The 144,179-nt window shown below is 41.0% G+C and overlaps 7 protein-coding genes and 1 non-coding gene across 19 annotated transcripts in view; 2 read left to right on the top strand and 6 right to left on the bottom strand.

The window, feature by feature from the left end:
- ret (ret proto-oncogene receptor tyrosine kinase) overlaps positions 1-16,070 on the bottom strand; it is a 20,987-nt gene extending 4,917 nt beyond the window's left edge. The window contains exons 1-12 of the mRNA XM_086045980.1: positions 15,830-16,070; positions 6,569-6,814; positions 6,077-6,370; positions 4,815-5,053; positions 4,539-4,734; positions 4,258-4,457; positions 3,029-3,311; positions 2,698-2,820; positions 2,463-2,573; positions 2,214-2,327; positions 1,011-1,255; positions 774-921 (exon numbers count right to left, since the gene is read on the bottom strand). Coding sequence (XP_085902106.1) covers positions 774-921; positions 1,011-1,255; positions 2,214-2,327; positions 2,463-2,573; positions 2,698-2,820; positions 3,029-3,311; positions 4,258-4,457; positions 4,539-4,734; positions 4,815-5,053; positions 6,077-6,370; positions 6,569-6,814; positions 15,830-15,905 — 2,275 coding nt within the window. The 5' untranslated portion in view covers positions 15,906-16,070. The remainder of the gene's footprint in view (positions 1-773; positions 922-1,010; positions 1,256-2,213; positions 2,328-2,462; positions 2,574-2,697; positions 2,821-3,028; positions 3,312-4,257; positions 4,458-4,538; positions 4,735-4,814; positions 5,054-6,076; positions 6,371-6,568; positions 6,815-15,829) is intronic.
- Positions 16,071-21,155: 5,085 nt separating this feature from the next.
- On the bottom strand, positions 21,156-47,498 carry LOC147139627 (heparan-alpha-glucosaminide N-acetyltransferase). The gene is made up of 17 exons (XM_086045752.1): positions 47,490-47,498; positions 46,381-46,502; positions 43,821-43,939; positions 41,675-41,744; positions 40,541-40,607; positions 38,743-38,825; positions 35,272-35,348; positions 34,158-34,188; positions 33,914-34,074; positions 31,011-31,123; positions 30,623-30,744; positions 29,939-30,062; positions 29,777-29,863; positions 27,658-27,735; positions 23,611-23,681; positions 21,648-21,760; positions 21,156-21,536 (listed from the first exon to the last, which is right to left on the bottom strand). The coding sequence occupies exons 1-17, from the start codon at positions 47,496-47,498 to the stop codon at positions 21,355-21,357; spliced, it is 1,629 nt and encodes a 542-aa protein (XP_085901878.1). The 3' UTR covers positions 21,156-21,354.
- A 1,594-nt stretch (positions 47,499-49,092) lies between these two features.
- pcbd1 (pterin-4 alpha-carbinolamine dehydratase/dimerization cofactor of hepatocyte nuclear factor 1 alpha) lies at positions 49,093-53,918 on the top strand. The gene is given in 4 exon segments (XM_086045121.1): positions 49,093-49,176; positions 49,859-49,990; positions 50,077-50,157; positions 53,408-53,918. Coding segments are annotated over 4 exon segments (390 nt in total). The 3' UTR covers positions 53,501-53,918.
- Positions 53,919-53,970: 52 nt separating this feature from the next.
- sgpl1 (sphingosine-1-phosphate lyase 1) lies at positions 53,971-67,691 on the bottom strand. Of its 2 annotated transcripts, XR_015088629.1 has the most exons (15): positions 67,493-67,691; positions 62,068-62,233; positions 61,690-61,757; positions 61,288-61,435; positions 61,118-61,197; positions 60,307-60,435; positions 60,110-60,198; positions 59,515-59,623; positions 59,331-59,429; positions 59,098-59,244; positions 57,933-58,171; positions 57,841-57,857; positions 57,711-57,745; positions 57,507-57,627; positions 55,958-56,106 (listed from the first exon to the last, which is right to left on the bottom strand). XR_015088629.1 is itself a non-coding variant. In XM_086045120.1 (14 exons), exons 1-14 carry the CDS (start codon positions 67,502-67,504, stop codon positions 55,963-55,965), a joined length of 1,698 nt encoding a protein of 565 aa, XP_085901246.1. In that variant the 5' UTR covers positions 67,505-67,689; the 3' UTR covers positions 53,971-55,962. The 2 variants fall into 2 exon arrangements, 1 of the variants encoding a protein (XP_085901246.1); XM_086045120.1 differs by having other exon boundaries at positions 53,971-56,106; positions 57,711-57,857; positions 67,493-67,689.
- A 4,262-nt stretch (positions 67,692-71,953) lies between these two features.
- On the top strand, positions 71,954-72,252 carry LOC147139624 (signal recognition particle RNA). The gene has a single exon (XR_015088834.1).
- Positions 72,253-77,042: 4,790 nt separating this feature from the next.
- pdlim1 (PDZ and LIM domain 1 (elfin)) lies at positions 77,043-82,602 on the bottom strand. The gene is made up of 7 exons (XM_086045921.1): positions 82,377-82,602; positions 81,282-81,433; positions 80,450-80,534; positions 79,679-79,863; positions 78,839-78,984; positions 78,518-78,635; positions 77,043-77,644 (listed from the first exon to the last, which is right to left on the bottom strand). The coding sequence occupies exons 1-7, from the start codon at positions 82,467-82,469 to the stop codon at positions 77,458-77,460; spliced, it is 966 nt and encodes a 321-aa protein (XP_085902047.1). The 5' UTR covers positions 82,470-82,602; the 3' UTR covers positions 77,043-77,457.
- A 1,165-nt stretch (positions 82,603-83,767) lies between these two features.
- Positions 83,768-128,842, bottom strand: sorbs1 (sorbin and SH3 domain containing 1). Of its 11 annotated transcripts, XM_086044896.1 has the most exons (29): positions 128,716-128,842; positions 116,888-116,930; positions 116,709-116,795; positions 116,292-116,402; positions 115,012-115,103; positions 114,739-114,880; positions 114,492-114,521; positions 112,501-112,643; positions 112,282-112,342; positions 112,068-112,136; positions 109,734-109,769; positions 109,522-109,624; positions 107,869-107,983; positions 105,564-105,647; positions 101,090-101,139; positions 99,008-99,186; positions 94,240-95,661; positions 93,306-93,370; positions 92,416-92,586; positions 91,225-91,271; positions 90,712-90,826; positions 90,466-90,591; positions 89,306-89,500; positions 88,644-89,156; positions 87,902-87,997; positions 87,376-87,422; positions 87,235-87,287; positions 86,810-86,916; positions 83,768-86,222 (listed from the first exon to the last, which is right to left on the bottom strand). In XM_086044896.1, exons 3-29 carry the CDS (start codon positions 116,740-116,742, stop codon positions 86,172-86,174), a joined length of 4,257 nt encoding a protein of 1,418 aa, XP_085901022.1. In that variant the 5' UTR covers positions 116,743-116,795; positions 116,888-116,930; positions 128,716-128,842; the 3' UTR covers positions 83,768-86,171. The 11 variants fall into 11 exon arrangements, with proteins under 11 accessions (XP_085901022.1, XP_085901016.1, XP_085901023.1 ...); XM_086044890.1 differs by having other exon boundaries at positions 87,235-87,422; XM_086044897.1 differs by lacking the exon at positions 87,376-87,422.
- Positions 128,843-129,437: 595 nt separating this feature from the next.
- Positions 129,438-141,458, bottom strand: pik3ap1 (phosphoinositide-3-kinase adaptor protein 1). Its single transcript, XM_086046063.1, has 17 exons — positions 141,264-141,458; positions 139,804-140,235; positions 139,018-139,259; positions 138,772-138,916; positions 138,373-138,515; positions 138,163-138,292; positions 136,821-137,017; positions 136,570-136,717; positions 136,399-136,461; positions 136,065-136,310; positions 135,944-135,997; positions 134,858-135,051; positions 134,707-134,779; positions 134,398-134,565; positions 133,009-133,079; positions 132,803-132,900; positions 129,438-131,344 (listed from the first exon to the last, which is right to left on the bottom strand). Exons 1-17 carry the CDS (start codon positions 141,292-141,294, stop codon positions 131,227-131,229), a joined length of 2,553 nt encoding a protein of 850 aa, XP_085902189.1. The 5' UTR covers positions 141,295-141,458; the 3' UTR covers positions 129,438-131,226.
- Positions 141,459-144,179: the final 2,721 nt, after the last annotated feature.

The raw sequence follows: 144,179 nt of genomic DNA, 5'->3' as shown, positions 1-144,179 counted from the left end.
GCGCTGTCACTTGTCTAGCATTTTTCGACCTTCGGTACTCAAAACGCTTGATACCCTGTACCTCATTTACCTACTGATGATGTATCATCAGGAGTAACTGGGGGTTCGGCATCTTGCTCGAGGATACTTCGACATGGTCACAATGGATTGAACCCACAACCTCTGGGTTGGGACACTCTGCCACTGAGCTATGCCACCCCGATGCGCCATGCCGCCCCGACGGATGGTAAAATACAGGCAGCTATTGTTACCGAACCTACCATTAAATTACAAGACATTTTCTACACTTACGATACAATTTTTTTTTTTCACAGAAATAAGTATTTTCTACGCATTACTACAGTAAAAATGTAAGTTTTGTATTATTTCTTGATTTACGGTAATTAAAAGTATTTACTACGGTGACATACAAATTTAGATTTTATGGCTTTGGAATGTTGCTATTTGACAGTTTTTTACTGTAATTTCTACACATTTTTTTTTACAATGTGGCCACAACATTAGCTACACATACAAATCCATTTCCCCACTCATGTATCATAGTTATATGAAGTAACACAAAAAATAGGAACATTTGAAAACAACGTTAGGTAAATAATGAAAGACTGATTGCCTATGGGTGTGATGTGACTGGAACGCGTGACCTGAAAAACTACAATAGATAATCGAAAATTGATGGCTGGAAATCTGTGTGTGGCGCTACCTAATGAAATGCCTGAATCATTTAGCATATAATCATTTAATTGCATTTGCTGTGGTTTGATCGTTCTTACCTTTCAGCATTTTCACAGCCACAGTCGTGTAACCCGCTTTTCCTTTCAACCTGAATGCTGTTGCTTTGACAACTTTTCCGAACTCTCCCTCTCCCAAAGTTTTGCCAAGCACGAGGTTCTTACGAGGGAATTCCCATTTGGGATCCTCCTGTCGAAAGAAAATAAACATGACCTTCCACATGATAACGTATCTCAAAAGGTCACACATCAAAATGTGTGGCGCGAGAAGCAGCTCACAGGTATTTTAAAGGTGTCGGTCTCGATGGATTCCTGCGAGCCTCTTCGTAGGTTGTTAGCAGGGAAACTGATGGGGTAGGCCTGGGCTGGCCGGCGGAAAGTCATCTCAGCGGACGCTATTGGGGGCTTGGGTGAGTTCTTGTGGTAGCGGTGGATGAAGTATGAAGAAAGGAGGATGGAAACGATGAAGGAGAGGAGCAGAACCGTGGCGATGACGGTCTTACACATGTCGTCGCAGAGACCCTCTGGGGGGGGACAGTAAAAATGTGGGATTAGTACTGATATGAAGAAGGATCTCATAATGATGTCCTGCAACTCCTGCACAGAATCTAAAGGGAATGAGAAGCAAGTTGGCTGTGTTTACACCCACAACGGCACAGACGCTTGTTTCTAACTGCGCTTGCCTGTGAAAATACCAAGGGAAAGCCCCACCCATGCGCAAAGTTGGACTGCGCTTTGTGCTAGACTTCCGCCGGGCACAAATATAGAGCCCTGAATGTGTGTATCCGACAACAGAAAGCGCTGGCTCTTGCCCGTAGCAATTGTACTGCTGTCAGTGTCAGCCAACGAGGATGTAGTGGTGAGTAATACAAGGATGTGAGCTTTAAAGTGGAAGTCAACCCAAACATATTCTTTTTTCAAGAATATGTTCTATACAAGCCAACTAATTGAAACAAGCAATTCTGATAAATATTCATGGAATATAGCAAAATCCAACTGTTTTTAGCTATCTCTGGGGGCGGCCATTTTGTCACTTCTGTCGACTGAAAATGACATCACAGTTGCTCAGGGCTCAGGTAACGACCAATCACAGCTCAGCTTCAGAAAACAGGTCAGCTGTGATTGGGCGTTAGCTGAGCCCTGAGCAGTTGAGATGTTACTTTCAGTCGACAGATGTGACAAAATGGCCGCCCCCGGATATGGCTAAAAACGAGTGGATTTTGCTATATTTCATAAATGTAATATTTATCAGAATGCTGTGTTTCAACTAGTGGGCCTGCTCGGAACATATTCTTGAAAAAAATGTGTTTAGGTTGATTTCTCTTTTAAAGCGCTCAAAATTGTAAACTATATTGAATGTTGCTGAATGTTCTTATCAATTACGATAAAAGCATTGAGAAGAGTCACTTTACTCCGTTTTCAGCATTCGTGAGGAATTTCTTCTCTCAATTTCCAAAGAAGATGTCATGTGACAAAACTCACCTTCAATATCATCTATTTCACAGAAGCATCTCTCCGTCAAGCAGTAACAGGTCCCGTGGCCAGCCTGGATGCCGTTCCTCAGGCCCAGTTCATGACCTCCGGTGACAGTTTCCTCTTCACGGACATGCACGTGCACACAAAGAGAAAACATGCACCGAGACACACACGCACGCACGCAGTCAACATTATGAAAGCAACAGTCGGAATAAGCCATGACTCTTCAAAAAAATGGATGATATCAGAACTTACTTGTACAGTCTTGCGGGCATATTGCTATATCTTTGCTTTCAATTGCATCGCAAAAGCTATCTGGACACGTGCGCAGGTCTGGGGAGCAGGTCGAGTAGTTTTCCGCAATTCCTGGAATAATAATAATATTTTAGATTTAAATAGAATAGTGTGTTGAAACTCCCGTGTTTAGCTCCCTGTGAACAATCTATCTTACTACGTTTTTTTTGAATGAGTGTATATTTTTTTTAATGACCTTTTTTAGTGCCTTGCCTCCAGTGGCATCTCCCTGTAGTTGCCCCCAGGCCTCTGGTGGACTCACAGTCTCCTCGACGTCTGTTTTCTGCACAGGGCAGGAACTGCCGATTGTCCTGGTTAACTATATAAGCATAAAACATACTGCACTAAATACACGGGGGAAGAGAAGAATAACATACAAAATCTACAGCACTTCATTCTATACAATGGAAAAAAAGCAGGACTGAGATGAAATGACGTGCTGATTAAAGCCTGCTTTGGTTCAGCTCAAGAACTGACTTGGCAAATGTCAGCATTGCATTGAGTATAAGCATTTGCTGTTATTCCACCTTCGGTATCCAGAATGATTTGGATGTGAGCGCTGGCTTCCGTCGGTGTGTGCGCCGCCTGAGCGACAACAATGTACTGCAGATCCCGGCACTCGGCTCTTCGCAGAGGCTCAGTGTCGTTCACGTAGAGGAGTCCCCACATTTCATCAGGTGCCTGGGCGATACTTATGGCTGCATAGCAGGACAGCTCGTCAGCAGAGATGTTCTTATCAGGAACCTTGAGCTGGTATGTGACACTGAAGCCATCAAACTGCTGGCAGTTTTCCACGCAGACTCTGCCAACCTGAGAAGGGGTGAAAGGGGATTTGAGGTCACTTTGGTTTTGGACTGGGGACCAGTCCACGGAAAACCCGGAAAGTAGCTTGCATAGGCTCGAGCTCACCAGCATTGCTCGTGATGATAAGATGTACAGTAAATGGGTGGATGGATAGCGTTTTGTTATTGAATCAGCAGAGGGCAGGCTTGACAAGAAGGAAAGATCTGTCACTTATAAACCTCTGTCACTCAAGCGTCCACAAAGCAGGTGGCATGCTGTTTTTCAGGTAACGCAGAGGCAGATTTTAGACTTTATTGTTTCCCACTAAACCAAATAGCGTTTTTGGATTCACCACAATTGTTGTACTAAGCAATTTTAATGTCTTATTTGTTGAGGTAGACTTTTATGGATCACATTTCGCAAATAGGCTTAATGGAGTGTGGCTTTTGTTGTGAGGGTCAGCAATCAGACATCTCTAACCGAAAGTCAGATTCTGTCACGACAGTCATACATGCGCCATGTCAGTTGTCACATACAAAACAACAATGTTTATAAAATGGTGTACTGCCAATGTTAAGATTACAATTAAAAAAAAAATGTTTGCTCAGATGAGCCAATGAAATCATTGAGCGCTTGCTTTAACAATCTCCTCTTCAACTTAATTTAGTCTAGTCATAACATTTTGTTCTCTGAGAAACCACGAGCGTTGGACACCTTTGTTGACAAAATATTTGATTGATCAGAGTTGAATAAAAACTGGAAAAAACAGGTCGCAGGAACAATCCATCACCATGCCTCAGAGATTAGTCCGAGGTAGTGCATCCATCGAAATAACGCTAATTCTCAAACAAAATTAAAAACGCGTCACAATTTTGTCAAAACAGGTTGGCCTTGTGTCTCAACACACGCCCATGCTGAGCAAACGGATGAAGTCTGAATCTGCCCGCATATACTGGTCGTTGAATTTGAGTACCTGAGCATAAATCGAAGCTCTTCGCGTGAGCGTGAAGACATGCGTGATGTTCTCAAAGCGGATTTGGACCGGCAAGATGGCGACGTTGAAGTGAAGCAGCGCAGTTGCATTAGGACCAGGGTAGGTGGTGTCATTGACCAAATAGTCCAGCTGCACGCTGCGATTCTCTGTCACAAGCAAGTTCCTCTTAAGGATCACACCTAAAAGAGAGGCACAACAGGTTTTCTTCTCAAACATCTATTCTTCAAAAAAAATGAGGTTCATTTGATGGGATTACTTACGATAGTTAAAAACGGTTTCTCTGATGCCGTTACGAGCAGATTTCTTTTCACTGAAGCTGCTTTCCACATCAAATGTTTCTCTTGTCCAGGGGTCAGTGTTGAGCAAGGTCTCAACATACTTATTGTGACTCTGGTCTGTGGAATACATGGAGGTCAAGTCCCTGTCAAAAACTGACAACGTGCCGTGAGTACCACCCTGGAAAGAGACATATGAGATGAATCAGCATTTCGTCGCTAAATATCATTTCAGATCCAATCTTCCGTTTGCTTTCTTACATTAGTCCGATTAAATCTGATGACGATATCTGCCGTGTCACTTCCGTTCACATAGGGTGCGTTATCGTCCTCGTCATTGACAAAAACATCCAGAGGGGTGTCCAGCGTGGTGATGGCGGCCTCTGTACTAACTGTGCAAACCAGCAGGAGTCTGTAACGTTCGCTTTCTTCTCGGTCTAAAGGAGCAGTCACAACCATTTCTGAAGTGTTCTGACTCACAGCGAAGGGTGCAGGCGTCTCTATGAGAACAAAAGCAAATATACACCACTCTTTAGACTACGACGGGGAAGATGTGCTCCCGAGTCCATTAGTGTGTTTCAAGATGTAGTCTAAATAAGGGGTCACCAAGAATTGATTCGTTTTGAATTGCTAAAAATACAAACGATGAAGTTCCATGATTTTTGTTGTTGTTGTTTTTACTGAGGTTTTGGGTTTTTGCTATGGCATCAATATTGCTTTAGAGGTAATTATATTATAATTTTGGTTGTGTGCCAAGAATTCCGATTGGTAGAAATAAAGTGTCGCTTATTGTGATATTTGTATCCTACCTTGTTAAATCAAAGTTTGACGATTATTAACATTAACATGATCAGTGTTAATCAAGTATTAATAATACCATACTATTAAAGGTATTTTGAGCAAATATGCCATTTTAGAAGCGTGTGTCAAACTGGTAGCCCTCTACATGAATCAATATCCAACAAGTAGCTCTCAGTTTCAAAAAGATTGTTGACCTCTGATCTATATCGCAAACGTCAGCGTCAAGATGGTATGAGCTCGGTCTTAGCAACAATGTGACATGTAACGTGCCGTAAAAGTTATTAAACGTTATTAAAAGAGGGAAACTATTTAGTTTGCAGATATTTTTTTTCCTGTTGTGCCAAGTTATCAAAATGGTCATTGTGTATGACTGAGGTAAAAATTCAATTTTACATTTTGGTTTTACTAACTGTAGGAAGTTAAAGGAGGTGAATCGGTACTTATACTTTTAATAGTCTTTTTTTTTTACTGAAATACTGTATCCGTACTTCTTCTTAAGTGCAAAGCCTTCTGTGACAAATGGTGCCAGAAGTTGGATGCTGGGGTCATCTACAGTGCGTTTCTATTGTGAGCTAAACAGAACTGTGAATGGCCCTAACACTTTAGCCAGTGCTAAAAAGGTAAACGTCTCGGGTCAGCACAAAAAAAAAAGCAGTGCCTGTGAGGATAACTATCATTGTCCTCTCTGAGGTACAATTTGGTACTTTTTGTCCGTCTCGAACCTGATTCCACACTGTAAGAGATGTTGTAGTCGGGGCACACGTTGAGTCTCGTGAGTCGTCGCAGCTGCATTACGGCCCCGGGGAATCTGTTCTCCGTGATGTGTGGCTTGGAGGTGTCTCGGTGTGGGAAGCATAGCTCTTTCATATCCGTTTCCGCACATTGCGGCATCGTGGCATTAACAAAGTCCAGGACGATCCGAGCGTTATTTCTAGTGAAGCACCAGGACTTCTTGGTCAACTTAGGTAGCACCATAACATAGAGGGACAACATCTTCACGGTCCATGAAGGTTTATCTGATAAGATGCAGAGAGAGAGAAGGAGAAAAAAACGGAGGCATTTTAATCTCAAACAGACGTCTTCCTGACGATGGAACTCCTTTATCAGTATGGGAAGAGTGTAAGCAATCTAATTGAATCCCATTGAAGAGGATACCTGACAGCGTCACTACAACCGACTCCTACATGGACGTGAAATGCTTGTACGCCACTCACATTCAAAGGCAAAGTCATTCTCGTCCAGGGTTTTGTTCAAGGACAGCACTCCGGTGTTGATGTCCATGTTGAACCAGGAGCTGTAGGCAGGCCGCTGCGGCGATCTCGACCAGCACAGGTAGAAGTGTGGCTTCTCAGACTCGTTGTCCAGCATGGCGTGGACCTGGAGGACCCAACTGCCTGCTGTCTGGCCAACATAAATGCTCTCCTTGTACTCATTCTGAGGGAAGTACAATCCTTTAGCCCCTGGTTAAACACACACAACAATGCTCTGTTTAGAAGACAAGAGTGACATGATACACATATGCAGTAAATATACAGTCTAGTGTGTATGTAACACACACACACACACACACACACACCCACACACACACACACACACCCACACATTAGGAGCCTTCACTCAGAAGTCACACATTCCCCCCTCCTTCTCCTCTATTCAGTTAGCGGAAATTGAAAGGAGGGCTCAAATGACACTTAAGCAGCTCTTTTAATGAATTTCTCATGTGATCGATAATCATGTGGTTTCCGATCGTCCTTGTATTCACCTTGAGAAGTTTAATTACGCCAGATCACATGATTCAGGGTAGAAATGAATCATTGCCTATACCACAGGAAGGGGGTGGTGTATGTGCTTGTAAGGCTAATCCATAAGGAGCTGCAGCACACGAGCTATAGGTTTTACAGGAAAATTGAGATGCGGGTGTTCGTCCTGTAATTACATCCCTGCTATGATCCCCTTTGACGACAGTGGGCGACCATTTAGGGAGCGCGCTAATGTCATTAGCAGACAACAAAACTAGATTTTCTATTTCTGTTGGTGCAATTCAGGCCTCAGCTCTGGTTTCAGACATTGATTTAATTTCACAGGACTTGGATGACAGGGGGCTGGATTGATGGATAAAATGTTCCTTCCTGAAAGATTGTGATTCACTCAGGGTGGCTGCAATCATTTTTGTTGAAAGTGTTCCTGCAGGAAACAAAACCAAGCCAAAACAAAACAAAACAAAAAAAAAGCAGCGCTTCTCTTTCCTCCTGTGGAACGAGTTATAATAATTTGATTTTATGAATCTAGATAATGTTTACAGCCAAGGTAGAAGATAAATGTATGGTCAATGTATGATGAAAATTCTAACCACTACCAAACAAGTACATACTAAGACATGTGCCAACTAAAATAAGTTTGTTTTTTCCCTCCCAACATTTTGTTTGCAGTGAATGTCAGATTTTAGTGATGATACTATTAATTAATTGAAATGTTTCACCATTATGCTCAAAGGTAGGTAACCTGAGACAAAATTATTTTGAGAAACTGTGAAAAATACAATCTTAAATTTGTTGTCTGATTAATTAAAAAATGGGGGTGTTTTTCACGTTTCTGTCTTTCACTAGGATTTTTTTTGTATATACTTAATTGGAATTTGGCAAGGGTACTTGCTGTTGCGGGCAATGTTGGGGAAAGATGCAGTACCGAAAAAGGCTGGCCTCTAATTATACCTATTATAACCTTTAGAGGGCACTACTATCTTGGTAAGCGAGACCCATGCTTGTCACAGTGGAGAGCGGTAAATGATTCACATAAATCAGGAAACAAATGACAATAATGACTTTCAATGATTTATCTCTAGACATGTGAAAAAAACAAAAATATCATATTAGATAGAACCATCGGCTCTTCAGATAAGCAAGCAGAAAGGCCCAGTTGCCAACCAGATTGGAGCAAAACAAAACATATTCATGAGAGCAAAAGTTGGCTTGGAGCCACCGTGGCTATGCAGCACAACTTGTCCATATCAGTCAAAATTCAATTTCTCTCCATCACCGAAGCCAATGGAAAGCAATTACGTAATCAGACTTAATTGAATGGCTCCAGCTAACCTCTTAGGGCAAATAATATCTTTGGTTTGGAAAATCATGATGACTTACCCCAGAAATGATACAAAAGTGACATTTCAGTTCCACAGACCGTGTCGGATTTATAGTACATAACACAGCAAATAATGCTCTTCCAAGAATTGGAATATCACAGCAAATTATATCTGGAATGGCATTAGCCTGTTAGCAAATGTTACCTTGATAAACTGAACCTTTACAACCATCAAACAGTAATAAAAGCTGACGCCGAGCTGCACCTGCCACACTCGTAATCTCTTCAAAAGTAGGAGTGTGTAATTTTGCAGACAGACACTGTTTGAACAAGAGGTCTCTTGCATCCGCCATGTTTACAAGAGCTATTTTCTACCACCGAGTGGATGCGAAAAACACTCGAAAACAGCCACGATGACGGCACACTCTTTCCTTGACCTTGTTGCGATGCCAGGCGGTAATAACGACCCGTGTGTCCATTTTGCATCGTATATTATCTGTGGAAGGACAAAGGGGACAGAGCCTCATCACAATATCTATGCAGCACAAACCAAAGTGTGTCTAGAGGTGCTTAGTCGGGGGCTGCTTGGGTGGGACGCCCTTTCTGTTGTCCTAGACAAAGACGGGAACTCAATTAGCTCAATGCGCGCTCGGACTGATAGATTTACCAGCAATGAGCTCATGCGCTTGCTAATGCTCACAACACAAACTGTGGATATCTCAAGGAAATAATACCGAGAGCCACACAGACAGCAAGCTGCGTCGCCGATACGGTACATGTTATTCAACCTCTCTTCACTACACTCTTGCTTGGGTGATGAAAGCACAGGGGCCTCTGTTTGCCAAGGTCAACACGCTCTGCATGTGTCCTTGGAAACGACTCATTGGAAAGGCAGCAGAGCAATCAATAACCATACTAATCAACAGTGATGCTGATTGTTTTCTCCTGATGAGGCAGACATGGAGCTGAAGGCAGCACGTGTCAAATCATCCCACGACACACATAATTGACCAGCTCATGCAAGCGTTATTCGTCCGAGAGCATGGCCACGGCAATATAAAGCCTAATCATTTGAAGCTTCATACACATCAAACCTGTGCTATTACAATCCGTTATACAGTTCAATAAAATAAACATCACAATCAGCAAAATAATCAGCTATCATACGATTTGTTATTAAGCAACAGTTATGGGACTTGTTCACTGCCAGGATTCAATTCGCTAAAATGTTCCATGTTGAGATATAATTCCACTTCTAAAAGCCATTATTGATCATAACGTTTTAAAGTGTCTCCTACACCAGTATGCAACATTGTTTCATCATATCACACTAAAAGACTTGTATCGAATAAAGATCATGCTTTCAAAGCAATAAGGTGTTAGTAGGAAATAAAACAATTTCCTGTGTCAAGGGCAGCATTACGATATATCTGATCACTTTCCAGCAAAAGCTAATCAGGCACTTTGCTCAGTTTACTGTGCTGCATACCTTAACATAATAATCTATTACACCATAATGTAATCCAATTAGTTTAAAGAGAATAGAAGAGCACAAGATCCAATGTACCTTGTTCATCAGTCATCAACAAATCTAATAGAACATCTCCTTAGAGATTAGATGCAAGTACAAATTAAGTTTTAAGAACCCCCAGGGGCCAGTGGGAAGAATCACGTGACGTAAACTCCGAGTCATTATCCTGCTTTAAGAATACATCTCATCACAGCAGCAGTGATGAAGCAATCGGCTTCACTCAAATGTACACAGCAGCAGATGATGCTAAAAAGATATTACAGATAATAATGACAACAATTTCACTTCTAATTTTACATATGAAATACTGTGCAAACTCATAGGGTCGCTTTCTTTTTTTTTTTTTTAACAAGCCTTGACTCGTGTCACAATAGAGATCTTACAGTTATCAAAAGTGAAAAAAAAAAGTGTTTTTGTTATTGTTTATTTGTTTGTTAGGAAGTAGGCCACTTGCTGGTTTAAACAAACAGTCCATGATCATTCTCCGGGTTGGATAGTTCCACTGATGCCACAGTGATTAAAACGTTGAAAATAATCCCTGCATCCATACCTTTATCTGGCTGGTCACCAAAATTGGTCACCCCTGTAAACATTTTTGGATAACCTGCTGACAAACTGTAAAATGACTGATAAAACAACAAAGCTCATTTTTACACAGTTGTGTGTTGCATATTGGATCCTTTGACAAACACTTAATTCCAATTGCCTCCGTCATAGGAACCTATTTATGGTAAATACATATCAACACCACATATTTAACAATTCGATTAATTCAATTCATGACAATGTCTTTGTTTGATAATTGTTTGATTTTAAACTTTAAGAGCTTTAACAGTGCTACTTTGGATTCCTCCTCAGTTCTACCTCTGTTCACTTCTGCCTCATCCTCTACACTGAATCTTGAATATGGGCCACATGTGGGAACAAAGAAATGGAATTTGCGTTATGGGAGCTGGAGGTGCGGATCCTACAGCACAATTGGAACGAAAGCTCTCAAGGTTTCTGGCACTGGCTGGTGGAAAATTAATTCCCAAGTAAAGTGAAGGCTTGAACAAATGGTCAAAGGATAGGCAAGTCACAAATCCAGAAATTAAGATTTATGAGCCCATCCATCTCATTCATTTCTGAGGTTAGGGGTTGAAATCCGGGCTCCAGTATTACTGTGTGGAGTTTGCATGCTCTCCAAGTACTCGTCTCACACATTCCCAAAACATGTTTCTTATATTATTTGAAGACTCTAAATCAGCGATGGGTAACTTAAATGCTAGAGGGGGGGCTGCCATTTTTCATCAGTGCTACTGGAGTGCCATGTAGGACCACGTATTTCCTAACCAAATGTGTGACAAAAATACTATTTTAAATATGGACAAAATGTGCATATGTGCAAAATATATGCTCTTAATTTTTTCAAAGCATGTATAAAAGATCCCGATCCTAACACAACAGCAAAGGAATTGAAGCAAACAACAAAATAACCATATACAGTAAAAAAAAAAATTCCAATGAAAAGAACTCTCTTGCATAAAAATTACCATTCAAGGATGGTGCAAAACTGCTGAAGATTTTACGCGCAAGAACTCATATTATACATTAGTTTCCACACAAAAATCAACTCACTCAAAAATTTTAATATAATTGACGTACTGTTTACCCTGCATATGATTCCAAATCCACAAAAAATGAGAATGCCGACTCCCGATTATATTATAGAGCAGTAAAAGACCCAGTGTAAGCGCAACTAAGACATGTCTGCCATCTAGCGATGATTGTTGATATTACAACCTAAAACTACATTCAACCTCTGCCTAGTCACAGCTGGGCACCCATTGATTTGCATATTGATTTTTTTCTTTGTTTTCCTTTTCAATGTTAATACTTGATATTTTGGGATTTTCTCAAAAATGTCCAGGATTTTCCTCTACATTTGAAAAAATCTATTTCAAAAAGTGCTGTTGTTTTTTTTAATTAATCAATGGCCCAGTTGCCTAAATAGTTTTTGGGCTCTATATGTGTCCTGTGATTGGCAGGCACCACTTCAGGGTGTGTACGCTGCCTCTTGTCCTTAATGGGCTGGGACAGGCTCCAGCTCACCCGTGACCCCAGTGAGGTTAAGCAGTATGAAAAATGGATTGATGGATGTGCATGGGGAACGCTGAATCCAACATGGTCAGCAGTGCACTAATGAAAAAAGAATTTACTATTATTCCTCCCATCTGGATGTACCGTCGTCACACACCCAATGAGGACAGAAGGGCCCTTCTTTGTTTCACCCACAGTTGTAAATACTATGTCAAACACGGTGGGTAACGCTAGGGAACTGGAGAATAACTTGTCAGGACCTATGTGAAACAAAAGGGCCAAATTCCCAAAGGGCAAGATTTCAATCACCGTCTCCTTGTCCTTTCATCGCAGCCAATTAAATCCTAACCATGCATGAGGAGGAGGCTTGACCCATAACTGACTAAAGGATCATGCAGAGAGCTGGGGAAGCCTTCATGCAGTTATACCTCCCAGTAGTGTTTTATTATCATCAGAGCCTGAAGAAAACCTAGAATGAGAATAGAAAGAAGTATTTTTAAAACCATCAAACAACTAAATTTGCTAACAAAAAGAAGCTCTCGGAGCATCATCGCCTGAGCAAAACATTAACAACCCAATAAACAAATAAATGCAGTACCTGCATGTATAATTAGAAGGAACACGTGCTGATAAAAAATATAAAAGAGACAGTCTTCACCAAATAACTTCTAGCATCATGTTTTCAAATTGTATTAAAAGAAGCATAGTGACAACAAGAGAGACAAATAGACAAGATTTATGACGCTTCCATGTCGGCAACACAAAACAGAAGCTTTATGAAATGATGTAACGTAATAAGGAGCTAAATCAAATAGCAGCGTGCACCAAATGAGATTTATTGGTTTGGTGTTGCTAAAAGAGAAAGATGCGGATGAAAACGATGGAGATTTGAGAGACGTTGTGGTTGTGGCCTCCTCCGGGATGGACAAGACATGGCTGGAGGTTACAACTTGGTTAAGGTTACCAAAAGGCAAAGAGGGTCAAAGGTACGGAAACACGGTCACGGTGGAAGATAAACGGCTCGATGCTTTCATGTGAAAACATCTGCGGCTCTCCTCTCGGAAGAGATGGATTACGGTGGACTGTCCGCTACTAAAAGGTTTCAGAAAAAGCCTGTCGTTGGGTTTGTGTGTCTACAGCAAAGCTTGCAACTGATTCTTGGCCTTCATCTATTATAAGTCGAGAAAACCATTAAGACTAATCTTTAGCTGCTTACAATTTTAAGAAAGTCCTTTAGGCAGCGAAACTGCTTTCCAACTATAACAATTTTTAGATTTTTGACCTTCCTTCGCATTACCTAAAAGTGTAGGCTGAGGCTACTATTAGCCACTGAGCGTTAATTGCCCATTTCCTCAGATTCATTACCTCAGCAAGAAACACTTCACCAATCGGTAACGCACAAACTAGAGTGGGGAGGATGGGACCTGCCACTGAATGCATTAGAGAAATGTTTAAAACATTAAAGACCCACAAATAAGGTGCGCTCAATTTACTTTTCCTCTTACATCATTAGTGAATTAAACATACGCAGCATAAGGTCGACCTGCACAGTTTATTTAGATTCAATACAAAATATTTTCGCCCAAAATATTAATGCCCAATAAAAGCCGAGCATTATTAACTTTGCAAATTCAGAATTGTTAATACAACTCTTATATTCTCTCTCTCTCTCTTTCTCTCTTTCTCTCTCTCTCTCTCTCTCTCTCTCTCTCTCTCTCTATATATATATATATATATATATATATATATATATATATATATATTATAAAAACCTATAGGTGGATTAATGTACATTACATCAAGTCAGCGTCACGTCATTGTCATTAAGGGGTCGAGGGAACTATGAAATCAAATCAATGTGATGCGTCATTTCGGCAACTGATAACAAAGTGAGCGGTGTGTTCAGACAATATTTTCCCAAAGAAAACAAATAAGCGGTGTTTGCCCGGAGATGTGAGCAGCTGCTGCACACCTGCCTGCTGCTCACCTCCTTTCCTCTTTCACCCCGCATAGCTCTTTTGTTGCTACAATCAGCCAGGTGAGGAGATAATATGGGGTGTATTTCAGCACCCACCTAATTGCCATCACACTCGTCATTTTCTCAGTCAAACCAAAGCAACGGCCACCATTACAAGAAATGGCGTCCAATACAAAATGCATATAAAACCAATCTGGAGCGACATGCAAATGTGGCCAATGCGCAGGATGTGTGATGTAAACAAACATCAATCAGCCTTTGTGTGCCCTGAGAACTCCATAAAGCTGTTGTCAACATGACAAATAATCTGAGGACATTACATACAACCAGGTCACTATAAAAATGATCAGGAATCATTTTAACAACACTTGCAAGAAGAAAGGTTCTCTCGGGTGATTGCTTTTACTGGTCACTCCACCTTTGCAGAAATGAAAGAGCACGGACAATTCAGACGAGCATGACTGTCTCATCTTAATCGAAAAGACCTATATGATGGAAGTGCTCTATTTTTGCTTGAAAAGACTACATTGGAGGCTCCTTAGAAAATCACCAATTCCACACAATAGTCTCCATCTGGTCAGGCGTTCCATCTAACACTGTAGTGATCAAAGTAGGACACCTGGCTCTTACACTTACACATAATATTAAAACAATGGAGTTGATCTTTTTTTTTTTTTTAAATCTATGACAGCTTCCATTTATGACAATACTTTTTCCCAAATGTCTGAGTGTGTTTGTGGGTGTTTTTGACCATTCAACTTGAACTACAGTTCCGAATGTTGGCCCGCCTGACAATCTCCGTATCCCAAAAATGACACCAAACTCTTCCAAGCATGCTTGGGTGAACCTTGTTTTGTGCACTGGGGCACAGTCACGGGGAAATACGCCTTCCCCAAACTGAAAGCACTTGTCCAAAATGTCTGACTCGAGATTCCGAGTGAACTAAGGGCGCACGCCCAACCCCCGAGTGAGTTACACATTAAACCCTTAAGATGTTCACTTCAGTACTATTGTCCACAGAATATTCTTTGCAGCCCCACAGAGATGTCCACGCTCCTGAGCTATGAGCCCCACTTTAAATATAGACCGCTTCGGACGACCGTGTTGCTACAGTTGGGCTGTGGGATTGTGAATGGGATTATGATATTATGATATATTGCTGTATTCACTCGACCGTTACACCAACATGCCATAACTCACATATCAGATACACACCATATCTATGCCGCTTCACACACTGAGGATAGTTTGGGCTCAGAAAAAAACAACTACTGTACCACAAACTATATTAAAGATGAAACTATATTTTGTTTTTAGATGGTTCATTGATTGATTGATTGATTGGACCTTTTATTTTAAACACGAAGAAAAAAAAAAGAAAAAAAAAACATAAAAATATACAATATACGATCACCATCCTGAAATCTACTGTCAAAAAAGGATCAGGAAGTAATCCAATTCCTTTACCACTTTCGATTGTGAGCAAGAAGTGCAATCCAAATTACTTCCACACATAGAACCCCAAAACACATAGCCCCCCGCCACCTTGCCCGCTTCAACCCTATACACTATCCACATTTAATTTGGGTTGTAAGGTTTATTTTGTACTATAAGTGCACTTTTAAACAAAATGTTACATGTTACTGTGCACGAGGTGAAGAGCGCAACACATTTGAATGTCAGATGAAGTCTCACACAAGAGAAATAAATCTGTTTTACTTTTTCAAATAATGCCCCCCCCCTCGCAGCAATAAACTTTTTCCATCTTGTAAAAAAAAAAAGAAATGTAGTGATGCTGCTTCTTACCTCTCAGCAGCATCCACAGCAGCAGCAGCAGGAGCGAAGCGCCGTTTCCCCGTGAGAATCCACAACTTGACCCCATCTTCGCCAACCATAAGTGAAAGTTGATGTATGCAAATGCGATGAAACACACTCGACGGAACTATAAGAGGCGACAATGAAAAAAAAAAGGAGTGCGCGTGTCCCGTGCGGCCGCCACTCCGAGTCGTCCGCGTCCCGAGGATCGTGCGGTGCGGTTCGGTGCGGTGCGTGCGGGCTCCAAGTGGCTGCTGGAGCTGCTGGGCGGACCGGCTGCGCGGGGCGTTGGGGGTGGGGAGGGCGCTTCGTGCGCTGGTGGTGGGGGGGGGGGGGGCGCAACTCACTGCTTCATTGCCCACGCTGCTTCCGCAGCAGCAGGCGGCAAAGCAGCTACAGGAAATTTAAGAGCAGAATTTAACAGCGGGTCAGTCATCTCATTAACACGCGACAGGGAGGTAATAATGAACAATAACCATTACAGGCGTAATAGTTATTATTAAAGGTGCACTCAAATTGTGACAAGGGTTATGACTATTAAAATTTTGCAGCCATTTACTTATTTTTGTTTTATTTTCGTACCTATACTTTCGTAGCTGCTGCTATTATAATCAGATATTTAATTCAATGGGTATATAAAACTTGTGAAAAATTGAATATGTAGATTGATTGACCACAACGTGCTCAATCTAATAAAACCCAGAAGAATCTTGATCAACGATTCCCAGTTTATGATTTCCAGCATTGTCACATGCAGGTCTGTTGCTCCTCCCTGTTCAATTTAGCGTTCAGTAGAAAAGCTGAAGTCACTTGGGGCCCTCAAAGGTCAGGCTTCTCCACACTTGGTGGATTCGGTGTCATTTTGTTGGCCTGTTAGGTCACTGCATTCTGTTGACTGCCTTTTACTTAATGTCCCTCACACAATATTAAAAACTAAAGGCAATCAAGCCTGACGTGAAATGCACTTCCTTTTGTGATAAGAGCTGCTTCTTCAGTGGAAAAGCAGATAAAAACACATTTGTTTGCGCATTTAATTGAGTAACAGATTATTATTTTTTTCTTTAATTGTATGTGTTTCTATAAACACATCCATTTTATGTATCGCTTATCCGCATTTGGGGCACAGGTGAACTCGCAATAGCAGACTCTAATGAGATCCCGTACAAGAGCTACCTAAAAAAAAGTCAGCCTTCATGAGTCAAATTAACATGATTTACAATATATTTTCAGAGAGGTTTTAATTCATATTTTTTAAAGTGTTATTCTAACGTAACCAAGTACCATAATCTTAAAGTAACTTGATTACTTCCCGTTACTTTTGGATTACTCCAATACCAAATAGGATAATAAAAACAAAACAAACTAAATGCCGATACAAATAAGTGTTAAGTTTCTTCTGTTTTCTGTTTTAGGATTAATTGAACAACAACAACATTTTGTATTTACCTTTTGTGATTTATTTATTTTTGTGCTGCGGGTTGTTTTCATTTAAAGACGGGGTCTTCGATCTTGTTCCTCGAGGGCCGCTGCCCTTCCTGTTTTTCCGTCTCTCCCTGATGCGACACACCTGATTCATGATTCAAATGATGAGGATCCTTATCCAGCTTTTGCAGACCTTGCTGATTATCTGATCATTTGAAGCAGGTGTGATGCAGCAGGGAGAGATGGGAAAACAGGCAGGACAGCAGCCCTCGTGGAACAGGATTGAAGACCCCTGTTGTAGAACATCTTCAAAAAAGACTGTAAGTTTTATAGCTGCAAAGGAGACATGTGCCATGCTTTCTTCTTTTTTCATGTCCAGTCTTCAACCGATTGGGCATGAGAAAGCTCAGGTCGGAAGGACAGCGGCCCTCGTGGAACAGGATTGAAGACCCCTGATTTAAAGTAATACCGTATACTTTGACAGACCGGCATAGAAACAAATAAGCAATATTCAAAAATGCAAGGGAGCATCTGCGGCTGGACAGCAACCAATTCAGAGTGTACCCCGTCTCTTGGCCAAAGTCAGCTGGAATAGGCTGCAGCACACATGTGACTCTTATGGGGTACAGAGAATAGATGATGGACTGCTTTCATCTTGGCGCAATGGGAGACAGTGACACCCAAAGTGTTTTACTTATGTCCAGTCTACTCTGTAACTTACTTTTGGTTGCAGTCCATGCAAGAAGGTATTAGGTACAAGGTATTCCGTTTTAGGCAGTTTTAAAGGCTACATTGTCTCATTTGCGAGCACGTTGTCACATATTAGGCAGAGCGTGTTTGGTACGTGAGAATCCTCTTTAGCAATAAACCAATACTTTAAGTAAGACTACTGATATTGTCTCTTAAAGATACTATTCTACAATTTATTATTTTTTCAATTAATAAATGATCAGGTTTGCAACATAATTTGGGTTGGAAATGAGAAGGATGCGCTTTTTCAAGCTATTTTCGTTGCTCACAAACGTTGGTGATTTTGAAGTGGTTTTCTTATTAATATTTAAGAAAATCAACACACAAATAAGTTTTGTTCCAATTGGGATGCTGTTCTTCTTAATTTAATATGCAAAACAGCTTTCCTTTGATTGGTTAGTTCCTGATATGTGAGTGCCCTGCGGCCACTATGCCTCTTCATTGTGTTGGCTTTGTTGAAATTCATACCTGCTCTCTGACCATGTCGATCAAAATGAAGCATTAATAGTAAAATCTTTTTGATGCATACTTGTATTGTATGGCAGAGGTATAAGCGGTGATAACACTGCGGCCCGTCATGGAAATAACAACTTGTTAAATGCTGCCTTTAGGTTTGGTGAGAAACGTTGTGGGACCTTTTCCTGCTCAGGAGGGGGTGTGCGTGTGTGTGTGTGAGTGTGAATGCTCCGTTAAAGTGTGTGACTGGATAGTGCGGAGTGATGCATTGCTGCTGCCTTAGGGCAGGACACCAGTCAGTCACACAGCGTTTACTTTGCAAGCAATGTCTACATGCAGCAAAAACACTCACTGGACTGCATGTCAAAACCTCTCAAGCGATTCACTTACATTCAATAGTCCTTTATTGTTTATGGTTAAGTTCATCAAATGGTAGAAAACATGGAAGTGACAACTAATACAGAAACAAAACTGTGCATTTGGAATCATTTGGACCTACAGAGCTCATCCGTTTTTTTAATACGTATATTTACAGCAAACAGGAGGACAAATATACATCCTGTTCTCTCTACCAAGGGACGTAAAAGAGCATTATGTGACATAGGAGTCAGAGAAGGATCCATTAGAACATTGGATCTGGGGTAAAGTTTCCACATGACAGACTATAGCAGTCTTGAGACATATGCATAACAAGAATCAATAGGAGCAAGGGAGTGCGGTAGCTCAGACATGCTTAATCAAACCACATAGTCTCCAAGACACATCTTCTTTAACACTGGTATGGCATCACATTTGGAGGCATCTTATTTCAAGACTTACTCTATAAAAACACAAAACTTCATACTTTGTGTATGCTCCATTATCAATTCATAGTGACATACTAGGTGTGCTTGATTTTGTAATTCTTCAAGTGCAGCTTCATCCTCATTCCCCAAAAAGTTCTTTCAACTTAAACCTGGATGAAACTGTATTCACCTTGACTTTCTTCCCAATCAGAACAATTGACAATGTAATGCATTTGCAATGCTGGCAGAGTAGTTTAGGAAAAGGCTAATGGGCTTGAGTCTTAGTCAAGAACCCAGCATGCGCCTTCTGGGAATGGACCAACCAGCAGAGCCACGTCATCATATTTATTATTAAAAAGTGTGTACACATCACCAAAAATGATGCTGGGAGACATTTATCTGTGCAAGCGCAGTACTTCCCTTCAAACATTCAACTAGGAAGAACTTCAAGAGGGAAGTCAGCGCAAACATTTTTTTCCAAGAATATGTTCTATGGAAGCCGACTAGTTGAAACACGGCATTCTGATTAATTTTGCGTTTGTGGAATAAGTGTTAATCCACTTGTTTTTAGCCATCTCCGGGGGCGGCCATTTTGTCTTCTGTCGACTGAAAACGACATCACAACTGCTCACAAGGACCAATCACGGCTCAGATTCAGAAAACAGGTCAGCTGTGATGTCATTTTCAGTCGACAGAAGACAAAATGGCCGCCCCCAGAGATGGCTAAAAACGAGTGCATTTTGCTGCTTAATTTATATTGCACAAACGCAAAACCAATCAGAATGCCGTGTTTCAACTAGTGGGCCTGCTGGGAACATATTCTTGAAAAAAATATGTTTGGGTTGACTCCCTTCTTTAACCAGTAAGCAGAGGAAAAAAAGATAACTATGGAGTAATGTCATTGTTACCAAGTAGAAAAATGAATCTTGTTTGTGTATGTTCATAGATTTGTGTTTTGAGGGAACAACACAGAAACAACAAAGACAATGGGGAATAGCTTTCATCTATTTATCTTAAAAATACATTCCACGAGTGCAACTTTATGGGAACAATTTAGGGAAGGCCCTTTTCTGTTCAATCATAAAGGCATGTCTGAATGGGCGTGGTGTGGAACAACCAGACAGTCTGTCGGCGTCCTGCACGTCACCAGGTGTTCCACCCCATTTCTTCATAAAATATATGCAGGGGCTCAGTGATGGCTTTGTTGGTGTCCTCTGATATATTGCATTTAATTTCCTTGATTCTCCAACAGGATGAGTGTGAGCCGAGAGGTGTCCATCCCATTAATGTGAGTTGTGCATCTTGACCCCTATTAAAGTATTGTCACTCACACAGCAGGTGGCACACACACGCACACAGAAAAAGAAAAAGAGAGGTGTCCATGGCAACAGAGCCATAATGGCTGTGACCTGGTGTGTGGTGGAATCACTTGGTCTAATTTGTTAAGTACCACCTCACTATATTTGATTTAATCACTGTAATTAATTCACAAAACAAGTTACTTACATTTCCTGCACTTAACAGGAGATCCAATTTATAAGAATGATTCACAATGGAGTCATTTTTAACACATGGAACCATAGTTGGTAAACGAAACGACATGCCTCGCTAACATCAGGGATTTCATTGAATTACAAAAAGGTTTTTAAAAATATTTTGCTGATGTCGCACAGAATATAATGGTGACAATTACTAAAAATGTGTGGTATCAAAAATGTTGTTAAACGTACTACATAATGGAGTGTAATTTTTAACTCATTCACTGTCTTTTCACAGTCCAATCAATGCCAGGAACTTATTTGTATTTTTTTTCTCAAGTTTTCTTTCAAACATTAGGGTAAAAGAGGGTCTGAAAATGTCTGGCAGTAAATTTCGGTCATTTATTCAAGTCAAGTCAAAAATCTTGCTGTTTTTATTTGACAAACCATTTAGCAGAATCTATTTCATAAGTTTGGACAACAGTGAAATATCAACATATTTATGAACACGTGTTTATAGAACCTCCATTAAAGACAAGAATAGTTCAAGATTTGACTTGCACAGATGGTAAGAAAACCAAAATAAAGAATTAAATATTCCATAAATGCAGCAGAACAATTTTCTTCAAATTTTGAGAAAAAATTTCTTCCTGTACAGCAGGTAGGCAATGAATACCCACAATGCCGTTCCCCACAGGCTTTGGAAGAGCCACTCCCAGTGGCTTTCCTGGAAACGCATCTCCCAGCTGAACGGGAAGTAGAAACCCAGGAGGGAGTGTCCGACGTACACCAAGATGGAGTTCATTCCTGAGGAGGACAGCAGTGGAAGCATACATTCATGTACAACTGTACGTGTTTTTAATGAAAATACCCTATTTGCATTTTTAAGACCATGAGCCTTTTGGGTTTTTTCAGTACCTGGATATAGGAACGGTTGCCCGCCCCAATAGCTCATAACGTCCGTGATAAAGTACAAGCCCGCCAGCAACAGGAAGGAGAGACAGCCCATACACGTCACGTAGGACAATGACCTGGTGACAAAGATCGCAGAAACACTTGACGACAACAGCAATGTGAATGTTAGCACAATGATGTGACGGGGCGAAAAAATGACTACACTGCATAATAATGGACGTCTTGTAGAACAGGGGTCTTCAATCCTGTTCCTCGAGGTCCGTTGTCCTGCCTCTTTTCCATGATGATCCATAATCAGGATCATTCTCCGGCTTCTGCAGACCTCGCTGATTATTTGCTTATTTGAATCGGATGTGTTGCAGCAGGGAGAGGTGAAAAACAGGCAGGAGAGCGGACCTCGAGGAACAGGATTGAATACCCACGTTGTAGAACATCTTCCTAAAAGACCGGAAGATTTTAAAGCTGCTAATGGGACATGTGCCATGCTTTCTTCTTTTTTCATGTCCAGTCTTCAACCGATTGGGCATTAGGAAGGCTCGATCAACCTTGGCCGGGTCAACTGCGTCCCAGTTTATCTAAGACGTGTCTTCCGAATACAATGGGTGTAATGGACACCATAGTAGCCAAATACTTTTTGTCCATTTAGTGTATAAAGCAGCAGCGGTGGATCCTTGGCTCGTGCCCCATGGCCTCTTGCCAGCCAGCCATGTCCCGCCTGTTCCTAAGTGCAAGAATGTTTGATGCAATATCATCTAATGCAAAGTGGCTGCCTCCCAGAGTCTCCGAGATGGCGTTTTTTTTTCCCTTTTTTATCCAGCTGAAGTGGGGCCAAAAAGGACTCTTGGCCGGGAGTTAATTACCGCCCGACATCCCGGCAGGGACTCGTACTCAAGAGCTCAATAACCTGTGCATGATGAACTGCCTATAAAAGCCCAGGCAGGTAATGGCGAGGGATGAGCACAGCTTTAGGGAGGGGGAGGCCCTATGGAACATCAGGAAGAATTTGCTTACACATCACAGATGAAATGGCATTCTTCCTGCTGCAACATTAAGAGGTGCCCATCATATGAAAGGGAATGGGGAACAAATGCAGTCATGCAGCGTGTGAGTACAGCGGCTTCACAAAGTGGACGCTCCACTGTTAAAACAAATTCGATTTTTCTTGCTGGAAAAGAAAATGAGATCGGTCAAAGTGAGCAGGCAATTTAGGTTCAGATTTAACTTAGCGGTAGTAGTACAGTAGTCCACTTTTGGCTGGAAGTCAGCAAGGACGAGCTTGAGCTCCTCTGAACGGGATAAGTTATAATTTGTGTGACTTTTAAAGGTCCACTTTATGTATTTACTTATGCAATTTGGCAGCATTCGGTCTTTTTGGCCAGGAGTCGAGCAGCCTGGCACATCTTGACAAGATCTATCTTGACTACTCACTTCCTCCAACACTCTCAGATTTCAAGGACACAATCTTAAAATGGGATTTAGGTCAGTGCTCTGACTGAGGCAATTCCTTGTTTTTTTTTTTTTTTTGATTAGGATGTAGAGTACAGTACGCTCGGGATCACCAAAACAAAACATTACTCAAGATTTTGTGCTTTTTTTTTTTCTCCAAATAGTCACATGATCGTTTGGGAACAGGCTGCACTGCGGTCACGTTGATGCTTTTCCCAGATCCTGCTTCCATTCCGTCACAGTGAGACTACGGAGCGAGTGCTTCTGCCAAGACTGCCGGAGGGGGTAGCAAGGATAGGATAGGGGGGTCCCGATTTTGCAGCTCGTAAGGTATAGTGATCATGTTGGGAGGATGGATATGAGCACTCCGCTTCACACTTCTGACAATTATTTACAATCCAGGCTGTCATTAGAGGTAACTAAACGCCTGTTTTAGTAGCGGTGATTTGTGCCATTTGGAAAACACATCCTTTCTTTTGTGTGGAAAGTAGCTGGATTTAGAGGGTCAGGAAGCACTTACCAAAGGTTTTTATTGACAGGTATAAATCCTTCGTCTCGCGTGCACTTTGAAAGGATGGCTGCCGAGATTCCCTAAGGAGGGAAATGAAACAGATTTCAAATCGATGAAGAGGAATAGAGTGAGTCGTACGGGGCAACTAAAAACGCGAGGCAACAGAATCGAGCAAATTCAGCAGATTAGAGGATCGCGATCAATTCAGTCACACAGATCAAACGCAAGCACAACAGTTTGATCGCCACGCTAGTGGTGTTTCTTCAAAGAGTGATTTTGTCAATGTCGGGCACAAGCGGAGAATCCGTTCGTTGCCCAGTTGACCTCAAAGACTCCACGCACAGAAGGTACAATCAGATGAATGTGGCATCAATAAAAACCCAAGTGTGTTTAATCGGTTCCCATTTAGATATGATTTAGATATTCGAAGACACATTTGACACACCAAGCAGGGGCAGAGATCAGAATCCGTGCTTGTCGGGTGGATATCCATCATCCATGTATAGATGACAGAATCGATGGTGTGGAAATAGCCTAGCCGGGGCTGAATTCAGCCTCCGGGCTCTCCAGGCTGCAGGATGTGGGATGAGGCTGGTATGTGGGCCAATCGCTCAATTGCAATCTCTCACTTCTGGAGCCTGATCGTTGGGATTTAATTAACATGGCTTGTTGTTGTTCTTCCTCTTTTTTTGGGATAGGGGCGGAAGAAGCTCGGCTGGCCCGGAATAACAATCTGCCATAGGAATCGGACCAAAGCCCGCCGTGGTGGAAAGCGGCTTTGGATTTTGTGGTTTTGTGGTTGGGTTTCCTGCGAGAATGAACACGGTGACCTGCTAATGTCTAAAACATCTATGTTTCTTTTCTCCACGCAATCGTGGTTGTTTCAAGAGAAGGTAGCTACAAATTGATATCCGAATTTGCAGAACCGGACACGTAGCCGACTGCGTTTTTGTCAATCACTCCATTTATTTATTTTTTTGCCTGGATACGCTGGATCTATTCATCAATAAACAGGGCAACTCTCTGCCAACATCATTATGTTGAGTAGCATCAACATCATTAACTGGTCAACCGTGGTTGTGCCGAGAATCATAAAAGTCAAATGTTTATTAATCTCGTTATGTGTTACTTTATCACTTGGTGCCATGGGAGAAACTAAATGGATCGAATCTGTTTCACTTCCCTCTAGCCAACACTACAATAACAGGTCGGAAATATTCATCACAGGGAGACATAATGTGGATAGATGTAGGTTAATGATGTGACATTTTCATGGTGGAATTTCAAATGATTGTCATATATAACAAACAGAACTTGCATATCGTCGCTGTCCTGTGGAAAAGCCCTTATGTCCAATTTTTGAAAAAAAAAAAAAAAAATTCACGTTGATGCGATGTCTGTAATGCAGAAACACCATTCATGTGAAAATAAGAAAATTGAAAAAAATGGACATAAGCGTTTGTCACAGGTCACAGGAGAGCGACTATATATGACAACATAAGGTAGTATGCAATTTTCTTTATGCTGTATGTTGGAATGAATTCTGCTGTCCACTTTTTTTTAACTGATCACACCAAAAAAGCATGGATATACATGTTTAAATGTTGCCCACTCAGCATCCATTGCAGACTGATCATCCTGAAAGGGGGATTCCCCCATCTGTGGTCCCTTCTCAAGGTTTCTCATTTTTCCACAGATAGTTTTTTTTTTTTTTCCTTGCCCTCCTGAGGGTTAAGATCAGGGGATGTCGTTTATATGTTGTCAGCCATGGGCACGTGAAGCTCTTTGAGACTTCCCCTTGATTAAGGGCTATATAAATAAATTTGACTCGACTTGACTAAAGAAAGTAGCGCATAAAAGTAAAAGTAGTATGCAAAGTATTGAATATCTGATTACATGATCAGAAAAGTCTTAATTTAAAAACATGTTGCAGTGTTCACTGTTATAAGTAAAACATTTTTATAATGCATGCAGAGACTCTTTAACTTAAAAGTCAATGTTTCATCTCAAAAAGAAATATGAAGAAACACACTTTAATGGCATTCTTGAATAGAAAAAAGTTATAGTGGCTGAATGTTATACTTGATTAATTCCTCAATTCTCAGAGAAGGCCTGTGGCTGACTTAAACGTGGGTATAAAAAGATGATATCAGTTTAAAATTCCTCTTTCCTGTTTAAAGTGGGGACTTGTTCCATGTTCACTGAAATCTGAAGAGTCTGCATGAAAGCACTTGATGCTGCTGGATGGTTTCCTCTCGTTGTTATGACAGGTGGTCTAATAAATTTGTTAAGTATCGTATACTACAACATTGCATTTGTCTACATGAAATCGTGAACACGGCTTGAAAAGTGAGCAAGTGTGTGAAGGCAGAATCATCTGAGCATCTCTTATACTGAAATGTTGCCTTTGTGTGTTCTCCCTGTCCAACATGGCCGGCCGGACTCTTCCTTTCACCCAGCACAGCTGAATTTCAAAGGCAGAGATGCAAGCAGCCCATCCAGCTCCATCGTCACCTCAGGTCACATGACTGCCGCTTGAGGACATTTGCCTCCACAGCGCGCAGGCTGCTCTTAAAAACTCCTCGTCTTAAAAACGACACATTAAGTATCTCTGCAGCATCTCACTTTGGAAAAATAACGGCCAAACACAAATGGAGGCTTCCTACATGGACAACTGTCAATCTCCTTAGAGTGGACTAACAGCCTCGTGGCACGTTTTGAGATGCAAAACAGGCCATCTCATATAACCTTTGCCGTTCCCTGTGGGACACACTCTTCCCACTCTCAGTGAAATAGAGGCCAGCTTGGCTGTTTTTGCTCCTTTTGTGTTTGGAGACCACCCAGAACGGAGTGAAACTCCAAAACAAATATTAACTAGAAGCTACTATGTGATGAAAACGATTTTTTAATGACTCTAAGCTGTCTCTGTTATACCAGTTTCTCATTACTGCCATGTCTCTGGACTGCAAATATTTGCAGAGACTTAGCATGCAGGTGCACAACCTTGCTCTCTATCAGATGTGATGCACTGGACAGTTTTCTGTCAACAACATAAAAAAATACGCCTCAACAAAGCAAATTTAATAATAATGCTCAGTTTTGCCACTATAAAAAAAAAAGCTTTCGTTAAAGTGGAAGTCAACGCAAACATTTTTTTTTCAAGAATATGTTCTTTGCAAGCCCACTGGATGAAAACAGGGCATTCTGATAAATATTGTGTTTGTGGAATAAGTGTTAATCGACTCGTTTTTAGCCATCTGTGGGTGGCCATTTTGTCTTCTGTTGACTGAAAATGACATCACAACTGCTCACAACGACCAATCACGGCTCAGATTCAGAAAACAGGTCAGCCGTGATTGGTCGTTGTGAGCAGTTGTGATGTCATTTTCAGTCGACAGAAGACAAAATGGCCGCCCCCAGAGATGGCTAAAACTGAGTGCCTTTTGCTGCTTAACTTATATTCCACAAACGCAAAATTAATCACAATGTTTCAACTAGTGGGCCTGCTGGGAACATATTCTTGAAAAAAATATGTTTGGGTTGACTTCCATTTTAAACAATATTGCAGGTCACACATAATATTTTGCCTCTTCTACGTAGCTAAGTAGAACAACCAATTAAAAAAATCTTACGGGAAAAAACATTTTCAACTACAACTGCAATAATAATTCTCTTGAATAAGCAGATTTTTTTCCATACTACTCTCGCATAATTGAGTGCAAGTGTACCTAACGTTGTGGCCTGTGCTTTACATAACAAACCAGAGCTCCACATGGGCCACTCATGAAGACAGTACGTATCCCCCTGTGGCGCTGGCTAGTCGTGTCTGCCCGGAAACGCAGCACATGTGGATGATGTTGAATTGTACTGAGATCACACACATGTTCTCACTAAGCCCTGCTAATGAATGGCTTCAACAGTGATGACTAACATCCAGCCAGCCTTAAAAAAAAAAAACACAGTGTAGCATTTACCTGCGAGATGAAATGGTCTTATTTGAGTGTGCCATGCAGACGGAGCGGTTTGTTGTTGCATTACAACTTCCAGATGACCTACCAAGATGGTGGCCCACGCGAGGAACCTGCACAGGATGTGGATGTTCTTCTCCTTGTAGAAAATGATGATTTTCCCTGCCTACAAAACGATAAGGCCAGATACCAAAACTCATTTAAATGCTCATTTTAAAGGAAACAACCGAAACGGCCATCATATTCATTTATTTGGCCTTGGGTAACCAAATAGGCCTGGGAGGTGTCCCTGATGTGGCGGTCACATTTCTTCTGTCCCGTGGAGCCAGATGTGGAGTGTTAGACATCTGCACCCTCTCTCTAATTTGGTGATGATGAATACATTTCAGCCGAGGACATTAGCACGGGCCGACCCAGACGAGGCCAGTGGACACCTGGCGAGTCATCTAACACTCAGTGACTGATGTGCTCGGTCTCAATAGTCCAGCGGGAAATGAGAAATGTTGGATTTTGAATGGCAGATTCCCGTCGCAAAACATTTTGAACTGGCGCTGCTGCTGCCAGACTATGTCAAAAGACTCACAGCTCTTCCTGACAACATTTGGAATTTTAATGAAGGAAGTTGTGCATATAAGACAGAGAGACATTTTTGATGTCTTTAAAGAGGAAAGTCAACCCAAACATATTTTTTTCAATATGTTCTATACAGGCCCACTAATTGGAAAACGGAATTCTGATTAATATTGCGTTTGTGGTAGGGCTGCTCGATTAAGCGATTTTGAACTGTAACCGAATTTTCTGGATAAAACGATGCCAAAAACGTTCAAATCGGCATGTTCGATTTAGTTATTTTTGGTGTATCTAAGCCACCGTAGTTTCATCTGCATTTCCGTTTCCTCCCACGAGCGCGCAGTCCGAAACAACAACAACATCCGCAGGCGATTCTGCTATTTGCTCAGGCAAGTGAGCGTTTAGTTAATAAATCGGGCAAAAATAGATCTGTAGTGTAGCGTGTGCCCTGCATGTACAATACAACCCGTGAGCAAGTGACTCAACGTCTGAAAGTCGTCCCTTTTTTCTCTCCTCTACAACGGACCTCTGGTCCAGCTGGACTATGCGGTCGTACTTAAGCTTGACAGTGCAATGTATTATTGAGTGACAGTTTTGCACGAATCATTGATTTATGTTTAAATAAGACCAGGCAGAAAGGTGAAAGGCTAGTCACTATCTGGTTGGCAAAATGACTTGCTGACAGACTGTTTGGTTTACAGAATTGACTGTCTATCGTCTCTCATGTTGATGATTTCGTTTCAGATGGTATATGCACTTTCTTCTTTCATTATTGGTTTAATTAAGAACAGATCTGAAATCTATTGCGTAAGTAAAATGCTGTTAATCCCAATGGATTGTTCTGTGTGTATTAAGTTAAATTGACTGGCATTTTGAGTTCAAAGAAAGATAAATTAAGTTTAAATAAAAGACATTCAAAATACTTCATTCTTCATTATTTTTTATTTTACAAAGCAATCATAATCGTAAAATCGGGTTTCAGATAAAATAATCAGGATTTTGTTATTAGGCAAAATCGAACAGCCCTAGTTTGTGGAATATGAGTTAAGCAGCAAAATCCACCCGTTTTTAGCCATCTCCGGGGTTGGACGTGATTGGTCGTTACCTGAGGCATGAGTAGTTGTGATGTCATTTTCAGTCGACAGAAGTGACAAAATGGCCGCCCCCAGAGAGGGCTGAAAACGGGTGGATTAACTCTTATTCCACAAACGCAATATTTATCAGAATGGTTTGTTTCAACTAATGGGCCTCCATAGAACATATTCTTGAAAAAAATATGTTTGGGTTGACTTCTTCTTTAAAACCCTTACATTGTGTTGGGTTCAAGTTGACCACAGAATTGACTTGAAAAACGGGTCGATTTTGACCCCAACACAATACAAGGGTGAAGTAATGTGGACTATTATTTGATTTCATTAATCCAGCCAGTTAAAGAAAATAAACAAAGACATGCAAGTATGGTTAGAGCATGTCACTAATGTGCATTTGTTGCACATCTTCAGCATTACTATGTTTTGCATGTGGTAATCCTATGTAGAATAGTTCAAAGTATTGACTGGAACCATTCACAAATTTCTAGTAAAGTTGTCACCCGTTTTAAATTTAGGTGATGGAATACTGCACACACTGTGAATCACCTGCATTCCCAGAAATCCCATCACAATGGAGTTGATTGTGCCCAGAATCCCCTCTGGGTCAAAAGGTTGGGTGGTGCGATACATTTCCTGGGGAACAAACAAAAAATGCTGTTTTAAATTGTTCCACTAATGCTAAATAAAAAGTGATAAAAAGAAACTTACTTTGCAAGTGGGATACCTGTACATGTTGTCACCAAATAACCACCTGTCAATGTATGCCGCTGCCCCACCAGTGCAATTGGGGTAAAGACCATTATCTCCAATTCCACCAGCTCCCAGATACCCTCTGATAGCAAAACAGACATTAACACAATATTAAAAAAAAAATCACATTGAATTGCTTTTACTGAAATTAAATGTGTGTAATGAAAATCTATAAATATGGATGCAAGCGTATAATTCACATGGAAAAATAATAGCCTATTTTTTTATTGCCGTTGACAGGGCTGTGGAAAATAACAATTCATCAAGCTAAATACAAACACAAACACACATTATAGCGGAAACGGACAATGTTTAGTAATTGTATGTGTTAGCAGCGACACACAAAAAGAAGCACTTAGCAGAGGCCTCCGAGCGAGGAAGATGGATCCTTTGCCTCTCCTCCTCTTACTGCACATGACAGAGCCAGATAGTCTAATTACACCCTCTGAAGCGTTCAGCGCAAGCCCATAAATCACTGTAGTTCATAACAGCAACAACAAAAGGTGCACACTAACTGATGATACGCCACAACCAGAAACCGTGGTGGAGAACTCTGTGCAGTTTACACCTTCAGCATACAAGACGAGTGAATTATTCAGTAGACTGACTCAGTTACACGGGAGCAGGCTTGGCCGTACGTACGTGGGGCAGTTGGGTACAGGCAGGAGGAAGGTGATGCACAGCCACAATGTCTCCAAAAGGATGATGGTCAGCCACTGGGGCCAGTACAACACCAGATCCTGGATGGGGGCCCACCAGTGACCCTGTGGTACAAACACTTCAAATTAAACTTGAATGAATAACAACAGGAAAAATTGACATATATTTGGGGCCCTATTTCCGTGCCCCAGTGCAAATATAGCACAAAGTTTCTCTATCTACCTATCTATCTATCTATCTCTCTATCCATCCATCCATCTATTTTTTTTTTACTTTGTCTAGGAATAAAGTACCAAATTAGACTAAGAATTGTGTTTTCTTTTACTAATAAAAGATAAAAGACAGCCAAGAACCCTATGGAGCTGCTTACTGCTTTTAGTTGATTCTCTTTGTGCCCCCACAAAATTTGCAGTAGAGACAAAACAAAATAAGTGAAGCCCAGGCGCTGCAGTACCCCTGGGATCCTGAGCCACGACCAGGACACTGCAAGACATGAAGGAAGTCTCTGAGTGCTGAATACATGAACACACACATAACTCACTTGAGTTGAACTTGTTCCTGCTGATCTCAGCATATTATAAATCAGCAAACTGATAATATTGGTAATTGGTCCGTCCAAACGTCCCACCAATACAACCGCTACATTCCGGAGCATACTGATGGACAGCACAGGTCAGTGGGGAACGTCAGCGTGCCGGATACGGATGTTGCAAAGCCGATCAAAGGTTCCAAGTCTTCTCTTGCTCTGAGCAGATTGAGTAGGATAAGATTGACTCTGGGTTGAGAGATTGATGGTAATCTACACATTAGTTAATTGAAAAGCTCTTTGCTGCAAAAAAGTGTCGTAAAAACAATGAAATCCCAATCATCGATCAGGTCACATTCAATAAGAGGAGGAAATCTCAGAAGGGGGGGCAGCTAGCTAATATAACATTTGTTCATGTGCAGGTTACCCTGCAAGACCATTTACTCTCTTAGTTTTCCAGTAACATTTATGGCGCCAAGGTAAACAACATATTAAATAAAACACACTGTGTGTATAGTTAAAAATATTTATAATAATAATAATTATTATAATATAATAATATTTTTTTAGCTAACCTAAGAAGCAGTGCATACATTATTTTGAGGTGTTTCGGCTCTAGGGTTCCCCTTTACATCACTGTGTAAAGCATAAATGACCATGAACAAGCTGGGCAAGCAAGGGAAATGTTCCACCAGATCCTGCAGATAATAGTTTTGCTTGTATCTTTGATATGTAAATTCAACAATCAGCAGTGCGTCAACAAACATGTCTCATCTTTTAATTTTTCTTACAAGTCACATTGGTGCGAGTCATAATCAAAAGTCCAAAGTCTTGAGAACAACTTCTCTAAGGCCAGACCTCACCCTTCGGTCAACTTCTCGGAAACTCTTGCACATCGTGCAACTCACAATATTATGAGATGTTGCTTTTGAAGAATCCTATGAGCTGAAATGTCAGAAGTAGCAGCCGAGGCAGAACACACACAACTGGCATACTAAGGTGTTCGCTGTAGAACCTAGGTGCAGCATGTTTGTTGCTACGACCACAACCAGGCTCCTGAAGTGAATGGGAGAGAAAGGACAGACCTTTCGACCAATAGTGAACTCACTTTCAGAGGCTGCGGACCAAAAGCATAGGCCATTAACTCCTGTCAGATCTCATTTTGTAGTGAACAAGTATTTTTCTTTCAAAAACAATTATTTTGAACTGTAAACGTGAAGGACGTGTCACGTCATGTGTTTCAAATCCAAGTCAAGCCAAGTCAAGTATATTCTCATGAATATAAAGTCAAAGTCAAGTTGAGTCTTTCAGAAGTTTTAGCCAATCAAGTCCAAAGTTCTAATATTGGCGACTCAAGTCTGACTCGCTCGTATAGTATTATTTTTGAAGTGTGGTTTTGGCTGATTTCCTTATCCAGCTCTCTGTCCAGCGGAACAGCATGCATGGTCAGCTCCTAGTTAGTCTTTCAAAAAGTGGCTGGCATTCAAGTACACCAATTTATTTTGGTCTTCTGGACACAAACGACGCTCCACGTGTCATCCCTAGCAACAAAATATAAATTCAGGCACAATACTGATGAAATGTGCACTACTGTAAAATTCTTTTTGAAATAAACATTGTGCGACAAGCTTTGTAGAAAGACTGCAAACGGCTTAAAAGTGTAACGTAGCACTGATGCTAAGACAATGAATGAGTGTTCTGGACGCTCCACTGATATTAAAAAATAACAAATACTAATTAGCTAAAACACAATTCTAGTGGCTATCATAGAAACGTTTTGTTTTTTACAAGCCAGTGTTTAATCAACATGATTGTCACGTTCCGATGAAATTACAAGCGTCTATTTTTCTTTCCTCACCGAGCTAGCTTCATCCTTGTATGAATCCCCAAAGCACTCAAAGGACATAATCAAAATGGTTGAATGTTTATATGAGGTGACTCAGAGTAGATTTCAATGGTTATCACAGGTTCCTCTGCCTTGTCTGACATTGACGCACGCTGAGATAATGTGACTGCATTCTCTTATTAGATCAAACTAAGCCACGAAACAGCCGAGGGTGTCCTTGGAGACGGAGGTCGAAGCTTCAGTTTATGGTAAAAGTCATCTTGTTGTGAGAAGCTACAGGAGCAGCTGCATGGAGCTGAGGGCTGTAATTCTATCTCTTTGTAATCGTCCATTACCGCGCGGCTTGTTTTTGCTCAATCTTCCCCTGTTAAACGTCCCCTGGTGCTGGATTGGGAATCCACACACACATACTATAACAATATTTTTGTTAACTGGGTTACACAGACATGCACCCAGGAAAAAGACCATTAGCATCTGGCTAATGTGTGAAAGCTTGCCCCGTGAAATCTCAGGTGGCCCATGAAATGAGCAGAGTCTACCTGCTTTAACCCTTCCGCAGCTCTGCAGCTTTTAGGGCAAATCATAGCCTCAGATCACATAGGACATTTGTAACCTGACTAAGTGCAAAGCTTTTACTGCACTTTATCCAAATATGACAGAATATAATAATGGGCGCTGACTTGGTGATGCTTTGTTCCTGAATCAGAGAATATTTTCTTGCCTACATTCTTGACTGGCTGAGTGTTGTTTGTCAAAGGAACAGGTACATTATTTATGTGGCGAGCGGACGAGCTATTATGCTTTAATGACGTTCCCAGCACAGAACTGAAGTAAATAACAAACCTGTCCGCAAACAGGATGTACTTGTTCCATTAGCAGCGCACGCTAATTTTGCACCTACGTGGTCCATCACGCGGGGAGTAGTTGAGGAAGCAGAAGCCGAGCGTCAGCAGGACCACGGTTCTCCACGTGACCTTTTGCAGCAGCTTCAGGCGGCCTAGGCCTCTCCTCTGCATGGAGCTCAACGCCAACACCACCGAGGTCCCGATGATGAAGACGAACCTCAGAGACACAACATCTGATGTTGGTAAGAGAGCCCTTTTTATTTCTTTTGTTGGTGGTAACAAACTAAAAACAGGACCTACCACGGCATGACGAGATCTGCCACAGTCAGACCTAAAGAAAAGTACTATATTTATTTATTTCATTATACATAGAGAGCTCCTGGCCTCATATAACCTGCAATCCAAAAAGTTCTCCATTAAATGAGAACATTTTTTGTCCCTCACAGTAGAGCATCTGTTATTAACATGATTAATAAACAGCTAGAGCTGTGACAGTACTGGCCCTTGCAGCACAGAAAAGATTCATCACATCACCTGTAAAATCAATATGGTGTCATAGATTTGGCAAAGATGCCATTATAGAACTTAAAGTGCGCGCACCTCATGGCAAAAGAAATCGTTTTGAAATAATAAAAAAGCAGCTTTGATTCATTCTGTGTTTTTCTTCTCACTCATTCATTTTATACCCTCCCACATGCTCCCATCCGCCCTTTAAATACACTCTTCCTCCTCCATTATTGTTAATAACAATAAACAAGGATTGATTTCATCTCCAACGTGTTGTGGGTGATCTATTTTGCATGTACTGTGTGCGTGTATGGCTTTAGATCACATTTGTCATAATTAGTGAAATGGGGTCAGACATTGCTTAAGATGGAGAATTTAGTCATGATATGGGTCACACGGATGTTTTTTTAAACAATCTATCAATCAGTCTGAGGAATAAAACTTTTTTTTATTTCTATTTTTTCTAATTATAATACTCAATATATATTTCCATTATAGAGAGCACTCAATTGTACACTTTAGTGGAAACGTGGTTATCCATTAGCTATATCCAATCAAGTTTTTTACCATTTATCCTGTTCAGAACTTTGTACGTGATCGGATTTTCACTTTTCACGGCGCTTCATGAAAATGTCGATTAGTACTGTGGTTCACCATTCAGTGGCCCGGTACCAGTCCATGGGCCATTTGGTATCGGATCTCACAAAAAAAAAAAAAAAAAGCATCCCCCGCCCCCCAAAATACATTTTTTCGTTTTGTTTTTATAATGGGGCATACATGTCCCAATCAGGAATATTTGTTTTGTTGTGAATGTTTGCATCGGTAATTTTAGTCCCTGTTGAAATAGAACATTTTCTAGTTGCTTTATTGTGTAGTTTAGTTGAGAATGCATCAGGCTTTACTTCACCATTCCACGGTGCATGTTGGAAGAACCAGTAGCCTCCTCCGCCGTAGTTGACAAACACCATCACTGTGAGGGCAAACCTACAACGACAGCATGAGTCAGCACCGGCAAACCAGGTCTGATTCAATTACAGATACTGTAACCAAAAAAAAAAAAAAAAAATCAAAAACTTTGAAATTCTTCTTTAATCCACATGCAGGATAATGCAACCCGAGCAGTATGAATCACTCAGGAAATGAACACTTGTCCTCTGGATCTCCTCGAGCAGGACTGCTGACTCAAGGCTTTAGTGTCTAATATATGATACACTTTATGCTTTGCAGTGAGCGAGGCTGCTGAAACACTGCACACGTGATGGACTGCTTCACTGAATCATGCACATTGGCAGGAAAAAGGTGTTGCATGTGAGAAATCGGCGGCGTATAGAATTACATGGCACAAACTCACAAAGGAAAATGTGCTGGTATGCTGTAGCTTGGCTCTGGGGCAGATTGTATCCTATATATATATATATATATATATATATATATATAATGTTGTGCTTTAAGTGTGATTCAATAACAAAAAAGATTGCTTTCAAGTGTCATAATGAAATAACTCAAATGTCCAGTTTGTCTGATAAGGTGCACTGCATCTACTTCTGTCTCCATTCGATTAAGGGGCGCACCAAGCCATTACTGCTCTTTTAGCTTCAGACTGCAGAGATTTTAATCAGACTATCTTCTCCAAAGGTCCATCAAAGTGAACTACGCGCACGTGACTGTGTACTCTATCTGATGCTCACATATAGCATTGAAATTTTGACGAGCGTATCCATTAGTCGCCATAGTGACAGAGGCAAAGGTTAAATAAGTGAGACGTAAGGCAGACCTGGTAAAAGAAATGACTGCAATATGAGAGTTTATGGGCCATCTCTCTAATGAAAACATCCCAGTTTAGGCAGATTAAACTACCGGTACAACCATCACGTACCTGATACTTGCGGCTGCAAGTAATCATTAAATCTTACCCTGGAAAACACTTGTTCTACTTTTCAACAAATTAACAGAGTGGGGATCATTTTTAGGTTGAATCCATTTATTTACTGAGTCCTAATCATTTGCAAACTTCAACATGCCTTCCTCTGAATATTTATCACACCAGTACTTGATTGATTTGGTGAGGTTGACACAGTATCAATGATTTGTAGCTAACAGATTACTTACAGACGGCAATAGCGAGTGGTCACGACTCACTTACAGACCTCTTTGATATGAATTATTGTGTATGCAATAGCAATTTCAGTCTCACCTTCACCGTGCCGCGCTGTGTTATAAATGTAGAGTTGCACTATTACACAAAGGAGCACAGGATAAGATGCTACGACATAACCGCAAATATTGGGACACATCTCTTAACTAATCAATAAATGTATGAAACTCTTAACAATTAATACATTTATTAAATTCTAACTACGTTTCAGTTTTCATCCGCTTTATTACCATGATGATGATGATTATGATTAATGGTAAAGATACTGAAACTGTATACATTCTATGGGCTCTGGCTCTGTGGCCATTTCAGGACACTTCTGAAACCCAATCAGAGAAAAATCTGGAGCTCAGTCAAAACAAGGAACAAAATGAATGAGTCAGCCATCTGGCGAAGAGCTGGCAATCCTCTGGTCTGCTTTATTATTTGTTCTCCTGTTCTGAAATACTGACAGGGCAATTTCTTCCAGGCAAACTGGCTTTTAGTTGTGAGGCACGGAATTAAAATCTGAATCCTTTTAGAAAAATTAACATGCAACCGTCACTGCACACTATATCATGTCAGTGGGGCAATTATTAGTAACCCTTTTTGCTCACAACAAACACCTTTTGCCGTGAAGAATGGATCAGCATTTACGGTAGATGACTGATGTCTGTGTTCTCTGAGGCAAGAACTTGTTACTTATCAGGAGCATGGATCATAAGTCAAAAGGCTGAGACGCAGTTTGATTAAAAACCTTTGCCACATTATTACAAGTCAGGACATTTATATTGGAAGCTAGAGGGGCGTATTTCTTCAGTTGTTATCATTAGCTAATGTAGCATTTTTTTTTACTCATTTCATTCAGTTAGCTTATGCTAGCTAGCGATTAAAAAACAGCATGGATATGCAATGTGATCCCCCCTCACCCTCCACCACTCTTCTCACTAGTGCTACGGAAGTTAACAAATGACAAAAAATGTTTCGTGAAGTTTGAAAGTTATATATATATTTTTTCTGTTGTGACAAAATGGCCATTGGATGTAAATGACAGTAAACATTCATTCTAACTTTTACATTTATGGCCTACTTATTTACATTTCAGTCTATACTTCTTTCTTTCTTTTTTATTAAAACAAGTGTGTGTACATCTACTTAAAAACAGCAAGTGAGTACTTGCCACCTCTGCACTTTCGAAAAGATAAGATCAGACAAGAAGAGTTTGTGTGTATTTATTTTTATCCATGCATCCAGAGGCAAAGTCAGTGATGTTAATCTTGAGAGGGCGTAGATCACTTGCTCCACTCTAGCTCATTTCAAAAGTGTTGAATGGGGATGAGGTCAAGTTCCTCCACACCAAACTCATCAAACCACGTCTTTGGTGACCTTGCCTTGTGCGCTGGGGCACAATGTTGCACAGCAACATACAACAGCTGTCCCTTGAAAGCACAGAATTGTCCCAACTTTTTTTTTTTAAAAGTAGTAATGGGAGTCCCAATCCCTGAATTAGAATTTTATCAAGAAGCCTCTTCCACTGTTTATCATTTATCAGGAACCTAAATTAGATTTTGGCTAATATTAGTAAACAGGTGAGTGGCTCGAAGCGGCACTGATGGGAAATGGAATATCATTCATCCTTTCCTTGAACCGTTGGAAACTCTTGTGTGAATGCACTTAACCAGCTGAGCTCCCAAAATAAATAAAGGTATGCTGTGTTTTGGATTGGAAGAATATGTGCTGTGGTTCCACCCAATTGAGTATCTTAATACAAGCCACAGATGGAGAAGACGTTAGTCATCTACTGGATGCTGCCTTTGTGCTGCTGGGTTTCCTCGCTGTCTCCATTTTGGCAGGAGATCTATGGCCATGTGCATGTGTGCTGATATGTTGACTGTATTATTACATCAATTATTTGGCATGGGGGAGGTCAGAGCCACACCAGCATCCTGTTTCCAGAGAGGCGTGCTTTGTGTCTCCCCCCAGGCCGCAATTAAGGCGAGCAGGGATCCCAGATTCAATCACACACATCCACCCTCTCCAATAGGAAGACACACGCAGCGCCAAGGCGGGTCGCGCTGATATCAGACATTGTGCCTGAAACTACCCCGCCTGATAACAAAAGCTTGTGGCCAGACTGTGACCCTTGTAATTATTCATTACGCTGAGCCTGTAGATTTTCATCATACTGCTGCAAAAAGAGGCGCGTGTGGTGATAGATTGAATAACAAGATGGTTGGCACGTACCCTCGAAAAGCATCCAGTGAACGCAGACGTTTATGTTTCACTTTAGTGGAACTGTCCTCAGCTTGTGTAGCATGCACTTCATCCTGCAGGCACAATAACAATAATGTCACACTGAAATACTAAGTGCATTACATCATGAGCATTTGTCATCTCAACATTCAAGCTTTCTGTATCTTCTACAGTGAATGTTGTATTGAACATATAATATCAAGCAAGTATGCATTGATTTTTGCACTCGTGGGACACAGAAAAAAAACTTCACAACTTGACAGTTAAACTCGCATGTAAATGTCATGAATATATTTGTTAACTCATTCACTGCCGGACATTTTCAGACCCTCTTTTAACGTTTTTTTTTGAAAATTTGAAACAAATATAAATAAATTCCTGGGATTGAATGGCTGGAATGGGAAAAGCCAAATAAATACGCCAATGGCAGTGAATGAGTTAATCGCAGCACACGGATACATGTGGTTAATGCACTTGACGTGTGTGCATGTTTGCCCCGCGCTTGCATTCCAAAAACATGCGGATTAGGGTCATTGAAGGCTCTAAATTATCAATAAGTATGAATTTAAGAGTGATTTGTTGTTTTGTTTTGTACCAGTAACCCTCTGCAAGGTATGTGGTACAAAATGGATGGTTGGATATTGTTTATCACAGGAGCAGTGGTTTCCGAAATAGATGCCTAACCAGTTTTTGATTCATGCTTGTTATCATCATTTATCATTATTTCATATCCATATGTCAAAGTTATGTTATATATATTGATGTTTAAAACATGTACAGCAAATGTTTCATAAATGAAAATTTTGATTGATGCAACTATATTCTAATGCAAATCATTGATCACTTACCAGACTTCTCCTTATTTCTTTATTTCTACTATGTACTTCATAATTAATAAAGGGCAGACGTTCAACTGCACGCTTAAAAAAAAAAAAAAGAAAATTCAAAATGAGGCAACTTTACTAGTGTGTTTGGTACATACAACTTGTGTTCCCAAGTTGTCCGTTGCTTTTGGTGTTTAAAATTTCAATTCTAAAAACAAAACATAAATAGTAACAGTATTTAAGTCTTGTACAAAGACAGTATTTTGTAATTGTCCTTCTCACATTAAAGCGCCATGGATATTTTATTATATAAATGTTCTTTATTTTGTTTTCATGTTTTGTTTTTTAATTCATTTAGAAAGTATAAGCACAGTAGTTCACAATTAGTAAAAGTAATCTGGAATATAAACTTGTTTTGTCAAAATTGGACGCAACACATTTTTATGAAATAACATTCTAGCTTTAAATAATGTTGGGCTCCTGACTTGTAAGTCTCTTTGTGTGAACAATAATCTCACATTGCGCTCATAGTTGAACTAGCTGGACTTGTTGGCCCCCATGTAGCACTTTAAAGCAGCAGAGCAGGAAGACGCCATCACTAATAAGTAATGATGGATCTATATGTCATTTACACAGCATGTGGAAGACCGAGACATCTTGCTTAGAAGAATGAGAGGAGCCATTCATGCTCACCAAAAATGCATCACATGTTTGTCTGAATGCCTCCATGTCGGTCTGCTGCACAATTGGCTCTGCTAACATTTGTATCAATCTTTCTATTAGTGTCTCTGCAGCTTGATGACTGGAGGCTCTGGGAAATTTTACCATGCACCATGCTCTCTATTTGGTCAAGCCAAACAATACAGTCTAACTGTTGGACCGGGATGTAACTTACTAATGTGCTCACAAATTACAGCTATCACATATGATAGTTTACAAACTGACAAAGAGAGTTTTTCACTTACATTATCAAGTGAGTACTGGGGGCTGTGGCAGCAAATGGTCTTTACAAATTTTGATGTGCAACATTTTCTGTAGGAGACACCAAAGAGAGTGAAAATAATACATTTGAATGAAAGGGCTCTATTTTCATGATGGGCGCAAGTCTGGCACGTCATAAATTGGCACAGAGGTGGTTAGACTGGGTGTTGGTAATTTCACAGAGGCGAAGCGATGCATTTAACTTATTCACTGCTAGATATTTCAGACCTACTTTTACCCTAACGTTTGAAAAAAATTGGAAAAAAATATAAATAAGTTCCTGGGATTGAATGGCTGGACTGTGAAAAGACAAGTAAATTCATCAATGGCAGTGAATGAGTTAAGAAAAAACGGTTTGCACGGTTTGAGGCTCCGAACATAGATAACTCCATTCGCTGCCAATCAAAGCGGCTCATCTCATTTAAATGTGGCTCACTCACATCTTGCAAGGGGAAATGATGAAGACAAAGAAGCCGTGCGTGCATGACCAGTTTTGCCGGTGTGGCAACAGACAACATGAGTAGGTACACTCATTAAATACAGAATGAGCTACTGGTGATTTAGATATGCCCATGGAACATGTATTATCCCCCATTCCCGATTGGTAGTGCACCACCTACCCAGAGCTGCGTGCTGGTGGGTAGGATGATTTAAAAGAAAAAAACAACAACAATAATTTTGATGATGATAATAATAATAATGCGTTCAATTAAATGATTTTTACGATGATTCTAAAGCTTTGATGCCCGCTGTCATTTTTAGGAATGAAACACCATAACATCCACCACAAATCACTTATATATCTGTCTGCTTGCACCTCCATCAAAATGACCAAAAATCGTGTTCGATAAGCATCAAAAGTTAGACATGGTATGAGGAGGCGTTAAGTTTAGACCGAATTGTCAGATGCGCGGGACGCATGTCACAGGACATACTCTTGCTTGGTTGGACACTCAGCGATGTGTAGAGGAGTCAGACAAATTTCCAAACAGGAGCAACGAGGCTTGCGCATGAAAATAATGATACACCGCCATTCCGCATGCGTCATCTATGAAAATAGAGCCGTGAAACTACAACACAAGAGAAGACAGACGTAAGTTTAAAAATGATGTAGATACCTGTATATGTAGGGTGCAACTACAAATAAGAGAGCCGTTAGAGCCAAGAAGAGAGCCGCCACCAGAATAGCTAGATAACACAATGGAAAAGACACACGTGGTTACATCATCAATGACACAGATCCAACATTATATTATAGCATTCCAGTATGCACGTTTTAAAACAGAGTAGGATCCCAACGGGTTGGTGAATACAAAAACATCTATTTTGAGGGGGAAAAAAATCTTGTATTGACTTATGAAAATGGGTGGCGACTGTATCGCAATGGTCAAATGTTGGTCCGTAGATGAGATCAACCTCTGATCTAGCCTCATAACTGGTGCAAATAGTTCAATGTACCCGATTCCCCTGAGTTCTTTTTTCTGTCAATTAGTGCCAAAGGTGATCCCCTGAGTGACAAACAAACAAAGAACCTAATGGATATAATTCTTGGTCAATCCATCACAGAGCAATCACATGGGTAATCTAATCCGAGAGGCATACTAATACGTACACAGTAACAAGGGGGGAAATATGAGGAACATTTGGGAAAGACATGAACAGGAGTCTCTTTATTCACAAAATAAATAGGTTAACGCTTTACTTGACGCTTATTATGGCTGCTTGCACAATCTAATGACATGTAACACTCAAATAGTGATGATTGTTAGTCTATTACAGTATGTGTGTCGTATAAACTAAATGAAGGCACCAAAACATTTGAAAAAAATCTCAATATGATGCAGTGTATTGCACCGCGAACTGTACTTAACCCTCATCATCATCAGTAACTTTTAAATGTCAGTGATGTATTTTACAGCTGTGAATCAGTCTATAAAAGTAGAACTAACAGACTCAGGAGCTACGTGTGTGCGTCAAAGCGGAGCAGAAAGGGAGGCCGTGGATGCTGTGTTTGCCTTTTTAGTGGAAGAACAAATAAAAAAGAAGCCATTTGAACCAGAGCGGACCGCCACCCTGACATCCTCTCTGAACATGGAGTGGTCACTTCACCGCCTTTGGAAAGTCATGGCATCTTTGGTGGGCACTCATAAAAAAACATCATAAAGCTCTCAGCGCATGAAGTGAAAACACACTTTGCAGCGGTTGGGCTCGCTCGATTACTGTCAGGATCAAGGCAAGATGAATAGAGGCACTTCAAAACAACTAGATTAAGTTCATCAATACATTTGCGTAAAACAGACACTTAATAGGGATCGCTGTTTAAGTTGAAGTTGTGGTTTGGGTGCTGTCATGGTGCTAACATTGTGCACAGAAGATAACCACGCGTAACAAATGACCTCACAATGTGGCTAATCAACGGGAGATGCAAGAGTGAAATTTTCAAATTCCCTAGCACGGCTTTCGCTGCTGACCAGACCATTACTTAAACTGAACATACCCTGTGGGGAGTTTGTATAATCACCAGTGTGTGTAGCTAATGGAAGCTCATCATACTGTGAGGGGTGCAGTTCCACTGACCGTATATCTGCTCGGATAATGGCTCCACGGCCTTAAAAGTCGGATCCACAACATAATCTGCAATATTGTTAAGTAGGGTGTACATTATGGACAGAGACGCTTTCAAAATCCCATTATGGCTTAATCCTTCCACCCTCCCTAATGTATTACCCACAGTCCTCTACGCACAGGTCCGGGCCTTCAAAACAATCACAAAAGCTTTTCTTTTTATCCCTTTTTAAGAAAGCATGTCTCATGTGATCAATACGCAGAATATCCCAAGGGATGGAAGAGAATACTGCCCGCTAAATGCGAACAAAGCAAGCGATGCTCCTGTATGCTGAGTCCGTGAATAAGAAAGTGGCTTGGTTCAGAGGCAGGTTTCCTTACATCCACATAAAGTTATTTACACTGAACAAAAATATTAAAGTAGCACTTTTGTTTTTGCGCCCATTTTTCATGATGTGATGATTTCAAAGATTTTTTATTTACAGAAAAGGCCTATGTGTCTAGTCTCAAATATTGATGAGAAATCAGTCGAAATCTGGATGACTGAGCACTTTTCCTTTGCCAAGATCAGAAAACCAGTCAATACATCATGTGGCCCCCAAGTGTTGCGTTGATATTTCTGTTCAGTATGAAATCAAATCGGTAAGCAGTTACGTTATCCTCCTTCGATGGGAAACATCAGTGTTGGTGGACACTTACGCAAGTAGGAATTGTGAGGTTTTCTGTCCACAGTATGTAAACAGGTGGTATTGCTGGCATTGTCTGACCTTAGGATCCAAACCGAATAGTGACCACCCTCTTCATATGTTTGATTCCATCTGCATTCAAAACAGTTAAATAGTTATACATACAGAAGTTACAACAGTGGACCATCAGGGCCAGCAAGACCTTCTTTGCTGGCCAAAAGATCTGAAGCACTGAACTATCCATCCATCCATTATCTGTACCGCTTCTCCTCACAAGGGTCGCGGGGCATGCTGGAGCCTATCCCAGCTGTCTTTGGGCAGTAGGCGGGGGACACCCTGAACTGGTTGCCAGCCAATCGCAGGGCACACAGAGACAAACATCCGCACTCACAATCACACCTAGGGGCAATTTAGAGTATCCAATCAACTTACCATGCATGTTTTTGGACTGTGGGAGGAAACCGGAGTGCCCGGAGAAAACCCACGCAGGCACGGGGAGAACATGCAAACTCCACACAGGGAGGCCGGAGCCGGGATCGAACCCGCGACCTCTGAACTGTGAGGCGGACGTGCTAACCAGTCGACCACCGTGCCGCCAGCACTGAACTAAATTGACCTAAATTGTAAAAATTTGTTACATGACATTGCATTCATTTACTCCCGGCAGTCAGCAGTTTACACACCCTAGAAACTTATGAGCACATTCTGTACATTGCCATGTTGACACTCCTGGTGTTTCTATTAGTGTCTCTCGCAACCGGACATTTGATTTAACCTGATCATTGCAGTGATGTTCAGAAGACGACATGGTGGTCTGTCTCACAGTTCTCGAGTATAAGGATCAAACCTCAGTTTTGGCCTTTCTGTGTGGAGTGTGCAAACGCCGAATCCCTGTACTTATGTGGGTTTACTCCAGCCGCCGCCCATGTCATAAAGCAGGCATGTTATGCTCATTGAAGACTCTAAATCAGGGCTGCCCAAGCCCGGTCCTCGAGCCCCTATCCAGCTTTTTTAGATGTCTCCCTCCTGCAACATACCTGATTGAAATGATCAGCTCATCAGCAAGCTTTGCAGAATCATGTGTGTTTCAAGGAGGGAGACATTTAAAACAGGCTAGATAGGGGCTCTCAAGGACCAGACTTGGGCACCCCTGTTCTAAATGGTCCAACTGTGGGAATGTGCATGTAAATTGTTGTTTACATGTGTCCTGAAATTGGCCAGCAACCAATCCAGCCTATACCCCACCTCAAGCCAAAAGTCAGATGGGAAAGTCTCCAGTACATACACAACCCTAATGAGGACAAGTGGTATGGAATATGGGTAGATAACCATTTTTACCATTGTGTTTATCTAAAATGGTATCATATTATTAAATGTGAAGTCTTCTGCTGTTTTCTCTGGTCCTGACAAACTGGGCCTCTCACCAGTGAAGGTCTGAAGTGCCACCTAGTGCTCATCAACCATAAGTGCATCCATTAGCTCTCTGCTAGCTCCAGTTTCCGACTCCCCCAAACATATTGCGTGCTCACATTGATCCACCATTGGAATGACATACTAGCTATCACTTGGAGTGTTTTTCAAAGGGGAAAGGAAATCAATAACAGCAGGCTGGTTAAGGACCTCGGCATTGACTAAGGAACAACCCTCTAAGAGGGCTTATAATGTGACACTTGGCCCCTACTGCCACGATGTTTTCAGGTGATCTCCTGACAGGAAGCACTCCTGTCTTCTTGTCAGACCTGAGAGTTTATTTATGACAACCGCTGTCTCAGTTTAACCTCCGCTGTGAGATTTAAGCAGGACATGCCGCTGTGTAGCTTTACAATTGCTTTCCATCAATATTGGAATGTCAGGTCTTATTAAACCCAAAAAGGCTACTGATCAATATCTACCGAGGTAGCAGTTTCAGTGAGGACATCACTCAGCTGCGCAAAGTCAATAAATAATCTGAGCAGTGACGCAATCATGTATTCTACCTTGCTAGATTGTGTCTGAAGACATGGCAAAACACTCCCTTAAAGTGGGAATCAATCCAAACATATTTTTTACAAGAATATGCTCACAGCAGGCCCACTTGTTGAAACACGGCATTCTGATTAATATTGTGTTTGTGGAATATGAGTTAAGCAGCAAAATCCACCTGTTTTTAGCTAGCTCAGGGGGTGGCCATTTTGTCACTTCTGTCGAGTGAAAATGACATCACAACTACTCAGGGCTCAGGTAACGACCAATCACAGCTCAGCTTCAGAAATCAGGTCAGCTGTGATTGGTCGTTACCTGAGCCCTGAACAGTTGTGATGTCATTTTCAGTCAACAGAAGTGACAAAATGGCCGCCTCCAGAGATGGCTAAAAACAGGTGGATTTTTCTGCTTAACTCATATTTCATATTAATCATATTACCTTGTTTCAACTAGAAGGCCTGCATAGAACATATTATTGAAAAAAATATGTTTGGATTGACTTCCCCTTTAATAATAGTTAATATGAATAGTGGAAACAAATTAGTATACTTCAGAGAAATATCATTGATTTTTTCACTGAGTAGTGTTCAGTTGATTGAATGTTTTTTTACCGGCAAAGAATTGCATTCCTCTTGTTGGATTGCACTTGGAAGCTCAAAGTGAATTTGGTGCTGATGACCATCGATGACCCGTCGTCGCTGGTTTTCACATGGACCAAATGCTGGTACACACACTGAAAGACATGAAATTAAAAATGCTAAAATTTCACACATGATATAAGATGATAAGGCTGTATTAGGAACACTGTTCAGAATCAAATTTTTAGTAACAAAGTATATGGTGTGAACAGTCATTTAGACACCAAGCTCTTTCTAAAAAAAAATTAAATAAAATACCCTCTGTATTGTCATGTCATGTCATCTTCCAAACCGCTTATCCTATATAGGGTCGCGGGGAGTTGCTGGAGCCTATCCCAGCCGTCAATGGGCGAAGGCAGACTACACCCCGAACTGGTCGCCAGCCAGTCGCAGGGCACACATAGACACTGTCACTGAGCGGGAATCGATCCCACGCTGCCCGCACACAACTCAGGCGTGTGTACCACTACACTATCAGTGGACCCTCTGTATTGTATAAGACCTTAAAACCTTAAAAAATGTATTGTTAGTAACACCGTTTAGTGGGCATGTTTACCTTGTAGCAATAATCAGAAGTGTAGAAGACCTCCACTTCATGGGGAAGCTGGTTATGAAATGTTAACAAAGCCTGGTCCATTTTCAGAGTGTGCGCTACATGGAAACAAGAAATACTGATTTACAACTTGCGCGTGACACTTTATGTTCATCATAAATATAAGATATCAGCTCTTCTTCAAGATCACAATCACCTTTATCAACTGGATAATGGCATACTATTCTGTGTTATTGTTTAAAACAGTACAGTTTTCATCTTAGCTGAGAGGAAAACGGATCAAAAGATTCTGTTTATTTAGAGAATGCACTATAGAAACAATCATTTGGTTGTATCATCAAACAGAAGTTGTTCCATGCGCTATTTTAAAACGGAACCATGAAATAACGTAAGTGTGATGCACTTAATTGTTCAGTGAGGCCTCCAAGAATCATCAGTGAGGAGCACTTGACTCACCTGATGCGATGTGCGTGCCGCAGCCACAGGTGAAAATAACAACTAAAGTCACACACATTCGCACAAGTCTGACCGGCTCCATGTTGTCACTTGAAAACACTTCCTCTGCTCATCTTTATAACTCTGATCTGCAACTAATAAAGAACGGTCAAAGGGCGGCGTGCGTATGAGGTTGTAGTTCCTGTCATATGGATTGTGATGTTTGGAATTCTATTTTATGGAACACTGACTATAATTTGATACACCGGAGCCTGAGATACAGAAACTGACCAAAATAGTAAGTACAGAAACAATATGTTTATTATTGTGGTTGCTGGGGTGTATGAGAAGCCGTAGCCCAAAACACCATTTGCATATATAGAGTTTGCGCGCCCCTGCTCAAATGTAAAATGGCATTAAGATAAATCAATTCATTACATTTTCTAGGATGTGAACTACAACTTGTCAGACTCCACTGCGGTAAAAAAAGAAATCCATTCGATAGGGGAAGTAAAAAAATATATATAACTGCAATAATGTGGTTGCACAAGTGTGTACACTTGTGTACCTCTCATAATTGGGGATGTGTTCAGAATTAGCCAATGACATTCAAAATCATGTTAAATGGGAGTCAGTGCACAACTGCCACCACAAAGTGCCTCTGATTAAGCACAAATATCCTTTTCTTTCCCATTCCAGTTTTGTGCTAATACTGGCTGGTATTTAGAACTGTTCATAATTCCCTCCGCCTTGACTATGGCCTCAGTTCCAGAAGAGGAAAAGCAGCCCTGAAGCCTGAAGCACCACTACGCTTCACTGTAGGTGAAATATGGCCAAACTAATGTTGAAACATTAGTTTCAGTGGGCCATAATAACATACTTTGCCACACCTGTTTGGGAGATTTAAAATGTACTCTTGCTACCCGACCCTCTAGCCCAGACATATGAAGATGATGGGAGATGTCATCTGTATTAAACTTGCTACCCAGTCTGTGTTAAAGTTATTTTTCGTATGAGGGTTTAGGTGAACAAAAGGAATTTGTGTGTGAGTGTGAGAGGTTTTTGTGGAGCATTAGCGGGTTTTTTTTTGGTGTGTATGAGCAAATGTTATTTTTGGCCTACTCGCCAATTCATAAAAGTGCATAGTGAACGGTGTTATCTTTTCAAAGGCATCATTTTTTGATACCTCTTTTGTTGATTGCTGTCTACAATATAGTCTAACGGCTTAAATTCAAATCATCTTCCTCCGCATTTCTTTTGTCACAAATTGAGCTGAAGCATGGTTCTCTTCATTTCCAGATTTAGTAGAGCGTTAAAAGCCGACCACTTGTCACATCCTGTCCCTTGTTTTATTTCATTAAGTGCTTCACTTCTCCAGGCGCTCACTGTGACAGTGTGACTGTGAGTTCATCCTCATATAGGGCAGCTCAGTGACCTTTGGCATGAACTCCCCTCGGCCGAGGGGCAGCACGACGCTTTGTTGTAGCGACCACTCTGTCGACTATCATATGGGACTTTAAGGTTATCTCTAACACGTTTACATAAATGCATTACAAATAGTCTGGGATTGTTTTTGTGCTGCGATAGCCTGGGCACGAGTTCAGCAGCAGGGGTTTATGATTAAACCACTATTGACAGATGGATTTCTGATCAGGCTTCTACCAGGACAGCTAAAAAGAGGACCTTAGTTGCAGCTCATGTGTTGATTCACTCCAGTTGTTGTCAGAGCACAGGAAGAAGCCGCTGCCTTTGTGCATGAGACCGCTCTGCAAACATGGTGAGTACACAACCTCTGACAAACATGTTGGAACCCTTTGGTGTAAATCTCCTATACATTTACTACTGTAGTAATCATGATTGGGAGCACAATTACAGTATTCGTATGAGCATTGCTCTAATACTGTGTTTGTGAAAATTACATTGCCCGCAGTTTATTTATGAATATACTTTCATGGCTTGTTTTGCACATGCACATGTATGACGCTTGTGTGATAGTAGGCGAGGCTTGAGTCTGCTTATTGTTTGCTGGAGCCACTGATCAGCAGATTACAGCGTTGCTATGATACCTGTTGATGTCATTGCTCCCCTGTAGGCTCTCACGTATTCTCGGAGCTCAAGAGCTGGCCTGGGGACACAGCCTTTTATTTTAATGACCCCTCCCCTGCAAAAATACATCACGCTATACAGAAATCAAGAATTAGTCATCGAGTGCAGGGTCACAAGGTGTGACAGGGAACCGGCATCAGACATGTAATTTATGTGATTCCACGTCATGTGCCAAATGAACAGAGGGAGGGCAAATAACCCCCACACCCGCCCCCATGACCACCACATAGCTTTGTACCAGCCAGTTTTAAAGCAAATAATGCAGCTTCTCATTGTTTCCAGATGGGATTCCTGTGTAGCCAATCACAGTTTGTGTTGGTGTAACTGCCCCCCTCACTCTCCCCCGTGTCATTTCAGGCTGCTAAAATCCAGGGTTTGACTGAAGAGGAGAGAGCTCACCTTCTGCCACTGTTGCAGAACGCCCAATGGGTGGAGGTGGTGGGCCGGGACGCCATCTACAAAGAGTTTCTTTTCAAAGATTTTAATCAGGTTCTTATTCTTAACATGTCACACACACAATCAATAGGTACATTGTTGAGCATATTGACAATTGAAATCAATATTCTCCCACCCAGGCCTTTGGTTTCATGTCCAGAGTGGCACTACAAGCAGAGAAGATGAACCATCATCCCGAGTGGTTCAATGTTTACAATAAGGTACTAGTGTGAACCGCCACATACTTACAGTTCGGCATTCGCAAACTCATATTTGGGGGATGGGGATTGGAAGAAAAAAAAAAAGAAAAAAAAAAATCAACCTATCCTCTGTTATTCACTGAAATTTGCTGGTCCCTTCTCGTGGCGTGTTGTTGGAATGGAACCTTTCTGAAGTGAGTTGAGGAGCTTCATTTAGAAAAATAGTCTTTGTCACCATCTTGTTGCATCTTTATGAATTTTGGGTGGCGCCAATTACTTGCTTTTTTGTTCTGTGGAAAGGCTCAGTCCCTATCCTCCATTAATAGTGGGGGAATTCTATTGCAATGGTCACCAAACTTTGTGAAACTTAGAGCTACTCCTTGGGTATACACACTTCTAATATAATACCATGTGAAGATGAGGATCATGTTAATGGCTGAGATCTCACAATATGTGTCTACATGGTAGATAACACAAATATTGATAAAGAACACATTACTATAAAAAACAACAACAAATTTATTCTAATAAAAAAATAAAAAATAATAATTAAAATATAATTACAGTGCAAGTGTATACATTTTTCAAAAATCTGTGCTTGTGCGCTATTTTTAGAACAAGCCCATAGGCTAGTCATGTGGTCATTGGGGGCTACCTGCCGCCCTTGGGATGGTATACAATACAGTATGTAGCCTGGCTGCAATTAGTTGTGAAAGGGCGAGAAATTCCATCTATCCATTTTCTATAGCGCTTGTCCTCAATAGGGTCATGGGTGACTTGTTTGTGTCCCAGTTGATTTTGCGCAAAGCCCCCCCTACCGTTCGGTCGGAGTCACTGGAGGGACCGATTATAAACTCTCCATTGGAAATCATTGTACTCTCATTGCTTATAACGTCCAAAAACGGTGATCAATTGGCACCAAAATGTATGTGGACATCCTTACTAATGACCACTTCAACATATCAAAAGGATTAACCTCTCTATGTGGCTGATTTATGAGAATGAGGAAATGTGGAAGTGAACATGAGCTACATAGATTTATACTGGGACGAGCGCACACTGCTTCTTTGCTTTAAAAAACAAACAAAAAAACACTGCTTCTTTGCTGATCACGGTTAGGACGAGCGAGGCATTTAAAACCAGTCAGGATATTTACAGAGACTGAAGTGGGAACGAGTGGACGTGCACATTTGTTTGGATGAGGAATGGCCACAGTTTTTCGACCGACAACACGCCGTGGAACGAAACAGCCGAAACGGTACGTTCCAATGCAGCCACACTAGGCTGTGCAGTCAGACTCCTCGCCGGAACTTTTTGTTTGCTGAACATTGACGCTTGCTGGCGGCTGCAAGTGGTGTCGGACAACGCACACGACTGCTTGGGAGTAGGGTCGCCAACTCCCAGAAAAATAAATAAGGGACACCTCATCGGCTGGGACGGCCGACCTGACTGCCTTCAACTACGGATGGGCGTATCAATACCAAAATATTGATATTTCGATCCAGATTCCTCAATTTTAAGTATCGATCCACAAGATAAGGTAGTGATATTTGCAATTAATTCATATTTATAATATATTTATTAATGTATAATTTAGAAGGTTGTATTGTCATCCAATCAGAATTCTCAAATTTCCACTATGTGTTGCCAAGGGCAACAAGATTTCTGCCTTGGCAGAAACGTCTTTGACTACTGCAGAGCAAAACACTGAGTAAGACATATGTCATAGTTGAGGCTCAAAATGAGCTCACCTTTAATCAGTTCAGCAGAACATTTTCACATGCTGACAATCATTGCACATTCCCATATTAACCTTGATCGGAGGGTTAAAAAAAACAAATAATTCTTTACAAAGCATATCCATCTCTGGCGTTGTCTGGTGGACAACAAATATGTCATGCTGCTTTGTTGACTTCCGCTATCTACTTTGGCAAGCGACATTACCTCGACCAATAAGATAAGCAGATTCTGTATCGTCATACTATGGATGAATGTGCTGTCAGCTCATTGGTCAGAGAGCAGGGGAGGGCCTAGGACCGTTACCGTAAATTGTCATATAAAGGGAACTGTTGTTCATTAATTCCATCTACATTTTAGATTATTTTTTACTCTGACGATATCACGGGACAAAGTGCGTCCCTTTACAACTCAATACGGGACGCGTACTTACGTTCCTAAATACGGGACGATTCCGCTGTTCAAGGGACGGTTGGCAACCCTACTCGGGAGGCAACCCCGCGACATGAAGACACAGGCTTATGATCACCTCGTCATGCTGCGCGGACAGTAAGGAGCTAATGTTGTTGTGCTAACGCCTTTTGTTTTTACCGGCCTGAAGCTAGTTGTTGCTATTAGCCATCCCGTTATCCTACCTTTAGCTGGGGAGGGAAGGGGGTGGGGGTATAAAGCTCCAATATGCCTGCCCTGCTGCTCGCTGCAAGCCGCCGTCTCCCTCCTGGGAGTTGACACGAGTTTAGCCTCGCTAAATGTCCGAAATATAAACCAGTCGGGGTTCGTGTGCGCCTTCATGCTCGTGTCCGCTTCAGCCTGTGTAAGTGGGGAAGTGATCGCCACGGTATTTTTGATTTTGTGGAGGTGATCATAATGAGATCACGTTTTATGTCAATAAATCCAAACTATTGTGCAGAACACTTTTATACTTTCACAGGTTGAAGTGGACCAGAGTAGTAATGTGCATTTGCATTTCGGTGGCAATCGGTCGCCATTTTAGACAACAGAACTGACAAAGCGAGCAATATTACCAAGCTTGGCTCCCTTCTGTGACGTGGACAGCTGAGACCGAAAACATAACATAAGCCACGGCCCGAAAAGGGGCGGGGAAATTTATCGTAAACCTAATCACAAAAAATGTCCTTAAATCACTACGGAGGTGGGCATATTAGTACTGATGTCATTTTTACATGCAAGTGCCAATGTTAAGATCATCCAAGTATCCCTTTAATGTTTTTCTTTTTATTTATTTTTTAAATCTGAAATCCCTTCATTTTTGGTGTTTTTTTTTTTTAAACATGTTAGACATAATGTGTTAAATATGATAGATTGAATGTAAAAACACCATTAGTCCAGATAATGCAAAAATTTGTTTTTTTCCCCCCCATCAATATTTAATAAGTCTGTGTTTAACATTTTGAATGTTTCATTAAACCCAAACAAATTTTTAGTATAACTCAGACATTAGATATCATTAAACTACTTGGTTTTAACAACTTTAAGTTAGTGACACTTATGTCCTTGCATTGTGACCACCCAGGTGCAGATTACTCTGAGCACGCACGACTGTGGGGGGCTCTCGCAGCGCGACATCACTTTGGCTACCTTCATTGACCAAGCCTCTCTGATGTGACCACAAGCTGATGAAGTTGACATACTCCGTGTGCCTAAAGTACCCAAAGAGTAACTTTTTGTGGTATTTGTTGAATATTGCAGTGGCCTGTAAAGTGTCAAATGTGTTTTTACAGAGGTCTGTTAGTGGCTTTGCAGACAGCAAAGTAGCTGATTGGAATTGTCATAGTGAAAGTTCATCTTTCAGGAATTATTTTCCTACATATTACAAAGGAATTCTATTTAATTTCAATTAAATGTGTATTAGAGGAAAATGGACAATTTCCAACCAATGTTTTGTTCTCATTCAATTAATGGTGTATTGTTGGTGAAAACACATCTGTAGATCATTTTGGCTTCAATTACCAGTATTATTCACAACAATCATGTCTCTCCACCGAAAGCTTTCTTTTGTACTAAAATACTTTATTGCAAACGTTCCCTTTCTTCTTGTTTTTACTAAAATACACACATACACAAAAAAAGCAAAAACAAAGCACAGTATGTATTTTATTGAAAACATAACATTAAAGATTCCAAGTTAGTAAATCTTAACACTAAACTGCAAATTTTTGATGCTGATTAAAGTTTGACTTCTTGATTGTAGTAACCATGGGGGGCTATTAGATGAAACTTTGATGAATATCACAAGCACATAAGCCATATATTGTCCTGGTGTACACAAATGTCAGACCTGCAATCAGACTGAAATCCTTTCTCAATGACAATTGAAGTTGACTGAGTATTGTGCACACCCCGGATAAGCGCACTGAACTTGAAACTTGAAATGCCATCTGAAACCAGATCGAATCCCTGAGCGTGTTAAGTGGAAATAAAAGTAGTATGACCAGGACCCTCCGTAGGCACAGAGGTGAACACATTATTGTTACATAATAAAAACATCCATTGAAAGTACAACATACAGTAAGTCACTTATAAAGCGCTGCAAAAATTATTTATGCGATTCAATTGTGAATATTCATCCATTGAGCTATGCATCATAGGTGGTAGTGGTGGTGGTGGGTGATGTTGCCATCGGATTTTAAACCAGGCAGGCACTATCTGAATCAACACTAAAACCCTGATAAGAGTGCAGCTCGGACATGTTAAAACATTCATTTCAATCATTTGAAAACTATTCAACATTTGTAAGTATACAAACACTCACTGGCCTGATAAGCTATCAATAAACATGATTACATTTTGCTAACTGTTATTACACAAGTCCCCATTCTATCATTTTATAAAACAAACAGTTATTGCACAAAGAGAGAAACAATTCTATGAATATAAAAGATGGTCCTTCGAGTGCAGGGGTGAAAATGTGTTGTCTTGTCAATCAATAGCCTCAAACATGGCGGATCGCTATTTTTTTCTTCTTCTCTACATTAACTCATTCACTGCCAGACATTTTCAGACCCTCTTTTACCCTAACGTTTGAAAATTTTGAAAAAAATATAAATAAGTTCCTGGGATTGAATGGCTGGACTGTGAAAAGACAAATAAATGTCCTTGGCAGTGACTGAGTTCAAAGATAACTCAAACGGCCTGACAGTGTTAACGTTAAACAGGCGCAACTTTTAGGAAGAAAAGCAAACAGATGATTTGTAGGTTTGCACCAAAAGTAAAAGTACAAAGTGAGGTAGATTGAATTAGGACACAATTATCAAAACATGGGTGACTCTACAAATCAAGTCATGCACTTGAGCAACAGCTACAATCGCTTCGACGATCTTTTCGATGTGATTAACCGGGTTGTTATCAAAAGGGTTAGATGACCAATACAGCTGTTAAGCTTTGGGTTACGCTAGCTGTTCAATTTCAAGCATTTGCCTGTCATCATGTGGTATAAAACACTCACATATTTGAAGTCCAACTACAAATGTACAACAAATGCAGCTCAATTGAAAGTAATTACATTAAGTGCTATCAAACGAGGACGTAAGCGTACAGGGTGACAAAGTGGTACTATCATGTGGTTTAAATTGGAACCTGATTTGTTCCCGGCCAGCCCATTGCAGTGCTTTTACGTTAAAGTCGCTGTTAGAGAACAGTTTTCATGATATGCAGAACCGGTCTCATGCAGTTGGATCCTGTTTCACAAGTGCAGCAGAGCAACAAGCTCTCAGTGGTCTGCTTTTTTGCTGAGTCATCAGAGATTGTCAAAACGACGGCGGCAAACTGAAATGTTCCGACTTTGCTATGCAGATTGGTTAGTATTGAAATGAATCTAATGACACAAATATATTCCCTAAATTATTTAAATCAATTTGAATACCAAACCTCATTTAAGAGAGCCAGTATTTGAGTAAATTTCCTCAGGGGAGTGATTTAAAAGGATGTCTTGTGCTTTAAAAACCTTTGCAGGCATTTTCGGTACAGTGATTCGGGATAAGGCAACCATTCAGCCATGAACTCGGAGCACTGGGAGGAGAGGAGCAAGTTCCCCGTGTGCAGCGAGTTCAGAACAACCCTGATCCCTTTTCAGTCGGCTTTGCCGTTACCGTTCATGTGGCTGGTACTGGACTTGGGCATCTCCGTGTTGTACAGACAGTCCAGGAAGCCTCTGGAGATCTCCGTTACCATGGATCTGTCTGGGATGGACTGGGCCATGCCATAGATCGCTCCCTTGGGACAGAAGGGAAGAACAGGAGTGAGTCAGCGTACTGGTTCAAGTGTCATCTTATCTTTACTCGCCTAAAGTACTTTGAAGTCTACCTACATATTTGCTTTCACAAACCACACACACGCATAAACAGATCAAATAAACTGCGTTTCCTGATGGATTACACTTACGGAAGTACAAAAAATCTAATTCAGCAGACATGTTGAGTGTTTATGATACAAATGTTAAGGATGATGGCTACTGATAGACATGTTTTTTTTCAGGGGCCATACTGATTATTAGTAGTCAAGAAGGTTGTTTATTCATTTGCAGTAAAAGTGAAAACATTGACCTACAAATGCAAACTCCCAACACTTTTTTTTACATGACTTTAAGGGCATGTTTATTAACCTGTTTTTCAGATTCGCAACATATTAAAAGTGTTTTTCAATCCTAAAAAATTAATTTCAGGGTTTAAAATTTCGAACAAAAAGTGCAGGGAGCTTGCAAGCTAACCAAATGTTAACTGAAAATGTCAACAAATTAACACTTAAGTTTTCTAAAGTAAATGACGTTTTACAAAATGCAATAATCCTTCACTTACCACTCATTATTATTATTAGTTTAAGTTAAAAAAAAAAAAAAAATACATACTACATTCTTCCAGCAGGTCACCAGTGTGAGCTGCCAGCAGAGAACATCTCAAAATAACCAATTTTTTAATTGATAACCTATTGGCCGTTGGATTTTGAAAAATGGCCGATGCCAATATGCACCAAAATGCCGAAATATCGGCCCGGTCTATAAAAGGTGTATCACTAACGATGGCACCCAAAAACACCATTTTCACAAGGCTTACATAGAGTACGTTCAACTGAGGAAGAAATGAGCACAACAACGCTCTGGCAACACTACTGAAGAGTCAGGCTGTGACGTGCACATTAGCTATACAACTGTCTAATGTGAGTCTGTTAACACTTTGAAGTATCATCAAATTATTACACAAATGGTAAACCATTAGACTACTAGTACTACTATTATCTACAGCTCAAAACGTCAATTATACATATAACCAGACGATAACATTAATTGAAGCTAATCATGAATAATTGTGAAAACTGCTATTTGCTAGCACAGCAGCAAATTGTGTTGCACATTGACTAGATCAGGGGTCACCAACTCCGGTCCTCGAGGGCACCTGTCCTCCAGGTTTTCAATCTCTCCCTGCTGTAACACACCTGCTAAAATGATCAGGATCGTTATCAGGCTTCTCAAGAGCTTGCTGATGAGCTGATCATTTGAATCAGGTGTGTTACAGCAGGGAGAGATTGAAAACCTGCAGGACCGGTGCCCTCCAGGACCGGAGTTGGTGACCCCTGGATTAGACTCATTTGGCGCAGGTGTGTCAGAGGTGTCAGCTCACCATTCCTGTGGTTTTCTCTTTGGGGTTCTTCATAATGATGGCAACCTGTTCTCTGACATCACTAACAAAGCGCTCCACAACACCTGGCTGGGTGTGCAGAACTGTGCAACAAATGTGGATGCTGTCAAGACATTACAACATTGTCACGAGAGCGTGCACTGCTGGTACTGTGGAACAAGGTTGGTGGATCTGCCTTCTACTTACCTGGATGGATACTGAAGTGTGTTCAGATTCCAGCCCTTTGACGTCAGTGCATTAGACAGACGGAAAATATCAAAATCGTGCGAGCCTATCGCCACCACTGAAACTTCGGGGTCCCCGAAAACAAACACACCTTTCATCTTTCGAACCCTGTCAATAAGGAAACAAAATGAGCTTTTCAATGTTCAAAACTATCACAAATCCACAAACAAAATTTGGTCTTACTCTGCTTTGATTTTGCGTGCTACACTGATGATCTTCCGAGTGGCGTCCACGTATCCATTCTCTCCTAAGTGCATCATGGTCGCCCAGCAGGCCGCGACAATTCCTCCGGGCCTGGAACCCGCGATTGAGGGCGAGGCGTAGATTCCGCCCTGCCAGTCTGGAGCCACAAAGTACTGATAGTGACGGTACTTTTTATCACTGTAGAGAATCACTGAGGAACCTTTGGGGGCGTAGCCGTACTAAAGAGAAATGTCAAAAAAGACATGCAGCATTGATTCGGAAATTTGCCCACAGAGGAACATAAAATGCATCTTTGTTTTGTTTTGTGCATGATATGGATCAGATCTGGATTAAACCTGTCATAATGGTAGATTCTGACATGCATATAAAATAGTATATAGTCAACTGGTTTAATGTAACGTGAAAGATTTTTATCATGTTTTATCATTTTTATTTTAGGGAACATCTGCCTGGGGACAACAGATAGAAATTAGCCTATGGCGTTAATCTGGCTTGTTTACGTCTGTATTTTGTTCATGATGTTCACCAACGTGCACTCACCCTTCAAATAAATAAATTGCAATTGAAAATTGAAATGAAACATTGACTGAAGTTACTATTTTACTCAGCTGGCTCCACACAATTGTATAGCAAGTTATATTTTTCTTCAACTAACAGAATGACAATTTATGAATTACAATTGCATGAAATGCGTTCAAATTTAGTCAATTTTTTTGAGTATTGCATAAGTGACACAGCAGTCATTTCCGGCAAAAACAGTGGTTTTCCCCACATGCGTTGTTTACATCACAGATAAAGAAGTCCTCGCAGCTTGAGCTTCAGTATTGTATGCAATTTCTGTGTTTCACACGTGTATAATTGTGCAGAAACTCATTGCTGCCTGACTACTCTTATCCTTGTTTGAATAATATTGACATGCAATGGTGCCTTCATGACCTGCTATCCACATAATGAAGCAGTTTTATTTTGGTACAAAACAGCCACTGTACGCAGAAGTGCTGCTGTCACTGTCACATGTTTTGTCTCAAGACAAAAGATTGGGAAACTGAAGTATTGTGGTTGTTTTTCGGTTTTACATCTTAAGACTATGTGGACCCCATTGTCTAAAAGAACTTGAAAATGAAAGGAGGCAACGTCTTCTCACCTTATGAGTGTCTGCAGAGATGCTGGTAACACCTTTTACCCTGAAGTCAAATGGTGCGAGGGTGTAGCCAGCCTTGGCCATGAAGACGATCAGAAAACCGCCCAGGCATGCATCCACATGCAACGGCAGGCGGTTGCGCACAGCCAGCTGGAAAACAGGTCATGTATCAAGTTTCAAAGGCAGAACAAATTAAATGAAGTACAAGTTAAAAGAGAAATGCTTCGGCTTCTGACCTTGCCAACTTCTTCGATAGGGTCTATAATCCCGTGTGGAAACTGGGGGGCGGAGCAAACAAGCATGGCTGTGTTCTTGTTGATTGCTCTCTTCATAGCCTTGTTAAGATTAAGCAGGGAAAACAAAATGGAATACTTGTACAATTCATCAAGTCAACTCACACATGCTTTATTTCCCTCTCACCTTTACATCAACCTGCATTGTTTTCATATTGAGAGGAATGTGAACAAGCTTCATCCCAAAGTAATGCGCTGCTTTGTCAAAAGCCGCATGGACGCTAACTGGCGCGAGACTGCAGAAACAGCAAAAAAATGTTTGTCAAGAAAAAGCTTTAAAACCGCCGAGCCTTGAACATACCAAGTAATGAAATGGTCGACAAACAGGAAAAACTGTTCAGATGGTGAGCATTACTGTTTCAAATTGTAATTATTGTTACTACCGCCTTTAGCGTCTCTGAGAGTGGTAGATGCATTTCAGCATCTCTCACTCCACTGCGTGCCACAAAAGGCAACAAGTGGAGAAAAAAACAAGAAAAAAAACAAAGGACGTGATTCACACTGCGAAGAAAACAATACCAGACGCAATGGCATACGATAGCCTTTCATGTGTATCTTGAAACTGATGCTCAAGCGCTGGGATTGCAACGGAAATGTGTCTCAGTGTAATCTTAAAAAGATTTCAAATGTATTAATTGTACACACAGTATCGTTTCAATAAAACGGACAAGATGAACGTGAGTTGCAGAAAGGAAATCACTGTTCCGTGAAGTTCATCTTACATTTCTGGGTATTTGACACCTCGTTCGTACGCCATGTCTCTGTACGCCTTGCAGGCCATCAGTATGCTCTCCGTTCCTCCTGAAGTCACCTAAACAAAAGAACGCAATAAACTGCCATTTTATGCCAAAGTCCTGTTTTGCGCCAATCCATGTACTGTAACACTGTCCATCAAGGGAGAAAGAAGGAATGAGCTTACTGTGCCACATGAGTTGGGTCCACCGTGGAAAAGCGTGCAAGCCATTCTGACGACCTCTGCCTCCATCTTTCTTACACCGGGAAAGATGTCTGGATGAAGTGGGTTGCTCCATGCAAAATCACCATACACCTAACCAAAAGTTAGGGAAAAATAAAAAATGAAAAACAAAGATTCCTTGAGAGGAAGTCTAAGTCATGTGTGAGCCACTGAATTACAGGTAGAATATTTTGGAAACGTTCGCCAGTTATGTAACCGCTATCATGAGATCACACTAGATGTCTGCATATCTTCCTAAGCAAATCAAAGGAATGTGTCTGGGTATGTCTTCTGCTTTTTTAGTTGGGTTTTTTTGCAATAATTATTAAAAAGACATATCAGGCAAGACCTAAATGTACCACACAGTTTTTGATTTTTTTTGGTGTGTTTTACCCACAATAGCAAATCCTTTTCACACTGGTGTACGTTCATAAATGAGATTCATAAGCTGCAAACATAAATGAGCTTCGTAGTGATGCCTTTGTCATTAAGGACTACTCGGTTTTAATGTTACAGCGGTTAACTTATCTTTACACTTATGTGACCACATCGACTGTAAAAATGTTATTCAACCAATTGCCTGTACATGTAAATGCATGTTTTGTTAGACTTTCATGACTGTATTTACTAATGGAAAAGTCAGAGCAGTGGAACTGATTGTGTTGGACTTTAGAAATTATTGCTAAGAACTGAGTTCTGCTGATTGTGGCAAACATTCAAATATGACTTATCAAGCAGTGAAGGCCTTAAGATAAGATGTTCACATGATCCATACCTTCACCAGGAGTTTTGTCAGTGTTTCATCACCCCAGTACACTGCGCCTGAAACACAGCCGTTCTGCCACTGCACCTCATCTGCAACAACACATCGCTTCTAAACAACAGTCCACAGTCGCTTTGAAACACAATAAAATTGATGTCCAAATTAGCTCTTCTGGTGCGTACTCAGAGTTTGGTACTCGCTGATCTTGTCCAGCACTTGGCTCTGCGAGAGGCCTTTTGAGGGCAGCTTTTGAGTGTAACTCATGCCATTCTTCAGAGTGCACAGACTGGCAGACATGTCATCTAAAGCCTTGTTCAGTTGGCTCTGGATCTATGGGAGCAGAATTGCTTTAGCGACGATGTCTGGGTTCCACAGGCAAAAGGATTTTGATAGAGCAGCTGATTTAGACGGAATGTGATATAATGTGCTGTCAAAGCTTCATGAGAATTAGTTGTAATATGGCAATGACAAGAAGTCGGTCAACGTTATCTCCAGTCCGCAATGTTAAGTGTGCCAAAGGTCCACTCAGTCATCAGCCGTGACTCATAGGAGAATTAGAAGATACAGTCAGTCGGTGCACGTACCGCCCCGCCAACAAAGGGTATTTTTCTGATGAGTCGAAAGCATTGCTTCTTCATTCTGGAAAGGAGACCTAAAACCAAAAAGAACAAGACAAGGAACTTGAGTGAAATGCTGTCACCTCATCAACCACAATTTTTGGACAGATGACGATGACGCATCATCACGTCAAGGGGTGAAAAAAATAAATTAAAAAAAACACTTTAGATGGTTTACTTCTGATCTTTGGCACAATCCCTCACTCCAAGCAACTTTCGCTCAGCAATACCTGAGACGGAACCGAGTTCACTACTACAGAATTCGGATGTAGATTTATTGAAAGTCCACGCGAAAGGTACCAGTAAAGGTACAAAAGTGATTGTAGTTCTTTTAACTGTACTCACTTTCTTGTTGGAAGAGGAATCCTTTAAGCCATACTGCTCCCAGTGTGCTGACAAGCGTTATTCCGATGATCTGCCATGGCTCAAAGTTGCTGCAGTGCGAGTTCACCTGCTGCCGGCCCTCCTCCAGGTAGATGAGCACCATCTCCTTGTATATCTCCAAGACACTCTGGATTAACACAGAGATACAAACACACACACACAATCCGATTTCAAGGTCACAATGCGGTGTCAAAAATATTTGTACTATAGGAGTCCGCCCCTCCCCTTACCAAGGGTAATCTACACTCATGTTACGTATGATCAGGAAAAAAAATCCTCAAGACTAAATTTCTTTCAACAAAAGTCTCAAGCCTGTCGGATCAGCCAATGAAAGTAAGACCAACATAGATTCAAGGCCACTGACACTGTGTCAATGTGTTCAAAGCATGCATTAAAACAAGACAAAAAATGTCAGTGTCACAGGCTTGTTGCTGCAGAGGAAGGTACTGATGGTCATTGAATTCAGAATCAGATCACTGTCATTCTTTATGTTACACAAGTCATGTGCATAATTCCTAAGACTTTTCTTATCTTCTCTTTATCACTTTGTAATTTGCCAGTGCAGCAAAGATTATAATACAGATTTTTGCCTTAATACTAACAGAGGTTAACAGTTTAAAATGTTCAAACTGAATACTGTCTGGCATTATTTCTATTGCCAGTGTGTCCTGTGAGAAACTATTGTAGACTCTATTTGGAGGTTGAACATTTTTCTGGATTGGGTTCGATCATCAAATCAGTCAAGTTACGATAAGTCATCAGTCATACATAAACATCAACCAGAGATGCAATTACCAAACAGTACAAAAATCTACAGAAGGAATGTTTTCCACTCACACGGATGTAAATACATAATGACCAATGAATACTGTATAATGGCTGTAACGGCTGCTAACGTACTTACATCAGTCGGCATTGTTGACTCTATATAGACATCAGGTTTCCCCTCACACAAACACTGGCAGAATTTTGCTGAGTGCAAACGGCTCACACGCCACTGTACTCGTCTTTCTCCAGACAGAAGAGCCAGCTAGTTTGTCAGCTGACTCAACCTCTATCACCACAGACTCCTCCCTGCAGCCATGCTGCTCATCAACACACACAGGTGCCCAACGCTATTGGGAGAGTTGAACAATCTAGTGGCAAAAACCTCAAATCATCCTAAAATTCAATACACAGTATGCTGTATTTGTAAAGATGGTGTGTTTAAATCACAGTAAAAAAATACAAAATTAAGCTTAGGCATGTTTTCATTTCTCATTCATTATCTGTGGGACTTTTATGACACAATAGGTTTGTTAGCATGGGTGCTTGTACGCCCACCTCAACTACTAAGCGATAGAGGAAAGATTAAGGTTCAAAAAGATAACATCTTCACTAATGACAGCCTGCTCAGCAGTAAGAACACTTCATAACTGTGCACCTTGGGCAGGTTGTATAATTATTTTCAGTATCTGAAAGTCACAAGTGGTGAATATTGGGATTATTACAAACAGTATTGTTTACATTTGGTTTGAATGATTAAAGAGTGGAGGGATGCCAGTGAGTACAGGTTAGCCACAATGCTGCTGTTAACAGCTGTCTGTTAGGATAACAAACAGGTTCGGCAAGGTAAGCCGCGCCAAGCGATAGATGAGCTGCTAAAAAGGACCACGGGTTGACTGGAGAGTATGGTGTTTTCGTCAAAGGAGGCAAAAAGTACTCACACTCTGTAATCTGCACTTACTGTTAGGAGAAGTACATAGAATTGAGGAAAAAAGTAGAACTACTGATTCAACCCATCTATTTGAAAAAGTAAATTGAAAAATGTTCAATTTGTTGGAATGTTTTGCAGGTGTCGAGGCCATAAGGCCAGTTAGCAATTTACAAAACAACTACCGTACTTATTCAATGCGTGTTCGTTTTATCTTTCAAGAAGGTATCGAATGTAAGTAAAGACTCACACAAGTCGATTGAATTTTCCCGTTTGTTTTCTTTTCCATCTCTGAAGGTCAGGAATCATACAACGATCAGATCTGGGCAGCTTTTCCATCCTGGCGAATGCTCTCAGACGGGCAAGGGCAGAATTGGGGCACGGTCTAACATGCATCCCTCACATTTACACTGTCTTCAAAATCTAAACAATGTGGGCTGGTCTCCTCCCTGGCTGGCCCTGTCTGTAGGGCTGATTCTCTCCAGCTTGGTCAGATCAGGGCACACTGACTAACACTTTTAACTGATTGTGCAATGTCCGTAAATGTGTACGTGCCATATTGGTTTTTGGTTAACCTGTTGACTAATATCCAGCCATTCATATAGATTTAGAAGATCCTTCACACCACAAATTTTACTTAAAGCGGAAGTCAAACCGAACATATTTTTTTCAACAATATGTTCTATGCAAGCCCACTAGTTGAAACAGGGCATTCTGATAAATATTGCATTTGTGGAATAAGTGTTAATCCACTAGTTTTTAGCCATCTCTGGGGGCGGCCATTTTGCCTTCTGTCAACTGAAAATGACATAGCTGCTGACAACGACCAATCACGACTCAGATTCAGAAAACAGGTCAGCCGTGATTGGTCGTTGTGAGCAGTTGTGGTGTCACTTTCAGCCGACAGAAGACAAAATGGCCGCCCCCAGAGATGGCTAAAAATGAGTGCATTTTGCTGCTTAATTTATATTCCACAAACGCAAAATTAATCAGAATGTTTCAACTAGTGGACCTGCTGGGAACATATTCTTAAAAAAAATATGTTTGGGTTGACTTTAAGTACTAAAGTAAAGAGCAAAAACAAAATTTTATTGTCAATTATTTACGGTACCTTGGGTAACTTAAGTTTTCTGCACACTTAACCCCAGATTTGCTAATGTTGTGAATCGAGTATAAAAAAATATATGACTAAACTAATGTGATAGCAATTGGAAAAACGAAAACTTTATTTATATGTTTTTTCTCATTAAAACAAGAATTTGTGATTATTAAAAAGCTGGTGGTTTTCAGGCTGTCACAAGACAACGCCACAAATCATTCTTGTAGCCAGCACCACAAACAGTTAATAAAGCAACGGATGGAGAATTGCTTTTCTGAATCTGTTGCTGGTGTTACGAATGATCCCTTCCTACTTCACGTTCCACCATGTCATTGCTGTCCATTTTTCTGCCTTATAAGACCCCAAGATCTCAATCAATAAATATCTCAACCACGGTTGACTTGGCCTTGCCCTAGTTAAATCTGTTTTACGTCATGTCATCATCCGCATAAGTAAGGAGTAGAAAACCCATGTATCAGTTTTTAAATGGAGGGAGTAAAAGTAAAATGCTTTTAAGAATTAAAAAAACAACAAACTAGTTAATTGTTAGTTTTTCACTGTTATCATTACTACTGTCCACAACCTCGAATCATTATGTTGGAACTGTCGTAAAAAGGAGCATCTGTAATTTTTTAGTATCTGTTTGCACGCCCCCGCGCCCCCACTTTTTATGGCTCTGTGATCCACTTTTGGGTCTCAACCCACCAGTTGAGAATCACTGTTTTTGTATATTAAGATAGAAGTGCCGGGTCCTGACTCCTGCATGTCAAAGCTTCTTCTGTCATAAAAAAGAGATTAATCCCTATCTCAGTTCAAAAGGCAACTCTTTCTACTTTTACATACAGATATTTTCCGTGGTTCCACCCTCTAAACCACACTTGTTGAACTTAAGGTCCAGAGAGCCAGCTCCGGCTCATCGCATCACTTTATGTACCCACTAAAGAAAATACTGTTAAGTGTGAATTGTGAATACTTCATGTGTCTTGCTAAATTTTTTTTTTCCATTTTGCCATTTTGTTAAGTCTGTATCAAAATTGCATTTTTCTTCACTTTTAGCAAACATTACAAAATTATTTTATATTTTACCAAATCCTTCTTTACATACAGTTTAACAATAGTTGTATACTGCATATTTGCGTGCCACAATTTTCAATGACTTCTGATTTAAAATTTAATTTATTCTTAACAATCCAAAGTATATTACTATCGATTGCAGGGGCCATTATGTAATACGATGTGGTGCCAATATGCTTTTTATATTCAGGTTAAAAATTGAGCTTCCTCCTCCCCCTTCCTACCTATGATCATGGTCTTTTACAGCATTTCTATGATCAATTTTCCCAAAATAAAGTTTTTGTATTGTACATTCTTTTTGTAAGTTTAGCAAACAACTTTTTATTTCTTCACTTTGCTTTTAAAATTCTTAAATTCTTATATTTCTTCCCCATAAATTTCTTCCATTATTTTGCCTTTCAATGTTGTTTTTTTCCTTTAAATGTTGTATTTCAACTATGTGAAGCACATTTGTGTATGAAATGTGCTACCTTGCCTTTAGGCCTACATTACTGTTATATGGTTTTCACAGTCATAATGGCCACCTGGGGGAAACCACAACTTCAACATAGCCCACAACAAAAATGAGTTTGACTATTCAAATCTAAACTCGTGGAACATAATATCCTAAGGCTTACTCATTGTCGCTCCCCCTCACCGAACAATGTAGACACTTTTTGTTGTCTCAAAGGGAAGGCTGAGTTCTCATGGAAATGTACTGGATATACTGTGAAGTGGTGAAAAGTTACAGATCAAAAACATTTCACAAAATTAGTCAGTTGTTTGACTCATTGTCTCATAAAATGATTGCAATGACTGTAGTCACTGGTTTGGGATCTACATCAGGCAGAGGAGGTCAGACTGGGACGGCGGGGTTAATTGTACCCCCAAGGGAGTTCTTCGTCAGAGGAGCCGCCCACTGGTGCCCCCCCTGTTTTGTCTCTGTACATGGGTCTGTTGTCATGAGTTCATTGTCCTCCTTTGACACTAAATTTGACTCCACATCACGCTTGCGATAAAAGCTTTGTTTAAAACTTCCTGCAGGCTCAAGTAGAACAGGAACGCTAATTTTAAACTATGGGCGCCACAAGAAACGATTGTTAGAATGGAATACTGTATACAGTTTTGCTTTTTTTTTTAACAGAGGAATGATCATCTGTACAACCACCAATACCTTTTAAAATTATAGATACTGTAGTGCACAGTCATTTCGATTTTGAGTGAGTGCGCGCATGCACTGCACAGCACCGTTTATTGCCGTCGCCTTGGCTTGAGTATAGCAACAGTTCAACCAAGGTGTTCATGTAAACAGTTTCGCAACTCGCCATAAATCGAAACGTAATACGTTTACATCACAGTTCACAACGAAACAAAGCGTGTGGACTTAAGAGCATCCTAGAGAGGAAACAGCTCAGTTCATTATCTTACGTCACTGACGATAAACAAGTCTGTGAGCCCTGTAAGGTCTTAACAATTATCACCGTTCACAGTGTAACCGTTTCTAAGTATACATAAACACCGGGGAAAGAAGTACAACTTACCCAGTAATCCATGTTGTCAAGACGGTTTATGACCGACAACCTTATTTTTTTGTCTGAGACAAAGGAAAGTCACCTCCAACCGCCTGCTTGAGGTCTTGGCTCTCATCTAAATGCTACTACTACATCAACCGCTGTAAGCTAGCGACCGGGATTCGGGAAGTCAGCAACAACCTGTGCAAGCTCTGCGCATGTGCAAATATGACAACGCACTGGATGCTTACGATGCATTCGGGGAAGGTGGGAAATTGGAATTATCCCACTTGGATTGTCCCAGTGCTGACATCAAAGCGTTCGGGGCGAATGTAAACAACAAAAATGGCTAATTTCGATAAATTGATTGTTGCTCTGGGTCATCACAGGACATTTTGACGTCCAGAAAACCTTAATAATTTCTGTAATTTATGTAAATAATATCCTCATGAAGTCAGTACTATCACGTTGTGTTACGTGAAGTCATTTTGAATAGCTAAATGTATGTAATAATAAACACATAAAGCCAAATATATGTTAAATTATGTTTTGCCATTCACTATGTCTCCATGGGGTCGCCATTGCCGTGTGACGTAACATTGAAGTCGATCGGTGAACTCGGGATCTTTTTTTCCTGACTTCGCAACTCGGACCTCGCAGTTTAAAGAGGCGTTCTAGTGCACTTTTCCTAGTCGGAAGTATCTGATTTCCCACTTCCCGAATGCATATTAAAGCAGAGGAACCAAACCTGTCTCCATATTACTTGTACATCGATGATTCGGGCAAAAGCAAAAAGCGTCGCTGCAATTAAACATCAGCGGCACACTGTTGAACAGCTGATGCAATTATCGTCATTTATTGGAAGCATTTATTGTCATCTATGGTCTCGTCACAGAGATCACAGTATAACTGAACGATTATGTTCAACTTCGTCTCAGTCGTCTTGGGTTTTGTTTAATTCAGTTGAAGGCTTGAAGGCTTTACCAAACAAAGGGTTCCATTTATTACCTATAGCTGACACTATAGTATGTATGTATGTATTTGTGTATGTATGTATGCATTTATTTATTTATGGAGCTAAAACCCCCACCACTTAATGGTTAATTGTGTGCATTTACATTTTACATTACTGCAGTCAGTAAATGCATGCAGGCTTCTTGGGCAGAATTCTTCGTATTTGAGTGTTTCCCAACCTTTGGCCAAGTAACGTAGTTCTCAACAGAGAGAATCTCACTGCACACTAACAAACAAAACTGCCACTAAACAGTGGGTATAGGTTATAATGTCTGTTTTGTCTTTTAATGTGCACAAATAAAAAGTCTCAATGTATAATTCTTTTCCCAAAACTTACTTCACGTTATTGTAATTAAAAACTCCATAAGAGCTGTTAATGAAGCCATGTATTTATTTCATTTATTTAACTTTTACTTATCCAGGTACGGTATTTGCAATGCTGATCAGGCTACAGACAGCAGATCAAAACATGGCAAAATAAAAACAAATGCATATACTCATAAAAACAACATGATATATGCACAAGCTATATCTTACGTACATACTAATTTCAATGACAGGCTACAAATAGGTTCAGCTTTTATGTGTATTAGGGAAAATCTTTTTCATTAAAAAAATATATATTTTATATGTCAATACCATTAATGTAGAGATGATTAATAATTTCAGGTTGCTCATTTTGTTTCTTACAACCTTTCATTAATTCTGTTGTTCCACTTGGAATGGACTTTATGACAGAATGAAATTCTTTAAATTTAACAGGGAATGCTTTTTCCGCTAAAAAGTCTGCATAACTAAGGAGTTGACCATCACAGTTAAATAAATCCTTCACGAAAATAATGTTTTTATCAATCCAGTTTTGCATATAAAGTGATTTGTTCCTTTTTAAGAATATATCAATTGTTCCAAATAATAGATTTATGTGGGGAAAAATTATGTGACACATATTCCATGCTAACAAAGCTTGTTGATAAAATGTTGACAATTTAACAGGTATTTTCACTTCATTATAGTTGCTTAAGATAGTAAGAATTGAAGACCTCCTAAATTACTGAAAATATTATATGGGATAAAATACCATAAGGATCCTGGAGTTTTTATACATTCTTTTAACCATTTTACTTTAAATGTATAGTTCAAGTCCATAAAGTCCAATAATTCAAATCCACCTTCGGCTTTTGGCACAGTAGTCTTCTTCAGATGATGATGCTTATTTTTCCCTACCAAATTAGCAAACAACTTATTAAGTCCTTACTTGTGGAATTACTAACATCAAGGGACAAAGCTGGGTATACAAATCTTGAGACACCTTCAGCTTTAGGTAAAAGGACTCTTCCCAAAATTGATAAGTCTCTTTGAAGCCATAAATTTAATATTGTTTTAGTTTTCAGTAGTTTGGGGGAGAAGTTACCGGTAAGTATTTGGCGCTCCTTAACATTGATAAAGATACTGTACTGAACACACTTTTTAACTGGGAAATCACATAAAGCTGGTACGTCCGTTTGGTATAAACAAATAATTTCACATTTTGATTTGTTCAATTTGAACCCAGATGCAGATGAAAAGTCATCGACTAGTGAAATTGCATGTTGAATTTGCTGTTTGTCTCTAAGAATAATGCTGTATCATCAGCTAGTTGGGTCAATCTAATTTCCCTATCAAAAGCCTTATCAGGTTTAGGTATTAAAGTTATTACACCTTGTTTCATACTCATGGACATTTCTTAACAAAGCATTCTTTGAATAATGCGAATAGATGATTTTCAATAATATCCCAAAAATATACATAGAAATCTACTGATAGTCCATCATTTCCTGGGGATTTATGTTTTTTCATTCCAAGAATAGCCTCAGATATTTCTGGAATTCAGAACTTCTGGAAAATCTACAATTTGGAAATTGGTTGTCCACAGCATAATTTAAAGTGTTCTGAGATAGACGGTATAAATTCTTTAACCAAATCAATGAACTTATCACAATCACTGATACAAGAGTTTGATTCATATAAAGAAGCAAAAAAATTCTCCAACATATTTTGAAATGTCTAAATAATTGGTGGTTATGTTATCTTTTATTTTAAGGGCTGAAATATTATTTCTTTTTTGATTACGTTTCTCCAGAGCAAAAAAAATAACTAAAATTTCTCTCGCCAAATTCCATCCATTTGGCTCTTGACCTTATAAAGGCTCCTTTAGCCATATTAATATATGCAGCATCTATTTCCTCTTTTAATTTTTTCAATTCAATCACTTCATCCTCTGATAGATTATCTTTTTCCAATAAATAATTTAATGCATTCATGGTATCAATTTCTTTAGTTGAATTAGCTTTTTTAATTCCCTTACTGCGTCTCATTGTTAATTCTCTAACTTTGAATTTAAAGTATTCCCATCTTTGTATTGGATTCATTTCAATATTCTGGAGTATCTGTCCTGCAATTTTGTTGACCATATCACAAAGTATTTTGGCATTCAATAAGTTATTTAATTTCTAGAAACCACGTAATTTACTTTTTTGTTTAGAACCAACCCAAAAAATAGTAACTAATTTGTGATCAGATAGTGGCGCAAAATCATGAGAAGACTGGAGGACACGCTGGAGGAATACACCGCAACGACAGTGTATACATTGCATCTCAAGGCTCATCACATTTTCCTTCACGGCTACAATCTCCGCTGCATTTTTAACGACCATTTCTTCAAACTTGGAGAAGCGGTCATTCAGCCCATTGATAGTCTTTAAGACAGAGGTGTCCAAACTTGGTCCTCAAGGGCATGTGTCCTGCCTGTGTTCCAGCTCTCCTTGCTGCAACACACCTGATTTAAATGATCAGCTCATCGGCAGGCTTTGAAGAAGCTTGATAACGATCATGACCTCTTGAATCAGGTGCGTTGCAGCAGGGCTAGATGGAAAACAGGCAGGACACCGGCCCTTCAGGGCCGAGTTTGGACACCCCTGCTTTAAGATATCAGCGTTGGAAACGGTATCTTCTTTTTTCGTTTCTGCAACTTCAAGACGGGTCTTTTTTGAGTCAGGACCCTTAAGAGGACTCGGGGGAAGAGGTGTACATAAACTTGGAAAAGAGTCATAGGTCTCCATGTTTGTTATCAATCCAATCTTCTTTTTGCGTCCCTTTTGGCCATAAAGTTAGCTCGGCTGCTAACAGTAACACAAGCGAACACGCTTGACAGACACGACGTGAGAACAACTCTGTACCGTCTTCTTTGAACTGGCACCCCCACAAACAATACACGAAAACAAGTGTATTGTTTCACCTTTTAAATAACATCGTTTGAGTCCATTTCAATTGCTTTGGCGGTCCGGTACTCCTCAAAAGTTCACGAGCCCAAGAGAGAACGTCCATACATGTCGCCATCTTGATCCGACCATATCCTCCACCACTAGATGACGTTGTCATACTCCCCTGGACAACATATATGCAATCAAGTCAAATTCGCTACGAGTGCCGGTGTATTTCGCCGGGTGCGGTGGCGCGCGCCAGTAATCCAAGCCACCGGGAGGCTGAGGCTGTCGGATGGTTTGAGCTCAGGGGTTCTGAGCTGCAGCGGACTATGTCGAGCGGGTGTCCGCGCTAAGTTCGGTATCGATATGGTGCTCCCGGGGGAGCTCGGGACCACCAGGTCGCCTGAGGAGGGGTGCACCGGCCCAGGTCGGAAACGGAGCAGGTCAAAGCCCCCGTACTGCTCAGTAGCGAGTTCGCACCTGTGAATAGACGCCGCAGTGCAGCCTGGTCAATACAACAAGACGCAGTCTTTTATACTTCCTCTCTCTTTACCAAAAACTCACACAAACTTCAAATAGCAGCCAAGAAGCCTTCTTATAGTGCACTTCTCACCTCACAATTATCAGTTTTTGTATGTCCTACACTGCCACCTGCTGGAGGAAGCCGGTGACTGCGTTTTCGAGTCATCGTATAAGCAGTAGAGCCAGGTGAGATTGGCTGGTGACCAAGACCAGGGTTTACACCTCCTTTCGTCCAGTCAGCCAGCTGGGTTTGGTTCTAACCCACGTGTGACCCTAAAACGAGGACAAGCGGGATATAGTAATTGGATGAATGGGAGTGAAGGAAAACAGACGGTTCAGATTTACCTGCAGATGATGATCTCATTCGGCAATGAGTCCATTTGTTCAAATGTGTTAATTGCATAATCCCCTCCACCATGACTCTCTGTTGCGCTGTAAATACAGTTGAGTTGAGATGGCTTCCTATATGATTCTGTAATTCTTTTATTAGCTTTTTCTAGCAAAGCATTTTTCCTCGCTAATGAACATAACATTTATATTCCATTAGTGGTTATTTCTGATGTGTTCATTTTAGACTGGTTTAACTACTTTTACTTATGCATGACAGCTGAATGTAAAACTGACTTTCTGTCATATACAGTTAGTGAGTCTTAATGTGCAAACGTTCTGAAAGCTCTGAAAAAGTTCTGTTACGAATTGGAACCTTTTGCATACATGGAGCCATCCATGTTTGATTTCATTCTGGTTGACTCGTGAGTTTATAGTGACACCTTGCCATTTTCACATCGCTGTTGTGCCATTATTATTGTACGGTATTTTACACCAGTCCCTCTGCATCATTTGCACACGAGTACATTTGTGTATGCACCTTAAATGTGTATGTGTATTAGAATGTCTTTTGCTTGTACGATCAGTGACATCACCAACCAGCAATTAATTCCTTGTGGGTTTTAACATACTTGGCCAGTAAAGATGATTCTGATTCTGATTTATTATACCACAACATATTCATTTCATGGTGACTCTCTGGGATGCATCCAAATTATAAAGATAATAATTTTCAGTTTAAATTTAAACTGTCAGAAAGTTATTCATTTAACAATATGTCTCTTGCTTGAAGCGTAGAGCTCATTTGGAAAAGGTATGAGTGTTAAGTGTATGTTTATTTCGGTCTTTAATGACGTGAAAAGCACATTTGGTCTTTTATGCACGACCCAAATCCATCAAAGAACATGGGAAATTGGTCAAGACGCAACCAGACCAAAGAGAATCTTTGTGCACGCGCAGCCACATGTGCTTGAACAAAATAAAGACAAAACGTCTCCAGAGGACAACTATTCCACTGTAATTGGTGTACACTGGCTTCAAAAGCTGAGGTGAGATGTACAATGCATTGCTTGTGAAAGGAAACTCCAAAGCACATTAAAAGTGAATTCGTTTTTGTGTAAAGTGTTTTCAGGGTCATTCCGGTCACGACGCGCGCACCTCTCCAAAAGCGCACACGTCTCCAAAGGCGCACTCCATACTTTCTAAAAGACAGTCACATTGTTGAAGGGTTTCACAAGAGCTGTACATATGGCATCCGGGTTGCAATTAAATGTTTTTAAGATGTTTTCCCTTTCTTGAAGAAGTTTCCCTTTCCCTTTCTCTCTCCCGGCAGCTCTCAGGCAGAAGGAGCGAGAGGAGGGGGGGGGTGCATTGAATGGCGTCCCTGATAACAATCTGGTCAGCGAGTTGTTGGACTTGGATTGGCCTGCTCAAAACGTCCTTCAAACAAAAAGCTGAAGACGAAAATAAAGCCCCACCTGGTACCTCTGTTTGATAAAATATAAATAGATTTGGTTTAATAAATAAGCAAAGGAGAGCGTGAAGTAGTCGGGGAGTACATACGAGGCGCATCGTGCAGGTATCACCTGCTCTGGCGCTTGGTAATTGTATTGTTAAATATTATTAAATCACTTTTCGTAGCAGCTCTGCTGTCATATCTGCTTATATGGGTGCTTATGTTTGCCCACACTTTGCATAACAAGCAGGATAATACAGGACACTGATAAAAAAAAAAAAAAAAAAAAAAACAAGCGAAGACGGACGCGATTGCTTAAACCAACACCTGTCCCGTCATATCCCAGTATGGATATGACATTGTTGATTATTTGCAAAGTGGGGGTATTTCGTTTACCTTAGACATTTTCTTTCCTTTTACAATTGCAAGTCAACGTCTCGTATCTCGCTCGTGTATTTGTCCACTTTATTGACAGCATATGGGGTTCAGCTTGTCCCCAAAATACACATTTGGACAGAAAACTAAGGAGGGTTTTTATCCTTAAACCGGCAATTACGTTTGAGATCTGGTAACCCCCCTCCCCCCCAGCACAAGACAAGTCAATTAAGGACTTTAGCTGACAGTTTATGGGCCTTTGAGTTCTGGAAAATCTAACTTTGTTCTAACTTGCACCACTTGTTAGTTTGGCTTGAAGATGCGGCGATATCTTTCAATTATGGTCTGTTTGCGCAGTCGTAGTCTCACATCGAGTTTAATTGGTTATGTCACACAAGAGCAGCCCTTGTACTCCACATCCCAACACCAGGGCTTACATTTGCAAATGTTTTTTGGGGAGCTGGCACCATGCGTAACAGTCTTTGTCCAACTCGCAACAGTTGCGCTCCAACGCTTTAAGGCCATTTTTTTCCTTGAACATTTATGGTTAAACCATTATAGTGTCGATTCATATATATGCATTGTTTGGAACATATGTTGAGACTCAAGCAAGAACAAAAGTAGCTGAGATTTATTGGCTGATGCCATTTTGAGCTTGCGTTGTATATGCACCCCAAATACGCATTAGGATACCTAATTTCCAAAACAACCTCCGAGTTTTGATGCATTTTGTCTCATTTGTGAAATATCCGCTTATCTTTCCATTTATTTTATGACTACGTTTTATCTATTGCTGGTCTGACTCTGTGCACCCGGGTGCGTAAAAGGCGCCATCACACAAGCAAACGTCAAACGTATGAATACAAAACCACACATTGTGCTATTTTAAGCAGGGGTAAATGAAGCCAAAACGACGTGTTGTAACTTAACATCACATTAAATATTATACTATTTCTCAATGATCGTATCTTGACTTCTCTATTTGTCTTTTCGAAGACTTTTCGCCTCTTATCCGTCTTCTAAACAGAGCATGCATTCCAGTTGCCATCGATTCAATGCCCTGAGAAAGAAATGACCTGGATGAATGAGAATTTCCACAAGTACGATATTCTGCATATTAACAGTGAGAAATTATTTCATAACCCTTTCCTCATGAAAGGTCTCTGACTCAGATGACTTGAACATACAAGCAAGCAAGGAAAAAAAGCAAAAGGATCAAATAGGCTACAGCACCGGACTTCACAAAATCCAACCAAAGTTCAGCAGGTAAAGTCTAAGAATCGTGTTATAAATTAGTTTTATTTAATTTATTAACTAACTTCACTTTCACTTCTTGCTTTCTCAAAACCGCATAGAACACACAAAGAGACAGTAGTGAGGCTGATGAGGGGGAGAGGGTGCAAGACATGCTGCCTGAAAGCTGATTGGCCCCCTGACACATGCTGTTGATTCAGGCGCACAAAAAGATAAGATAAAGGCCTTATAAAATGACAGGGATGCGCATCTAGCATTCAGTCTTCTACCTCCTGTTGCCAAAGGGAATAAGCCACAGGTACGTGCAAGTGTCTTTCCTTCGTACGTGTTCATGAAAAATGTAATGGTCAGTTTTGATTGACATTGCCAGAATTATTATTATTAGTATTACTTTATGTTTATAGCATAGTTTTAGTAGATACTTTTCAGTATTATGCAGATTACGTCTATAAACTAAACACCCGATACACATTTTGTCAACTTAACACCATCTGAAGCTGAACATTATTTCTACAGATTTGTAATATAACTCTCGTTTGGATTGTGCAGAAGTACGATTATGTATTAAATGCTTATGATTAATCGAAATTGAGCAGTAAGGTGTAAATTGCTAAAATGTTTCAGAACATGATTTTACGTATTGTTAAATTCCGCAGGCCAAACTGTAATGATTGCACTTCATTTAAATAGGATGTTTCCCAAAGAGCAGTGGGCGCTAAGTGACGTGCACACATCCAGCAGCCAAGTGACGCACAGTCGTCCAAATGCGCACCGCGCAAAAGACTACAGTGAACATGCGCGTCAAAAAGAAACGCGCCAAGGCAAATGTGCGCATTCCGCACTGCGAGGCAGACGCCGGGTGAAGGCCAACGACAGAGAGCGTCACCGGATGCACAACCTCAACTCCGCTCTGAACACGCTCAGAAACATCTTGCCAGCTCTGCCCGAAGACGCCAAAATGACCAAGATAGAAACTCTGCGTTTCGCCCACAACTACATCTGGGCCCTGACTGAGACTTTGCGTACAGAGCAACAGGCACACACGGCAGACTACCTGCCTGCCCTCAGCCGGGCCGGTACACATGCCAACGAGACTCACTTGGCACAATCTGATCGGAATTGTTGTGCCTCACCACCCTTTTATCCCAAGCTACGCTACAGTGAGACAGAGCTCAGGCATGAGTGGCAATATTAAATTTCCAATGCCCACATTTGTATGATCACTTTCACTGTTATGGGCGCAAACACCTTTAGCTATTTATTTTGCATCATACACATGATTTCATCGTTTCATCCGCTTTTTCTTCCAGCTATATTTGATTGGTCTTGTTGAAGATGTAGCCCTTCATTTAGTTTCACAGGCATTCAAATAGAGAAAAGAGGCACCTCCTTAATAAAAAATATTTATTTGGCAGTTGTGAAAATGTTTTGGAAATATTTTTGTATAATTTGTTCTATTCAATAAAAACGATACAAAAATCAAGCATTTTGTGTGTTGTCAAGCTGAGTCCCTTGTTGGTTAAGGATAAAAAAGGATCATAAAACAAACATCCACAAAAACAGTGGTTCGTTTCCCGTGAATACTGCACTAATTATAATTCAAATCAGTGGCAAAACAGGAATGTACTGTAATCTGAAAGTATGAAGCATTTACGTGTTGCATATGCCAAAGTTCTTATGTGCAAATCAACATATTCCATCCACTCTTCCAGTGTCTGTGCAAGAAGAGTGTACTAAGTAAAAGCTATATGCCTTGAATTGTCCTAAAACTTGCGTGCAGTCTGAGGCTAAGGTCCTTGATCCCGCTACTTGGGGAAAACCGTGACCACGTCGTAGCCCTCGGGCGGGGTCATTCGCTCGCGTGCATGCGTCTCGCAGTAAATCTGGTCCTCCACAAAGAAATGTCCCTTCTGTTTCAAGTTGACATCACAGTCTGTGCAGGTGTAGCACTCAGGGTGTCGGAACTTGTCACGCAGCTTCACCAACATCCCCCTGAGTCACAGAAGTCAACAATTCAATCTCCACTCCAAGACAAACTAGGCTCACTTTCATATTCAGTTGAACGTATATGGAATGAAATGAATGAATACATGAACTATTCAGTAAAAAGTAAATATAAGCACTAACTTGCTGCTACTTCGCCAAGCGTTTGTTTTTGCATTATGATTACTACCAATTTAACTATCACAGCATTTTGGCAGTGATTCTTAGTTGATACTTTTCAGCACGCTTTCTCAAATTTAGGCTTAGGACTCAATTTCAGTTTTTATTGCAGGGCTCCCAAAATACTTGCCCCATTTATTGAGATGCACGCAAGTAGTTTGTGGTAGAAAAAAAGCCCCCCTCGCCCCCTTTTTTGTCTTTTTTTTACAGTGGTCACTTATGATTGTCTAGCAGTCCATCCAGAGTGTACCCCACAGTCCAAAGTAGCTTGGCTCGGCTCCAACCTCATCCTTGGCCCTTAGTGAATTATAATTTTTTCCTCCAGGCACTTACTTTAGTGGCATTAAAAAAAAAAAAACTTAATTCTAATAAATGAATGCCTGCTTTGTTCTACATCATTAATATCATGGCAATCAATGTGTTATGCATTAATTAGGTTTCTAATTTGTACTTCAGCACACAGTAGCATTGTCGTACTGAGAGGTAACCTTGCCTTAAAAGTGAAAGCATACCTTTGCCTTAACACCAACAGGTTGGACTTTTTCAATTGCAAATGAAGTCGAGCAAGACACGACCCCAACGTTAACTAGCATGGCTGCAATTGGCCACATGGTGACGCCAGAGTAAAAGATTAGAACAGACGAGTACGCAAGCTCTAAAATGTAATTATGTTGTTGGGACCTTCAAGACTTAAATACTTACACAACCCCTGATCCACATTTATCACAGATGGGAAGCTTCTCAGCATTCCCAACGGAAGAGCCAATCTTTGTTGTCGGAGCTTTCACACTCCTGAACCCTGATGGTCTGTCAGAATTACCTACAAACAGCAAACGCACACAAACACCACCTTAGCGTTACTTTGCATTGGGACCTCATCTTTTATTCTATATAACTGGTAGCCTGTTATTACATTTACAGGACTATATAACATGTAATCAAACCTGTTAACATTTGCTGATGAAACCAGACTGTACATCATTAAAGGATTATAAGGCAAAAAGGAGCAACTGTGGTCCGTACCCGTTTCAAGAATCTCCTGTAGCACCTTGAAGGAAGCAGACTGTCGGGGAGGCTCGTCGGACTCCTGGTTCTCCTGCAACATTTTGTAGACCTCGGAATCTGCCGCGATAGCTGGTCGCTTGGTGTTTTTTTCTGGATCTGTAGCTCTGCAAGGCAGGTGTCAACAGAGTTGGTTTTGTATGTACCACAAACAAAAGATCTTCTCAAAGCAAAATGGTACACATGATCTTTCCACGTGTTGAAATAACATTGCATCACATGAAGCAGTATGCTAAAGTGTTTTGACATAACATTGCATTACATGAAACATTGTGCTAAAGCGGGCAAACAACAAGCCAGGAGTTTCACTAAAAGTAATTAAAAGGCAAATGATACTTTAAGTAGAAAGGAAATGATATAGAAATCAACAGCTTAAACAGCATTTTGATGGCAGATCAAACGCAATCATCTAAAATTAACAAATAACTTGTGACAAAAGGTTTGAAAAACTCATCGCAGCTGCTGCAGATGCTCTTGCTATTGCGAAAGCACAGCATCCAGAACCCTAAACCATCACTGACCCTGACACTAAAACCCCAACACCCCTGGTTCAAGTTCACTCTGAACCCTTTGGAAAGGTTCAGAGCATTTAGAATATATGATCATTTCCCATATACAGTGGACCCCCAATATTTGGGACATGCTCTCTAATAGCAAAAATCAGTGAATAATTGATGCCTAGTCAATTGCATTTGGTTGGGGGGTGTTAACCCAAAATATCTTGAATAAGCGAGGCTATACTGCTAATAAGCGCTTTCCATTAAAAAAAAAAAAGAAAAAAAAAAGAGGCTTCATTCTTACACAGTGTCGGACTCATTGGTGGTTGTCAAGGTTTTGACTTCGTCCACAGCCGAGTTGAAGTTCTGGATATTCTCTGAGGAGTAGAGGCCAGCTGGGTTGTTGTACTGGTTAGTCACAACCTTGGAACCAAAACCAGAGAATGGCAGAGCACTCCTGTTGTGGGCGGAGCCTATTTGTTTCACTTCCTGACAAAGACAGATACAATAATGTTAAAGATTCGTGTGAAATTGTGTGTAACAGTTGTAAAACAAAGCTATCTTTTTGGGTTTTTTTTAGCAACACAGCAATATGCTCATGTTTCAAGCATCCCATAGGGAAATTACAGAACAGACTGACAGCAAGCCGAGTCACAGATCAAGCAGGTCACAACACAATCGTTTGAACAAATAAACGAGTGAGAAGGCATCCAAGTGACAAATTGCATACAGGCATTCAACACGCGTGTTTGTGACAAAACTGCACAGCAACTAAACAGGGTGGCCTGCGGAGGACACAGAGTCAGCGACACATCCCACTGGCCTTTGCTTTCCACTCAGTAGACAGGAACTGAGTCTTGCGTCAGAGCTTGGCAGATAAACTACTGTCGTCTAGGAAACCTCCTGTTGGGAAGTAAACGATAATGACCTCATCGTTGGCTGCAGGGGTGCGGCGAGGAAAGCGTTCAGACTCGCAGAAAACTGTACGACTACCGGTAAGTTGAATCTGATCATTTCCCTCTTAATGACAGAGGAAGTAAGTTCCAGTTTAGATGTTGAGTCTGCAGTCACGCACCCGGGGTTCTGATGCAAGATTCATCTTGTAGGGATGCGACTTTCCTTCATCTGATGAAAGTGGTGACCACAACTTATTTTCTGATCTGAAACATAGTGTAAAGATCACGTTTATTGAGGGGCAATAGTCATTTACAATCATCATCACATTGATTCCAAGCCTGTAAGTGTTTTCATGCGTATTGACACAGCAACACAAAATACCAGTGCCTTTCAATGAAACATGATCGTTGCCTCTATAATTTTGGAATATATCTCTGTGCATATTGTTGTATGCTCTGTTTGTATGCGTTGCTGCTCAGTGTGTATTAATGACGTAGTTGTTGAAAGGTTTGTCATTATCTTAACATCTACACAAATTCCCATTAGCCCGCACCCTTTCATAACACAAAATTCTATGGTTTTGTTGATTTTGATGTGTTTACTAGAAAGGTTCAACTGGGAGTGACAAAATAGAGCTTGAAGCAAGCATGCCTTGCTTCTTATTTGGAGACTTGCTGATCAAGTGACTGAGACCAGAGGCTATTGGACATTTTAAAATGTATGTTTTAATAAGTTTAAGTTTGTTTGTATAGGTTTACATGTGTTCAAAGGATTTGGGAGGGGTAATACAAAAAAAATGCTTACATCACCATATTAAATATAAACGAGAGTTCACTGTACTGCAATAAATATCTAATGAGAGAATATTGTGCACATGGATGAGGGCTGAGTAAAACAATGCTCTTTATAAGATTTGAAACATTATGTTAGCCCCATAACACCTGAATTGGGTGTTAGCTGTCGTCTCTTGTAAATGTTCATAAGGTGTAATGATATGAAAGATCACTTACCTGTCTATAGAAAGTGCCATCTCCTGTATACACCCCTTTATTTTGTTCTGTGCTTCCAAGTGAGTCATGTTGTCTGTGGCTTCACCATCAATAGCTAAGATCACATCACCAATACAGAGGTTGGCCTCGGCAGCTTTGCTTCCAGGTGTCACCTGCAGAGAGACATGTGATGTTTTTTTAAAAAAAATTTTTTAAACCAAATCTCTAATTTCAACGTAGGCTTTCACACAAATCGCTGCTGCTACTCAGGATAACTGACATTCATACACTGACCTGAATGAGGGTTATTGTTTGTTTAGAGTACAAACACACACAGGCAGAGTTGGATGTGGGTCAGACACTATTGAAAATAAAGTCCTGAAGACAAGAAACTCTGGCACAGCTCAGGAATTCGTAATCATGTTTAATGGGTGGGGAGGACCGAGCACCGAGACACAAATAGCAGCCGCCATTCTACTAAAATCAACAGAGCAGTGAAAACATACTATATTCAAACTCATTGGCCAACCTTGAGAAAGATACAAATGCTTGTTGTAATTGATAATAACATATTAAAAGTATTCTCATTATTGTAGTTTTAGTTTATAGGGATATATAAGATCACTGAATCTTTTTGTGAACAGTCTCCAATATTTTGGTTATCAGAGGGGCAAAATACAATAATAGAAAAAGGCCCCAGTATGAGCCAGTACACCAGCGCTTAAGATGCGTTCAAGGACCCCTGAACAAAAGGGTATCTAATCGATTATTTTACTTTATTTTGCTCTACGTTTTAAGTTTACAGCTACAAACATCAGAACAAAACACTCCAACTAACTTTCAAACAAAAAAAACGTTGGAAAAACTCCTAGCAGAAATCGTTAAACTTAATTTCTTTAAGTAAAATTATACAACTCGCATGCAGAACGAGCTAACAGCTATACAGTATTAGCAAATAACACGCACAAACAATTCAACGTTCACGACGCGTCACCACGGGCAGCTGGTTGTTAGATTCGAGTTCGGCGAGTTAGTTAAGTGTTTTTCAGTCCACTAGGGACAAGCCCAGGTGTGCTTGACGCAACTTGTGATTTGCTGTTATTCATCCAAACTTACCCGGGAAATAGTCAGAGGTTGCTCGAAGTCCTTTCCTCCGACCAGCCTGAATCCCCACGGCCCAGGACCCTGCACCACCACCCGCAGAGGCATAACTAATGTCAAGTTGCGTACAAACGACTTCCAATACGCTAAAAGTAGCTGTCACTCGCTCTTGTTGCTCGTGCGAATAACCTGTGACGTGCTCAATGGCCAGGAGGCCTGCAGGCATTAGAGGGGCGGGGTGGAGGCTTTAGAGGGCGGGGCCTCAGGTTAGTGGGATGACCAGGTTCGGGAAGCCGGATTCGAGGATTGTCTATTCCAGATCATGGCTCGCCACTGATATATGAAGAGTAAACTCAGCCGGTCACGTGACGCCAGTACGTCTGCAAACCCCGTTTCCTCAACAGCACATCTTTTAAATATCAAATATCAAAAGAAATGACCAGGCTATTTGAGAAGAAGTTTTTATTTTATTTATTTTTCTCAAATAAGTCAACTTGCTGTACTGAACCGCATGCATGCAATGCATTCAAATCTGGACCCCATTCATTAGTAGCTAGAAGCTTACTTTTTATTTTTGCATGATTTGTTTACTTTTATCACCCCTTATTGAAATCGTAAATCTGCATTTGAAGGCGCGTGGTCGTTTCGTACACTACAGTACTGAAAATGTTCAAGAGTGACCCCTCTCTAAATTAAACGATCTCACGTTTGAAGCAGATTTGACAGGGCTGTGGGTGCGGTCACTCCTGTTCCATTCAAGTTTACCATTTATGGTAGAGCTTTAATCCCAGGATGTGGAATGTGCCGCTCCCAAATCTTGAATTCCTTTCAGGATTGCTGCTCAAGTGGAGTGAGAAAGCTCCTGTATGTTGACGGAATTACGTGTTTTTTATGTGTTTACGAACAAACCAAAAGTAGTCAACCAGTGTGAACTTGAAAAGTGTCAATATATTGAAAAGAAAACAAAACATTAACCTGACATAAATGCAAACATAAATGTTCTGGCGCGTTTGGATATTTTAATTATTTTTAACAAACGTTAATAGTTGTGCTTACTGGGCATTAGCGTACGTAGTGGTGGTACGTCTGTCTATAGTTCTGAGGTTAAGGGTTCAGATCCAGTTATTCTAAATTTTCCCAAATTATGCATGTTAGGTTACGTGGCATAATTTGATCCAAACTGTTTATACATTTGAATCTCAATTGAATTTGAATGTGAATTGTGTGCCCTGCCTCTCACCAAAAGTCAGATCAATCTCAACTGTGACCCTGATGAGGACAAGCACTGACATACTGTGACATGCACAGTGTTTTCCAACACTGACCTACAGACAGTCCAAGAATTCTATGCTCAATACAATGTTTTTAAAAGGTTTATTAAATACTGAATAATAGCAGACGCACAGCAGTGTATAGCATCTTTATTTTAATATTGTCAATGCAACAACACTGCAAATCGAAGCAAACAAACCATCAAACTTGTTGCAGTTTGTGTGTCACAAACAAATTCAACGGTAACATAATTATTGAAATCACTGTCACACTTCTGATACTTGCACAGTAATTGACAAGGTCTCTGTGAATGTACTCCAATCACAGTGACTAGAACTACATGGGAAAAGCATGGTACCTGAAATATGTCATGGATTTCAAAATTGAATGAGGCACAATTTTGCATCAAACATAAGGCATTATGAGCTCACAAATGGCAGCGTAATGTTCATATGCATCAAACTTCCTGTGCTCAGTAACGTTCCACACTGTGGCAAAATCCTTCAGGTAGATAAAACGCCGCATGTGACTGAAAGCTCTATCCGATGCTCTCATCATATGCAGTCTATTTCTTATTTTACATATTTACAATCCTTCCTCTGTTCTGTGTTAACACAAAATGACCTTTCAACACATTTTCCATACACTGCATCACATTCAAATATCGTACATTCATACATCCTGTGATGTGTTGCGATGCAAACTATGACACAAGCAATTTATTGTGTGTTGAAGTTGTCCTACACAGTTATGTTCCTATCGTTCTGTCACAGGAGAGCGCTGTAGGTCAGCTGTCTCCCAACAAAACAAAACAAAAAAACATTTATGAGGAGCTCAAGTTACAAGACAACTTAAAAAAAAAACAGTTTGGCCAGCAGCACGGAATAAAACATGCTTATGTGAGGTGATAAAATACCAGAACATTCTCTAAGTGCTATAACAGGCACACTCATAATACAGTATGTTGTAGTCATTGTGACGACGGTCAGGAAGAAACACTTGATATTTGCCTCAAGAAGCACACATCAGTGAGGACAAAGTGCAGATTGCTACAGGGTCCTGTTAAATATGCAATCAAACCATATTACGTGACACTCATCATTGCACAAATGTAGCTAATAGGTTGTGATGCTTCCATACTCTGTATAATACTGAAGGGCTACTGATAGTCTGGCAATGCTTTCTTAGATATTTACTCATAAACATCCATACAGTATAAATATTGATACTTTTTTCCACCTGCCCTATATACATCTGAAACAACAAGCACTAAGAGTGACTGTGAGTACGAATATACAGCTTTTTGAGGACATCTCAATGTTGGTGAGGAATCTGAGAAGGACGTAGCAATTGGGCACAGTTTGATTTTGTTAGGACTGCAGTCTTTCTAAGGGCTTACACTGGCTTTTGGATAAATGTTTCATATGTGATTTTGACTTATTTTACTGTACATGCAGCTCGAATGCTGACGTTATCATTAAAATCAGTTTCTAAACTAAAAGTTGGGGGTTATGAATATGTGTACCCATATTTCATATTTCAAAGGCCTCTTACGTTGCTGTACACATTTACACGACTGGAACATACAATCCCATCAAGAAGGTTGTTGAATCTCATGGTGCTTTAAAATCATTATTTTCTGAGACACATTGTTGGCTTCAAAAGGTTCCGGATTAATCCTGTGGTTATTTGGTTTGGTGGGATTTCCCTAAATGACCAAGCAGGAAGTTAAAGGCTACCACGCCTGTCCTGTGGTTGCACTGGAGCGAGGCGTCTACCTCCACCTACCTTGGAGGTGTCATGGCGTCAGCAAACGTGCTCATGTTTTAAAACAAGAGATACAAAATGATAAATAAAATGTCAGAAATTATTTGCATTATTTACACTGTTTACCCCCACCACATATGCTTTACCGGTAATTGTGTTTGACGTCGTGCCCAAGAAAAATAGAAGACAACTGCGCATTTGGAAAAAGCGTTTCTAAGCATGCACACGACGTGTGATAAAGGTTGTGTAAAAAACTGTTTGCATTACACGTGCACCCAAAACAGAAACGGCACTAACTTGGTTTTGAGTTGTGAATGTTCTGGTCAATGCTCACCTTTGACCTGACTTTGACTTTTGAACACAAAATAACTGAAGAAAAAAAACCAAATCCAAATCCAGTTCCGGTAATAAAATCTATTCTTTCCTTCATAATCTGGTGTGCTGACTGAGGTGCTACATAAACACATGTAGTGTAAATGACATGAACAGATCGGAAGCTTTTGTCTCTAGGATAAAAAAATATCTTGTGGTAGATTTTCCTAAATAATATACTCATGTGGAGACCGGCATGCGTGTACAAATGTATACACCATGCTGTGGTTCGGGCATTGAGTATACAACCACCGTTACTGTGCAATTTTACATTCCTTAGAATGAACCAATCATTTTGACTAAATGCCTACTCTAACCCACAGCCATGCTTGATGTCCAAAGCTTGACAGGCAAGTGTGTGTTACAGTTGAGATTCATCACTTTACAGTTTCACCTCCTTCACGTAATTCCCAGGGAAAGTCCCAAACTGATTTGTCCTCTTTGAGGTACCTGGAAATAAACAGAAACAGGAATCAGAGCTTTGCTTTGTTAACTCACAGAAGACAATGAACAGTATTGATATAAAGTGTGGGAAATGACAGTTTTGATGAATCCCTCACTTGTTTTAAATAACCCAATATGACATATGGCAGTGCAGTGATGTATCAGTACCCTTGCGCATTATAGGTTTGCAGAGCTCATTCAGGAGAATCCCTATATGAGAGTTTCTCAACCTTTATTGAGCGAAGGCACATATTTCACCTGGTAAAAACTTTCACGGCACACCACTTCGCAAAACGATTCACAAAAAGTGGATTGACAGCTTAATTATGTACCTTTACCTCTAGTGGAAGAGGATTTCATTGTTTTATTTACCCGTTGATATACATGCTTGCCATACATAAATTAACAAAAAAAAAACAATTGGAAAATAATATATTTTTGTCTAAGTGATTGACATTGGATAATTTTCCGCGGCACACCTGACGATCTCTCAAGGCACACTGGTTGAGAATCACTGCCCTATATGGACGCACTTTATGTGACATAGTAAGACTGACTGCATTTGTCAGGAATGCGAGGCCTGCGGTACATACCAACAAACCAGCCGTCATCACACTTCTCCATGACGCTGACGAGATCGCCCTCCTGCAGCTCGAGCTCGTCTTCGTTCTGCGGCGCATAACCGTACAGCGCTTGGAAACTGGAGCGGAGCAGAGGAGACACTGGTAAACACTACGCACAAGGCGGACATCTGAGACCGGAGACGAAGATTTGAGTCAAACCGATGACAAATCACATACTGTCAGCCTTCACCTCAAAAAATGTATACCAGTGAGCATGTTCGATTAGCTGCCTCCCATTCTAAAAGTGGATGACGTTATAGCTGCAAAGGAGGGACCACCCCCATTTATGCTTCCATGTTCACTTCCTAGATGTGTAATGACCACAAGTCCCAATAATTCTGTCCACATGGTGTCAATGTGAGACCCAAATGTACACGCTGGTAGATCCTACTCACATTCCACAGTTGAGACGGCTGGGCTCTGGGCTGCTGCTGTGGGACAGGGGTTGCTGGGAAATGATGAGAGATTGTTTACTGGGGTGGGAGTGCAGTCTATGAAGTGCGTTGAGAGGGTGGTGGGACAACGTGCCGCAGTACCTCACTGAGGTCTCAGCTATATTCAAGATCTCATTACACACTGCCTCCTAGTAGTGGATGCGGGTGAGTCCCAGCAGAGGTTTAGGTTGAAAGGTGGGGAGTAAAGGAAGGAGTTAAAGAAAGAGTGAGGAGGCACAATTGAGGCAGGAAGTAGAGGCCCAGTAAGTAGAAGGGAGGAAAAGGAAGTGATCCGTTAAAAGCCACAGAGAAGCAGATGATGGTGGAGACCAGGAAGGAGAGCATGGAAAGGCAAGACACCAGTGTGAGTTCACGTACAGGGAAAATGAAATATTAGTTTATGTATTTGAATTGAGAATATATTATCTGCATGCAGTATTAAAAAGATGGAGATGCAGTTCTTGAATATTGCATTTTAATGTCACGTAGCAATGTGAGCATTAATAAGGATGACTCAAAACATATAGTGGGTGAATAAAGGCAATGAGTTAAAGCTTAACAGTAAAATAAAATTCAATTACAAAGTAGACAGAATTGAAATCAAACATGGAATGATAAAGGCGCTTACCGCGAATGAGTTGACGTTGTTGTTGTCGTGGATATCAAACAGCATGACGGGACTTCTGGAGTTGCGTCCATGATGGTCAATGTCATTCCGCGCAAGCTGTAAGACAAAGCGCATCACACTAGTGGGGAATCTTCACAATAAAAGCTTACTCCTAGGAAGAGCTCTTTTTCAAAGGGTTTTGAATCCATTTCGATTTTTCTGAAAGAACAAGAGCTGCAAATTCATCCAAGATTAATTGTGTCCCGATAAAACGATAGATCTCTCTCGGTCCAAACATGGTCAACAAAATACAGTCTGCACTCAACAGAACGACATGGCAAGATTGACTTCTGTCATTCATTGTTTTGGAAAAGAGCTCTATTTATCAATTCTTTAATTATGTAAATTATATTCTACAAATTCCTATGCAGCTATAATGTGAATGACCCTTCACCAAACAATCAGATTGAGATGCATGACAGGTTGCAGTCAATGTTGACTTCATTGGCAACTAAGAAAAAATCTACACACACAAGCACCTATCGCCATTAACACTTGTGTGTTAGTTGCACACAACATGCACGCCTGTAAACGACAGTATTGGGATGAGGTTTCTATTCTAAGCCAATAGTCAAAACACTCATGTTAGACACGTCCTCCACACACAAATGTTAGCCGCACTATCAGCAAAGAGCATATGGAAGGGTCACAAGATCCCAGAGTGAGCCTGAACTATAATCACGGCACACCATGCAGAAGGTACCTCTGCAGGGCTATTTTGTCTGTTCCCAGGGGCGGCACAGCTACTGCCCCCGTTCCCCTCTGCACCTTCCCCCTCCGCCCTAAGCCAGCCTTCCAACACTGGCCCGCCACAGGGGCTAATGCTACGTGACAGATGGGGTGAGGGTGGGGAGAGTAGGAAGCCCTCCCCCCGAGGGGGAGTAAAAGTGAGGAAAGGAGTGGCGGAATTGGGCCTGGGTGGGTACGGCGGCGGCAGAGGGGAGGCAGATGGCGAGGTCATGGGAGAGATGCAGTATGGGCTGCCGGCGATGGGCGGCACAGGGCTGGCGGAGAAAGGAGGGGGCAGGTATTCGCCGCAGCGGTAAGACACAGTGGGCAGAGGAGGCAAGGGGGGGGTCGGGGCGGCAGGTGGGCTTCCACCTCCCACGGTCAGAGAGATCCACTCGGAGGAGACAGCGTGGACCTCAGGGGACACGGAACGGCAGGGGGAGCGGGGGAGTGGCAGTGGAGAAGTGGTCAGGCGATTACGGTACAACTTTTTATGGGAGCAGAGGCGGGTGTGAGAGGAAGAAAATGAAGAAGAAGATGAGACCACTTGACGAGAGAGGAGAATGAACATTAAAAGTTGGGTGTCAAGGTGTCAATCGATGAGATCAAACTTTGTGAACTTCAGTAGGTCCTTACCTGAGGGGAGGCATTGGTGCTGCGCTGTGGCGAGGAGCAGAGAGGCGGGTCGGGGTAATCCAAGCCATTTTTGACACGTGGCCGTTTGTGCACTTCCACATAGGTGACGGGGAAGATGCCTTGGCGGTTTGTGCCGGAGATTTTGCCTTCATACCAGTTCTCATCCACTCTACGAATCAGCGTGATCCTTTCTCCCTGCACACATTTTTGAGCTGTAAATCACAGGGTCCGACATTAACAGTGGCCCGATGGCCCGGGACCATGACATGACTGTGTTGGGTCACCCCAAGTTCACAATGTTGGCCCAACAGGTGCCACCGGTGCAAATATCACATCGCTGGTGTTGGGCCGAAACCTCCGATGTCACAATTTGATCAATTTTACATTTTTTTCACAAATCTATACAATTGGTCAGTTACTTTACAACTTATTGACACATCTAAAGTGTTGAAAATGGCTTGCTCTCTTTCATGATCCAATGTTAATGGTTGAAGAAATATGCTGTTTTTGGGGTCCCCGGAAAAGTGATGATTTTTGGAGGTATAAGAATGCCAGGTGCCAGGAACATATGAATGAGAAAGCAACGCGTTCTTGCTATTTTTAATATGTAATATTCAATATTTTGAAATGTATCCATTGACAACGGATCAATCATCTGTGCACATTCACTGACAAATTGTGCGCTATGTAGTCATGTGCGTTTTGGCCACTGAGTCTACACTATTTCACTATTTCATTCACAGGCAGGCCTGCATATACAAGTACATTTCATTAACTCATTCACTGCCATTGACAAATGTACTTGTCTTTTCACAGTCCAGCCATTCAATCCCAGGATTTTATTTATATTTTTTTCACATTTTTTTCAAACGTTAGTGTAAAAGAGGGTCTGAAAATGTCTGGCAGTGAATGAGTTAAGCATTATTTGAAATCACAATATCTATATATTAAGGAGTGGCGCGCATGGATATTTTTAAAATATATTATATTGTATTTTGTTGAAGTATTGCTTTAAATCAGGGCCAGTGGTGGTTCTGGCAGGCCCACCAACCAAAGGCTTAATATTGGACCCTTAATATTGGACTCTATATGGTTGCATCAAATTCAATTGGATTTTGTGTAAGGTCTGGAAGTGCTTCCACACATTCACGTCATCATACCTTTCTGAACGACATCTCCACCACTGTGTCTCCTGCGAAGTTAAAGCGGGCAACAGCGTCACCGTATTCCAGAACCTGCACTGGGACACTTTTCTTAGGCTGTGCTTTCTCTGTGGGGGGCAGGAGCTGTGCAATTACGGGAACACAAAACAAATCGAACTGAGCAAGAAAAACACAGTATAGGACGGATTACAAAAAAAAAACCAGACAAATAAAATAACGGTAAAGCGTCGCGAGTCGCAGTACCTCAACGTAGCTTCGAGGGAAAATCCCAACTCTTCCATGATGCTCCCCTTCATACCAGTTCTGATCCACCTGTCTAATGATGTACACAATGTCGCCCTTCTGAAATGGTAATTCCCTAAAAGATGTTGCAGACAGATTTAATTTCATAAAATGACAGACATTGTATTTGATAAATAACTACATAAAACTTCTGCTCATCGATGTTGGCCGAATATGATTTTTTGGTGTGATTTTGAGGAATAACGTCATTGGAATTTACTCATTTTATCAACCGATTGCCCCAGCATCTACCAACACTAATACAAGAACATTACTCCTAAAACTGTCTACATTAAGTGAATGCATTAGCATAATTTGATACAGCGTCTCTTCTAGATAATGTACATCACTCAATAAGTTTTATTGGGAAATTGACCTCAAGCTATTAAACATTATGAGGATTTAGATTCTTGAGCTCTCATTTTTACCCTTCACATGCATTGTCATTGTACACTCTTGATTATGTGCGCTTACTTAAGCGTTTCCGCTCTGAAGTCGAAGCGTGCCATGGCTGGGGTTCTCTGCGTAGACACACATGAGGAAAACACACAAGTAAATATGTTGAAAGGAGACAACCAATTGAAACCAGGCCCCAGATGTCTTAATTACATGTTTGTGTCATACCTCTGTGAAAATACCCCACGCAATTGTAGACATTTTACAGAATATTTCTGGTGTAATTGGTGAAATGGTCTTGTTTTAGGAGCGAATCTGTCAAATGCAAGTGAGCCAATCCTCATCCCGCCTTACATAATGCTGGGCCAATTTTAAGCTCGGCTTTCGTTAGAAGAGCCCAGATTGTGGAAAACTAGTGCCTTTATCTTAAAAACAATGAAATCATTTTTCATGGTGCCCACGGGCACCTGGTAGCCACCAAAGACGACATGACTAGCCCGCAGGCCTGTTCTAAAAATAACTCACCAGTAATCGGATATTGTGATTTCCTAGGAATGTTTTGGATGTGAAAATGTGAGATTTATAGAAATAGTGTTGCATGTTGATATTTATCTGATTTCTTATTAATAACTACATCATAAAAAGACTGTTTGAACAAATGTTCTATTCCAACAGCGGATGTCAAGATCTTTGCATTAATCAGTACCCAAGAGGTAGCCCTCAGTTTCAAACAGGTTGGTGACCTCTGATTAAGATTGTCAAATAGGTGATTGAATGTTGCCTTATTTAGCTACATACGAGGGTGAAAGATTAGAAACCCCCCCAATAACATGTAGTTCAGTTCTACACCACTGTAAAATACAACCAGAAAAATAAACCTGATTATATAAATATACCTGACAGTTTTGATCAAAACTCACTAGTATTACCTTTCTAAAAGCTGAAATTTTACGCCGGATGAAGTGTGTATGGTGAGTGTATATACGGTATACAGTGGCCGATTACCCATCCGTATTGCGATTCGATTACACATCCAACGACTAAAAATGTAGATTCTATTGCTGCTCGCACTCTAATGTTCTGACCGGCAGGAAAGAGCCATACAAGTATGCAGAATAACTGCTGACAAGACATCACCAAAACCCCAATAGCTCCCCACCATCAGCCACCCCTGCGCTCGCCATTCCCGCCCAAGCCTGACTCATATGCTAACTGACAAAAGTGCTGCTGTGTTTTTCCTGTTAGCAACAGACATGGCCTGCATTGTACCTCAATGCCTGATTTCCGTTTCTCTGTGTTATCTGTGATGTTGAGCAGGTCTCCAAAGCGCTCATTGGTGATGAACTGGTGATGTGTTGGGACGATGCCAGTGTGACGTCTTGATGCTATGTCAGCTTCTTCCTGTTCCCGCTTGAGCCGCCGCTGCTCCTCCAACATTTTCTGCCGAGGAAACAGACTGGACTGTTTTTCTCTCTAGATAAGGCCCCAACTAAACAGTGACACAGTAATGGAGTTGTTCAACAAATGCCTCCTTGTTCTACTTTCTAGCACGCCGCTAACCCTTTGGTCATTATGTATAAATTAGGGCTGTCAAAATTAACTATGTTAAAATTAAAATTACTTTAACTATGGAGATTAATTTTCATTTGATAACGCACTAAAAAAAAAAATTAACTCAGTTAACTCAGTTTCATTTACTTCCTGTTGCAGCTGTGACCTCTGCTCACTGTAAACGAACTTAGTCACTGTCGCAAAGACGGACTTTTACGTAGTTTTACTTTGAAAAGTTGCTCGAGGGCTCATTGGAGAAATCCAAAATAATTTGTGCACTTTGCAAAGCCAAGTTCAAATACCATATTAGTTGTACGTCTTTGGTGTATCGTTCAACTGTTGTATTTCACAGGAAAAGAATCGTATTCAAGGATCAAAGAAAGCTATTACAACAGTCTTTGAATCAAAATATACTTTGATTTTCTTCTCACATTAATTCCAAGATTTTACTCAAGTAAATATCGGTTCCAAGCTTCGTAAAACATTGTAGTTGAAAAGTGCGATTGATCGCGATTAATTATGGAAATTTTTGCGATTAATTAGTTAAAAATGTTTTAATTGTTTGACATCAGTAGTATGAATGTAAACAAACAAACAAAAAAAATCACCTCTTTGTCGCCATGACGCCTCCTCAGAACTTCATCCTGGCTCTCTCCTTGTGCTGGGGACGAGTCTAACAAAAAGAAACAAAAAGGGATTGACACTGTGAGGAATTTGCTGCTTAGAGACAAACACAATAGAAGAAAACATTGCGGAAATAAGATCATATTGCAGTCAAATCTCTGATTCCAATGAGTAAAATAAAAACATAAGCATAGGATAATGACTAATTATCCTATCCTAATACCAACATAATGCCTCTCACACGAAACCAAAACCAAAACCCACACTAAATAAACTTCATTAAGCATGCACAGAGGAGAAAAGGAATGAATACAGAATGATCAAATGTGTTCATGAAGAAAAATTAAGAGATTCAGGAAACACAAAAAAGCAACCTAATAAGTGTTGGCCAAAAATGCAACTAGGTTGTGGCACTATTGATGGCGTTGTTCTACAAGCCTCGACACATTTGATTACTACATTGGATTGCAGCACTTTGTTTGCAGTTGCCTTTTGTGTCCCAGCAAGGGTCACGACAAACACATTTATATCATATTCCTGATTTATTTTGTACACTAAGCTGGTACCAGCTTATTAGTAGACAAACAAAGCAGGGTGTATCACAGGGTGGGATATAAAAAGGTGACACTGCTTTGTGTGCGACTCAAATCTGACACGTTACTAAAAAGCTGCCTGAACCTCCTACAGTCACTCTTGTGCGTAGATGGAACCAGAGTGATTGACATTTGAATGGAAGCGCATCAAACACCACACGCAAAATGGCATGGAGGCTTCACTGTCACTTTGTAAAAACACCACTCAGAATAAAGATGGATGGCGGTGCGCTGAAACGGGGAGACAAGGTGAGGAGTCGAGCTGAATGAGTGAGCACAGAAGAAGAGAGGAGGATGACAGTTGGGATGGAATGGAGATAGCCACCTCTGTGGTGAGCTGCCAGCGGCCGCAGAAGGTTCCCGTTGGCGTCCAAGCCCTGTCCATTACTCAGCTGCTCAGAGTTGTCTCCCTCTCCGTTACTCAGCCTCTCCAGGACCTCCAGGGAGGACAGACGCTGAGGTATGAGAGGTTTGAGTTCAGGAGATGTGCTGCGGGGTCTCTGAGTGCCTGTTATCGCTTTAGTGGCTGAAAGCGTCCTGCGAGGCCGTTGGGAGTGGAGGCTCTTCCGTAACCTGAAAGGGGCGGGGCCCATGAGCAAGAGATTCCCAGGCAGCATGGTCTTCATCTCTAGCCGCGCTGGTTTCTCTTGCTGAGCGGTGGCCTGTTGTCTCTCGTGCCTGAGGATAGTAGTGAAGCGGGTGTAGGAAGCCGGACAGGAGCCTTTGCATTTGGTGGGCTTAAGGGGGAAGTGATGGTGGTTGAGATGGGGCAGGTGGTGGTGGTGCAGTGGGAAAGACATTGGAGGCAGGGTGGAGGGGCTCTTCGTTCCACAAGGAGCGGCGCGGCTCTGCTCCGTGGAGCTCTTCTTGAAGATTTGTGCGACCTCGGGATCGGTGCGAGGAGCCGACTCGGCCCCGACCTGGCCTCCGTCCTCTGAGGGGGAGGCCGCCTCCTCCGCAGTTTGACTGCCTGCTGACAAGGACTCCTGTGTGTCCTTTCCACCTGCCTCCACGGGGGAGCGGGCATCTGTCTGGGAGTTGTCGACAACCAAAAGACTCTCAGCTGACACCGCGGAGGGCAGGTAGAGAGAGGCGGCGCGTTCTGGGCTATGGCTGCGGTTGGAGTTCAGCGTGGGCAACGACGAGGAACGACTGGGTGTCAGACCGGACTGTTGAATGTACATTTCAAACTCGGTGACCCGTGACAAAACAGTGTCCCGTGGAATGTTATCCCCGCCGTCGGCCTCTGACTTCTCACCCCCGTTCGACTTTGAGCCTTCAAAGAGATCAGCCAGGCTGCGGACGCTCCCTGGGGGGCTGCAGCCCACTGAGCTGGGCCGCTGAATGTGATGCATGATCTTGTACAGGCTGGAAAACTCTGACGTGCTCCTCCTCAACGCAGGGGAAACTTCCCTGAGGCCATCGGCGCAGGGGTCCGAATACTGACGCCCATCCCTCACCTCTGTCGCAGCTCTGTCACGATCACATGCACTTGTGTACAGATCCTCACAGCTGTGCGCTTTCGGTTGCCTCACAGGTCGTGTGCTGCTATCCTGGATGTCACCACAAGGCGGCAGCAGCTTGGGCTTGAATTTGGACGGCAAGATTTGGGGTATGCAAGCTTTGGCAGCAGAAAGAGGCTTCTTATTCTTACATTGGTTAGCTATTGCATTACCGGCAAGAACCGATCGACTATTTTTAGAGGGGCAGGGTGAATCTATACAGCCATTCCCACCTTTATAATCCACTGGCAAGCATGCAGGACAACAGAATAAACAGCATATTAGATTACAGTGGTCACAGGGTCACACACAAACACGCTAAAACAGAATTAGCCACATTTCTCGAGTAAAGCAATTGATTCAATTACATGAGGCTGTAGGGCAGACTTGATGCCGTGTGCATCAAGTTATATATGATTACAATCGAAACAGCACAGTGTAAGATGAAAAATTGTGCTCTGTGAAATGCTAATAGAATTGACGTAAACATTGTTGAAGGAGAACATAAAAATGAAACAAAGTGTTAATAGCAATATGCAGTGAAATGTTATGTCATGTTGGAGGCCACGGAGGAATCTGAACTCTGACTGCAGTATCAATGTTCAGAACAACATTGAAAAGGATTGAGTTTGACCTAGTTTACATTCATGTTACAGCTAAGATTTTCCCCACATCCCCTATTAGGGATGTAACCATTCACTCAAGCCCCGTTTCGATTTGATTTTCGATTTTCAGTTCCCGATTTCCAATTCGATTAGATTTTTTAAAAATTGCTACCATCTCTGTGCACTAGTGTGGTTCTGCAGCCATCCACAAACGCAATACGCAATGATGTTTGGCACAAAAGAATAATTTGATCTACACATTCAAAATGTGCTATGCATTTGGAATGAAAAAAACGTTTCAAGACATAATTTTCTAGATTAATTTCATCAAATATACGTTTGATTAATCGAATCGATTAATCGGGGCAAATCGATTTTACATCGATTTTCGATGAATCGTTATATCCCTATCCCCTATGCATGCCCCACATTTGCATTAACATGAGTTATGGCGATGCTTGTTTTTTGGGTGTTTGGAAGTAAAAACTATTTGCCAGAGTCCAAGTAAACCTGACAGTTAGAACACGCTGAGTAATAATACTTGTTAGCTTTCTGAACTATCGTGATCCAGATGGGAGCAGGAAATGACACAACACTTTCACATGCTGTGACACAAGTTTTCAGGATAAGTGAACCATCTGCCATTTTTCATCTGCTGCACTAATAAACAAAGATGGGAGATGTCCACTAGATATTATAAAACAAAGCATGTGGCGAGTTATCTGGGTCTCTAATAAAAATGCCTTCATAAAGAAGGAAGAGGAGTCTCTGTTCTTTAAAACATGATGATAAAGAAAGTCTTTCTTTCATGAGCGTGTGGCAGCTTTGGTACATTCATTCAACTGTGAGCCTGGTGAACAGTGACTGAGTTGAACGGTAAAGGTCGGACGTCTGGCTGGATACTGAACCGTGTGTTTGTCATTTGACTAGAGTAGCAAATGCATTTAAAGCACGAGTCTCGAAATTGACTGTGTGGAAGCTGGGACACGACTCTCTTTATATACTTTATATTCCCTTCAAACAAGGAGCTATTCTTCCAAACATGTCCCCAGTAAAATTTATAATGCCTGTCAAATTCTCAACATTTGAAAAAAAAGTCTCTTATCACAGGCTAAAAGAAATGGAACAAAACAAATTTACTATGTGTATGCAGGATCATAAGATTGAAAATCAAACGAAAAAGTTTAATCTGGATTTGAGATCATTTACATTTGTTTACATGCCTATGTTTCTATATTACAATTTAAAACATATTCGCAAATAAAAGATTTATCCAGGTCAAGAATGACATTCTTTATTGAAAACATTTCCACTATTATATCAGGAACATGTGTCAACTTCAACTTTTTTTTGCCTTTCAAATTCAGTTAAATACATTCGTTAAGCACATTTCAGTTGTATTTAACTTCTAGAAACAATAGATTTGCAAGTAACCTTTTAGAATTTTTATTTAGGTACAATCCTTCATGTGCAACACATTTGAACTGAATCATTATGAAAGTAGTTATTCATTTTCCGAAATGTCGATGTTGTATTTGATTAACACTGGGTCTTACTACTTTTCTGTATTTTAATGGTGATCATTATGATGATGCTTGGGGAGGCAAGTATTTTTTTAGGTTGCACTTTGTGTAAAATGTTTGCCAACCACTAGACTAGACAATACAAAAGCCATGTATCATTAAAATAAAGAACGAGAGTGACTAAACGTTTGGAAAACAAATATACTGCATACAGTACTGCAATAATTATCTGGGGTTAAAGTTAAGCCCTCCCCCCCACAGGTTGAGCCTTGGAAGAGGTCTTTGCTCGCTGATCAGTTTTGTTTACATTGCAACGTAGAGACAATTGAACTGTATGCCGCGGTGCGATGTGATGTAACTGTGCTGGATCATGCGTCTGATCAGCCCATTCTCTCGCTTCCTTGCATTCCATCTTGTCCCCTCCCACAGTGTTTGCCTCTCTGGCCATGTGCTCAGACATTCCTGCCACTGACCTCACACTGACAGCTGACTTCCTCCGGCCTGCCCACCCTCTGTGTCCCTCCTGTTTGTCTCCCCCCCCCCCCACTGCACTGCCTGTTTTTCAAGCCCTTGTTTATCTCACTCATCCCTTCTCATCCATCCCCTCCCTGGCTCTCTCTTCTATGACCATGGAAGACACTGAAGTCCTGCCCAGCCTAAACCTGCCTAGCGACCGGAACTAGAAGGGAAAAACTCCCCAAGGTTAGCATCCATAGACTTAAAATGGAAGTCAACCCAAATGCATTTTTTTCAAGAATATGCTCCCAGCAGGCTCACTAGTTGAAACAGGGCATTCTGATTAATTTTGCGTTTGTGGAATATAAATTAAGCAGCAAAATGCACTTGTTTTTAGCCATCTCTGGGGGCGGCCATTTTGTCTTCAGTCGATTGAAAATCACATCGCAACTGCTCACAACGACCAATCACGGCTGACCTGTTCTCTGAATCTAAACCGTGATTGGTCGTTGTGAGCAGTTGTGATGTCATTTTCAGTCGACACAAGGCAAAATGGCCGCCCCCATAGATGGCTATAAACGAGTGGATTAACACTTATTCCACAAACGCAATATTAATCAGAATGCCCTGTTTCAACTAGTGGGCTTGCTCAGAACATATTCTTGAAAAAAATATGTTTGGGTTGACTTCCGCTTTAAAAAGACAACCTCACTTTGTCCTTCCTAAGTTTTCCAAAGCAGATGTCCAGTAACGTTACCATCCATGTCATTAGTAATAAATCAAAAGTGACTGGGGATGAATGCTGTGGGATGATTGGCTAAAGCTTGTGAAGGCTGGAAGCAAAGATGTGTGGACTCCAGCCGAACCGAAACACATGTTGATCATCAATGTTTTTAGAGCTTTTCGCTTCTGTCTCGTTTTACACAAAAGACCTATGGTGCTGTCTGACCGTGATGTCCATGCGCATCCATACACACTTGTGTCCAAGTAAATTGGCTGCTCTATACCTTTCGAGGAGGACGAGCTGCCATGGCGCTTGTTTAGGGCTCGCAGACCTTGTAAGGGAATGTCACCGCCTTCCAGAACAGTCTTGTAAACGTGACGGTCACATTCTGGAGCCGCGGGCTCATTTTCGGATGATCCTCCATCCTTCTCCACCTCACTGTGTCCAGACTGGCTCGAGGAGCTAGACAGTGGAATGCAGATAACAAATTAAAGAAGTGAATTCAGTCAGAGGAGTGTTGTTGATGATAAACAGAACCCCGCTAATTTGGCAGTGGGCTTCCATATGGTTCTTATTTAGGATGTCTTCAGGTAATTCCTGTCTTGGGAGACTTGCGAGAGTTAAAGTGGAAGTCAACCCAAACATTTTTTTTTTTCCAAGAATATGCTCCCAGCAGGCCCACTAGTTGAAACACTGCATTTTGGTTAATTTTGCGTTTGTGGAATATAAGTTAAGCAGCAAAATGCGCTCGTTTTTAGCCATCTCTAAACTGGGCCTGCTGGGAACATATTCTTGAAAAAAATATGTTTGGGTTGACTTACGCTTTAAATAATGAGAACTTGAGTGCAGAATTTAGAGGCAGCTCTTTGAGAGAAAGCACGCACAAGCACATATAGCATTCCATAGACGCACATAAATATTCTCTGAGCATAGCGTATCATCCCTTACACCTGCATGACGTCTCATGTTCACTCTCATTTGCCAGCTCACATGCCACTCATGGTGGCTCCCTATTTCAAGACAAACCTGGTCATTGAACCGACGGGGCTTCTGGGATCACTGAGAGTGAACAAATATTTGAAATCTGTCCTCGGCTGTTAAGAGGAAAATTTGGTCTATTGTGAAAGTGGGTTTTACATCCACCAAGTTAGAGTTTTACAAGCTTGGCACCATGCATGGATTCTTTACGCTGCTTGCTCACTACCTTGACAAGAAGCTCTTTCAAAGCGGCTGGAAAAATATGTGAATTCCCGACTGGAGCGAGCCAATAAAATGATGTTGGCTCTCAGTAAGGAGCGCTGTGGTTGAAGTTGAGAAGCAATGTGAGATCCAAGATAACTTCACGAGGAGGTTCTGGGAAGATCAAGACAGGATGCTGCCAGGCCAAAACACTGACCTAAGCTCCACTTTTGCTTTGGATGCAGGGATGACTTCAGAATTTACTGTCAACAGTTTTATTTTGGAACAATACCAGTACTAAGGATAATTAATTATAGAAGCAGCCACTTATTTTACCTGTCAACGCAAATGCCTGTACACACAAGCTACATTCAGTCATGTCATTATACACAGATGTTTTGTGTTTTACAATCAAATACCAACTTCACAGGACATTCTCGAAATAACTTGTTTCAAACAGACGCCAAAGGAGAAAGCACCCTGGTATGTGCCTTTGAACGAAGTTACTCTAGGACCTGAGGTTTTCTTTGGAGGTTTTGTGAGCATGGACTTCCGCCCAAGCAAGCAACCATTAAAAACCTCCTTGAAAATTAAAACCAAATTAGTGACGTTCAAATTCAAGACCATGAATTAGAAAACGCGCGGCTGTGACGACATAATGCGAGTACCAGACGGGTGTTGTTGCGAGCAAAAAAAGGGAGGGAAAAGAACTTTCCCAGTGGATGTTTTACATTTGATTCCAGACAGAGAGGAAGCGAATGAGACAATGGAATTGGCTTTTCTTTAACATCTGATAGCATCTACTTAAATAATCCGGTAGCTGCTTAATTCTTGCATAACACCCTCTAAAGAGGACATAAGCAGTTTGAAGTTATACAGCAGTTGAGCAACTGTAATAATAACGTCATTTAAAAAATGACCTGACACAACAAAAAATCTACAACCCTTGCCGAAAATCAGCAAACATAAACAGAGAACGTCGCGTCCAGTGGTAGTTTACTGCCTAATTCAAAGGTTCCCCTCAGGAAGCAGGAATCCCCCGCTGAAGGCGGGTGCGTGAGCTTTGCAAGGGGGGAACCATCTCACAGTGACATTTATCCCCACAGCATGCCGGAATAATAATTAGCATAGTGGAAGGAGTAAGTGAGCGCAAGTATTTGTATGAGATTGAGAAGCATGAACTCACTAGTTCTTCAGGTCGGAGGCTGTTTCCAGGGGGCTGAAGGAGGGGGCACTCTGCAACAAACCAAACAAAGAAGTCATTGATAGATCCACAGGATGGTCTCCTCCAGCTAGAACAGAGGTAGGCACATTAGCAATGGCCAGATTCTTTTCTCGCTTTTCCTCTCTGTTGTTCACTCGCTGGTGTGGCTTTCGCTCTCCAGCACCCCGGGCTCTTAGCGCTCTCTGGACTGGGCTTGGCACGAAGTAGGAGAACGCATGTGTTTTGGCCCGCGTGCAAGTTAGAGGGGGGGGAAAAAAAACGGCAGAGAGGAGAGTGGAGGAAGGGGAGGGGTGTGTGAGTGGGCGGATGGGTTCGCATCAGTCAGGGGGCGCCCGTGCGGGGAGGGGGCTGTCACGGGCTTAGCCAATGGACTGCTGTCTCCCAGTGAAGCCGTTCTCTTTTGTCTGGTATTGAGTCACTCTCATTACCACTGGAGCAGACCGAAGGACAATTAACCAGCTGGTGGTGCAAACAGGCCGAGTTACACGCTCACACTTTATTTGACACTCGATCACGCACTCATGTGTCCAAAGGCAGACGTGTTGCAAGAATTCAGGAAAAACACATTTAGGAACAGATCGATCAAATGTGGTCAGGGGGCAAAAAACACATCGATGATAAGTGTAAGAGCAGGTGTTATTTGGGAAAAGGTAACATCTCCAAGAGTTGCCATTCACTGCAGCCAGCAGCACTTTGAATGAGGCTACTAATTTTAGGTCACTGTTTCTGCTGCTTTCCTCCTCTCAGACGTCACAGCAGGTAAAAATAACAGACGTGACACGGGCACTCGGAATATGAGCGCAAGTGTTGTTTGCAAATACGATTGCACAATCCCCATCCCAGCCATACCGGCCCTGCTGCTAATACCACATCCACTACTCCACCACGGGCTCTTCTCTAACCGTTGGCCAGACAAGGAGCATTCTCAACACCCCATTTGCCACAACATGCCTTTCTCCTTAGTTGCCAGGGCAGAATGATCATTAATAACCCATCAGAATAAATGCCTGCATGTCTTTATAAGAACAGGACATCAGGCTGGCAGGTCTATGTTCTGATCTATTTATACAGCCAAATGTTCCATGTTAACTTGGAGAGAATGCGCGTGTCATTGAATAATCTCATGCTCTTCCTTGCACCTCAGTGACTTTTGTATCCCCCTGAAGATCCGGCTCACGCACGCACGCACGCGCACTTACAAAGACGCAGAGCTTCAGTGGAAAGTAGCAAGTCACCTTCAGCAGGTGATTTTCTAAAATTCGGGTCACGTTTCCTTAGACAAGTTTTTAAAAAAATGCCATCTGACACTGAAAAATATAACCTCACCCAGAAATTCTTGCTTGACTTGAAAACTACACACACCACTACAAGTCTAGATTGGAAAGCCGTGTATGAATTAAACTGACAAGATGTCAAAGTTTCTGCAGAATTCCATCTTTCCTAACAGGTGTAGCCAGCTATTAAAGAGGCTAGGCTCCCGTGTGCCGATTTCATATTCGAAATAGCCATCATGAGTAGGTCATGGTAACATGAATCCCATTCTTTCCAGCACCTTCTCTACATTGATATCGTCTCACGGAAGCAGCAGCACCCCCAGTGTGAGAGCTATGCGCCACTTATCGCATCTGCGTTAAATGCTTAAAGGTAAAGGTTAAGTGAATAACAGAGGTTAAATATGAAAGCACAAAGATCCGCTGGGCTTACAATGTTGCCTCCTTTAGAGGATGTCAGGTGGTAAGGGGGAGGATGATACTATGATACTCAGCGCTGAGACAGTGTGGCAACAGCCGCCCCCCCGTCTGCATATGCTCGACAGATGGAGTCACTCTGGCGCTTATAGTGGAGCAAAATACTCATCCTGACCAGTGCTATGTGTGGAATTCCAGCTCCCGGTCGTGTACGTATCTCATTGAGACTGTTTGGCCCGGAAATGTCACTGTGTTTTTGAAAACTGCTCCCGACTGCACAATTTCTTAATACTATTCAAGAGCACAACTCTAGCCTTTGTATACAGCTGTCAGTCATATTCCGACAGGCTGGTTGGCTGCTCTGGAGGGCATGATAGTCATGTAATGATAATTCAATTAATTAAGAAGAAATGTTAAGTATAATAGTATAGTCTTGGATTATGTTCAGACAATTCATTTATACATGTACTGCATACTAACATAATAAGCAGTTCTGATAATGGCTGGCTGGACTGATATATTACGTGCTGCTTGATGTTTTATATGTTTAATTTTTTTGTCCTATGTTATGCAAAAATCTTTATGTAAATTCTTCCCTTTGTATGCCATCACGTCGCTATCTCCTTTACATGAGTCGATTTTTCTTCTTTATTCACTCTCATCGGTCATGTCTGCAATTCGCATCTGTTTTTAATGTGACTTTTCCGGAAATTACATTCTTCACGTGTCCTTATTGTTCGGGGTTATAGCGCCACCTGTTGATAGTCTGCAAATGAGTTTTCATGTGGGCAGATGTATTTATTTATTTTGACAAAAGAAACCGCTACTCGTGTGAATGAAGTATACTCAATAATTGCAGTAAAGCAGCTCTTTTGGGTTGGCAAAAATGATTCCTTGTTGTGTTAAAACAATAAGGAATCATCAACCGGCCTTTCTTTCTTTCAATAAGAACATGTTATGTGCTACTTTTTTATCAGTTGTAGTCCTCCACAGCACTTCAAGAGCTTCCTGGACAAGAGTCAACAAGGGCTTCACTTAACTCTTCATGTACTGCAGTTTCTGCCTTGAGTCACGTCTTTCTTCCAGTAATAATGCATGACTACCTAAATGTCAGTCAAAGGCCAATGAGTTAGTATGTCTGGCTGAGTCCTAAGGTCAAATGCTTCTCATACCAGGTGTCGCTTTTGAAGTGACTTTAACATTAAACAGGAGTCAGTCATCAGGCTGAGCTTATCGGGCAACCATCCAGGCTGACAGTCCAAGGCCTCTCTCTAGTTGCTAAACGTCCTCCACATTTCCGCTAACTTGGAGCTGTTGTCCATGGGAACAGCAGACTGCGCCCTTACTAGCACATGAGCTCATGCCGAATTCAGTGGTGCCACCTCATATGATCCAGGGTGCGGTGGCGTGGCCCGAGAATAAGGACAACATCTGCTCGTGACTGACCAGCACCACACTTGTTTGGTGCCAAGCACCCAAGGCATGGATGTCCTTAACTTTGTCTGTTTTACAAGTTAGATAGCTTGGTAAATATACCAGGGAGCGGGCAGGCAGGAACTGTTATTCAAGGGCCTGGGATTATCCTGGAGCCTGTTGATAGAGTAGCTAACAGCCTCTATGTGGTGTGTGGAGTGACCTGTGGATGAATTGCCCCTGGCATATCATATGCATTCCACTTCTCAGGGTGCACCTCAGAAAGGAAGTTGCACTCTTGGGAGTTGAGTAAATAATGTGGAAGAAGTAATAAAATATGATTAGATTCTAAAACAACATTTTATTCTGTCGTTCTTTCACAAGCTTCAATAATAAATGCCCCTGACCTCTAATCTGTGTAATTATCTTAACCAAAGCACAGTGGTAGGATTTCTGACTGAGCTGCTGTGCTTACTCAGCCACACAGCCAGAAAAAAAGTGCTGAGAAACACTTTTGAAGAGAGTAAAAATAGATCTCTGAAGAATATTTTGGGCACAACTGAGAAGAATCGACAGTGATCAAGTGTGTTTACGGCAAGAGATTACGTCATAACTTCCGATCTTGGATTGTTGTACAATCCTTCCGAAGAAGTCACAGAAAAGCTTGTGGAGGTTGAATCATCACGTGTGACATTGCGCGCGACCTGAGCGAAACATGCAACAATTTAGCTTAGTGAGTATCTAAAGGACTAACTCCATAATTGTGTTTTGCTTTTTATTTGGCTTTTGTGTGTGTTTTTATGGTACTACAGAGGGTGTGATAATACCACTGAACCGGAAATTGAACTTATTGTGACTGACATCAAAAAATATTAAGACCATATTATTCATAAATTATGAATTGAATGTGAAAAATATCCTTCCTCAAATTTGCCACTACATATTAAATTTAAGGATGAGTACATAAGTGGTTAACCTATTTTTACACTTGTATAAAGATCAAGTTAAAAAGCATGGCACATGAAGTTCACTTCAGCTAGCCCCTATATTGAAATTTTATTATAAACCATACAATTTCATTGATTTGCTTGGTTTGGGGTTTGTATCTTGGCTTTGGCTCTCCTGGGCTTTGGCCTGAAAAGTGGGGGGGGCCCAAGGGGGCGTTTACCTCCGGGCATCCACCTGAGGGGGGGCAGACAATTCCCCCTCATACGTCCGCAAGCAAGTAGAAATCGGAGTCACAGACAGACAGTTTGTTTGGAATTATTTAGACATAGATGTTATCACATGCAATTATATAGGATACACTGATTTTAAAGACAACAACAACTTACCGCTTTGTCAAACTCCATCTCTGAAAAGAATTTATACCACGGCTCATTCTCTAAATCTACATCTTCCGGACATACATCCTGAGTCTATAGGGGCATGGCAACAAGAGGAGGAGGAGAAAGACAAAGAGAAGACAGTTCAGACAGCATGGAATAACACACCAAAGTAATGAGCCATCAGACATTATGGGCCCTATTTTCGTGCCGGGCGCAAGTCTAGCGCAAAGCGCAGCCTAACTGTGTGCATGGGTGGCCTTTTCTTTCTTTTGGTATTTTGCTAGACGCAGGTAGATTTGGGCATAACAGGGCGTTTGCGCCTTTGTGCGCTGTTGTGGAAGGAAGTAGACGTTTGCAAAGCCAATCCATGCGGTGTCCACCATTTGCATAAAAATCTGGGTGGATTGAAGTGAAAACCGGAGTACATCGTGGCTGACATTGCAGAAACAAAAAAAACATTAATCTTGGGATCGTACCCAGGACATCAGATAGGAAGTACAGAGCGCTAATCACTCAGCTAAAACTCTGGGCCGCTGGCTCGCGATAGAGGTAAAACAGGCTGGCATCTGTTATACATTTTCATATTCAAGTCCTATCCCAGCATAATGCCCCTTAACATGCACATTAACCTATTATTGATCAGCCTGATATACTAATCGTCTGTGTGTTTGTGTGTGTGTGTGTGTGGAGGGGGGCGGCGGTGGGTAGGCGGCGTTGTGGCGTGCGGCCGCATATCCTTACAGGGTTCGCGGGTGGGCTGCAGCCTATCCCAGCTGTCTTCGGGCAGTCAGCGGGGTACACCCTGAACTGGTTGCCAGCCGATCACAGGGCCTAAAATCTAGTCTACTTTTTGACCAAATTTGCAGATGCGCCGGGGAGCGAGGCATAAATGCCCAGTGAGGCGCTTGCCTGTCTACCAAATCCACAAACATGCCAAACTAAACCATTGTCCCTGCACGAAAATGACGATGTGCCCGCTTTTACACCAAGAGCAGACTACTTTCTGTCACCAAATTATCACGCTAGACTAGACTTGCGCTGGCACGAAAATGAATTTACACCCGTTTTTATGCCAAGTGCACGGGCACCAGTCGACCAAAATGTACTGCACCAAAATCTCATGATTTCGCCAAGAGTTCTGCTTGTTAAGGGATAGGTTCACATTTGATAAAAAAATGTCTAATTATTATTTTGGGAATAGCTTTTTAAAAAAATATTGGTGTGGCAAATATCACAATATATAGGAAAAAAAAGTGGAAAGATCTGACTGTGAGTATAATACATTGGTCAGCAGTTATCGCCTCGAGTTTTGTCAATTTGAAGTTGCTATAAGTAACAAGTACAGACTACAGACTTGAGAAATTCACTGGTCAGTGACCTTTAACCCCCTGGACAAATGATCCAGAGTTTTTATTTGGATGAATAAATGTACATGTCACATTTGGGCTCTGTTAAGGAGGTCTATGTTGCAATTTGTCACAATCCATGAACCTATCCTTTAAAAAAAGTAATTTACCCCAAGATGCTGTTGTTTACACTTTCACATGATCTAATCAACAGTTACACAACAATGATGAATAATCATGCAGACTGAGACAATTAAGCAGTAACATAATCCTCCATAACATATCCGGTCTATGGATTACAATAAAGTAATGAAAAAAAATAACTTTAACCCTACTGAATGAAAAACTGAGCTGCAATATAATTGTCAGCCTCGGAACAAATGGAGAGGGCTAACTAGACGTTCAGACGAAAAAGTATTTACATAAACAATTACAGTCTTAGCATCCTGTGTTACATATGCTCAACTGGAATTAAACAAGCAATGCTTGAGTAGATTTCATTATGGTCGTAGATACCACACTGTCAATCAAGGACTAAGCAGCAAATCTTCATGTGAAGAGAAGGACAGCCGTCAAGGACACTGACATTTGGGTCGGCACCATGTCTAAAGGTTAGCATTTCAATTCCTCTCGCCAAACACCTAGCATCCATGAGCTGTGTCTGCCCGGCGAGCCGATTCAACCCAATAACCTTAAATTGAAGAAGAACGACAATGGGTCCCCTTGTAAGCGATACCCCTCCCCGAGGTAAGCGGGGATCATCTGTCAAAGGAACACGACACCCTTTAGGAATGTGCCCAGCAAGGCGACGTTGCCTTCGGTGGTGAAGCTGCCACCCGGGAGCTTAGATGCAGAGGTGGGTGGGGGATGGATGCATGTAGGAGTGGGGTGCTGCTCACACAACATGCAGGGGGAGAGCAAGAGAGAGAGAGAGATGGAGCGAGCAAGGCAGGCGGCTAACATACCGTTCTCTCCAGCTTCAGCACCGACGATTTCCCCGGCTCATACTCAAAGATGCTCTTAGGCTCGGCACGGTACTTCCTGGTGTCTACCTTTTTATCCGGGGGCTCCCACTCATTTCTGTGGAGAGGCGAGAGTCAGGGTGGGTTGGGAATAGGATGGGAGAGAGCCAATCCTCATTATGTTGTCACCATGGCAACCATCTATGGCTAGTTTTTTTAATCTAAATATTCTGGCAATCAGCCCAACCCTTGTCTCCCTTGAAAGATGACAAAAATGTTCAATTCACATTTAAAGTGGAAGTCAACCCAAACAGATTTTTGGGTATGAATATGTTCTATGCAGGCCGACTAGTTGAAATACGGCATTCTGATGAATATTGCGTTTGTGGAATATAAATTAAGAAGCAAAATGCACCCACTTTTAGCCATCTCAAAGGGCGGCCATTTTGTCACTTCTGCCAATTGACATTGAAGTTGCTCCGGGCTCCGATAACGACCAATTACGGCTCACCTGTTTTCTGAAGCTGAGCCATGATTGGTCGTTACCTGAGCACATGATTGGTCGTTACCTGAGCCCTGGGTAGTTGTGGTAGTTGTGTTTTCAGTCGACAGAAGTGACAAAATGGCCGCCCCCTGAGCTAGCTAAAGACAGGTGGATTTCTCATATTCCACAAACGCAATATTAATCAGAATGCCGTGTTTCAACTAGTGGGCCTACATAGAACATATTCTGGTAAAAAATATGTTTGGGTTGACTTCCCTCTTTAAGACTAATTGGTAGATCAACCGGGTAAACAAGATGGGGCTAGGTGACAAAAAACAGAACTCTTCATTTCCCAATCGAATTCCACAACAGAAAAAAAATCTGTTTAAAAAAACAGTATTTGTATTATCGTTCTCAGTGGCACACCTCCCATGTTTTATGGTGTGCATTCAGGCATTGACTTCTTCATGACCAAGGAGGAAAGGTCAGACCTCGACATGTCATCCACAGCTATAGTGGCTAATGCTTCCAATCTTCTAATCCTCCATCACCTGTTCTCCTGCATCAGTCGTCTCTCAACAAGCTCATTCTCCTTTGCCAACTTGTACGTGTGTGTGTGTGTGCGTACGTGTGCGCGCACGTGTGTGTGTGTGCTGGCGGATGCAGCTCGAGTCACATGGGACAAAACGTCCACCTTACAAAGTTGGGAGGCAAGACCAGTCTGTTGTATCACATAGCGAGCCGACTCTCAAGACTCTCGTGTACAAGACAAATCATTAGGCACACCTGTACAATCTAATGGCACCCAAAATAAGGATAATGACGCAATTTTGGTTAACAAAGACAGAAAGAGCACTCTAAAATTGTACTGCACTAAATACAGCATATACCCACAATTATACAAATATTATTAAATCAATAATTAATTGTGTATAATAATGCTCACCATAGTATAGACTTAGTTTTAAAGCTATATTACATTGTCTCATTTTAAATGAATCATTCAGTATTGTGATTGCTGAGTGTATGTAAATATGGAAAAACTGACTTTCACTTGAAAAAAAATACATATATATGTGTATATATGTTAACATTCTGAGCTGATTGAGACCATTTTATTCTGAAAGAGGACATTGTGATGATGCTGCATGTTGCAGATTGAGGACACTAACCTCTTGGCAGAGGGCTTGAGTGATGAGGATCGTGTCGGCACTGGCATTGACCTCGCTCTTGAACCAACATCTGCATCACTTTGAGATCGTGGCACACCTTTTACTAAGAAAACCGACATGCTAAGAATCAAAACACCACACCTACAATGACTACCAACTATTAATGCTAACCCCGAAGTCAGGTTAGTACATAAATCAATTTCCAAACTCACCATCTTCCAAGCAGCCAAAGGGGTTTGGACCATTCTCTATTGAGCAAGAATAAAATACTTAGACATGTATTTATCAATTTATCAACTGCAGATGTGCAGAACTTTTTAAAAATGCAAAGAAGGCACTAAAACATTGTTTTGCCTGCTTTCTGCACTCAATAATGTATCACAGTTTCACCAAATACAATCAAAGAGTGTCAATGCAAAGCACTCTACAGAAGCATTACTGAGCTAAAATGGGATCCAAGCATCAATGAGCATCACGGTGAGAGTAGTGCAGTGGGCAAAAAGTGTCCCACTAGGAGACCTTAAAAATAAACATCAATGTTAGTAGAATTGGCTGGCGGCCAGTTCAAGGTGTACCCCGCTTCTCGACCAATAGTCAGCTGGGATAGGCTCCAGCTCACCGTGACCCTAACAAGGACAAGTGGTATACCAAATGGATAGATGGGTAATAATAACAGAATTGATATAAAGCACATGCTGTGCCAGGAGGGACACACATTTTTGTGTTGAGGTAGGCCTTGATAGGATCTTTCTCCAAACTCAAATGTCATTAGAAACATTAAAGCCATCTCTTATTAAAATTAGCTGTTGACCACTGTTGTGGACAGCTTCAAGAACCAAGCTCAAAAGAGCAAAGCATGTGGTTGTGGTTGGCCTGTAGCATCATCTAGTGGCAAAAAGCTGAAGCTACATGTGCACGCAAATGCCAATTTAGTTCGAAAATAGTTTCAGAAACTGCCAGCGCAAACCTCCATCGATCCATTCATCTCTATACCACTTATCTTTTTCAATTTACAGCGTAAAGAAAGTGTTAGTGTTAGCAACGTGTTTTGTATGTGAATGTAGTTTGCATTAGCATAAAACTACTGCAACTAAAGTCTATTGAGGGTCGTTTCAATCTTTGGCTGCCTTTTGCGACATGAGACAGGAAAATATTAGACTTCTCTCTCAGTATAATGCCGTGCAGTTCTACACAGTTGCCACCTGATCAGACTTTGCACCTAATGAAGTGTACCCAATGACGTGTCTGTTGAGTGTACACGTGAACCGCTCTTTTATAAAACACTGTAAAACCATTTAAATCAAGTCAAGCCAAGTTAAATTTATTTATATACCACTTAATCACAAGAAAGTCTCAAACGGCTTCACCTGCCCATAGTTGACAAAATATTAATGACATCTCCTGATCTTAACCCCCAGGAGGGCAAGAAAAAAACAACAACAAAAAAACATCTGGGGAAAAATTAGAAACCTTGAGATTGTTAAGACTACGGTATTAGGGAGTATTCTGGGAAAATCATTTTGCAAATATGAATTTTATCCAGTTAAAACAAAGCCTTTTACCATTATATAATACAGTTTTGTACATAATGGAATGGCAAGATGATTCTTTTTTTATTTGGTGGTCTCGCTTTGGAAAAGACTTCTCATACAATATGAGATGAAATACTGATTGCTAATTTCATAGATTAAAGCGAAGACAGTCCAAACATATTTTTTTCAAGAATATGTTCTATGCAGGCCGACTAGTTGAAACACGGCATTCTGATAAATTTTGCATTTGTGGAATAAGATTTAATCCACCTGTTTTTATCCATCCTTGGGTGGTGGTCATTTTGTCACTTCTGTTGACTGTAGATGACATCACAACTGCTCAGGGCTCAGGTAACGACCAATCACAGCTCACCTGTGTTCTGAAGCTGAGCCAGTATTGGTCATTATCTGAGCCCTGAGCATCTGTGATATCATTTTCAGTCGACAGAAGTGACAAAATGGTCGTCTCGTGAGATGGCTAATAGCGGGTGGATTTTGCCGCTTAACTCATATTCCACAAACGCAATATTAGTCAGAACGTGGGCCTGCAAAGAACATATTCTTGAAAAAAAATGTGTTTGGGTCGACTTCCCCTTCAATAGTGTGTGCAAAAGTGACACAGGGGGACGTTCTGAGACACATCCTTGTGCCATGTATATGATAATGTGAATGCATATTTAATAATGAATCATTTCTTGTCACCCGGTTCAAGGGTTATATGTTTGTAAGTTAAGCACAAACGTCGTAAAAGGGTAGTGTTAGATCAGCTGAGTATTTCTGTGTTTTACTAACACGATACAACTGCTTGGGTAGAAACTTTCGACATGCAAGAAAAAAGGAATTCATCAAATATATAATTTCTTTGTCTCAGTTCTGCAAGACAAAGACATTATTCACACTTCGCTTTATGGTTGATGGATGTTATATTACACAGTCAGGTGCGACAAGTAAAGCTGGTAGTATGTACAGTAAGATTAGTAAAGTCAATCAGAATAGAGTTCTACCATAAGATACCTTTTGATTTCATGTCATAGTTTTCAGGAAACATGTAGGTGGGGCGGTAAGGGTTTTCCTCAATAGACTCTGAGTGAAGTGATGGAGAGACACATCACAAGTGTGACATTAACACAGGCACACGCACAAACACACAGCGTATGGACACAAGCAGGGAAACATGCACCAGCAAATGTCATTAGCGTATGAAGAGATGAAATAGTCTCTTACTTACCGGGTATCCTGTGAATCTGCTTGAACATTGTCTTGTACCAGTCTTTGGACTTTTCAATGTTCTGAAAGGAACATTTATGAATATTACTGTTTGAGTAAGGCCGATGCATTTTAGCAGACGGATACAGAAGGTAGAAGTTTAAGCAATAATAGTCATTTTCCATACGTTCTACTATCCCAGTAAATTGTTGTAAACATTACAGGAGGTTGTGTTACTCACCCGCGCTGGCACAATGGGCCTGTTGAGTGGACTGAGGACGGGGGAGTGTAGCGACAGTCGCAGCCTTTTGCCGTCCATGTCTGCAACTGAATTGACCGAGTCTCTCCCGGGATCAGGGCTTTTGTCTCTTTCTGGGGTGGGGTCTGTAATTCCAAACAAGAGAATGCCACAATAACTGTGAGACACGGAAAACTTGATAGATCAAGATAAACCTTAGAATCGGATTCCATTTGCCAGTGTGACTCATTGCCACAATATTAGGTACACTTGCACTAGTCTACTGAGCTCCAACACAAACACTTCAAAACTGTCATTTTGTAAAGATGATAACGCTCAGTTTTGAGTGACGCTTTCTGAAAAGTATTACTTTAAAAATATGATCATTGTTGCGGTTGTAGTGTTGCACTGCATCATGTCAACTGCCAAACAAAATATTAGAAATATTTCTACAGTACAGATCTTATACTGGATCCCATTAGATGTTGCAGGTGTACCTCTGAATCAACAAGATATTAGGGGTTATATTCATCATGAAATTTGAAAAAATATGCATGCCTCGTTAATGGGAGAGGGTGACAGAGACAGAAAGAGAGACAGACGAGGTAGGATGGGTGATTTGAAATCGTATAATGACACTTCTATCTATACTATGTAGAGTGTGTCACATCATGTTTTTTCTTAATGTGACACAGATACATTTCAGTTTCCTATGTTTTGATTCAGTTTTGGTTTGTTTTCCAGTGTCTCTCCTGTCTGGTTGCGACTACTTTATCTCCACTTTGTCTCATAAGCCCTTCTCGCCTTGTGTCAGCCAATCAGCTCTCTCCATTTGCTTGGTAACAAGCAGAGGTGCTCAAGTGACTGATACCCTTTCATCGTCACATGCTTGTGCTCCACAGAAGTTGGAGGCTTCCGTCTCCGTGGCAGTTCGAGGTCCTTGCTCCGACAACGCAGATCCTGTGACCACTTCTCGACACGTTCTCGGACGAGCACATCGCACGGTTAATGGGCCATTTGCCATTCTTCTCGGCTGCTCAGCCGAAACCTTATGCCTGGCCCCTGCAACTCCAGAGGCCCTGTCCCTCGGTCGTCTGTCCGCATGGCCTCAACAAGCCCCATGGGATTGGCAAAATGGCCGCCCTCCCGACAAGCCAGGCCGAGCACTTTATGTCTGGCATCCCAGACATCCACCAGACTGGCCCCGATGGGCACATTGGTACAGATCTTTTCAGTTTCCTATGTTATGATATAGTTTTGGTTTGTTTACCTGTGTTTCCTGTTTGTTGCTTCCCTGTCTAGTCATTATGTCTTTGTCTTCGCCTATCGTCAGTCTAGCTCCCCTTGAGTCAACCAATCAGCTCTCTCCATCTCCTCGTGTCTTGTCCAGGTGTTTGCATTTAGTTCCTGGTTTCTGTTCACTCATTTTCGGCTCATTGTAAAATACTTGTCCTGTCGTTCCAGGTGGTGAGTCTGTTCCCCGTGTTTCTTTGCTCCTTTGTAACACTGTCATTTTGTACTTTGCTAACTAGACCAGTAGTAGTTTTTGAGAATACCCCTGAACGCTTGCCCTCCTAGCTTGCATCCCTGCGCTTGGGTTTGCCTACCTCTTTGCCTGCACAGCACCACAATGAAACCCCCAAATGAGATAGTCGTTTTTTTAAAATATTTTTTAAAACATTTTTTGTATTCAATGTAAAAATGTTTGTATTCAATGTAAAATGTATTAAAAAATCTGATTAATAAATGAAAACAATTCATTTTGTAGGAAGCAATAATAAAGTACGAGTAATTATATTTGGTTCAACTCATATGTGGTAAGGGCCAACATTATATAACCTCTTAAATAAGGAATTATCATGCCCATGATTTTGTTGTTTTAATGGTCCAGTTCAATTTTGTAACCATTAAATATTGCGTTGTTATAAAATGACGACGACTTTTAGAGTAAAAACAATACAGCAACCTTACATCAGCAAGAGCCCAGAGCATACCTTCCAAGTGAGAAAGATGCTTTTTCTGCTCTGTTGTGGGAGAAAGACAAAGACGAGGCCAGCGTGATGACATGTGACAGAAGAACAACATAACAAAGTGGAAGCCCTGGTTAAGAGCAGCACAGAAAATGACTCAGCAAGCGGACTTTCCAAGTTAAAACATTTAAAGCAACGGACGCAATATTGTAAAAGCATGTTTAGAATGCTGAAAACACTAACTCCCAACTCAAAGACTGGTGTGACTCACCTCTGTTGTGTTGCAGCAGAACTATTGTGGGATTAACTGTGCTAGTGCATGGATAGATGGAGCTGGGGGTCGATGGGAAACAATTGTTGTTGTCACATGTAGCTGGAGCCTGATTTTCCTTTATGCTTTCTGGTGAACTGGCCTAAAAGTGACACAAAATACTAACTTTATACCATACACTGATGTGGATGCTACACCCAATAAAAGTAAGACATAAGCAATACATTTGTCGGTTACCAAAATAACACGGGACTGAGGTGGGAGAAAACATACCTGGCAGTGACTGTTGTTTACAGGCAGGAAATCAGCTGTGATGTTAACGCCTCCCTCAGCCAAGCCTCCATTCATCTGGCTTGCGCAGACACCTGCAAAAATAAATCTCCATTAATCTCTATTTGACAGCAACAATAGAAAACAAATGCAGCTAATTAATGATCAAACACCAATTACAAAACGGGAATGTTTTCGTTTCGGTGGATATGTTGATATCCCCCGTAAACAGGAAGAAAAAAAAAAGATTCTCCCACAACCTCTGAATTTTGTCATCAGAACAAAGCACCTATTCAGTGAGCTGCAAAGCCTGATTGTGGCAGTGGCCTTTATAGTCAGACTCTACAACAATTAAAGCATCGCTCCAAAAGACTTGGCTGGCCTCCAGCGCTGTCCCGATGTGCTCATCGCAACAAACAGGCCCACAGTCAAGGCCTCTGTAGCAAAGTGCAATGTGGGCACACCACTACAAAAGAGCTCTTTGACACACAAATGAAAATATGAGCAATTGCCCTTTGTCATGACCCTGAGTTGCCTAACAACGATGGATTTACTTCAAAACATGATTAGTTATATAAGTCTGACAGCTAAAGAAACATCTAAAAGCAGTGGTGGGAAGTAACTGTAAGGTCCAAGTACACAATGCTTATTCATTGTACTTAAAGCAGAAGTCAACCCAAACATATTTTTTTCAAGAATATGTTCCCAGCAGGCCCACTAGTTGAAACAGGGCATTCTGATAAATATTGCGTTTGTGGAATAAGTGTTTATCCACTCGTTTTTAGACATCTCTTCGGGCGGCCATTTTGTCTTCTGTCGACTGAAAATGACATCACAACTGCTCATAACGACCAATCACGACTCAGATTCAGAAAACAGGTCAGCCGTACGTTCAACATCGCAAGCAGTCTCAAAGACGCTCGGCAACAGTTTTAATGGTCGCAAACGCCAAGAAAAACTGTCTGTGACCATTAAAATTCTTGTTGAATGTCTTTGCGACAGTTTGCGATCTTGAACGAACTTTGATGAAAAATGTGTCTTTACTTGGGAGTTGAATCAGTACTTCTATTTCAACCAGAGTATTTTTTGCACAAGTTTTTACTTTTGGCACCTCTGTCTAGAAGGCATGTGATTTATTTTTTCCTCATGAATGCAACATTAAGCTAAACAGATTTTACAGAGAAACACACACAGCAACGCAACTACTGTATTATCGTCTTCAATTTTTTTTCAGTATGTACAGATTTTGTGACGCAGTTGTGGCATCCACTCATGAGGCTTACTCGGTGTTGCGACGACGCTGGAACCCGCACTGCTGTCGTCATCTAAATGGACGAGGGTGGCCCTCAGTGTCACCACTCCTTTCCCTTTGCACACCCTGCTGGGGTCCAGACCTGAAAATGATTGTCATTAACTTTTCAGAAAACATCCACTGTATCTAAAAGAAGTGCACTCCATCATCAGGTTTTTAGATCCTCACAGCCCAAATGACCAAAAAAGAACATCGTAACCAGGCCATCTAATTAATATCCTGTCTTGTAAAACTAATTGCCAAGATCACTCAGCCAGAACAGGAAGTAGAGCACAGCACACTCATGTTATTAACATGATTCCACATCCTTCTAGATTTTCAGTGGGGAGTATGAGGTGTCCCACACTTGTAGGTGCTGAAAAATTCATAAGAAGGAGGGAACTATCACCTGCAGCAGGAATCAGGTCAGGGGAGCCTTTCATGGTTGACAGAGGCGTGATCTTGACGGTGCTCACAGCCCTGGGACCTGACGGGACTTAAGTACACACACGCACGCAGAGACAATAGTTCAGTTTGATGTGTTCTGCAATATAAAAGCAGAATTCCATCAACTTTGTGCAGACTTACCAGGAGTTGGGCTCGGTGACACGCTGCCCTCTTCTGGAGAGCTCTGAGGTGTGCAGATATCAACAAAACAAAATCAACGCTCTCATCCATTGAACAACACATTTAATCAAAACGTTTAACTTGCGCAACAGCCAGATGAGGAAAGGACAAGTGGTATATTTTGTCTTGCTGCAGGGAGAATGTCACCAAAGAGAATTAGATTGAAGGCAACTGTGTTGCTGAGTGATGCGTGTAACTTCCTCTGCCCCAGCTGCATCAGACTAAACTACTTTCCCACTAGGGGTTCTAATATTAGCTGTGGATCAGGCTGAACTTTCTAACCAGGCGCGCATTGTATTTCATAATGAAGAACTGTGACAACTAAGCAAAACAAAATGTGTGCTTGCATTGCATGCTTGGCAGCACTCGTTGCAATCAGACCATATTCAGACTCCGAAATGAAATCCGCTGAAAGAACCAAAAGGAAGGCAGGGAAGTTGTTCTGTAATTTAGTAAAATAGAAGTTTGATCCTGAGTGTTGTGAAAAAAAAATTAAATCCTGGGTAAAACCTAAACTCTTAAAATAAAGTAGTTGATTCTGGTTATTCCATCGCACCTTTAGTACTTATTAATGTGGTTATTTTATGTCACAAACTTGTGAAAACAGCTTTCCCGCTCTCTGCTCCCTTAAAGGGAAGTCAACCCAAACACATTTTTTTCAAGAATATGTTCTATGCAAGGCAAATAGTTGAAACAAGGCATTCTGGTAAATATTGTGTTTGTGGAATAAGAGTTAACCCACCCATTTTTAGCCATCTCTGGGGGCGGCTATTTTGTCAACTGAAAATGACATCACAACTGCTCAGGGCTCAGGTAACGACCAATCACGGCTGTCCTGTTTTCTGAAGCTGAGCCGTGATTGGTCGTTACCTGCGCCCTCAGCAGTTGTGATGTCATTTTCAGTCGACAGAAATGACAAAATGGCAGCCCCCTGAGATGGCTAAAAAGGGGTGGATTTTGCTGCCTAACTCATATTCCACAAACGCAACATTAATCAGAATGCCGTGTTTCAACTAATAGGCCTGCTGGGAACTTATTCTTGAAAAAAAAAAGTGTTTGGGTTGATTTCCGCTTTAAGTGCCTTATGGGAATGCATGAAGTTTTCTGAATCTAAATTTCAAATCAGTGACATCAGCACTCAGGTTAAGATGCTCAAGTTTAATGTGAGAGTTGAAAATTTACAGAATACAGAAGACAATATAACAAAGGATGTTACATGTACAATATGTTAATATTCTGTACTGCTGCTGGTTATAAGCTTTCTTCAGTCATCAAATTTTGTAAAGAAATTAGACATGTTCCCTTAAACATGTGTTAGTCCAAGCTTCTTCGTTTTTGCATGCGGAGAGAAGGGAACACCAAGGGCAACCGTGTAAAAACAGTGAAACACTTCTATCACTCTACCGGGCCTCCCTTTGAGCACAGCCAGAACCTGACTTAAGAGACTAAACCGTTTGAAATTCCAAGAAAAGGCACACACTGGTTGTTTGGGGAGAGGGCATTGCACTGAATCACAGTTAGCTCCAGTGTACTTATCATAACCACGACTTGGCATACGGTCACCTCACTTGACCCAGCAATTTAAGTACTGCCAAGATGTCCTAAAATCCTCCGAATTGGAGCACTGAGCACAAAGGTTAGGCAGGGTTCTACAGTAGATGCAACTTCTGATATGCACGAGGCTAAAGAACCTAAATGGATATGAGGGACTTGAAGTGAATCCAAAAACATCTCAATGGGACGTGAAACAGAAATCTTTTAAAGGTAACATTCAGCCTTGATGATAATCTCGCCGACTATCACAAAATTCTGTGTGCACTCCCGTACACTTTAATACAGAAATCCCTCCATTTTCTCTTCTGCTTATCCTCACTTGGGTTGGCAGTGAGCTGGAGCCTAATCAAGTCAAGCCAAGTGTCAATGATGGCATTTCACAACTTCATTACTTCCACCAGTGACATTAGTTACTTCTTACACATCCTCAGATGAACCCAAGGCAGTGAATATAAAGAATAATAAAGCACAAGATGACAGCTTGCGATGTTCAGTTTGCTGTATAAACACACAGGAGCAAAGATTACTCCTGGCCTTTTTAGGAAGAGATATCCCAGAAGAGATTCATCTGTTCTGTCTGAGGAAATAACTCATGGCTAGTTCAGAAGCTGTAGGACGGCCAACCGTGATCATGACAAGAAAAAGGTTTGACTATTCATTATAAAGTAAGAAGCCACTAGATCAAAGGTGTCAAATTCAAGGCCACATCCGGCCCACCGCATCATTTGATACATTCCATTTTTTTTTCTTTTTTTTTTCTCCATCAGACCATGTCAGATTTACCGAGTTGTACACTCACATGGCAAGTAAATTAAAGGGCCTGTATCATGCTAAATCAACTTTCTTGAGCTTTTAGCCATGTTAAAATAGTAATTCTTCACCAAAAACACCCCCAAAGTGATGTTTTCCTCCATTCACCCATATCTGAGTATTCCTGCGCATTCTTGCTCTCTAAGGACCAGCTCCGCCGAATCCAAGAAAATGATTGGGTCCTCAAGCTTAAATGTGTAAAATTGAAGGAGCCCCTCCCTTACCGCTCATGCAGAATAAACACACGCCCACTTTCCCTAAGCAGTCAGCGGGATGCCCGACAAGCGTATCTGTGAGAGCTACGCTATGAACGGCCTCCATGGCCGAGATGCCACGGCGACAGACCATACAGCAGCTCTTTGTCTGTGATTGTCATTTCCAGTGGACCGCCTGGTGACCCTTGGCCTGACCAAAATGGATTGGCAGGGAGATTAAACCTTAAAGTGAAAGTTAACCCTCACATATTATTTTCAAGAATATGTTCTATGCAGGCCCATTCGTTTTAACAAGGCAATATGATTAATATGAAATGAGTTAAGCGGCAAAATGCACCCATTTTTAGCCATCTCAGGGGGCGGCCATTTTGTCACTTCTTTCGACTGAAAATGACATCACAGTTCCTCAGGGCTCAGATAACGACCAATCACGGCTTACCTCTTTTCTGAAGCTGAGCTATGATTGGTCGTTATCTGAGCCCTGAGGGTGTGTGATGTCATTTTCAGTAGACAGAAGTGACAAAATGGCTGCCCCCAGAGATGGCTAAAAACGGGTAGATTTTGCTGCTTAACTCATATTCCAAAATATTAATATTAATCAGAGTGCTGTGTTTCCCCTAGTGGGCCTGCATAGAACATATTCTTAAAAAAAATACGTTGGTGTTGACGTCGGCTTTAAAACTGGCACAATTCCAACAAACAAACCTGATGGAGAGGCCAGTGCTGTAAGTAAATCAAACCGCTAGCTAAATGATGACACCGTTAGCATTAATGCAGTAACATTAATTTCGTTGTCAAGCACGATGTCCTGTGTATTTTGTTGTGTAAGAAAAATAAACTTACTTGTTACACACATGTTCATGGATGAATAGTACATTAATGCTGTATAAAGATTGCCAATTGAGTCTGGATCGAGGACGTGGCTCCCCAACATGCTCTCCCATCTTTATTACTATTTACCGTTTCATGACTGGTGCGCGCAGCAGCCAGCCTTAGGACAATAATGAAGGGTCGAAGTAACCACACGGGGAGAGGTGAGGTTTTAAAGAGCCAGGTGTCTTACCTCCAGGTTTGAAAAGCAGCCACCAAAGTAACTCATATTTCATAAGAAATTACATTGCCATTGTGCCAAAGATAATCTTTCTTCATTAACCCTTAACACCCCAAAATTAGGTATACTTTAACTCAGACACACTTGCGCACACAATGAATAAAAAAAATGTCCACATGAACTAAAATGTATTTTACCCCCAAATCTATTTCCAAAAATGTTTTACACAATCATAAACATGACAAACTTTACTTACACGTTGAAGGGCAAGCTTGTCTTTAGAGGGATGCTAGTTCCAGCTCACGGTCCGCATCAAGACCTTCTGAAGCCTCCTGAGACGTCTGGCTAATCTGAGGGGATCCGAGCAGGACGTCCCAGCTTTGACCTTGACCTTGACTATGTAGGCGGTCTGTTAGTTTCTGATAGCAGGTGTGCCCAGATGGACCTGTCACCACATGCCAACTGGGAATGTGGCACCACTCTGCAGAATCCACACAGACCTCCACATCAAATCCTACTCCCCCTCCCACATAGAGTGTTTGCTCCTAGACTCAACCCTCCATACCTCAGTCAACATGACGCACTCCTAATATGTCTACTATTGCTTGTATGTTAATTGATATATGCCAGGTATGTTGCCAAATGGGAAGAGGGATTTTCATTCAGGTTATATATAGTTTGTTAATAGTCAAAGTAGTCTGCTCCTTTAGATACATTGACACCATGTAGCATTCATGGGGTTGGCTAAACCTTAGAGTGATTTAAATGCAAGTTAATATTTTTCTGAGTCCAAACACTAAATGGTTCCCAAATAGTGAACTTTTTTTTCCACCAAAAGATCAAACATATACATAAATTAAGATGAGGACTGTTGAGAATGTTGTCAATTTACACTTTAATAGCCAATAAAATTCACAAAAAATAAAATATGGAACACTATCATCAGTATGATCCATCTATTATGATTGTGTAAACATTTGTTTATGTTCCCAAGTATGAATTACAGTACAGTATATGGTTTAAAATTTCAGACTTTTGTTGGGTTAGTCAAATAGTGTGTGTGTGTTTAAAGTAACAAATATTGAATGATATTACCAAATTGAATATCTGTCAGGTCTGTAGTAAGCACTAGGAAAGAGATACGAGGATAACAAAACTTTGTAGAGGGATGACTCAAATTGTAATGATTGTGTTACTTTATTTCACATACTTTAACAACTTTCTGTCCTCTGATAACCAAACAAAGGCAAGGTGATCAAAAGATGGCTGTCTTTCAAATGAGCTAGGTCAAGGATGGGAAACTTAAATTATGTTGCCCATTGAAATGTATTGGGAACATTTGGACGTCTGGGATTACATTTTTTTTTTTTAATAAAATCTTGAAAAACAGCTGATAAACCTCCAATCGGCAGGAAAAAAAAGGGTGATGGCTCCCCCAAAACACACCAAAAATATTGGAACAAAAATATCTGTGAACAAGTGTGCAAATGTCTACTGTAGTAGAGGAGACATGTTTATAATCCCCCCCACCCCAAAAATGTTTTTGGGTGAAAATTGATCAAGGGGCCACTCACAGTGCGGGCGTGGGCTCCAAGGTGCCCATCCCTGAGCTATCTTAACACAAAAACGACCTTACTCCAAACTCTACTCTACTCTATTATAAAAACTATAATAGACAGAGAAAGGGATGTTATGTAACACCCTTTGACTTCTGTTTTGTCAGCGAACAGCAGATAGGTGAGAAGCTATCCAGCAGTGTGTCTGGGTCCCACCAAACCGCTCCAAACATGGCTCGAAAAGGCTACAGCAGAGCAGCAGCTTATCCTCCTAATTGAGAATCTCCCCCCTGCCTTCCCCTGCGCCCTCCCAGCTCTCTTCCATAAACAGCTTCCACCCTGGAAAGCAGCCGGGGATTCTACACATTCCTCCACCAAGCTATTTGAAGTTCATTTCAAACAACTGCAGCATAAAAGGAAATGTATGTAACATGTCGTTATGAGCCTCGCAGAAGGATTACATATTCATGTTGATAATGGAAGGAGCTTTAAGTATATCCGTATGGACACCACTTCAATAAATTCTTTAAAAGTTCACTAATTAAAATATCATAGTAACATGAGAAGCAACTGCTTTAATGAATTTATCTGTTACATTTGAGGGCTTATTTTGAGGTCTGTTGAGGAAATTTAAGTCAAAGTTGTCCTCACGTTCATATTGCAACACACCAACATATGACAGATGTGCCCCTGTCTGCTTGGAGAGCCTAACAGATAGCCACTGTGTCCATGTTAAGTTGGGGATGTGACCATGGCCAGATCTCAGGGTTAGAAAACACCCCGTTGGCAGATGTGAAGGTTCTGGGGACAACTGCAGTTGGCCCCTTCCGGACAAAACGCCTGTTACAATTTTTTTTTCCAAAGCCAGACTTGTAAAAGGCCTGCTAGGCTTTAAGAGACAGCCCAATAAGAATGTCAGTAAGCTGACAGTAACCAGGGCACTACTTATTCTCAGCGAGACCTCCAGGCTATACTTGAAGAGTGACAGCATGGATCATGCGCGCACAGCCCACGGGATGTTTACTACTTGACAATATAAAAATGTGCATATTTACAAGATCATTGTGTTTTTTTAATAGTTGTTTGTGTGGGTTCACTTAAGGTACTGTCTGCCCACAGTCTAAAAACAGTACAATATGACAAAGTTGGCAATTTGTTAAGAGATAAATTTATGCGATGACACAAACCCAAACAAACTTTGACCAGCAAAAAGATAGTGTGGGACTTAGTGTTTCCATCGTACGTGTCAAGGGAGTCCTCGCTTGATGTTTTCGAAATGGCCAGAGGCAAGCATTAAAATACAGTGGTGCCTTGAGAAACGAGTGCCCCTACTTACAAGTTTTGAGATACGAGGCCAGTTTTTTGCTTTGACATGTGAGTGCAAACTTGAGAAAATGAGGGTTGTATGGTGGCAGTGCCAGATCGGATTAATACATATTCTTGAAAAAAAGATGTATATTACCAGTCTCAGTTTAAGTTAACTGTCAAACTAAATTTAAAACAAAATGAATCACACGTTTTGTACCTTTGATGCACAACATGGGTCAAAAGTGACCCAGCTGAGTTTTAATTTTCTATATTTTGCAAAGAATAAAATTTTAGTATTCAAGGTATTCCTTAATTAACTTGTTTTTGATCATCATACTTCCTTGATTTATTTTTTATTTTATTTAATTCCCTCAAATGCACAACATGGGTCAAAAAACATATACCGGTATACAACACTATATATATATATATATATATATATATATATATATATATAGTGAGATATTCTATCAACTCCACTTTATATAAATATTTCTGTATGTGTATGTATATTAATGTGCCTCTCAAAATATTGTGCTTCAGATATTTTTTTTTACCCAGAGTATGGCTGTACACAGATTTACTGCTGAGATGGTTGCATCGATACTAGAACAAGAACAAGACTGGGAAGATAAGAAGGCAATTTGGGGGTTTAGGGCTCTGAAGAATGTTCCTTGGTCTCTCGCTCTCTCATTCTCTACCCTGCCTTCCTGAAGGACTTCTACCAGGAGTTCCCTCCCAAACCGGGAAGGACACCCAGGTGGCCATGGTGCACACACCAACATGAGCAGCACAATGTGCGCTGAACTGAACGAGAAAGTGTGACAAAAACGCTTTTGTTTTTGGTCGTGCAATAAAATATACATAAATAATCTGCATTTAATTTCACCATAATATCAATTTGCCACTATCTGGAGTATTCAAATATTTTCTGATGCGGTAGCTCAGCTGGTAAAAGGTAAAAAAAAATAAGAAGCTCAAACAGTATAGTGACAACCATTGTTTTGGATTGAATTCGTAAGATGAGCGATATAGGAAAATAGCTTGAAATACAATGTAACACATGTTGAAAAATATTATGAAATGTCATAACAATGCCCTGGAAAAGTAATTGCGGTCTTGAAAATGTAGGTGGTGCCAAAAACAAGACTGACTCTACTGAAAAAAAGGAGTTCAATGGAGGAAAGATGAAACATACGAAAGACTGCAATTTAGTTGGGGATATTGAAGCAATGCTCACAATGTTGTTTGATGCCATCACTAGATAACAAGCTCAGCTGTGGCCAGATTCCCTGTGGCTTAGCTCATAGCGCGTACTGGACATTAGGTGAGTGGCAATGACAAATTCAATCGTTGTCTGAGAACGCGCGTCAAGAGTTTCCTCATCTCTCCTGGATGTTTTGACTGATGCATGGAATGGAATCTCTGAGCACGTTCCCTAATATAACTCTTGGACAGCTTCGTGCCACAGGCCTACTTGATAATTGACTCATAGGATATGGCGGCTAAACATGAATATAAACAGCAATGTGATAATCCAGCAATTTTAAGCGCTGTGAGATTATCCTCGTGTGAAATGGTCTCCATTTGTCTTTTTAAGGAACACACGCCCAGTCTGACTTGTGTCATTGCAACAAAACACAACACGCAACTCAATCAACATCAGCCTGGCTTCTTAGGGTTTGACACAAATCTCCCATTTAAATGTAGTACTTCATAAACTGCAGTATTCTATCTTAATGTCCACTTTCTCTCCTACTGATGTTGTTATAAATCAAATCACACCCACAACAACCGAGTAAGGCAAGTAAGTGAGGACAGCAAAAGACGGGTGAGCTATAAATTTGCAATGTATCACTCACAATTGATCATTGTGGTTTGAGTGATGATGAGTCACCTCACATGCTCATTCGTTTTTAAATATTCGCCAGCAGCTGCGGTGACACAGTTGTTTTCCATCAGCTGCTGACTTGTAACGGAGCAGAGCAGATGGGTGGGTGGGGTGTGTCACTGGAGGCCGGCCGGCGCTGTCCAATTCCATCATCAAAGCACAAATTGCATTTTGCGTGCTTTGTTTCCATGCGTCCATACGCGATGGACCATGAAAAGCCAAAGCATCACACTTCACTCTCCACTTCATCCAAAGGAGAAAGCGGACAAGGGGGAGACGAGGTGGTTGCTAAGTAACCTGTTGTAACATTGACATGCAACGAAAACAGAAACCTGGTGTTTGAATGTCACATGACAGCCACATTATTCCAAAAGCTTCCGCCACTGTACAAGATCCTGTCAGTGCGCTTATCATGTAAAAATGTCCATTCCACCCAGTTCTGAGATTGCAATGAATGTTTGCACTGTTCCTCAATGCGTTTACAGCTTCTCACAGAGATTACATGGGCCCCAATTAGCATATTGCTCACATAGCGGCAAATAATGGACGAGAAGCTAAAGAAATGCAACTACAAGTCTGACTGTCTGTGCTTCAAAACAGATTGGTCATCTAAATAGTGCTTGGTTCTCATATAAATCTTTAAAAACAGAGTTTAGGCTTTCAAGCTTTGCAGCGATTGCTCCTCCTAGACTAAGGTGGGATGTAAGGGGGGTGGTGTAAAGTGACTCTTGAAATGTCTCATTAATATTCATAACTGTGCAGGGTTCATACCAAGAGGTCCTGTGCTAATCCCTTTTGTTCTGCTTAAATGCAGCAATATATTCTTAAAAGGAAAAACAAGATGCAGGGTGTTAAAAAATACTTTAACACACAATCATTTGCACTAAGCCCTTGAGCACTGAAAACAGTATCTGACACATTTGACTTCAATTGCATACGAGAGTGTAAAACTTGTAGCACTGGCTCTTTGTGACAAAATAGACAGCAGTTGAGCCAGCGGCTACCCAACATGCAAAGTGAGCAGAGCACCGTCTCTGTGTCAACACTCACATCTCCTCTCATGTCATGTTGTGAGGCAAGCAAGCGTCTGTGTGTTTTTCGCTGCTGTGTTAACACTGGGTCAATACTTGGAAGCTAAACAGCTTGTCGTCCTCTTGCTACATGGACTGCTGTCAGTGTCAGCACAGTAGAAGCATGAGATACTTATGACAAACGGTATATCATCATATCGTCACTGTCCCGTGAAAAACACTGATGTCCAATTTTGGAAACATTTTTAATTTTCACGTTAATGCCATGTCTATAACGCAGAAACAGCGTTCACGTAAAAATAAGAACATTGAAAAAAAATGCACATAAGTGTTTTTCACAGCGACGATACAACACTGTTTCACATATAGTGTCAATGCTCTTTGGACAGATATAGGTAGTGGATAGAAGGGTTGTTCTTTTAAGTAAACACTGCAGAGATACTGCACTAATCCTGTCCAACCAGGCGATAAGAACAAGAACAAGCCTTTATTTGTTGCCCTGAAGGGGCAAACTAAATGTTTACGCTTTTTTAGTTTGTATATTGAACATGCCAAAGAGAGAAAGGCCGGAAACACAAACATTCACAATCTGGATCCTTAGGACATATTCCAGTGAGGGGATTGTAGTGTTTATTCAAGGGAAAACGGCAGTGTATTGGAAGCTAACTTGCACCTCTCGTCCAGTCCCAAATTTTGGGGCCTGTAGTGGGACATGAACCAGCAACCCAATCTTTACATAAGGTGACGGTGGGAATGTGGCAAATACACACACAAAAAAAAGTCTGTCTTTGATCTGTCCTAAGACCCATTTGATTAATTATTTGTTTGAGGTTAATATTTTATCAAGCCTGTGAAGCGTCATGTTACGCACATCACTTGGACTGAAAGCAAAAATCTAGTCATAAGACTGTGAATGAGAGTGCGGAAATGCTGACTGAGGGAAATTTGAATTTTTATGAGGCAGGTACTAGTTTTTTTCTGTTTTTTCTCAGATGTGGAAGCAAACCATGTTAAATTTGACACACATATTGAATATAAAGCTAGTGATGTAAGAAATGTAATGTAACAAAACCAACAACACATCTCATCTACACATCTATCATTCGGTGATGTGTTTGTTTCTGCGTCTTTTTAAACTCACGTTGGTCATGTCACATGCTGCTGTTTGTCCTGGTAGGGCATGTACGGTAGTTAAACATTTGGGCCGCCTGTGTCAATAAAAGCAGGGAGTAGTGACATTATATGAGGTATACTACTGTGCACTAACGTAACACTGTTTGGTGAAACTTAAATATAGGAAGAAGAATATACACAGAAACAATCACGTTAGGGCAGTGTTGACATAAATACTGCTAGGAGTAATCAAAAGCAGAGCCGCGATGTTGTCGGCAATAAATCAAGCCATGGTAGTCAGTAGCAATTAGGCACAATGACCTGACTTTAAAAAAAAAGCTTGAGACATTTTCACTCACACAAAATAATCGGAAAAGTAATGACGATACATAAATTCCTCCATTTTCCTCATTAGAGCCTATTCCAGTTGTCTTTGGATATGAGGCTGGATAGCTACACCTTGGAATGGTCATCAGCCAATGCAGTGCGCCTTTAGACAAACAACCATTAACCCTAACATTCACACCTAGGGAATATTTTGAGTCTTCGCTTGAGCTAAACATGTCTGCCTTTGGAATGAGGTACGAAGATGGAGTGTCGGAAGAAAATGCAAACTCCAAGCAGAAAATCTCACTCAGAACTGTGGGCAGGCGTTCTAACACTGTGGTACAGTACCACCATTGCTGATACATTAATTCCGTAACATTACAGTATTTCCATTGAATCAACATGGTTTGTCAATCTATTCAACTGTGTGGACCATGAAAGTGATGTTCCTGACTCGACTGCCCACTGACTGCATCTCTGATTTGCTCAAAATTTAATCGCCATTAAAGCCTGTATGGTCCCAAAAACAAGACAAGCAGGAGTCTAATCTAACAAGCGACCAAAGAGAATCCAGTGATAAATCAATTAATAATAAATTTATGCCATTGGTGGGCAATAAAGTCATGGATGGGCTCTGCTAGGCATGCGGCACTTAAAGGCTGTTGGTTCCACTGTGTGTGATTGCCTTTGCTGCAGTGACAGTCCCGAAAACAAAACTGAGTCACAGAAACGCTTTGGTTGGATCAAATAAGACGAATCGACATTGAATAATAAATGGCGAACGCTGCTACAGCATTAGCGACAGTCCAACAAAGTCAGCTATTAAGTGTGTCATTGAAAGAGTGGGGTTGGCAAGGTAACTCAGACAATATTAAAAAATAACAACAAAATAAACACATTTCAATGATCTTACCAAGGAAAACACGTGCTTACCTGTATTTGCTGATAATAATCCAGTGTTGTGATGGCTCGTGCAGTCTGCACTGTGCTGGGATGGCTTCTGCCTTTCTACCAGCGTCCTTTTTACGCGTCACACACACACGCGCGTTCGTTCGCACTTAAACACACGCGCGCGCACGCACAGACACACACGCTTACACACACGCGCACGCTGCACGCAAACAAACCTCGGCTGCGTCAAGCTGCAGTAGAACCTTCAGCCCTTCACAATAAAAGCATTCAGCACAGATTCTGTTTTAATGTGAAAGTCCCAATCAGTTGTCCGGAATGGCTAAACGTCGTCTAACTTTGTGTAGCACAGGAGGAATTTAGTAAATCGGTTTTAATTCTCCGTGCGAGTAAGGGAACATGTACGGATTGAATTGCATACTCGTTTATCGGGATTTAGGTCTGAAGTATAAAAATTGGCAATGGAGCGCCCCCACTTGACCCTTTGCTTTACTGCATTGATATATTAATAATTTATTTTGTAAATAAATACAGTAAAAGGATTGGTCCATATTTAAGGCCTTTTCACTCTGCATCGGTTATTAGATGACTGGAAATTTGAAATTTGACCATGAGACATACATAGTCAAGTATTCTTGTCTACATCGTAATATTGTCAACCATTCTTTATATTCTATTACATTCTTCATATTGTTATCATAGCTACAGTAAACAAACAAACAAACAAACAAAATCTTAATGTGCTGTTTGGGTTGACATACAGTATTTATTTCAGTGAACGTCCTGAAATACAAAGCGGAATTAATGTGCAATAGAACTATTATGCCTATACGTTTCATACACTGTAAATGGGTATGGTACAAATATCATGAATATTCAAATACTTAGGCTATGACAATTTAATTTCTCTCATGGGAATAACAATGGGCAGCACGGCGGCCGAATGGTTGCAATGTGTTTCACAGTTCAGAAATTTAGGTTCAAATCTAGCCTCCGGCCTTCTTGTGTGACGATTGCATGTTTTCTTCACGTACTCCGACTTCCTCTCACACCTCAAAACATGCATGTTATGAGGTTAACTGAAGACGAGTGTAAATTGTCCAAAGGTGTACGTGGCTGTAAGTGAATGGTTGTTTATATGTGTCCTGCGATTCACCAAAGGTCTGTCTTGTCTGTCTATCTATAAAATAAATAAAATCACACACAAAGCACAAAAACAAAACCTCACTCATGCTTCTCAGACACACCTAACAAGATAACAAGATAATTCAACTGTATAAATCATCATTTTGCAAAGTGGCACTGTACGATCTTCTTTTCCTTTCGGCTTTTCCCTTCAGGGGTCGCCACAGCAAATCAATTGCCTCCATCTAACCCTGTCCTCTGCATCCTCATCTCCCACTACCTTCATGTCCTCCCTCTTTACATCCATAAACCTCCTCCTTGGTCTTCCCCTATAGGGCTCCTGCCTGGCATTTCAAAACTCAGCATCCTTCTACCAATATATTCACTATCTCTCCTCTGGACATGTCCAAACCAGAACTCAGTCTGGCCTCTCTGACCTTATCCCCAAAACCTCTAACATGTGCTGTCCCTCTGATGTACTCATTCCTGATCCTATCCTTCCTGGTCACTCCCAGAGAGAACCTCAGAATGTTCATCTCTGCCACCTCCAGCTCTGCCTCCTGTCTTTTCCTCAGTGACACTGTCTCAAGACCAAACAACATCGCTGGTGTCACCACAGTTCTGTACACTTTTCCTTTCATTTCAGCTGAAACTCTTTTATCACACATCACACCTGACACTTTTCTCCACCCGTTCCAACCTGCCTGTACACGCTTCTTCACCTCTTTTCCACACATCTCCATTGCTCTGGACTGTTGACCCTAAGTACTTAAAATCCTCCACCTTCTTGATCTCTTCTCCCTGTAACCTCACTCTTCCACTTGGGTCCCTCTCATTCACACGTATGTATTCTGTCTTACTGCGGCTAACCTTCATTCCTCTCCCTTCCAGGACAAAACCTCCACCTCTATCTTCCCCTCTAGCTGTTCCCTGCTCTCACTGCAGATCACAATGTCATCTGCAAACATCATAATCCATGGAGATTCCTGTCTGACCTCGTCTGTCAGCCTGTCCTATAGCATAGCAAACAAGAAGGGGCTCAGAGCTGATCCCTGATGCAGTCCCACCTCCACCTTGAACTCCTCTGTCACACCTACAGCATAACTCACCACAGTCTTACAGTCCTCATACATGTCCTGCACCGCTCTCACATACTTCTCTGCCACTTCAGACTTCCTCATACAATACCACAGTTCCTCTCTGGGCACCCTGTCATAAGCTTTCTCCGCCTTCTCTGTACTTCTCTAACAACAATTAATTAATAGATGGGAAAATATCTCTATGTGGGAAGTTTCATGTATTTTTTTATTTTTTTTTACTGAATTGATGACTATCCTCTTCACCGCTCTAGCATTAAAAATAAATCACAAAGTGAACTCAGATTTAACACGAGAAGTCGAATTCTGTCCATCACCGCAGTCGACGTGGAATAGGAGGAGCAGACTTATTGTATCTTTGAAGAGGTCTTTGAGGAGGCACTCGGGTCGGGCAGGACACATAACGCTCTTGTGACATCTTATCTGACATGCTGTAAGACAAGGTGGCACGTGCATTGGCTCGCAGTTATAGTCAAGAAAAACATTTCATTATCAACGCTCCCATGTAATGGCACTGTGAGTTAGCATATCTGCTTCATAATTGAGGAGTGGTTAGCATGTCTGCTTCAAACTTGTGAGGTTTGGTGCTCGAATCACGGCCCCGCGGTCTTGTGTGGAGTTTGGTTGTTCTCCCTGTCTTTGTGTGGGTTTTCTTCCCACATCCCAAAACATGCATGCCAGGTTCACTGAAGACTCTAAATTGTCCATAAGTGTGATTGTGAGTGTGAGTGTGTGTGCCCTGTTGCTTGCCCCAAGTCAATTGTGATCGGCTCTGTGAATAAGCAATCTAGAAAATGGACGATGGTTGGATGGAAAGGCAACAGGCTAATGGTACCTTCTGCCATCTAGTGGCAGAGTGTTGAATTGTTCTATTTTTAACTACCTGTACATTATCTCACTGGCATGGATAGATAAATAAAGGCAAAGGCTACTAATACAATTTGTAGTAAATATAAGATAATTTCCTGCAGCAAAGTGTGCCATGGAAAAATGGATGGATACTTTGAATACGCCAATGGTAGCAGCGATTCACATAGAGGACTTTGACACAGCTGGCATGAGATAAATTCTCACTCAGCGTGCTGATAGTTGTTACTTGGCTCAGACAGACAGGAATGGTTTGATATACGCTACTGCATTTGACCTTATTAGTTACATTTCACATTAGATCTTCTATACAATTCACCCATTTAAGTTCATACAACTTTTTCTTTTCTTTTTTTTTTTTTTTACATTTGGATACAATATTCTGAATGGAAAAATTGAATAAAACAACTGAGTATGGCCTGGACAAGACCAGTGATTACCAATCAGAGTGCCATGGAAACCTAGTGGAGTGTGAGAGCTCATTCAAGTGCCACAGTAAATTGCCAATTTTCACTAAATTTGTGCAAAAATTAATACTCATGTATCTTTGTTCATTTATCTATGCAAGTGCTGAAAGGCAGAACTACCAAATACTCGGCTATTAGATGGCAGAAATACAGTACACCTGTGCATCCACCTGCTGCCATTCATACAAATTTTGTTTGATGGTGTGCTGTTTTTTTAATGTAAAATGCATGCCTTGGTTCAATAAAGGTTGGGAAACACTGTTCTAAATGATCAACACAGCACACTATAAAGGCATGGTTGGATGATCTTGGTGTGCATGAACCTGACAAGCCCTGACCTCAACCCTTATAGCTGCAAAGAAGGCGTCAACTACATATCAGGTTCCATTTTTACTTCTGGCCATATGTCCTAAGTTCCTAACACTTGCACGTGGCATACAATACATTCTCCTCACGGATCCCAAGTATATTTTTGGAGTGTCCAATGTCATATTGCTTTGTTTACAGTTACATTCTTTTTACTGTGCATATGTTCATGGTCATGGATAGACTGACCTTTGTGAATTGCGTGTAGGAATTCTGGGTGGAATGAGGGGAGCAGCATCAGAAGGCCGTGGAGGTCTTGGTGGAAGAGCGGCTTTTTCTAAAGAGTCCTTGGACAAAACAAAATATGTAATACTGTGTTGTATTTCTAACATAGACAAACACCTTGAAAAAAATAAAAGATGACAGGAATGCTTTCCAGCCCTTTTCAGGCTTACCTCGAAATCCGGCTCTGTTCCGCTGCTGTAGCTTAAGTTGCTGTGAGTGCTGAGTCTGTTGCTCTCAGTACCTCATGTAAAAGAAAACATACACTCACTGTTCATGACATTAGATCCTCATACTTAATTGAAAGAAATCCAAGAAAATTAAACCAAAGTACAGTAACATAACATGAAGTTGTCCTTAAACAAGTGTGACCATACGTTAAACAAAAGTGCTGTTTCGCACTTTAGTTGCAATTCTGTAACACACTTGCTCCTTTTTTCAACACACTTGCTTCTGCACACTACACACTATTTCATTCATACGACACTTAGTTCAACAATGAAATTTCAGGGAACCATTGGGAAACCACATCTATTCAAAATATAACACACATTGTTTGATTGAAGATACTTAGACACACACCTCAAAATATTTACTTAGAAAATTGAACACCAATCAGTCCACTACAAAAAGGAATCAGTTAAGCCATTTTGAGAACTTTGTAAGCATGGAGGCAGGGAGGAGGAAGACAGAAAGAAGAAGACATGGGCAAGGATTGCAAGGCCATGCAAGGATTATTATTTCTGATGACATATAGGAGCAACTTTAGTGGACCATGTCATAAACCATGGCCTTACTGGTAGGGAGGCTGGGCAGAGAGTGCATCCTAATCCAAGCTGTCCATAATAAGGACATTCCGACTCAAAAAATATCTTCAGCTCTCTACTCAGACTGTATCTTAAGTAATTATAGTACTCTACCAAATCAAAGTACCGTATCACATTTACTATATTGCAGGGTGACTAATTTTTGTTGTTGTTGTGTCTTATTTACTTGTGTGTAGAGTTTTGACAAATTTGAGACAAATTTAGCAAAGTGTGTTCAAGCAATGGGCAAAAACTGTAAAGGTTCAATTTCTCTCTCTTCTTGTATTTATTCATTTGTTTTTTTAATTTTGGTCCCAAGACTCAATTTTATTAGAAGCTAAAGAACGCATCTCAACCAAGGTGGCAATAATTACGGAGGGCAGTGTACATACACAAAACAACCATTCAATTAACCCAAGTGTGTTTTTACAATCGGGGAGGCCCAGGCGAAAAACAACGCAAGCACAGACGGAACATAGAAAGTCCATGCGCCAAGATTCAATCGTGTAAGCTCTCCACTGTGAATGAAGATGCTAACCACAAATTAACAAATCACTTTACCACTGTGCTGTCAGAGTGGTATTATATTAATGTATTAATATGTGTAGAAGCATATTGCATGAAACAAGGAGGTGTTACTAGTATTCTGCTTTTAGACAAAATATCCACAAAGCATGAGATGCCTTTTGTGTTGACAAGGAAACATGAAGAACTACTGAGCTCGATCGTCAAGTAGAAGTTACAGTAAAGACCCACTAGATGTACTGGATGTGCTCCCTGTCTTCCAGCTTCCTCTTTGGATAAGATGAGCAGCTGAGGAGGACGGAGGCACCATTCTGGGCGATCCGTCGTATAAAGCACACTCCAATGTCACAGTGGCCCCCCAAAAGGAGTTTCTCTGCAGTGGAGCACTTATCTCGTAGTCTGATAGGAGACAAACAGCATCATGCAGTATCCTTATTTAGACAATCTTGAAAATGGTATGTTCTAAATTTACAATTAACCAAATGGTATTTTGTCACTTTATTCTGACTAAATAAAGACATATCCTACAACATATATTACCAAGCTCCTTCCCTGCCTTTTCTCTTTCATTGTGACGCCTGTTGATGCTCTCTCGTAATCTTTTCAGGTTATCCTGAGGGAAAGAAACAGACATGCAGGAGACGCATTTACTGCTCATACATGAGCATTTCACACATGGTCACACTTTTACCTGCTGATAGCGCACTGAGCTTGCTCTGCTCTCGTGGTCCAGCTGCCAAGCTTTAAATTCGTTGACAGCTTCATCCACAGTAATTTCTCCCACTTTGACCCTCTCTTGAAGAGTTATGAGTTGTCTCTGACCGGGAGTCTTCATCCCAGCAAAAAAGTCATATACGGGAATGGGGGGCTCCATCGCTGACTGAGCTGCAGGTGTGGAGAGGCACTTGTTAATTGTGGAATGCTTCACTTGGCAAAAAATGAACTGCAAATAAATTGTGTTGTACAAAGTCACATAAGCACTGAAACACAACTATAGGTAATATGTATTGCTATATCTCAGAATTTTAGTTGGGATTGGTCAATCAATTATTCCCATTTAACACAAATTCGAATGTGACTAGTTAACTGGACAGTGATAAGAGTGTGTTCACACTTGTGCAACCACATCATCAGAGTTGTTTATTTTATGATTCCTAGTTACAGTTCACATTAATATTGGTTTAAGTTTTGACAAGATTCCTATTGGTCTCATTTTTTTTTACATCGCAAAAACCTGGCATTTCTATGTATGAAAAGTGCTATATGAATAAAATCTGACTGATTGATTTGGATAGAGGTGTGAAACCTTTTCTACCTGCTCTAGAATGAGGTTTTTTTTTCGTTTTATAATACAGCGGTTCATTTATTTTTACACTTGTATGACTGTTACAACTGCTATCATGGTGGGTTAAACTATAATCTGGAACAGATGAATTATATTCATATTTGCTAGGCAGCGTTGCTGCCTGTGCTTGCTTAGCATGTCTATCTTGCCGTTTTTACGGTCAAGGTTCAAATCTTGGCTTCAGTTTTCTTTTTCTGGGTATTCCGGCTTCCTCCACATTCCAAAATATACATGACACATTCATTGAAACTCTTAATTGTCCAGGTGCGATTGTACGTGTGAATAGATGCTGTCTCAACTGTATATGTCCTGCAATAAGAGGAGGAACTGGATGGAAGGATGGGAACAATTACTTTCAAAATCAAACTAAATAGAATTTGACCAGCAGATTGAATTTGACCTCAGACATTCCACTGTACTCAGCCTGTTTACCTTCCTGATACATTTCCATGGTTTGACTTTGGGACGTAGCTTTATCTGAAAATACTGTCAAAAGTGCAGAGTTAGTAATCCGGGAGCAAAATTTGAGGTCTAACGATTGAATGTGAAGTACCTCTTGAAATATATGTTTCGGGCTTTTCAGGTTCAGGCTCAATTTCAGGTCTAGGGATCGGGGCTGGTGGTCGGGACAGGACTGCTGCATTGTTTTCATCCAAAGTATCATAAATGTCTTCACTCGGGAGGTTGTATGGGTCGAACTCAGTATCATTTTCATTCGGGTCATTCGACTCAGGGTTTTCCATTTGCTCACATTTAAGTTGCTCTCCTTCACCCTGGACTATACTGTTGTGAGGTTTGGCTGAAAAAAGAAAAAAAAAAGAAGACAGTTATCTATTATACATTTTAGACCATTGCGATTCAAGAATGTCATTTTTAAGATTGTTCACCTTGAAAAAAAGTCCTCAGCATAGCGTCCTCTGGGTTTTCCACTACAGCATTCATCTTTTCATCTACAGGCACAGCAGCAACATTATCAGAGTCCGTATTTGCAATCTTTCTTCAAGATTCTCATTTGGACTAATCAAAATATCAAAATATCATATAAAGACAGTAATTACATAGATCATCTGCACACTCAGGGTTTATGCCCAGCATTGACACATACATGTCATCGGGACAACCTGAGTACTTGGTAGATGACATCTCTTCGTAGTCCTCTGTACTCTCATCTGGATCTTCGTTGGGAGATTTGAGCATATCTGCAGTCTGTTCCATTTGTTAGAAAACAAGATATAGTCAAATATAAACTCTGATATGCCGATTGACTGTGAAAAGCATGGAAAACAGAACATGTAATTATTGGACTTACAACAAATTCATCAATATACTGTCGGAGATCAGGGAAGCCACTCTTTTCCGCCAGCGTGTTTGGATAATCTCCATTCTTGTTCATCACGCTGTAAGCTTGCAGCGCCCCGGGAATCTGAAGGAGGAAGCTAGTCAACTTCTTCAGGCCATACTTTGCAGCAAAGTGGAGCAACGTGGGAAGTTCCTCATTGCGCTTATCTAAAGGACACAGTGTTAGTTAGCCTAGTTAGCTTTCTGGCAAAGTTACAGGATTCATGAGTAAAAGGTTAAGTGGCAGATACATTTATGTTGGTGTTCTGCGTTCAATTTTTCAATGCATATAGAGCTTTGATCTCACAGAGTGGGCGCAATCATTTTCATTTGATTTTTATTTGTTATTGGAGCTAAATCTGGTGTGATGACAGAAAATTGCATTCTCTGGTACATGGGGCCCCTCATACATACTATAGGTTCATTCAAAACTATTCAACTCCCAAAGCAAAATAATTTGTTTGCATTTGCATCATATACAAACTCTCATTAGGTCACTATAAAAAATAATGGCTTCTAAGATTGTTAGTTGTGCTGAGTGGTTTAAATAGATCTTGTTTTGTTAGTTGACTACGCCGTATGTTTGTTAACTTTGCAAATGACTCAGGCGTATACTTACATGTCACCATTCATGCTTGACTAAAACAACAAATCTAATGGTGGTCTAAGACTGTTGCAAAGTTCATGGTTTTGGTCAGCATGACTCTACTGTAGTTAATTTTACTCCATGATTGCTTTCCAGGGGATGGTAAACAATTTACGGTGTCGTTAAGTTCTGAAGACATGCCTTGAACATTAGGACATTTTCTGAAAGTGGATATCAAGCCAAACATATATTTTTCACTGATATGTTCTATGCATGCCCACTAGTGGAAACAAGGCATTCTGATAAATATTGCGTTTGTGGAATAAGAGTTAATCCACTCGTTTTTAGCCATCGCTGGGGGCGGCTATTTTGTCACTTCTGTCGACTGAAAATGACATCACAACTACCCAGGGCTCAGGTAACGACCAATCACGGCTCAGCTTCAGAAAACAGGCGAGCTGTGATTGGTCGTTCCCTGAGCCCTGGGTAGTTGTGATGTCATTTTCCTTCGACAGAAATGACAAAATGGCCGCCCCCTGACATGGCTAAAAATGGGTGGATTTTGCTGCTTAACTCCTATTGCACGAACGCAATATTAATCAGAATGCTGTGTTTCAACTAGTGGGCCTGCTGGGAACATATTCTTTGAAAAAAATAGTTTGGGTAGATTTCCACTTTAAAGGAATTCTCTCAAACAGATTAGCAAGAACAGGTCTGTTGCACTCACATGCCGCCATATTGTGCTCCTCTATCTGTCTGATCCCAAACAGCTGAAGACATGCTGGCATCTTGGATTTTATTGAGTCCGTTAACATTTTGTCCAAAAGATCAATTGAATTGGACATCAAATTGAATGCCTTGTAGAAGAACAAAACAGGATACATATCAAAACCGTGGAGAATAGCATGGGGATTCAATAAATAATCCAATGTCTCACCTGGCAGAGGAAATTTATGGGATCAGCAGCATTTTCAAGACAGCGACTGACTTCTCCCATGTTGGTATAATAGGTGACACACTTCAAGCTTATACGGGATTGATTAGAGCACAGTGTGAGTGATACCTCCCCTGCGGGCATTTCTAGGAAGTAAAATAGCAATCATAAATTTGAGTGAGAAAAGTATGTTCAAAATGTCCTGGATGTATTTGTTTACTGATTTCAAACCATTTTCAAGTGATCCTACAAATGAGTCAGTTTCCCACTGATTACGGATCACTACTTTTGTATTCCAATGGTTGTCGTGAGAACAAGCAATTATGCTAAAATACAAAATTGAATTTTGGAATATTTGTCAGTGAAGAAAGAATGAAGGACTTGAATTCTGAAATGACTTACCGGGTGCAGTGAGACTTATTGTGAACTCATTTACAACAGTGCATGGAACTTTTTTTGTCAGGTTAGTTCCAGAAGAAAACTCCACTTCTGGTGATGACAGATCATCTACTTTATCAGTAAAGATGATAAAAATGCTCTCCTCCACCTGAACAGCAAACAGAATCAGCTCAATGAAACAACGGACCATGTAGAGCGCATGTCCGGAACATCTCCTTTGGTGTCATGGTGTAATGAGCACATGCTTACCCCACACAGAAGTCGGGTTGGTTGAACAGAGAGGCAGTTGATGCATGAGTGTGGACTCATTTCCTTGCTTACTGAAAGACCCGTGTTCACACATTCATCATCCTTCAAAGCTCGTTTTTGACACTCTCCTGACATCACTTCCTGTGTTTCAGCAGCGAACGTATCTTCACTTGAAGAGGCTTGTGCGATGTGCAGCTGCTCTGAGGCTGTGCATTTGATGGAATGTTCTGCCTGTAGCCTGCCTTTCAGAAAACAAATAAGAGACAACAACACAGTCAAACAATCGACTAAAATTGGACTGAAAGAGCAGACCTATAACATAAGATGTGGTTGTCAACCAAACAAAAGACAATGAATGATTCAATTAAATCTGGGAGATATTCAATTAACTGTTTTTATTAGCAAGGGGTGTTTCAAATATTTTGCCTTCCTTATTTGCACAAATGCAAGCGGCAAATTATGAGAAATGGCTTTCTGTACAGTCCAGTGCGTCCTCAGCCTCAGTCACAACCACAACATGATAAACGGTTTATTTTGAGAAATGTTTCATTTTGAAGCGGATCAAACTATTTTGATTCAGTGATTCAGTGTTTTGTGGATTGTGTCGTGACACCTTTATACATGATCCTTTCCTGTTTTTTTTTTTTTCTTATAGCAGCAAAAAAAAATAATTACAGCCGAACTGAGAGCAAACCTAAATGGTCAGTAGCAGCAACGATGAAGTTAGCATAATGATACCGTGTAAAGACAAATTATGATAACAAGAATATGAAGCCGTCAGCCTACTGTCGGTTATGGTCTCCAAAATGGCCGAGACATAGATATCAGGTTCATCCTCGGCGTGCAGTTTCCTCCAATTGGACCAGTCTTCAAAGCCATCAGCCGTCAGTATGTCTTCTTCAGACACGCCGCACAACAGCGCCACCACTCTGTGTGATGGGTGGAGCAGGCTCTTAATGGCTCCTTGTAGCTCAAACTCAGACATGAAGTCTATGAATCCTCCAGTGAGGAGCAGCACAACGCATTTGAAGCTATGGACGTTTTCAAAGTTGTGCCCATGGAGCTGATCAGCAAGGCCGATGGTGTAAAGCAAAATTGAGCTCTTGTGGAACTTCTTGGAGGACTTCTCCAGGATCTGCTGCAAATATGTTGCCCATTCCTCTGCCTCAGCAGTGTGCAGAATTAGGAGCTCATGTGTTGAGAGGACTGCAGAATTAACTGTAGAATGTAGAAAAAAAGTTTATACATTTTATTCTATTTATGGTTCACCCTATAAATAGAATACTTGGAAATAACTGTATTTAGTAGATTTAAAGTGGAAATCAACCCAAACATTTTTTTTAAGAATATGTTCCCAGCAGGCCCACTGGTTGAAACACGGCATTCTGATTAATGTCGTGTTTATGGAATAAGAGTTGATCTACAAAATTCACCCGTTTTTAGCCATGTCAGGGGGCGGCCATTTTGTCATATCTGTCGAAGGAAAATGACATCACAGCTACTCAGGGCTAGTGAAAATAAGTACGTTATTAAATATACCTGAATGTGTTTTTTATGTAAGGAGCATGCAGTCAATGTCACTTCATGTAACTGGAAACGTTGGTATTTATTTGCACTAAACCTCTATGATCCAGCCAAACCATGTAAAATGAATTACAATCCTCGTAATCATCACAAATATTATGCTAATGATGTGACACTGGCGATATTATACGTTCATTTCCATGTAGCTGCCGCTAGTGTTTATCATGGTAATGCTCGACAACATACCAGCCGTCCGGCTGTGGAATGTCAAGGTGAGTGCGGTCTGAGCATGAATGTCCAAACTGTTGGCTATTTCAGTGCAGAGAGTCCACAAGGAATCGTACAAACACAGCACTGTGTCAACAGCAGTCAGAGTAATTTAGTTTGACTCATTAAAGTGTTTAATCAGGTCAAGTTCACCTCTGTGCTTGCTAACTGGGAAAGAAACTCAACACGAGTAATCACCTTCATCACAGTTTCCCAATGATGACAGTTCTGAGTGAGTTGACATGTATTTGTTAATGGGCTGCTGCCATGCGCCATCAACAGATCTTGGACTTGTGAGACAGGAAAGCAACTGACATATGAATTGAACCACAAAGGAGGGCTGAAAGTCTGTCTTCCTCTTTTGTTGAACTCATACAAAAGGATTAGCAATGACATTTTTTTAAATTAAATCACATTTGAGTACACCAACACAAATTATAATTTATTTTTTTTACCTGAGTCCCCACAAGCGATTTGTTCTTCCATGTTTATGGTGTCTTGAAGGTGTGTAAAATCAGTCCACAAGGAACATAGTTTGAAGAAATGTGTCCTTTTATTCGCCCCAAAAACAAGTGACTTTGCGTCGTTCCGCAAACAGAAATAAGTTAGCTTTCACCCGTTGCCGCTGTATCAATAGCAACATTCAGTTTCCTGATTTTAGCGGCTCACGCCCACTTCCTGAAACAGTTGAAGAAGTGAGAAACACACCACAGTCATGACTAAAATGTGCAACATGTCAGTGATTATGCGAAACCTTGTCAACTCTGGAGGCCTGATTATTCAAAATAAGAGGATGGAAAGGGGGAGCCAGAACACACACACACACACACACACACACACGCACGTCAGTGAGTAAAACAGATACTGTACTGTAATTTTGTGTTTGTGCGACACACAATAGGAAATATTAATATGTATCAGCAGAATCAGTAAGAATCCATATGTCACAATAGCATCAGTATCAATCCAAGTGTATTTGTGTTTCTTCATATTTATCTATTTTTGAACAAGGTAAACACTAAATACAAAGGGTTTCATGCTTCGGTGGCACAAAAAAAAAATCTGAATCTGCTGATATCAATGTAAACATCTATTCAAATGAAAGGCATTCAGGCCAGTAAAAGCTGTTTCACTTTCATATGAGAATAACAAATATACATGATATCAGTCATGTACAATGTTTAAAACCATGACCAAAGAGATCTTAACAACAAAAATATATGAAGTATATAAAAATGTATAAGCGTGCGTGTAATTTTCTCAACAAATAGAGTAACTGGCAGCTAGTATAAATCACCGCGTTAGTCTTAACACAAGAGGGCAGCAGAAAATCATTTCACTCAGTCTACTGACATTTCTTTCACTGTCACTTTGTATAGTATAACAACCATGTAACATCTGAGAAGTAATTTATATATATGCATGTGAATTTTAAAGTCTTTCAGTCATTTCATTTGACAATTATTATTTTGTTTATAGTTTGCAGTGCTGTAGATTATTCTAACCTAATTAATTAATGAGATTATTCCATGTAATTTCTGAAGCATTGACCCAATGTAATGCATGCCTTCTTCAGCCTACCATGACTGGCTTTGTATACCTGCTTATTATAGTCAATTGCCGGTACATAGTATTTACTCAGTGTCATAAAATCGCCACAGCCAAGTAAATAAAGTTTCATCATATCTTTGCTACTTTGGAACAAATAAGATAAATTAAAGCCTCAATCTAAACAATAAGTGACAGTTGGGACTGTAAGTGGTTTCTGAGGTAAAACACATTTTTATTTATGTCTGGTCGAAAGTGTTTAAGGCTACACCAGTGGAACATTTTCCCCAGATTGATGTACCCATATCTGGACAACTTGAATGCCAATGAACACACAGTAATCATGGATGATCACTGAATAACCAGATTTTGGCACGCCTTCAGGATTCTGAGGTAATACCTAAAACAGCAATTGGCACCATCCAACCACCAAACCACCACATTTCTTGTGGAAATTCTTTACATAACCAAATACACACATCAAATCAAACCCCCCAAAAAGATGTTAGCTGGCCACTTCAACATTTATAGGCCTGTCTAGTGTATTTTGGCTTCACCTGTGTATTTGCAATGGCCTCAATCAAAGTTTCCTAATACTGTAGTTACAAAAGACAGCTTATTCACTTGTCTTACAATAAATCCTGGCCGTGACATCAATTTACTTAGCTTTGCCTCTCTCCAGTTATACAATTAGTTTGGTTTCTACTTTGACCTTCTGCCATGGAGACCTTTTAATGACTGTAGCAAAAGTTCACTCTTTGGCTTTTGAAACTCCCTGTGAAGAACAGGGTGATCCATGACCCGTCTTTAAGAACAATTTCCTGTAGAAAACGAATCCCCTAATTTTTTCTAACCCTGCTATTAGCCGCCATATGCATGACCGTCTCGTTACCTTTTGTTTGGTCTCCTTTAAAACCACTATCTTTTAGGTGGCTCAAGTCAAATCCCTACAGCCCGAGTTTAATAAGAGAATATTTTGCTCCTATATTTTAACCTTGTTAGCCAATATCCTGTTTTGTTTTGTTTTTTTGTTTTTAAACTTTTCACACACAGCAACTCTGCTAGAGATTTTTTTTAGGTCACAACTGAGACCTGACATCCTGCTTCTCAGGGCACAAATTTCAAGAGCTGAATTGCTAAAAGCTTTAATAAGGAAATAATATGACTTTGTGACTTCAGCATCGATTATTTTTAATAATCCCTTCATTTGTTAGTGTCATTTCCATTAACAATAAAGATTAATTCTAATGTAATGTAATATATCATCACCTTATGACAATTTTAAAAATTAGAATCATGTGTTTCAAACTCCCAAGGACTTGTAGAGTTGAGTAAGGAGTCGTACATCTAATTATAGTTACAGGAAAAAAAAAACATGTAATTAGATCACAGGTAAATTTACAAAAATATTGAATTATTTTGCAGGATTACATTTTTAATGCAGGCAGGCAGTTGCAGGCTGTTGATTTGAGCCCTTGCCCGCATTCAAACTAGCGGGTCAAGCTACATTTTCCGAAGTTAAGTGGATAGCTGGTCATAATACAGTATAGCTCAATGGAACGCCATTGCTCATCCTCTGGAAAGTTTTTGTTGGCCATTCAGGCAAATGACAGGCCACTGCATACATGTTGGTTTTACCAAAAACGGCCAGTTTAAAAGTGACTCGAAGGGAATGGGTGGTGACTGTCTGAATTCACAGAAGGACTCATCCTTATTGCGCTGTAACATTTACAAAGAAAATGTGACTGGTTAGAATTATCTGGTCTGCTGTTGGTCACACATGGGGGAGTTAGCAAGCTATCTGTCAGGACTATCTGTCTATC

This window comes from Filicampus tigris, chromosome 11, assembly GCF_054856515.1.
Source record: "Filicampus tigris isolate MCC_2025a chromosome 11, RoL_Ftig_1.0, whole genome shotgun sequence".
Taxonomy (NCBI): Eukaryota; Metazoa; Chordata; class Actinopteri; order Syngnathiformes; family Syngnathidae; genus Filicampus; species Filicampus tigris.
Note: the sequence above shows the minus strand (reverse complement) of the source record. Positions and strands in the feature narration are given on the sequence as shown.

Coding starts and splice junctions, on each gene's coding strand:
- LOC147139627 (XM_086045752.1), bottom strand. Junction 35,349..38,742: donor TCACTGGATGCTTTTCGAGG/GTACGTGCCAAC, acceptor CTGTCGTTGTAG/GTTTGCCCTCACAGTGATGG. Junction 27,736..29,776: donor TGGGATTTCTGGGAATGCAG/GTGATTCACAGT, acceptor ATCGTTTTGTAG/GCAGGGAAAATCATCATTTT.
- sgpl1 (XM_086045120.1), bottom strand. Junction 60,199..60,306: donor GACCCAACTCATGTGGCACA/GTAAGCTCATTC, acceptor TCTTTTGTTTAG/GTGACTTCAGGAGGAACGGA. Junction 57,628..57,710: donor ACACTTCAGTATCCATCCAG/GTAAGTAGAAGG, acceptor ATGTCTTGACAG/CATCCACATTTGTTGCACAG.
- pdlim1 (XM_086045921.1), bottom strand. CDS start 82,469: ATGCCTCTGCGGGTGGTGGTGCAGGGTCCTGGGCCGTGGGGATTCAGG. Junction 78,985..79,678: donor ACCAATGAGTCCGACACTGT/GTAAGAATGAAG, acceptor CCTGCCTTGCAG/AGCTACAGATCCAGAAAAAA. Junction 78,636..78,838: donor ACAGGAGATTCTTGAAACGG/GTACGGACCACA, acceptor TGCTGTTTGTAG/GTAATTCTGACAGACCATCA.
- sorbs1 (XM_086044890.1), bottom strand. CDS start 116,742: ATGAAAGGCTCCCCTGACCTGATTCCTGCTGCAG. Junction 114,522..114,738: donor TCTGCTGCAACACAACAGAG/GTGAGTCACACC, acceptor CTCCCACAACAG/AGCAGAAAAAGCATCTTTCT. Junction 105,648..107,868: donor TGCTGAAGCTGGAGAGAACG/GTATGTTAGCCG, acceptor ATGCCCCTATAG/ACTCAGGATGTATGTCCGGA.
- pik3ap1 (XM_086046063.1), bottom strand. CDS start 141,294: ATGGAAGAACAAATCGCTTGTGGGGACTCAG. Junction 140,236..141,263: donor AATCGCTTGTGGGGACTCAG/GTAAAAAAAATA, acceptor TACATTCTACAG/TTAATTCTGCAGTCCTCTCA. Junction 136,462..136,569: donor TGAGTGTGCAGATGATCTAT/GTAATTACTGTC, acceptor CTGTGCCTGTAG/ATGAAAAGATGAATGCTGTA.